General features: G+C 41.3%; 11 protein-coding genes and 3 non-coding genes across 26 annotated transcripts; 6 read left to right on the top strand and 8 right to left on the bottom strand.

The window, feature by feature from the left end:
- Nucleotides 1-44,688: 44,688 nt before the first annotated feature.
- LOC131671471 (NAD-dependent protein deacetylase sirtuin-7) lies at nucleotides 44,689-50,054 on the bottom strand. Of its 3 annotated transcripts, XM_058947925.1 has the most exons (7): nucleotides 49,215-50,054; nucleotides 48,938-49,035; nucleotides 47,738-47,953; nucleotides 47,240-47,648; nucleotides 46,730-47,157; nucleotides 46,531-46,658; nucleotides 44,689-46,437 (listed from the first exon to the last, which is right to left on the bottom strand). In XM_058947925.1, exons 1-7 carry the CDS (start codon nucleotides 49,320-49,322, stop codon nucleotides 46,142-46,144), a joined length of 1,683 nt encoding a protein of 560 aa, XP_058803908.1. In that variant the 5' UTR covers nucleotides 49,323-50,054; the 3' UTR covers nucleotides 44,689-46,141. The 3 variants fall into 3 exon arrangements, with proteins under 3 accessions (XP_058803908.1, XP_058803906.1, XP_058803907.1); XM_058947923.1 differs by having other exon boundaries at nucleotides 44,689-46,658; nucleotides 49,215-50,052; XM_058947924.1 differs by having other exon boundaries at nucleotides 44,689-46,658; nucleotides 49,224-50,051.
- A 306-nt stretch (nucleotides 50,055-50,360) lies between these two features.
- Nucleotides 50,361-54,212, top strand: LOC131671470 (A-kinase anchor protein 17A). 5 transcript variants are annotated; one of them, XM_058947918.1, is made up of 10 exons: nucleotides 50,361-50,732; nucleotides 50,911-51,122; nucleotides 51,541-51,746; nucleotides 51,827-52,252; nucleotides 52,331-52,479; nucleotides 52,552-52,759; nucleotides 52,838-53,014; nucleotides 53,087-53,180; nucleotides 53,256-53,637; nucleotides 53,735-54,212. In XM_058947918.1, the coding sequence occupies exons 2-10, from the start codon at nucleotides 50,951-50,953 to the stop codon at nucleotides 54,066-54,068; spliced, it is 2,148 nt and encodes a 715-aa protein (XP_058803901.1). In that variant the 5' UTR covers nucleotides 50,361-50,732; nucleotides 50,911-50,950; the 3' UTR covers nucleotides 54,069-54,212. The 5 variants fall into 5 exon arrangements, with proteins under 5 accessions (XP_058803901.1, XP_058803900.1, XP_058803904.1 ...); XM_058947917.1 differs by having other exon boundaries at nucleotides 50,361-50,837; XM_058947921.1 differs by having other exon boundaries at nucleotides 50,363-50,732; nucleotides 51,078-51,122.
- A 58-nt stretch (nucleotides 54,213-54,270) lies between these two features.
- LOC131671472 (galactose mutarotase-like) lies at nucleotides 54,271-56,113 on the bottom strand. 2 transcript variants are annotated; one of them, XM_058947926.1, is made up of 7 exons: nucleotides 55,981-56,113; nucleotides 55,787-55,917; nucleotides 55,594-55,703; nucleotides 55,345-55,500; nucleotides 54,781-55,025; nucleotides 54,600-54,723; nucleotides 54,271-54,518 (listed from the first exon to the last, which is right to left on the bottom strand). In XM_058947926.1, exons 1-7 carry the CDS (start codon nucleotides 56,070-56,072, stop codon nucleotides 54,309-54,311), a joined length of 1,068 nt encoding a protein of 355 aa, XP_058803909.1. In that variant the 5' UTR covers nucleotides 56,073-56,113; the 3' UTR covers nucleotides 54,271-54,308. The 2 variants fall into 2 exon arrangements, with proteins under 2 accessions (XP_058803909.1, XP_058803910.1); XM_058947927.1 differs by having other exon boundaries at nucleotides 55,787-55,898; nucleotides 55,981-56,100.
- A 707-nt stretch (nucleotides 56,114-56,820) lies between these two features.
- Nucleotides 56,821-66,378, top strand: LOC131671469 (DENN domain-containing protein 1B). Of its 2 annotated transcripts, none has more exons than XM_058947916.1 (15): nucleotides 56,821-56,958; nucleotides 57,643-57,798; nucleotides 57,878-58,015; nucleotides 58,090-58,225; nucleotides 58,313-58,366; nucleotides 58,450-58,707; nucleotides 58,881-58,982; nucleotides 59,102-59,344; nucleotides 59,772-59,981; nucleotides 60,057-60,111; nucleotides 60,172-60,352; nucleotides 60,572-60,704; nucleotides 62,109-62,630; nucleotides 63,010-63,228; nucleotides 63,495-66,378. In XM_058947916.1, the coding sequence occupies exons 1-15, from the start codon at nucleotides 56,942-56,944 to the stop codon at nucleotides 63,702-63,704; spliced, it is 2,634 nt and encodes an 877-aa protein (XP_058803899.1). In that variant the 5' UTR covers nucleotides 56,821-56,941; the 3' UTR covers nucleotides 63,705-66,378. The 2 variants fall into 2 exon arrangements, with proteins under 2 accessions (XP_058803899.1, XP_058803897.1); XM_058947914.1 differs by having other exon boundaries at nucleotides 60,551-60,704.
- A 131-nt stretch (nucleotides 66,379-66,509) lies between these two features.
- Nucleotides 66,510-72,916, bottom strand: LOC131671468 (valine--tRNA ligase). 3 transcript variants are annotated; one of them, XM_058947911.1, is made up of 18 exons: nucleotides 72,575-72,916; nucleotides 71,944-72,117; nucleotides 71,728-71,855; nucleotides 71,491-71,655; nucleotides 71,222-71,423; nucleotides 70,863-71,151; nucleotides 70,667-70,791; nucleotides 70,437-70,582; nucleotides 70,169-70,367; nucleotides 69,918-70,094; nucleotides 69,719-69,840; nucleotides 69,543-69,651; nucleotides 69,194-69,475; nucleotides 68,489-68,812; nucleotides 68,202-68,357; nucleotides 67,927-68,130; nucleotides 67,467-67,742; nucleotides 66,510-67,379 (listed from the first exon to the last, which is right to left on the bottom strand). In XM_058947911.1, exons 1-18 carry the CDS (start codon nucleotides 72,740-72,742, stop codon nucleotides 67,164-67,166), a joined length of 3,462 nt encoding a protein of 1,153 aa, XP_058803894.1. In that variant the 5' UTR covers nucleotides 72,743-72,916; the 3' UTR covers nucleotides 66,510-67,163. The 3 variants fall into 3 exon arrangements, with proteins under 3 accessions (XP_058803894.1, XP_058803895.1, XP_058803896.1); XM_058947912.1 differs by having other exon boundaries at nucleotides 71,944-72,114; XM_058947913.1 differs by lacking the exon at nucleotides 68,489-68,812.
- Nucleotides 72,917-73,186: 270 nt separating this feature from the next.
- On the bottom strand, nucleotides 73,187-88,313 carry LOC131671467 (serine/arginine repetitive matrix protein 2-like). 2 transcript variants are annotated; one of them, XM_058947908.1, is made up of 8 exons: nucleotides 87,987-88,313; nucleotides 78,397-78,816; nucleotides 77,943-78,331; nucleotides 77,241-77,524; nucleotides 76,680-77,023; nucleotides 76,099-76,347; nucleotides 74,911-75,139; nucleotides 73,187-74,420 (listed from the first exon to the last, which is right to left on the bottom strand). In XM_058947908.1, exons 1-8 carry the CDS (start codon nucleotides 88,019-88,021, stop codon nucleotides 74,160-74,162), a joined length of 2,211 nt encoding a protein of 736 aa, XP_058803891.1. In that variant the 5' UTR covers nucleotides 88,022-88,313; the 3' UTR covers nucleotides 73,187-74,159. The 2 variants fall into 2 exon arrangements, with proteins under 2 accessions (XP_058803891.1, XP_058803892.1); XM_058947909.1 differs by having other exon boundaries at nucleotides 78,397-78,813.
- On the bottom strand, nucleotides 75,687-75,759 carry Trnav-aac (transfer RNA valine (anticodon AAC)). Its single transcript has one exon. It is a non-coding gene; the product is annotated as a tRNA-Val (tRNA).
- Trnal-aag (transfer RNA leucine (anticodon AAG)) lies at nucleotides 81,365-81,446 on the top strand. Its single transcript has one exon. It is a non-coding gene; the product is annotated as a tRNA-Leu (tRNA).
- On the top strand, nucleotides 86,798-86,869 carry Trnaa-ugc (transfer RNA alanine (anticodon UGC)). Its single transcript has one exon. It is a non-coding gene; the product is annotated as a tRNA-Ala (tRNA).
- A 714-nt stretch (nucleotides 88,314-89,027) lies between the features above and the next one.
- LOC131671481 (luciferin sulfotransferase-like) lies at nucleotides 89,028-90,768 on the bottom strand. Its single transcript, XM_058947939.1, has 5 exons — nucleotides 90,506-90,768; nucleotides 90,343-90,439; nucleotides 89,612-89,916; nucleotides 89,452-89,546; nucleotides 89,028-89,382 (listed from the first exon to the last, which is right to left on the bottom strand). The coding sequence occupies exons 1-5, from the start codon at nucleotides 90,699-90,701 to the stop codon at nucleotides 89,089-89,091; spliced, it is 987 nt and encodes a 328-aa protein (XP_058803922.1). The 5' UTR covers nucleotides 90,702-90,768; the 3' UTR covers nucleotides 89,028-89,088.
- Nucleotides 90,769-93,416: 2,648 nt separating this feature from the next.
- LOC131671478 (uncharacterized) lies at nucleotides 93,417-102,274 on the bottom strand. Of its 2 annotated transcripts, none has more exons than XM_058947934.1 (12): nucleotides 101,914-102,274; nucleotides 101,532-101,790; nucleotides 100,639-101,196; nucleotides 99,145-99,573; nucleotides 98,782-99,055; nucleotides 98,200-98,673; nucleotides 96,393-97,261; nucleotides 95,997-96,306; nucleotides 95,596-95,920; nucleotides 95,157-95,526; nucleotides 94,914-95,085; nucleotides 93,417-94,835 (listed from the first exon to the last, which is right to left on the bottom strand). In XM_058947934.1, exons 1-12 carry the CDS (start codon nucleotides 102,126-102,128, stop codon nucleotides 94,612-94,614), a joined length of 4,479 nt encoding a protein of 1,492 aa, XP_058803917.1. In that variant the 5' UTR covers nucleotides 102,129-102,274; the 3' UTR covers nucleotides 93,417-94,611. The 2 variants fall into 2 exon arrangements, with proteins under 2 accessions (XP_058803917.1, XP_058803918.1); XM_058947935.1 differs by having other exon boundaries at nucleotides 101,532-101,778.
- A 608-nt stretch (nucleotides 102,275-102,882) lies between these two features.
- LOC131671482 (eukaryotic translation initiation factor 3 subunit J) lies at nucleotides 102,883-107,452 on the top strand. The gene is made up of 6 exons (XM_058947940.1): nucleotides 102,883-103,293; nucleotides 103,384-103,469; nucleotides 104,181-104,297; nucleotides 104,380-104,518; nucleotides 105,771-105,929; nucleotides 106,005-107,452. Exons 1-6 carry the CDS (start codon nucleotides 103,278-103,280, stop codon nucleotides 106,187-106,189), a joined length of 702 nt encoding a protein of 233 aa, XP_058803923.1. The 5' UTR covers nucleotides 102,883-103,277; the 3' UTR covers nucleotides 106,190-107,452.
- Nucleotides 107,453-107,544: 92 nt separating this feature from the next.
- LOC131671480 (microspherule protein 1) lies at nucleotides 107,545-109,770 on the bottom strand. Its single transcript, XM_058947938.1, has 6 exons — nucleotides 109,567-109,770; nucleotides 109,115-109,493; nucleotides 108,825-109,025; nucleotides 108,330-108,749; nucleotides 108,038-108,253; nucleotides 107,545-107,966 (listed from the first exon to the last, which is right to left on the bottom strand). Exons 1-6 carry the CDS (start codon nucleotides 109,626-109,628, stop codon nucleotides 107,877-107,879), a joined length of 1,368 nt encoding a protein of 455 aa, XP_058803921.1. The 5' UTR covers nucleotides 109,629-109,770; the 3' UTR covers nucleotides 107,545-107,876.
- Nucleotides 109,771-109,828: 58 nt separating this feature from the next.
- LOC131671479 (ankyrin-1-like) lies at nucleotides 109,829-113,013 on the top strand. The gene is made up of 2 exons (XM_058947936.1): nucleotides 109,829-109,956; nucleotides 110,035-113,013. Exon 2 carries the CDS (start codon nucleotides 110,074-110,076, stop codon nucleotides 112,996-112,998), a length of 2,925 nt encoding a protein of 974 aa, XP_058803919.1. The 5' UTR covers nucleotides 109,829-109,956; nucleotides 110,035-110,073; the 3' UTR covers nucleotides 112,999-113,013.
- Nucleotides 113,014-113,414: the final 401 nt, after the last annotated feature.

The raw sequence follows: 113,414 nt of genomic DNA, 5'->3' as shown, positions 1-113,414 counted from the left end.
CTAATTGCCGTTACGATGTGCAAAGCCAGCAAATGTTATGACGGTAGTGACTTGGAAACGTTTCAACGTTGTGCGCTCTCGTTATTTCAATTCATCTACTGTTCCGTCCGAAAATGAAGCACTGAGCTCGATGCTTTTATTGCCGCGAAGTAATTCGTGCAGCAATTTTCCTAGGCGCACACTCCCAAAGTCGGCAACGGCGTGTCGCCGCGAATGTGCGCGCGTATGAAAATCAGCGACGGAAAGCACAGCCGCGCAACGAGAGGCACGCGTGGGAAAGCTCGTCGTGTAATTGCCCGCGACGCGGAAATAATTATACAGACGGTGTGTCCGCGGATTTATGTGGCCACGAGCGATAAACACGTCCAGCTGGGCAGAGTAGACGGAGCGCAAGCCCATTCACGTGCAGGATAATTTTACGTCCCGCCGGAGGAGGAGGAGCAGACGGCCGGATTGATAAGGGCCGAGCTTTTCCAGCCGAGCCGTGAGCGCAGCGGTGAACAGTTGATTATCGGCGCCGATAGAGAGAAAACGCCGAACGGCGGCAGGGGCGTCGAGGGGAGGCATTCTCGTCTCGATTCAGCCGAGCCGCATCGCGAATCGGAGGTGCGATCGAGCGCCGGATCTGTCTCAGTGTGAAAAATCAAAGAGCGGAGCAGACGACGTCAACGCCCTGGCCGCGCGTGCGACGCCCCGCAATTAGGATCGATCGCCTCTCTCGCCGAGCGCGTCGCGACGCTCCCTTCCTTCTCCTCTCTCGCGCGATATGCCCCTTCTCCCGCCGACGTCTTATTTGCAATGCCGGCCGCGCGAACGTCGGCTTTCTTTGCCCTTCGGATGCGTTTTCTGTCACGTTCGCGCGTTTTTCATTCTCTTCCTCTCCCTTTCCCCTTCGTTCTCTTTTTACTTATTGCAGTGGCGGACTGAGTGAAATAAGGGTTGCCGAGGTTTCTTTCTCGCAATGAATTATCGCTTTATTTGTTAGCGGCGCGGGGAGTTGCGATTACCGCCGCCACGTCTGAATTTTGGAAGTTCCGAAGAATAACCTTCGTCGCGGAGAATTAGCAATTCAACGTTTCTCGGTGCTGCGTCTGCGGGAAACTTGAAGATGTTGTTCCGCTGCTCTTGCGCTTGAAACAAGCTGAATTCAATTAATCGACCGAGCGTCTTAAAAAGGCTCAATTTCCATGCGATTAACCGCTTGGGGGAAAAGTTCTAAGTAGACATGTTCACCACTTCAACAAGCTCGTCGAGTGCCAATCAAAGTTTCGGTATGTTCGGAGTGCCGCAAACGTTTAAAGGGTATATATGTAGCGAGGAAAATCTTTGGGTCACTTTGAGCAAAACTTTCTTGTCGAGGATGTGCCTCTTCTTCTTCTTCTTCTCAGAGATTCGGTTAAGCGAGCTTTTGCGAGAGAGCAGAAAACTTAGCCGCTCGACAAATATTTCACGTCTGGACCAACACGTTAGCCCTTTTCCGCTCTTCGTCTTGCGCTAATTAATCAAAAAAAAGAAAAGCGTTTTGCTCTTTCCGCGGATATACATTATAAATAACCGGAAATTCATTATTTTTATTGCGCATCGATTTGCCATTAGAGGGCCAATTTACGCTGATAATTAGCGCGCGAATAACTTCGGAAAGCAATTAGCTGATTTTCAACAATCGGTCCGAGCGCGATTACGCGAAGCTGTCTCATCAGTCGGTCCAAAGCACAATTTTACAAATGATCTCGAGCGTAATGAAACTGATCGCGAGGCTCGGCAATTCGAGGGACAGGGAGAGGAAGGCGCGGCTCGACAGAAAGCATAGCGATAAGCCAATTGAATCGAGGTCACGTCCCTCGCGTCGCGGGAAAGCCGCGATGGCGTTTTTCCGCGCGGCGCATAATTACGCTCCGGCAAAGAGAGAACCTCGTGCCGGCGATGCAGCGCAGCGGATCGATGCGCCGCCGACGCCGACGATAAGCACGGCGCGACGACCAATTTTTCAAACTAACCCGTCGGCGCAGTTTCATACGATTCCTTTTTTATTCATCTCAAGCGAGCGCGTGGCTTTTAATCAGCCGGCAAATCCGAGCATTATCATGCTCTCTGCCGACGACAGCGCGGACGAGGGAGCTCTTCGTGAGATTCGACGATTGGGACTAGGACGACGGGACTTTGTCATCGGCGATCGTCAAGTTGTCTTGGCAAACGAACGATTGGCCGCCTATGCGTTTATCGTCGGCAACCACGATCCGAGTCCGCCTCTGCGTGATTTCCCGTTCGCGCCAAAGCGTTATCTGGCTAGCGCATCGGTAAAACCTGTTAATTGCACTGTTGCGCGCGCACAGGCGACAGATTGAAATGGGACTGCGATAAGCGCTTAATCGCGCGCACGGAGAGCGGGGCGAACGAGGACAAGATGAGCGAGATAGTAGTCCGCGTCGAGGCAAAGTTGGCGCGTAATCATCCCAAGTCCGCTTGCGCCGGTCCCTTTACCGGCGCGCTGCGAGCTGCCGGCGACGAGTTATCGACGAGAGCGGAGCGCTTGATGAACCCTGCGCTGATAGATCGTACTTTGGCGAGGAGTTTTCCGGGCGCGTTGCCGCTGCAGCCGCCGGATGTTTCAGACGTGCGATCATGCAAACGAGCGAGAAAACGCCCGAGAGATGCTAACGAATTTCTCTCTGCCGCTGAAACTTTGATATGGGGATATTAGGCGGATCCTGCCTTCGTCCCGCCGACTGATGAGGGTTTGATCACTGTTTAACGAGCTTTTGCCAGCTTGCGCGCGCGCCTGACATCGGTTGGCCTTTTGTATCGCGAGCCAACGAGATGCGAAAGACGAGGAAAAGAAATAAACCAAATGTATTCGAAGAATTCCGCGAGCACACAATGGCGGTATAACGAGCACACGCAGTTCACGAGTAGCGCCACTACGCCTCTAGTCGGTCGCAAGCCGATAAATATTTATAAATGCTATTGTTGTTGAGCTTCGGAGTGCTTTTCCTTTCACTTCGGGCGAGCGCGCCGATAGAAGGAAAGCCAAATTGAACATTCGCAATTTGTGACTCACGCGACAAATGACGAAGGAGCGCGCGCACGTGCGCGCTCGCGCACAGCCGCGCCGGAATGCCATTTCGGATTGAACACGTCGAATGTCGGGCTGCTTCCGGCAACGAGGCAAAAGTGAAACGCCCGCGGCATGCGGCTCCGTTGCTCAAGAAAATAGCGACGCCGTGCCGGACAATCGAGTGATTCGCGCGATACACGAGACCCTCGCGGTCGTCGCTGCTTCGACGGCAACTCACGGACGGGCTCTGTTTACCCGCCGACAGCTGCGACGCTCTTGCTCGAGTCAAAATACATAGCCCAAGCATAACTAGACTTGGCAATTGTATTGGCAGAGAGGGAGGACAGTTGATTCGAACCACTTGACCAACCTACTCAATCTTGGATGAAGCTTGTGGACTGATCCCGAGTAGATTAAGACGATTACACAAAGTCGGATGAACCTTCCGCATCCAACCATTCAATATCGAATTCGAGTTCGTGCATTTTGCGTTTTTTTCCGTATTTCGAGCTGCTTCTTTTTCTTGACTGCATGCAACTGTACCAATTTCACGAACAAATCGACCGAAACATAGCGTTGCGACGAATATCATTTGTAAGACGGCCTTTTCATTAATCTCGTTACAGTAGATTTGTTGGACTACTGTCGAGCACGGCATAGAATATTGGTTGACGTGGAGGCGCGAGCACGACGGACGAAGATGTCTGCAGCGCGATATAAGGCCAAGGCAGCGAGAGCCTTGGTTCGGCCGTATTCTGGCTTGGCGTGCAGTTGACAATCGACCGGCGAATAACATACGGCGCCTCGCGACGCCGCTGCTGTGCTGCTCCGACAGCGCAAGCACTGACGCCTTCCGCGTAGCCGGCTGCGTCGAACTCAATAACAAATAAAAAAACAAACACCGGCAAAATAGTGGCGTCTAGCTGGTGCTCGGTCACGCGCGTTCGCGCCTTCGACGCCAGCTGCTCCGGGCGACCGTCATAAACTGCATCTAAATACGACCAGGAAATAATATCGATTCCGTTGCGATTCTCGCCAGTGCGAATCTCGTTTTGATAATTTTACGCTGACACGTCGGTGCGATTTATGCGTGTCAAGTTTATCAGCGACCGCGACGCGGTCGCGCACAATTATTTTACCTTTAGCAGCTTAAGGTATCTACCGCGACATCTCCCAATGATCAATTACTCGCGCCGTACGACTTACTATTTATACCGTTTGCAAGCTTTACACTCGAAACAGAGAACCCTGTTAGCATTTATCGTGAGATATCTTTCACGCCTTTGGGCTGATAGTAAATCACATAAAAAATTGGTTAAATGCAATACAATAAGCTGTACATAAAATTTTGCCAGTAATATTCTATACTTTAACACATTTGTAATATTGTATTCGGTAGTACATAGACTCGTACGTTTTACTAGCCTTATAGTTTAGGGTTGCGAGGTTAAGCTTGGTTTACGTGCAGCTGACGATATCACGCGCGAGCCGTTCAAAGAAATCGCGAACAATCGGAGCACGTGGTCGGTCGCTCAGCCCATCTGCAAAAAGAAGAAACGCTGTTTTCGGGAGCGAAATCGCAACACCGAAACCACGCACGTTCGGGCAGGGGAGCAGCAAAATACATATTTCATTTCTTTTCCTTGAGAAATAACAAATAAATTAAATTGGAGGTGGTCCTATATAAGTGAAAGTACCACTGTATTGGGAGCCTAGTGGGCGTTGAATGCCACACCTGACCGGCATGTTATCGTGTTAGTTTTTTTTCCCTCGGCCACCTTTTATTTTACGGACGGTTTCCGCAGATTGCTTCGCTCGTCTTACGTCCAGTGCACTATCTGCTTCATAAATGTGATATTTTGCCAAACAAATCGTTTAAAAGCATCTTAAAACGCATACTTTTTCCATATCCCATTTGCTTTTTGTATGACAAACGATTAAATTTCAAAAGAATCTTTTCAAGGTTCACCAATCAATATGAGTGATGAATAATTATTAAAAAAAAAGTAGAACGCGTTGAAAAAGATGCGGCAGGAACCAAGTTCATCTTGGTGGGAAGACTAATTCATTATAAGCATTGGTTATTTGCGTTCGATTTCGAATACTATGAGTTTACTATATACCCTGGATATACTTCTTGGGCTCATTTTTCATTTGTTAATGTTATCAATAATTTTTATAGACAAAAATTGCTGCACATCAAAATAAATGAAATAATTAAATTAGAGAACGATGAGCCAAAGAGAACCTCTATCTTCGTTGGTAAAAGCCAGCGAGACAGAGATAGAGCATTTATAGAGAAGGGAGGGGAGAAGACTTGACCAATAATCGGTATCCTCTATTCTCTCGTTCGTTACGTGCGCCGCGTAACGTATGGGAATATAACGCTTTTCTTCGCGCCAGGTTCCGATAAGGAAATACTTTCCAAAAATATTGTCAAGGTAATTTATCAATTATTGGCTATTCATTGTACAGTTGCAAGGCATTCTACATGATATTGGACAAATACCATCCTAGTAGATTACAAACGCCGAAAATACGTAAAAAATAAAAAAAACAGATTAAGGCAAAATGATGGTCACAGTCGCTACTAGGCAGGAACCCCTTAAAGTTCGTAGTTTAACCTCTTCCAATTCTATTGTGCCCTTGTCCAGCTAATTATTATAGCGTCCAATTCTGGGCCCAACCGACATACCACTCTTTACCGAGTTCATCGGTGGGAGTCGCTACGGGGAGTCCGTTGAGACGGTGGGGGGGGGGGGCTATATTCTCACAGCTCTCGCCCTCAAGATTTCAACAGCGTCCCCTATTGTTACTACGCTATAAGCTAAGACGGTACCCAACAGACTGACTGGTAGGTAATGTTTCCGAAAAGCTTCGGACCACTGCCTCTACCTTCGTAGACGCTGCTTATATATGAGTGGCAGGTATATTCTGATGCTCGTAGGTAACGGCGAAATATCGGCTCAGCTATCTAGCGGCATCTGCTGACACGACTATTTGCCCGGAAAAGCACTATTTTCGAATTCTAAATGGCGGCTCGAGCGGCGGTGGATGTACGACACATTCTCTGTCTCACATCGTGCCGCTGCGCCAGCCATCGTCTGCACAATTTTAACGAAGGCAGCAGCGGCAGCCACACCGCTGCTTCTGCAAAATGAGAATCCTCCGTTTTGGCCTCTCGATCCCGCGGCAGACGAAGAAAAGCAGACTGCTCGTTCGTTGCTGCCGCCATCGCCACCACCGGCGCGTCTAATTTCATTCGCGGCGGAGCGAAGTTGAAATGTCGCACGGGTTGCATCTTCTTCAGATCTCATTTCCAACCGAATGAGGCGCAACGACTCTTCTGGTCCACGGCGATACCGTGATTCACGGTGTCGGCATTTGCGCGAGCATTCCCCTCCTGAACCTACCCTCTCACCCCTCCGCGCGGAGATTAACGCGCGCACCAGCAGTTTCTTGTTTCGCTGCAAATTATTCCAAAGCGTCGTCGTCGCGGTGTCTCTCGAAATTAGTATCTCGCAGTGGAGCGTTGCCGCGCTAATTAAAGATAGGCTTAGCTGTGTGTATACGTAGGTGCGCCGCCTGATGAAAACGACGCTAGCAGCCCCCCCCCCCCCCCCCCCTCGCCACTTCGATTTTATTCCGCTGGCACGGTACCGAGCCGGTGTTTAATTAATTTCCCAAAGTGTGCGCGTGATGCAAGTCAATTGTAGATCCGCGTTTCCCGAACGATCGACCTGCCCGTTGGCATCCATTCTTACCGAGCTCAGCCGAATTGTGCGCGCCAATCGGAGCTAATGGAATATCGAAAGTCAAGCATACTGTTACGTCGCGAATGCACCTAATGACGTGCTTCTGAAAGTATATCCAATGACTACAGGCTAAATTGTATATTACAGCGGCGGCCTGGAAGCTTATGTTGGGATTACAGGGGGATGATAGTCAATTGCTTATAATGTAGAGTGACGCGTGCACTCTGCCATAAGATTAACGGGATACTTTGCAACTCGCGTTACTCTTTGGATTTTCAAGATCAATCATTGCCCGCTCGCAAATCATGAAATTGTTCAACAAGTGAGACGTTACCTCGCCTCATTCCAGGCACCTTCGCCCGGATTTGCGAAATACGCGATAAGGTGAAGAAAAACGTGCAGCGGCAAAATCGGCGAACGAGTGTCGAGCCAACAACAACGGCGAGGCGGCAAGTGCGTGGAGGCAATTTGCGAAACAATCTGTCGCTCGGTCGTCGGCTTAATAAAACGAACAATTTGCTCATTGGCGCGGCGGGCTGCGTTCGCGAGCGTTGCATAGTTGATTGAGCGGCGCCGGTGTATATAGCCAAGCTCGAACCCTAATTTCCCATAGTCCCTCTCTCGAGCTACATCGTGTCGTCGACGTCGTCGTCGTCTCGAGAGCTGCGGTATCCGATGGGCTTAGCTCGCGCAGCATAGGAATGCTAATCTCTGTTAATGAATTCCGGTGCCTCCTGCTCCGTCGACTCCGCAAGCTGCAGCTGTGCACTCGGCAAACAAAACGTATCGGCGAAAAGTATAGAACGACGCCGCTTGTTTATTCGATCGCCAATGTACGGCGCTGCTTGCCCATTAGCATAATGAGATTGCCGATATATGGCAGCGAAAGAGAAGAGAGAGAGAGAGAGAAAGCGTGACCTGCGCAAATTCTTCTTCCTTTTTTTTTAATCTCCTGGTGGCCTTCAGAAGGTCAATATACTCGGGTCACGGAAAGAAGAGGCGTCCATCTAAACTCGCTCGATTGGGCTTTTTAAAAAAGGCAAACAAATTCATTGAAAAAAATTGAAAGCGATTGAGAGAAAGCTCCGAAAGGCAGGCGTGTAGTTATATTTTATTGACGGTGTCGTTCGGGAGCTTATGGGCGAACTCGGACACCGCATTTATTTAACAAGGAGTCTTCTGGGCTTCGCGCGCGCAACGGTCTCGATAGGCTCAACCGACTTCGTCCGTTGGCGCCGTTGGCCTTCGCGCGCGTTGAAAAATTGCAATTGACGTCGAGCTTGCTTGTGATTAGCACAACAGAATGTTTTAATCCTCCTCGGCGAGGCCGCTCGCGCAGAGAGAAAGAAGGATGCACTAACATTTAACGACAGCGCGCGCGCGCGCCAACAAAGGTCCATCGTCGTCGATTAGCTGCTTCGTATAGTGGTAACTTCATTAACCGGTAATTATAGCGTTCAACATCCGAAGCAGACAACGACGACGAGTTAGCCGCTCGATAAATAATGCAGTGGCGTGTCGCCGAGGCCCACGGGCGCGCGAGTGATTTAGAAATGATGGAAACTGCGCGGCACGACTGTTATTAATTGCAAGGAGGGGTCACATGCACATCACAGACTCGCTCTCGTCAAGGATCGTGACGCTTAATGCCCTGTATTTTTAGAACGCGTCGGTGTGCTCTCTGCTCTAGTTTCGAGAGTTGTCACGCGTTAATCATTCCCCGCTTTTTTTTTATCTTTGCACGTCGGTCGAATTGACAAACGATGCGAAACGACGAAAAACGATTGCGTCGACGTTTATTTTTATTTATGCGTTGGTGAAACAGACAAGTCATTCCTCTCTCTCTCTCTCTCTTTTTTTTTTTTGATAGATTCGAAAAACGCGTGATAAATAATCGAGTTACTGCAGAATAGTGTAGTTTCAAACCACGCGCCAACGATTGAGTTTCAAATATTTTAGATATCTCGTGCTTTTTCTCTCTCTCTCTCCCTCTGCGGCGTTATATTTCCAACGTACGGCATACGTGCTTTAAAGTACAAACAATAATACGTCAAAGAGTGGCTTCCATTGAATCAAGTTAAGAAATTATTTACGTTGACGCAGCGGAAAAATAATAACAAAACATCAGCGCGATCGCTGGTTTTAAATACTAAAAAAATAGACATTGTGTGTCGGCGGTAATTTGATAACGCGAGTGCAAACGACCGCTAAAGAAATTGAGAAATACGCGAACGCAGGAGGCGAGCGAGGCTGCACTCTGGCGTTTATCTCGATTGGTACACACAACAGCGACGCGCGGGCAAAGATGAGCGAGACGCTTTAATTCGCGAGGCGCATCGCTGTCACAACAAAATTCTTGGCTCGCGCCGACAAGGCAAATAATGATATCTGCGGTCGCGCGCTTGCGTCTTTGTTCGTCTGTCAGTCATCCCCGTGAAGACTGAACGCGCCTCGGCATTGATCGACCGACACTCGTTGTTCTTTCAATTAATGCCTCGCGCGAAATTCAGCCACGGGGACCGAGAACAAACGCGCGCGTCCTCTTTCGCGAGATCTTGCCCTCGGCTCTCTCGTAAATCATTCTACCCATTCGCCGATGCAAAAAGCAAACGTCAAGAGAGGGCTTTTAGTATTCTTATGCAGCCTGCCGAGATAACGTGCATTATAGCTTTCTCTCTCTCTCTCTCTCTCTCTCTCTCTCTCTCTCTCTCCTCTCTCTCTCTCTCTCTCTCTCTCTCTCTGGTGTACCGTTGACAACTATAAATTTCGCATGTAGCAGACTGTGCATGTATGGAGCTGTGCTCCTTCAAAGGGTTAATGATTCTGTAATTAACGAAACGACGTTCACTTCTCAATATATTTTTGCTAATCGAGCTCGAGCGAATATTAAAATCCCATGCTCGTAAAATGAGAAATCATTTCGAGCGAAGTGATTTTCTTGTTATTATTATTATTTGGTAATCGTACTCGAGAAGCACCGTAATATGCGAAACAAGGCCATAAAAAGAGCACGTGAGCGGGACGACAACGAAAAGACGTCGACATTCATTAGGCGGGCGCAGCTTGAAAGTCCGCGTTATCGTTCAAACAAGAAAAACGATCGCGCGCTACAGAGCAGCAATGACGACAACGACGAATCTGCTCCGAAAAGCTCCGCTGGAATTCACCTTGCTCGTCCCCGAAATTCACGCAAAACTGGCTTTCAATATCAATTCCCCTTGCAGCCAACAAACTAATTCGTGGATGAGAGAGAGAGAGAGGAAGTCTAGCCGCCGTCGCTTTTCCTTTCTTCCGGAATATCGACCGTCGTCGTCGTTTGTGCTCTCTCTGCCTCCGCGCGGAGGCAGAGGGAAGCTTCGTCTCTGTCAAAGGGCGGGTAGTAGCTCGGCAATTGTGTCCTCTCTCCGCGTTCGGCGTGTGCACGATGCGCGGCAGCAGCTATCTCTTCTCGCTCGGAAATGATCGTCGCAGACGCCCACCGCCGTCTCCTTTTCAACATAATGCGCTCGCTCGCGTTCCGCCGCACGTTACTTCACAGTTCAGCCGCCCGCGCCCAGTTAACTTTCCGCTAAAACAACGGGTCCGTGCGCGTTGTGAGCTCGAAACGCACGAGACGCGTACCAGTCGGACGCATGTGTCGAATTGCCCGTGCTGTAGAGATAAGCGCGTGCGCGCCGGGGGGGGGGGGGGGCGAGTTGCGTGCATCGACCAGACGATAAACGTGTACGCAACGGGGCACGTGCCAACTGCACAGTCGTACGAGCGGGTGGGCCCATTAAAAGCCGCGGAGGATTGGCAGCTGGGCTCCACGGCTGAGAGAGAGGCTGGTTAAACTTTTAATTTACGGCAACGGGGATACACCGCGCGCACCCCCCCCCCCCCCCCCCCCCCCCCCGCCAAACGCACATGCAGGCTCGCAGACACGGCGCTCGCTTTTATTTTTAGATGACAAAACGGCCGAACGGAGACAGAAATAGGCTGCTACTTCGGCAGGCAATCTCGCGCTGTGTTTCCGTTTGCCTGCGCGTCAGCCCTAGCAAGTTGCGGGCTTGCGGATCGACTGATGTATAACGCGAGAGGCCGACCAGGTTTCACGCAATCCAACGTTAATACAATGCAAAGTTCAAGCGCTATTAATTATCTTGGATGAACCTAGTGCGGACAATAGCGAGACGTCGGAGAGAGATGAAAGGACATGTCAACATGGCATTTGCTGCGCGTCTAATCTTGAGAGATGGATCCGTGCGAGCACACGTGTGGGCGGCGTCTCCGAGTGACTTCGCCGAACCTGTTGGTCTTGAACGAGCCAGGGTATGTACACCGATCGCAGATGAAATTTCGGTGGTAACGATTGTGCTACATCGAGCTGACATTCTCAGCACCTTTACGAACGTCGTACGCGAAGAATTGGACAATCGAGAGATGGAAAATCTTACAACGCAGCGAGCGACGGCGCAAACGGTGTCGGTGGTGGTAATTTTTCATTACGTATGTGACCAAATCCATACAAAACGAATTTGTTCGAGGTCTAAAATTGAAAGAAAAATGTTTGCTACAGCGCGATGACTTGTGCCTGTCCGACGCACGCGACACTGCCAAGTTTTTCCGCGATTGAATTAATGTCCGATAAAAAAGTTGGAGCGAAGAATAGCAGATTACAAGCCGTGCGTTGTAATCTACTATTTGTCGATTCCCGAATCCAGAGAGAAGAGCGCAGTTACACTTTATGGATGTCTGCACGCACGACGTGCTCGTTGAAACCTTCTATTGTTTCGGCTACGACATCCGACGTTAAAAAATGAGGGAAAACCGGGAGGCACGTATCAGTAGTATTTTATAGTCGTCAACGTAAATTACAAATGGCTGTATAGGAACACTTGGGCTCTTTCGTTCTCTCTCTCTCTTTCTCTCTCTCTCTCTCTCTCTCTTGTTGAAATGTCGCCGTAAACGTTCGTTCTTCTCGGTCGACTGGCTTCTCATTTTGCGAATTCCGCAGTCGTCGTTCAGCGAGCTCTGACAAGCCGTGTAAAAGTTTGGCTATGGCGCTACATAATGATGAATTTAGCGAGAAATTTTCGACCGATCCCTGAGTGCCTTTGCTTGTAGTAGCAATGATTTTTTTTCTTGCCTCTTTCTCCCTCTCGAGGCCTCTCCTTCTGCAGTCGCGATTTATGGAAGCTGGACATGGTTGCAAAGAGAAAGGGGTTTCGCACGAGAAAATTCATATTTGAGAATTATTACGGTGGGTTTCGGACGGTCGTACGGGACAAGCTATCGGACACGAATTTCTACTCTAACCCTGGCAATCGCCCCCTGCAGTTTTTCTCTGGCTTCTTCTTTTCGACAGTGGAGCATTTTTCCGACACGTCGCCTCACTCGTTAAAGCTGTTTGTCTTCCTTTCCCGGTCGTGAAATTAAAAAGCAATTAGAGGTGTGGAAACTCGCTCGCGTTCAGTTTATCTTCTCGTAATTCATGCGCGTGTTTTCGTTATTTCTTCATTGTTTCGATCGATAGCTGGTTTTTGGGAAAGAAAAGGCGATTAACGAAGGCATAATGACACCGAGGTATGCTGCTGCAGCGAACCTCGCGGGTACGTCGTGGAAGAAGACATTACGACTTCGTGCTCGACCACCTCGACGAATTCATCAGATTATAATCGCGCGCTAAAAGTACAGGCGTTTCGATCCCCAAAAAGTAGCCGTACATTTCCAGTTTCTCCAACGGCGTTGCCGTAAAACACGACGATATAACAACGCAGCCCATAAAGAAGCTCATCCTCCCCGGGAGCCGTCGATCATAAAAAGTGTTTACCTCATATCTTGGCGCTGCTGCTGCCTGGGCACATAAAAAGAGACGAATATGTTTGCCCATGAAATCGGCCGCAAATATCCCCTCCAGTTTGAAAAATCATACGTACACGGCGAGAGTCCCGAAGGCGGACGGGCGATTTTCCGAAAGGGAGAGCAGCGGCAGCAGCTGCAGCGCACAGCGGCAGGAGAGCCGGAGCCGCGGGCGTCTGGCCACCACCACTGCCTCGGCGAATCAATAACGGTCAGTACGGGAAAAGAGCGAGCGGCGGGAGGGAGAGAGAGAGAAAGCACGCGGATGAAAAGTGGAAAGGCAAAGAGGAAAACGAGGAGATATCGCGAGCTACGAGCCGATCGATGTGCGCGAGGCGAGCTCCTTCCAAAACTCCGAAACTCGTACCCTTGCGTAAGCGTGTGCCGGCCTACGGTATTTATTATGCGCGCGGGCGTTTATCTTGTCGATTGTCGGCTCTTACATGAAGCCGATATGAGCGCGCGCGGCGGTGGTCCTTCGGGGAATCTCATTTTGCGGGCCTGCAGGCGCGAGACACCGGCAAATTGAGAGGCGCTCGCTGAAGTCATTGATGATCGATAAGACGCGTGCTCGACGCGCCTTTGCTCCCCCCCCCCCCCCTCTAATGAGAACTCAATCACGAAAAGGTATGCACAGCGTAGCGATGGAATCTGCGCCAAGGCTTCGCGCGAAATGATCATTGCAATAACGTTCGTGCGCAGCGCCGTTAATAATAATTTGGCAATGATTAAACTGATTGACGAAGCGTTTCTCTCTTTTTCGAATTAATAAGTCGATTGGCTAAAAATAACAATAAATACCAATAGTACTCTCATTGAAATTTATGCATCGGCGCTGCTGGCGCGCAAAACCGATTAATCATAAACCTGGAATTTATTGATTTTGCTACTGCCTGGCCCTCTTCCCCCTCCCTTTAACGGGAAAATTCCGAATGTGATATACCGCCTGGCCGGTGAAAATCAGCCAATGAATATATAGTTCCGACGGATTTACACCCGGCGCTCTTTTCCGTCGACAAATCGTTTACCGTGCGCTACAAATTTCACGCGAGCGAGCGGGTTTCTTTCGACGTCGAAGAAAGACAAACGTCAAATAAAGACTCGCGAGCATATTAGCCCAGCGCGCGGGCGTGATGAGCTCCGCCGCCGCCAGAGTCGTATAAAGCTGCTACGACGCGGCCGTCGGACGCCGTCCTCGAACAGGACAAGCGTCTCGCGTCGTGCTCCGCTTGGAAAAAGGTGCAATTTGAAAAAACCGAGACCGGGCTCAATCGGGTTTTCGCCAGACGATGACGATGCCGAATCGGTTCTCGCGACGATACGCCGAGAAACCGTCGTTCAGCGTCGATTACCAGCTAGCTTGCTTGCTTTTGTTTGCACGCAACCCGATCGATGATGCAACGCTTTATTGATTTTCCGATGACGTCGCTGTCGTTGCTTTTTATTCTAAAAGTAAGACGAGTTTATAGGTTTATCGATTATTAGCCCGGGGAACGCTTCTTATATTTTTCAGCGCGTTATCGCGTACGCCGCAGAGGAGATTATTTTCATAGGCCGCGATAAAGCGAAAATTGATCGCCATCTGTCCGCCGAAGCGCGCGGCCGCGCGTAACCGGCTAATCGCTTACGGATTGCCGTCGATACGGCGCGCCGACAAGCAGCTGCTCGCGCGTAGTACATCGCGCGACAATCGCGAGGCGTCGTCGCGCGAGCGCTCGTTGAAATGGTCAAACCTGGCTTTCGGCGAGCTCGATTTGGCCGCGCACGCGATGGCAAGGCGAGACGCACTGAATCCGCATCAGCGCGGTAGTTCGCGTCGAGATTCACGCGAACTGCGTTTGGAACGCAGGCGCGGCCACGCGCTAATTGATAAGCAACGAAGAGAAAGCCATTCGCGGACCGAGTCGCGACCAGATTGCCGCCTCGCTCTCTCTCGTCGACTGTTATTTGCCGGCGCGCGATTTTCGCACCTGCATCTTGTTCCTTTTGCTCCCCGACTTGGACGCGACGGATAATTGCGGCGCCGAAAGGGCATCGAGCAAAGACAAACGCGCGAGAGCATCATAAATAAGCTACCTCGTTTGCTTTGTCCGAAGCCAACAAGCCAACGGAAAGAGAAGGAAAGACAAAAAAAAACATAAAGACAACGGGAGAGACGTGTACGGAGCCAGGCTTATCAGTTAATTTAAAAAAGTTGGGTATCACCACTCGCAAGAGTCTATGCAAAGTTGCTCGATTTTTCTCGTGCTCCCTCACTCGCATTACTCTCTTTCTCTCCCTGCCTTCCCGAAGGTCAAGAGTAATCTCCAGTACGTTCTCTCTTTCAAAGTCCCACACCTTCCGCGCGGTGCGAGCACTCTCTTTATCTCCGTTTTAACCCTTCGCTACACAGTGCAGTGCGCTTCTCTTTTTTCATTGGCCCATCCGCCCAGGAGCAGCGGCGGTAGCAGCAGCAGCTCTCCGATCATGAATAATTCAGCTCTCCGTGTCTTTTTGCGGTAATTTTCGCTAGTACCGTGCTAAGTATAAACTCGATCGCTAAAAGTGTGAGAGGAAAAAAAATGGCTGCGTGCGTTTCTCTGCTGCTGGCAACAGCGAGGTACCTATGTGTGAATTATTCACGCGCTCAGTGAAATGTCAGCGTTCGCTACTGCAGTTGCTGCCGCGTCTGCGGTTAATTTTGTAGTTCCTCCAACGAATGAAATGGCCAGTGTAATTTGGCTTCTGCCTTCCGGGAGACAAGTCGAATGGATTGTTTTTCTGGCAAGAGTAATTTTATACAATCGCGTAGCTTACAAAACGTGGAAAATCTCAGACAAAAGCGGTTACTTCCGCTTAGTTTATTGCGAAAAGCTGCCGTCTTAATTATAAGTTGCGAAACTTTGATTTGATAACTGGCAACAGTAAACGCAATTATCAATAATTTCAATATACCGGTGAGATGTAACCTTTGATAGGGGAAACAAGAGTGCCACACAGTTGATAAACGTTATTCAATTTGAATGATAATAACAACACGTACAAATTACAATGATAAGATCACTCGCAGCAAGCCTTGAACAAATCAGATATCCTGCGCGAGCCAATAGAAGGCCGAGTGAAAATCTGGCAATCGAGCGGAAGGTTAAACGTCCGAGATTTTAGGGGCGCGCGAGTATCTCCCTCTCGCGCGGAGAAATCCAATAAGGGAAAAAACAATAGGAGGTAATTTCCTATCGGCGGCGAGAGCGCGCGGGCGCGCCGCAGAGCTGATTGACTGGGCAGCGGCGGCAGGCAAAATCGCATTGATTCCGACGCGCAGCGAGTCGGGCGCGCGGAGGAGGAAAATTAAGTTTTTATCCCCCCACAGGCTGGCTGCTACGTGCGCGCGTGCGCCGAGTAGCCTCCCCCCGGAGCCGGAAAATCGCGGAGGTGCAAAAAGTGGCCCGCCTCGCCCCGCAAGGGATCGGCTCGCGCGCCAGCGTATTGGCGCGTGCTTTTTTCGTGAGCCCGATAGTCGGCAGAGCGCCCTCGCTCCGCTAATCACTATCGGCGGCCAAACCGTTGGGCCTCGAATCGGCCCCGCTTCGCGGGCAAAGCCATCGCGCCCGGTTTTCTCGGGCGGGCGGTCCGCTCGCGGGACACACGTCCCTCGATCCCGCAGCCCGGTCGGACGTCGTCGCGCCTTTGTCGGCATTCAAATGTAGACTATCGATTCGCGCGCGGCGCTGCCGCCGCTGCCGCCGCTGCCGCCGCTGCCGTGAGACCCAAAGGAGAGCAGCCTCGGGCCTCGTGGCTCGCAGCGCGAGAGCGGACGCGTTCGCCGCTGCCCGAGCGAACTTTCACTCGCGCGACTCGGCAGGCAGTTTTGCGCGCGGTATTTTCCGAACGGCGAGCGCGGAAAAAAACCGTAGAACGCCCCGCTGCCCGCGTCCCTCCATCAGCGCGAGGGGATCGGACGCTGCCTTCCCCACGAGAAACGCGCTCTGGCAGCGACCTGCGCATCGACTCGTAAAGCTCGCGTGGCGCACACCACTGCGCGCCAATGGACAATGCGACGACCCAGATTTTTTCCGCTCGATGCCTATCTGAAAACGCAGGCGGACGCGGGGCCCCTATTACGAAACGACGACGACGACGACGACGACACGCGCGTACCGAGAGAGCGAGAGAGAAAAACAGTTGGGAAAAGAAAGAAAAAAAAAACAATCGGCCTCGTGGAGAGCGGTGGAGTGCAGCCGCGGCGGTCATTGTTCGGAGTGGGACGAGCAGTTTGTCCCGCCACGACGCGCGGCGGCTCGCGGCGGGGCTCTCTCTCGCCGAGATAGGGCGCGCACGACACCCCGGAAGAGAGGCGCGCGCCAAGTCGGCGGGCCAAGCGGACAAATAATTAAGCGCCAAACGGCGCACGGAGATAGCACATTGCCGACATTAAAGCGGCCTTTCTTTCGCGCTATCTAACGGTACCTGCGCCTGCGTTTATCCTTCATTATCAGCGGGGAAAGTGTGACGTTTATTGCTCGGCTTGAAAACTTTCGCGAGCGCGCGCGCGCGCGGGGCCGAGCGAAATCCGACTGCGCGTCGTGTCCCCGGAGGGGGTGGGGGATCGAGTATCTTCCGCGCGAGGACATGCGCCCGTGGCCAACACCGCCGGACTCCAGCTTTTTCCCGACGCGGTAGGCTGGCACGTGGGGGTCGGAGCTCGAAAAAGGGGGTTACCCGCTCGCGCGACCGCCGCGGAAAGAGAGAACGGCGCGTTGAAGGATGAGCGATAATCTGGGAACAAGAACGCGCGCGGCAAAGCCGTGAGCTGTGTGTTATATGCTGCTCGTGACGCGAACCTAGCGAGCGGACTCTTAGCGGCTGATTAACTCGTGTGCGGACGGGGCCTCCGAGTAAATAGACTCGCTCTCCCGAGAATGATTACCGCAGCATAGGAATAGAATGCGCGCAGAGTCGTGTGCGTTCGGTCGTTTGCAGCAGACGTCGCGCCCGTGTCGCGGACAAACGCAAACTCCCATTGGTATTCTCGTGCTCGGCGCAGCAGCGTATCAAAGGCCGCGACAAGCCCGCGACGCGATTCGATTAACGAAAAAAAGAAGAGAGGCAGAGAATCGAGGTGCTTGTCAAAATGCACGGCGTCGTCGGCTTCGAAAAGAGTAGCAAGAGAGAGAGAGAGAAAGAGCGAGACGACGACCTCCCCCCTTTCCCGCCATTGAATATATAGGCGCGCTTTCGACAACGTACAAAGTGTTTCTTTGATCGGGCGCGACGTTGCCACGTTGCCATTCGGACGCGCTCACATATGTGCAGCGGCGTGCGGAGAGCGCGCGCGAGGGAAGTGCAGCCCCGGCATAACTCTGGCTTCGAATTTCGTGACCTGAGAGCAAGCGGCGGCAGCAGCAGCAGCAGCAGTGGCGGCGGCGGCGGCAGCAAAGCCACACGGTGCTTTCTCGTACTTGCCGCCTGTGCGTATATAATAATGATGGCGATACAGGCCGATACATAGAGACTAGATTGATGGCCTACTCTTCGACGAAAAAAACACAGACCCACACGGCTTTGCTCTCCGTAGCCTATGAGTTACGATTGTCCTTTGTCACGGACAGAGAAAAAGATGTATTGCCAAGGAAACGAACAGCGCTAATGGATTATTCGACTGCACGGGGAGGGGGGGATTGTCTGTTTATATTGAATAACGAGACACATAGGACGTTGCGGATTATTAAGTACTGTATCCAGTGCACCAAGACTTTTCGTATTTAGCGGCTTCACTCTGTAATGAATGTTCCGCCGAGATAGAGAGCTTTTTCATCAAACAAAATATCGAAGGGCTCTGCACGCAATATCAAACTTTGAGGTACGTGTTTCGATTAAAGCGAAAAAAAAAAGAGAGTGAATAAAGTTGTCGAAGCTCGTCGACAGCGAAACCGCAGAATATAACCAACTACGACGACAACGACGACGACGACGAGGCCAATTAATCAATGAAATATTCATCAGCGATTGAAATTAAACGACGTAGCACGGGGAGAGGGCGCGAGAGAAAGAGACGAATAGAGCAGCGGGGATGTGGGAACTGAAGATTGAAATTGAAGATTTTACATCGTCGAAACCCTCGACAGTCAATATTTGTTCGAAAAAAAACGCAGCGCAGCATTTAATCGTCATCGTACATCAATCGCCGTATTGTTTCAACTAGATGTACCCAATAGAACAATGAATTATTGACAAATAGGTTCTAGTCGTCGTAATATAATAGAATGATCGATAGAAAGATCTGTCGAGTCACTCTCCGGTGATTCCCATAAAAGTCAGTGGTGCGTGAATCCTCGTTCTTTGTGCATTTCCTTAGCTCGCAAAATAAAAAAAAGGCGCTGCGACTTAGTCTAACGAGGCGAAGTATGTGCGCATAGTACGCGCGGCCAATGTGTCCACTGCGGCCTTTATAGACCAGCGGGAGTGGGATATACAATCGCTTTGTCTTAGCAGAGGAAAGTGTGCCGTGGACGTCGTCTCTCCGACGCGCGAGGCGCGTGGCACAGAGTTCTCGAAAATTCATGTGTCTACTCCGTACCACGCGTGTCCGCGGCCATTATACAACGTGAAAAAGCGGATCGCCGGCCGATGTTCCCACTTCCCATTCGGCCGCGCGCAAACTCCTCGTCGTCGCGGTCAATTATTCGCGACACGCATTCGTCCAACGATTCATTCTTTCGCCCCTTCTATATATATACACAGCGAGAGTATACATACACACTGGCTGATCTGTAATTACGCCCGATTCCCTCGTTCGTGTATCTGTCCAACGCTTAATTGATCGGCGTTTATAGAATTACTCTCGACTTTTTTTCTCTTTTCGTGGACCGTTCGCTTTCGCTCGATTGCACGGGTGGAACAATCGTATCGTAGCGAAGACTCGCGGCTCGTGGGTTCGATTTTGTCATCGGTCGATTAACGTTTGAAAAAAGTAAAGAAAGAAATTGCATTTGGCGTGGGAGGTTCTGCCGACGACAAGTGACGAAGAAAGAAGCCCTTACGCGGAAGGAAAAATGGCGAAGGCGCGCTTTTTCAAATTAAAAGAGGCTCAGCAGCTTTTTCCCTATCACCCTTCTTTTCAGAAGCTTGCGAACGAGGAAAAGTGCGCCGCTGCCACCGGCGCGGCAGCTCGCACGTCAAAGACACTGCTAGAGCCACGCGGGGCATGTCATTACATCAAAGCGAGATACTGAGGACATATTGAAGTGGAAGATCCTCTCTCCTCCCCTTTTTTTCCGGCAGGCCCTTTGTCGCACTCTCGCGCCCAAAGTGCGCCGTAATATCGCTGCCAAGCTTGATGCTGTTTTTTTTGTTCCTTTCGTTCGAAGGATCGATACTCGCGATGCAAACGACAGATGCACGAATGCCACTCACCTGAAACAGAAAAAGACACGAGTGGCCGTCAGATCATAGTGTTGCACGAACGTATAGCGCAATGTTTGATAAAGGGGATTTCACGCTTCTCGTCTGTCATCGAAAATTGTATGAAGATGATAAACAAGAAAGAAAGAAAGACAGCGATAAGAGGGCACGTACGCTTGCGCGCTGCACAGCTGTATCGAATTTCAAAGACACAACTGCACAGCTGCGTAGCACAAAAAGCCATTCCTTCCTTTTCATTTTCCCAGGTGCCTCTGCCTGACTGTTTTCTGTCATGCCACTCAATTTTTCTCGTCCTCCAAAGTTACGCTCCACGCGTGATTTTTAATTTGTCATTTTTCGCATTCCAGCAAAACGTCGCTGAAGACAAAGTTTTGTCATCTTTACAATACCGTCCTGCCACCGTCTCACGTCACACGCAGGGCGACAGCATGGCTGTCGTACTCGTATTATTCGCAATCGCTCAGCGGCCAAATTTTCCGAAAATCAACGACGAAACAAGCGTGCCCCCCTCCTGCTCAAGAGAGGGAGAACGGCACGAGCCTGCCGCTTTAGGCCTTTCTCGTCGGCGGGCGGGACGACGCGTCGACAAGCAAACAGCGCGCACGAAGAATAAAAAAAAAAAAAAAACAAGGGAAGAGGGGAGAATCGACTCGACTGATATTGAAAGAGTCAAGCTGTCGCTGCTGTCACGCGTCGGGTAATACCGTCAGCCGCAGCAGCTAATCGCGCGCGTCACTCAAGCCAACCAGCCGATGCTAAATTCGATAGGTGTGTAAGCCGCCCGCCGCGCGTGATCGCAAAGAACAGCAACTTACGCCGGCGTATTACGTTCCGCGGCTCTCGTCGCAGTCGATTTAATGAAGCCCGCGGAATTTACATTTTCGCTTCCCGTCCTCGCGACAATTACGTCTCTCGATCAACGCCTACGCGAATGTAGGAATAACAGTTGTATAAATTATGCGCGAATTCGCGGCGTGTACGAGGGTGATTAAATTAGCGCGATAGCGGCAAAACAATAGGACGGACGGGAAAGAGAAAAAAAAAAAAAAAAAAAAACGCGCGCGCGCAGCACAAAAAGCGGCCATGAAACCAAGAACAATCGCTGCATGAGCGCACTCGTAAACCTCAAATGAACGAATGGTAAAAGCGAAACAAACGAACGCGGATCGATTGCGCAACGAACAAAATGTATTGCCCTCCGGGGCGTGCGCGCGAGCGTCCAAGTGAAACAGCTGCTTTAAGGTGGTATCTCTTTTCCTGGCTACGAGAAGAAAATTTCCCGAACGCGCGCGCGAACGAACGAGAGACAAGGGCGATTTCCGGGAGGAAGGTCAGGGGCGCGTGTCTCTTTTTTTTTTACGAGAAGCCGAAGGCACATGTGCAGCCGAGGGGGGAAGCCCTCTCGTTCCGCGCTGTTTTCTGTGCGTACACGTGTGGCGGCGGACTCGTGCGCACTGTCATCCGGCTAATTAATTTGGGAACGAAGCGTTGCCGAATTGGTTGCCGAATTGATCGCCGAGGCCGAAACGATGAATTGGCAACTTTTTCGTTTAATGTAGTTTATTCAATACACGACCAACGTTTCCCATGTCTTTCTCCGGTAGATACGTGCTAACCTAAATTTAACTGGCGGCAAGCCGAAAAAACCTCCCTCCGCTGCCGTCAAAACCGACGACTATGCGGAAAAGTTGAATAAAGGTCGGCGGAGTAAAACGCATCGACGCTGCGAAATCTCGAAAACCACTTAATAGCAATAAGGGCGCGAGAGGGAAGTAGAGAGAAAGAAGAGGGCAGGGGGGGGGGGCGAAATAAAAGGAAAGGAAGAAAGAGGGTTAGAGAGCCGAGCAGGCAGGCGAAAGAAAGAAGTGGAGCAAAATCGCGCGAGAGCAGCAGCACTCGAAAGCGCACGGCCAATTCTCTCGGAACTAGCGCGCGCGCGCACACCGCTAATAGGTCTCTCGTTCTCTCTCTCTGCGAGGCTGAGCCTCGCGAGAGAGGGCGTGTATTTTACGGCAGCTGGCTCGCGAAAAATGAATCCGAGCTCGATTCAGAGCTAGCGCTCTTGTTTTCCAGCGGCTCGCCGAGACTCCCAAGATTGTCCGTCGGACGGGCGAAAACACTCGTCGTTCGGTAGGGAACGAAAAGGAATCCAATCGGGGAAGGCCGGCCGAAGGAGAGTAGTAACGGCGACATTGGAACGGTAAAGCAGGCGCCAAAGGTTGTCTAACGAATAACGCTCGCGTTCACCTTCTTACCTGCATCGTTCTGTCAAGGCCGACGCCTCTCCTTCATTACGGCACTCGGCGATTTTTAATGAGGTGCAATTTGCGCGCGCGCGATGGAAAAGTGGCCGTTTGACGAGGAAATCGTGAGTCATGCGCGTCCGCTTCGGGGCATTTTCCCGCTGTTGGCTTTATTTTAATGAGCAGCGCCAGCTCGCGCGTATAAATGTTGACTTTTCGCGCAGGCGGCGGAGAGATGTTGAGCGCAGGGGGGACCCGAACGTTTGTCTTTCTTCATTTTTAAAGAGAACGCCGTTTCTCAACTTTTGCTTGTTTTCCATTGTATAAATCTAAATTGTATAGTTTTCGACGATTTCGAAGAACGATTACAGGCGAGCATATATTTTCAGGGTTTTCGCGGCTCTTCCTCAGTGAGCGATGCTGGCTTCGTTCTAGTTACGCGGCGATACGTACATTTGTGAGGAAACGTCGCACGGGAATCGACGTTCATTCCAGAGCGCGACAACTTTATCAATCATCGCGATAGTTCGGTACGACCCACATCAGCTTCGGCGATTCGATATCAAACGCTCGATCGACGATTATAGCTGGCGGAGCCACGACATTCCGAGCTACCGTCAAATAATCAAATCAGAAAAGTCGATAAAGGCGTGTAAGCGCGATAAGACAGTTCGCTCGGCTTTCTGCTATTGATTATTCGCAAGGTGTGAAATGTAGCAGACGCCCAGGGCGAACGACATGCCTAACGAGGATGAACGAGGGACGGAGCAGCGGATATCTGGACATGCAGCGTAACTCCAAATCTCCGTCGTTCTGTCCGCAGCCGCGGGCCGGTCGTCAGCGCGTCTCATCCGACGAGCACTTTGGAAGGGCCTCGCCACTAGTTTTATTCGTGCACGGGCCGCACAAACAGCACAGTCAGGGGGAGGAGAGGAGGAGGAGGAGGTGCGTTTCAAGGACACGCGCACACGCCGCTGCGCCAAACGTCGGTTTAAACGGCGCAAACTTTCCAGACGGGGCTTGATGGAGATTTCATACGTGGCGCGCCGGTAAAAGAAAAGGTTTCACCTGTTGAGTAGTTTCTCCCTCTCTGGTTTATCGATCGACCGAACGAGCTCTAATCCATGCCGATGATTACACGTCTGGGCGAGGCACAAATCACCTCTACTCGTTTAATTAACTCAAAACTGGCGACTTTCGCTCGTAAATTGAAAAGCCGCAACGCCGCGGCAGCCAGTTTCGGAGAAGAGAGAAATGGATATGGCCACGCGCGCCTACGGCTCGCGCGACTCGAGCCGCGAGCTTTTCTTGCGCGAAAAGTAGGCCCGCATGCGCGCGAGCGTTCGTGCGCGCCGGAAGCCCGAGCGCTCGAGCACACGATCATACGGGACGTAATTGGATTTCGAATCGAAGAGCCGTGCGCGTTGATGATCGATCAGCGCTGCTACCGACTGGCTGCCGATATCGTTGTGTTGTTCTCGACGTTTGTTGATCTGACGCAACGCTATTACAGTGCCTTGCCTTCGGTTTCAGTTGTGAATTGCGTCGTTGGACTTCTGACTTATTTCCTTTCCTTTGTTTGTCGATGCTCTGAACGACGAGTGACTTGATCGATCGAGTCTCTTTTCGAATACACGGCGACTCGTCCGTCAAACATTGTTCCCTGTGAATTGGGGCTCGAATCCGGCCTCCTCGATAAACCCGCGCATTTATCCGAGTGCAAAACCACTTTTCCCGCCGTCAACCGCGCGAAAATCCAGCCAACATTCTTCAGAATTTCTCGACTCCAATTCGAAAATTGAAAATAGCCCGCGTGGCCGGCAGGATTCCGCAAGTAGCAGAGGCCTGGCGGCCGTGTGATACAATACTCGCGGCATGCCGTGCATAACTCCTTTCTTTCTCGTCGCGTGGATCAACGAAGACGCGGAAGCGTCTTGCGCGCGTGCGCGAAGGTCGCGGCTGCCCCGTTTATCTAAGTGCGAGCGCGATTATGTTCGGCGAGACCACGGCGCTGCCTTGTGCTTGCCGACGACGCGCACGAACGCGTCTATCATACCGCTATCGGCGCGTCGATCAATCGGGCCCTTCGAGGTTCTGGATTTTTGTGGTGGCCGCCGCAGGGATGGATAAATCCAGCCGGAAATATTGCTCAATCGGGCTAAAAACTATCGGGACGTTGGAAAGCGAGCAATCGGGTTAAAGCCCATTCATCGAAACTGCAGCGTCGCCAGAAAGAAGAAAAACAAAAGTAGTCCGTTCCACTTGGCTAGGGAGTTTTCGGTGGATGGGGAGACAGCAGCAGAAAAGATCTCTCTCGTCTCAGGGAAAAGCGGCCACTGCAGCAAAACAAGTCGTTCGAAAATCCTTCGCCGACACGCGCGCGCTACGAACGTCGTCGAGTGCATCGACTCTCCGGGCGTCGGTCCAAAAGCAAAAAAGAAGTCGCGTTATACATCGCCGATTGTGTTTGGCTCCGACTGCCTACTCCGCGCCGAGGTCGATGCCTCTTTTCTCTCTTCTCTCTCTCTCTCTCGCGTCCGTGTGTGCACGTATATTTTTAGCAGATTAATGTGGAGAGTCTTTGGTTATAATCTGCAGCGGCTTTGTTGTCTCTTTCTATTCTTTTTTGTCGGGCTTCGCGTGTCGATATCCGTTTGTTCCGCGTGCATAAACTCAGGCGTCGCGTGTCAGCGCTCGCTCAAGTGGCTGCCACCGCGCGACGTTTACCGTGGATCCAAAAAATTGCCTTTTTCTCGCAGCCATTCGCGAGAGAGATGGGTTTTGAGGTCACGTTTGATAGCCTTCGATCGATTGCCGTCTTGTGCATGCAGCAATAACCATCCCGACTGCAATGTTTTTTTCACTGTCGGGAGCTCACAGTCGTTGAATTTTCAACGGCAATTGGGTCCTTCGTCACAAGAGCGCGCGCGCGAGAAGGAGGGAGAGAGAGAGAGAGGGTGGAAAAGTCGTCGAGTTTTATTGTCTGGAGATCGCAAGCGAAAGGTATCTGCATGTACCTTAAAGCCGTTGGCCGTGCCAGCGTCCTCGTCGTAATTTTCGGCAGCGGAGATCGATAAGAACCGGGCAGCTACGCCGTTAATCGACGACAAATCCTCGTACTGCAGGGCCGTTCCCACGCGAGAGAAAATGTTCTGCTCGGCGGCCGATGAGAGAAAAGAGGCTACCGCTGCATAGGGAAACTTTTTTTTCTTCGCCGTAGCCCAAGCGGTACTTTCCAATTATACGTGTGCGCGGTTTATGTTTTATTATACGAGGGACGAACGACAGCATTTTACGAGGAAAGACGAAAAAGATCGCTCGAGACTGATTAGTCTCCCTCTCAATTTCTGTGCGAAAGATCTCTTTTTCTTATTTCAATTTACACCTCTACACTCGTGAAAAGTAGTTGGGGGGAAAACTTCAGCGCTACTCAAGACAGGGGGGGGGGGGAGATATGCATAATTCGAAATGCAACGAGCTTTCAGAGAAGAGGACATTGTTTCCTCAGACTTTAACTCGCGGTGCTGGTGGTTTATGCATATGAAAATTTCACCAATCTCCGGCGTGCAAAGTTAGACTCGCCGGGCTTTAAAATTCGTATACGCTTTCCGTATAGCTTATGTATTATCTGAAATTACAGATAGAGAGAGAGACTTATTGCGGCTGTTTTTACGAGCACGCGGTGTTATCCGAATCCCCTCCGCTTCGCCTAGAATGAAAAGTAGCTTTTATACTTTGAATCGCATTTCCACGCGGAGAGTGTAATATCCGAAACTCTATCAAATTAATCATGCTCTTTGGCATCGTGGAAATATCGAACGTTAGCTCGCTTATTAGCTGCTTAAAAGTGTGTTTAAGTTCTACCTATGTTCGGCGATGAAAAATGCATTGGCTACCTTAAAAGAGAAAGCTCTCTCCGCTCGTGTACCGTTGGTGAACAAGGCCATTTCTCTGTCTCTCTCTCTTTCGGTAAATTTCAGGTCAAAAACTTCCTCTTCTGTTTCTGCATAAAAAACTCGTTTTTTAGTTATTGTTGTTGTTGTTTTTGTTGTTGCAGTTTTCGATATAAAACGCTCGTAAAAGAATGCAACTGCGATAACTCCAGTGTATGCACTTGAACAACGCTCCAAAAACGAAGTAGTATATTTCATTAAAACTGCACGCAGATAAGTGCGCGCGTGCGCGTTGCATATATAAATATCGAATGGTAATGCGCAAGGCATATAAAACCGAAGACAGACGCGAGCTTTGAATACTTTACAACCGTTGAAGTCATTGCGATATCAGATTTGCCGCGAAAAAGCCAAATAGAAATTATCGATAAAAATTGATGAGAGCAATGAACAATGATAACCATAGCACGTGCCCTCGAGAAAAAAAATCACGGCAGCAAAGCCAGCTTATCTGAGCCGTAACATCCCCCTTATTATTTTCCATCTTTCGCGAGGAAGAAGAGGGCTAGGCGATCGTTCGTAAGTCTTCGAAAGGGCTAACGAGAAAGATCGATCCCGCGGAAAAGGAGAGTTAGCAGTCGCCGACTCCCACCTCCTCCTTGGTGTGTGCGCGTGCATGTCGTAGAATCCGATTACGCCGCGTCTTCCCTTATACAAGTCCGACCGCTTCTTCTTCCCCCTTCCTTCTTCAGCAGCGGTGCAAGCTTTAATTCCCTTTACGGGGGGCAACAAGAAGATGAGCAGGAGGAAGTATCGAGGTATTCCACCGGCGAGTTTACTCACAACGATACATCCAGGAGAATGAAAAACAAAGCTTTTATCTTTGAGCCATGCATTTTTCGGATAGCTGGTCTGATTCTCTCGCCGGCTATAGAAAGTACGCGCAGTTATGTTAAATTTGTCATTTAGACAGGCATTAAGAAGGTTTATTAGATAACCGATACGCATGTGTACGTGTGAGTGTACGCGCAACGTACCGTTGCTTAAATCCACTTTCCTCTCTTCCTCCCAAACGCAGCAATCATCCTCATCGTATCTTTCTCTTCTCTCTCTTACTCGCTTGGCACATACTATAGTAACGCTCCCGCAGCCTTGAAAATCCTCACCTCTGCAAAGAAACTGTAGATATGTCTCGCGAGAAGGCCTTACGTAAAGGACGTACGTTTGCTATCATACGTGTTGCACTTTCGCTTTAACAAATCCGAAGAATTAGGCGTATCTAGGGGGCAATGTCCTTCGGGAAATACACGCGCACCGTGCGCGAAAGAGCAGTTAAATTTTTGAAGGGACAGATGCCCCCGGCGTGCGGGGGTTCAGTTTGTACACGGAATATAGCATGTGTGTTGTATTACTCGAAAATGGCCGCGTGCCTGCCGATTATTTGACTGAGAATTTCTCCAGTGTGCGTACGAATTTTTGAAAAACGCAGTATTTTGTTTACGCAGTTGTTCAATTGTTTTCCATCGTTCGACTTATTCCGTATTTTTTCCTTGACTGCGCAAAAGTCACGCGGACGCCGGAAAAAAAGAGTTGCATTATTCTGAGAAGACAGGTCAACTGTAACTTATCTGCGCTCAAACATTTGCTTTGCAAGAGTGTGAGAGAGAGAGAGAGAGAGAGAAAGAGAGAGAGAGAGAGAGAGAGAGAGAGAGAGAGAGAGAAAGAGAGAGACAGACAGACAGACAGAGAAAGAGAGAGAGAGAGTAAGCCTTCTTTACGTATTTCTAAACAAGATACGAGAGATATATTGTCGAATAGTTCGTGTGCGATGCACATATCAAGAATTTTGAAACTACATTTTTTTATGTGAAAGGAAGTCGAGTGAAGTTCCGCACACGGAATCAACATTCTCTAAAACCCTGTGCCATAGAGAAGTCAAGAATCGCAAGTTCTTTTTTCTTCTCGAAGCGGCTGAAACTTCGTTAAGGAGCTTACAAGGTCTCGGACGGTAAAAATTTCGTTGTCAGTACTTTAGTCGGAGATATTTATATTTACTCAACGAGAAAAAGTATTAAAAAAAATTTTTTGGTTGTATTTAAAATGTTTTGAGTGGTAATATCCTCGAAATGTGCGTTTCACTAGATTTAAAGAGAGAGAGAGAAAAAAATATCCAAAACAGGTCTTTCACATCGTAATACACAACAGCGGGGTGGTGAAAAAAGAACTATATAATTCTCTGAAAGGCTGTCTGTAATTTAGTGAGCTCATCCTCATGTATTCCCAACAGCGACCGAAAATTCCCGGGCAAAATCTTGATACCCATCGACACTTAAACAAATGAGTCGAGCAGCATCGATCTCCCACCGCAGCATACAGAAGAAAGAGCAGAAAAAAAAAGAATAAAAAGAAGCACCAGGGCACGAGAAAGAAGAGAGAACACGAAAAAAGCTTACCACTTATCCGTCTCATGACTCTTGGTTTACTCCTCGCGCGAGAGAGAACACAGGACTCAAACTGGCGGAGAAAAAGAGAGGGATAACTAACAAAGCAACAAATGAAACAACAAAATCACACACTGATAACTGGTCTCCTCTGCTTTCAGCACATAGAGCACTTTGTACACAAAAACTTGATACACAGAAGAATCGAGGCCGGAGAATCACCGGGCACGAGGTTCCTGCTGTTGGCGACACGCGCACCAAGTGCAGCGGCCGCGAGTCCCCCGCGCCATGTCGCACGATCACGTTGTTTTTTTCTCTTTCGGCCGAGCCAGCACTAGTAGTAGTAGAAGATACTCGTAGCAGCAGCACGAAGATTCTTTGTCTGCGCGCGCGAAGGGGGCACAAAAACGATGCACTGAATTTCTCCTCTCTCTCTCCCTCCGTTTTGGCTGTCACTCGCGACGAACGATTATACAATCCTCATCTCGCATCACATGCTAGTGTACGTAAACAAGAATAACAAAAAAACACGAACGCGCTTGTGTGCATGCAAAGCCTACGCAGAACGACGTACACACAAGTCGACGTCCTGTCGACGCAGACGCCGAGCGCGATCTCTGCCCGCTGCCGGTCCTCCGACAAGTCGCGTCGCAGGCGCTCTCTGTCTCTCTCCTCAAATCGATTCTAGCGCCACATCGTGTTTTACTGCGGTACTAAAATTCTGAGCTTGGCGATTCGAATGCCGAGAGGTCGCGCGCGAACACAAAGTTTTCCTATCTTCCTCTCTCCACTTTTGTTGCGCTACTTTTCCACTTGTTGGCTTTGTAGTTTTTCATTTTTTAAAAAGGATTTCCCTGTAACAGCTGGCAAACGGTGCTTTCGGATGAGCAATTTTGCTAATGGAAACAATGTCGTGTTGTTTTTTTTCGTAAGCTTCGGAGTAAAAACCATTTCGAACAGCATTTCTTCATGAAATATAGTAATAGACAACGTCGAGTGAGTGAAGAACTTAAAAACTGAAAAATAAATTATGAAGCACGTGTAATTAAAAAAGGAGCGATTTGAAAATGATCGGGGCACATGATCAAACGAAAACCGAATTTATTCGCGAACAAGTGTTTCATTCCGATAGAAATTGAATTCGCGTGAACTTACGATCCGTTTATTAGAAAACCATAGGATTTAATTCTAGTTCTCCAATGGACCATTTCTTTTGTGAAACGTAATATGGGAAGTCAATTGCAGACTTCCCGTGCTCCGTGCACTGCTCTCGCTGTGCGAGGACAAAGAATAGAGGCTCGCACATAAAAAGTTTTTACGAGGGGAGAAATGTCGATAGAGCCTGTTGTGTTCGCCTTAGAAAATGCTTTCGAATTTTTTCCCCCGTCTCCCGCTTACCGTCCGTCTTTATTGTTGAAAATTTTTTTCCCGAAAGAAAGTCAAGAAACGCCTTCTGTTGCGTATCCTGTTGTCCTCGAAAAAGTGTTATCGCTTTCCCGTGGAAATATTGGTCATTGCAAATTTATTCTCCCGGAATTCGATTGATCGTATATGATCGTTACGCGTTTCTTCATTATTATTTATCCATTTACTTCTTCGTAGTTTTGTAACAGTACCTTTACGAAGATCGAATCCTTGAAATACGTTTATTGCGCGAGATTATTTATCAAATGATGCTTAACTCATGAAAATTTACTACTCATGACAACGTACATTTGCTGCAAGCGCAATTTTAACTAACAAACTATGTTCAAACGAATTCTCCCAGGATAAAATATAACGGTCATTTGAAAATAACGAGCTCGATACCGGCGAATGAAAGTCAAACTGGTGTAAACGAAATTTGGCCCTTGACGGAGATTACGCGCAACTTGAATTTTCGTCGCCGAGTTTTGCGGAACGCGCGTGAGTCCGTTAAGCGCCAAGCATCATTCGCTTCAACAAGCCGAACCACTGCTTATTAACAGCGTGAGCCCCCTCTAATGAAAGCCCGAAGGACACGAGAGCAAGGCGCTATATTAAAAATAGCAGAGCTTCGCAGTATATTACATAAGAAGAGAAGGAGGCGTTTCCAGGAGGCGAACGACGGCGTTAACACGCCGAGGTAAAAAGAAAACGAACGTCGCCCTGCGTCTCTCATCAGCGTACTTAATTAGAGCGTAGATCGTCGGGGCAAGTGGAGAGGAGGCATTAAAGGGCCGTACAGGCGGGCAGGTCCATTGTTGCGACGAGTTTTATATCTCGTGCCGGCCGGCGTTGCCAGATTCTGTGCCTCGGCAGCATCCACCCGCTCGTCGTTCGCTTCTACGTTACATGAGCGACGCCGGAGCTGGCCTGACCGAGTGCACGTTTGCGTGCCTGTATATTGTTAGGGGACACCTCTGGCGGAGGGGACGGCCTTGTTTTCAAATTTCAAGCGCGAGCCCAGGCTGCTTTTCGTTTTTCCTGATTAGAATGATAATGAAGCCTCGATGCGCTGTATTACATGCGGCTCACGGTTATACGTATACTTTGTTCGCACGATCGCTCTGATTATCGGACAGCACTCGCTGTTTTCTCTCGTCAACTGTTGTGTGATCGATTCCGACAGTTTTTTCATCAATTATTTCAGAACTAAAGGTTTCGAATAATAATATATTTTTGTTATTCAAAAAAATTTCATATAATTTCATTACTTGGATAACATTTGAAGCTTTCGGCAAGAAGAAAATAATGCGTTTGAAAAAAATTCGTAATATTGTAAGAGACAAGTTCTGATTGAAATAATTTATCTAAAGTCTCTTTATAAACCATTGAGTTTTTGTCAAGCTCTTCATTAGCATGTTCTGCAAAAATACAACCATAATAGTTCTTTTTTACTCAAGCTAAATATTCAAAATGATTATTAAAAAATCTGAAGGTTTCTCAGAGACAATTCAAACTTGACAACGTCACAAGGTTACTTGGGCGTTTCGAATGAAATTAGTTATAAGTAATTTGTATCGTTTCTAACTGGGTCCTGCAAACTTATCCGTAATCCGTGAAAATTTGTGATAACTTGGCAATGCAGTGCAGGCAAAGAAATTGTATCAAGAATTAATGATATTAATTACGATGCGAACTGCGCATCGTGTTTCATAAAAATAAAACAACTCAACGTGGGCGCGTGCGCGGACTCAGAGCTGCGCGGGACTTCCTGTAATCGTCGTAACGAGGCGAACGTGGTGCACGCGCGCTGCCCGGAGAGCAGCACGCCCGGCCTTTGTGCATCGGCGGCGTACGCGACGCGAGCATCTGTTTCTGCCTGGGCTACAGCTGCGCGGCCACGTTTTTCTCCGCGCACGGCGCCGCCGCGCTATCTACCTCGCAAGAGTGGCCCGATAGCGCATTGGCGCGCGAGCTACTTTCGGCCCGCCAGCTATTTCGAATTTATTGCGACGGCGAGCTAAAATTACCCGCATTAGCGATATGACCCCGAGTTGACAATGGGCCGCCAGGCTCTTTGAACCTCGCTCCGATATATACGCCAAATCGCGAGCAGTTCCGATAAAAGGTGAAGGTTGTCGCGCTATATTTACGAGCTTGCCGATTGAATACCTCGCCACGTAATCTTTGTGCGCTCACGGGAAAGAGAGAGAGAAAAAATGTTGCATTCCGATAAAATTGCAGCGCGATTGAATTGATACTCGACGACCTACCTGCGTCTGAAATACTTCCGTCTATTTTATGGGCCATGCGCCTTGTTTATGCGTTCGAGATAGAGGCTTCAAATTAACAAACAAAGCCACCGTTGTTCCGACAAATTAACACCTTGATACTTCGACGGTTTCCAATACAAGCACTGCCTCGCTTTGAGTACCGGTTTTCGCTCGAAATTCAATTTATCTCCTGGATAAATCGCCGCGCGCTGTCAATGACAACTCATTTCAGGCTCGTTATCAGATAACATTAATCGCGCATTTCCCAATTTAAAAAACCTTAAATAATCATCGATCTAATCCGAACGCCGCAACATCAAGCAAACCCTCGATAACCGCGCTTCTTTTTCCTCGACCAGCGGCGAAATAGTATGGAAAAACGAAAAAGCTCAAGCTATCCATCAGGAAAAAAGAGAACAGAAGGCAAAAGTAAAAAGAAAGGAAAAAAAAACGAGGTGACAGTGGCCGCCCGAGGCTTCTCCGTTGCTGCTGTTGTTCGGCAACAGATAAAGGATAAGGCACAGGTATATGCGCTCGCTCACGAGGCATTATTATCTGCCAAGTGTATAAGTATAATGCCACGGAAAAACTGGTTGTACTCTCTCTCTCTCTGTCTCACTCTCTTGTCGTGGCAGAGCGTATGAACAAAAAAACGAGAAAATAGCCACGGACCGAAAAAGAAACAGGGTCAACGATTTTCATCTCCTACGAGCTCGCTACTTTCTTTGCCTTAATTTTCTCTCTTAAAAACTTTCTTCCGCCTTTGTTTCGTTTTTTTCTGTTCTCTTTCGCGGGATGTCATTGCTTGGCCGCCTCTCTTTCTCACACTTATGCGGCTCGTCTCAATTTTTCCCTTTGCCGCGCGAAAAGTTAACGTCAGTTTCCTTCGCGGTATCCTTTGATTAGTCCTTTTCCCAGGTAAAATTTCGCTCTGCCTCTCGTACCCACCATGTTGCAACGTTAACTTCCAAACGTTGATTAGAAAAATCCCTTGCGTCGGCGTGGATGTTGAAACGCAGCGACGACAGTGCTCTGCAGATAGTTTATCGTCTGATAAAGCACGTCGAAAAAACAATTACTCTAATAATTTGCAAAGGCGTCGGAAGGTTACGATTCGACGCAATATGCATGTATTTGAAGAAAAAATGACGTTTTGCGATCCCAGATATCGACGTTTCTTACGTATACATCGGAAAATAACCGCGGTAGCCAATACACGATTGACAGCAACAATTTGAAAGAAGACACGTGAGCCGCGATGTCGTAGCTCGCCAGGTCGATTTTCCCATCATCCGAGTGTTCGATCACGGAGTTTTTTTCTTTTTTCGCCTGTACCGTCGAGTTATCTGTTTTCTCCCTGGGCTCGACCTTAAGCCCCTCTCTTCATCCCGGACGGTGTCTAAACGCTGACGCGAAGCCCGGAAACTTGACGTTCGAGCTGTAAAGCTCACAGGCAAGGCGCGCGAACTCTTAGTAGTAATCGTAGTACGTCGTTGAGGCGATGTAGTAGCGATAACGACGAAGAAGAGAGAAAAAAAAGGCCTGGTAAAGAAGCCTCGCAAGATTAAAACGAACAAATAGGAGCGCGCGAGCCGTTTAATGACCTCTTCCTCGAGAAGAAAAATCACTGTAGTAAGCGCGAGCTTGATACGTGCGCGGCGATAAAAGGCCCGTACGCGTTGCGGCCAATGGTTTTTTACGAGGTGCTACATTGAAAGTGATTTATCTCTCCGGTATTGTACGAATTTATTTTCCCTGCCGTGGGATTAGCACACTTTTTCTTATCTCGACTCACAGCTTGTCAAGCAGTAAGTTGATTTCGGTCGTCCGAATCGTTGATAATAAATGAGCTTCTCTGTGTTTTTTTCTTCTTACGGCAGGCTTCCGCCAACATCGAACGCACAACGGTTGTGCAATCGCGCTGTAACTCTGATCAAGTGCTTCGTCTGGCAATGCGACAATGCGTTTTCTTCGATTCATTCGAATGCGCGTCTCCTGTCCTCTTCCGCGAATGACGTCAGAGGCGACAAAGGCGCCAACTTATTTAATACGACAATAATTTGATATCACACAGTTGGCACGATTTGCGAGCGTCTCGCGGGAGCTTTGCCGCGTATACGAAAGCGATTCAAAAGTATAATCCGGCATTACGCGCCAGGGAGAGGAAAAACTTTTTTAATTTGCCACCTTCGTAAAATTAAACATGAAGAGGCCGACGGGATCCAATGACCCGCCGGGGTCGGACGAAAAAAGAAAGTTGCGCCGGAGCTTGCGCGTAAAACTTACGACGCGCGTAAAGCCGAGGATGAAAAGGGAGAGATATGCCCCCGTCGCCCGACGGCCAGGCACTAATTTCAATCTTAGTAGATAAAGCTCGCCGCGCCGACGATGTACGCGCGCATCAAAAAGCATAGCTCCGCTCGTTTTGTCGAGCTCTAGAAAATTGACTTGTTGAATGGCCTGTCGCGAGCAAATGAGATGCAGCGTAGCCCGCGTGGAATGACAATCTCCGCGCTAAAGCAAATTTCGCCTCGCGAGGAGCTTTAGGAGGGAGCTTCATAGCGACGTCGCGAAGAGAGATTGAAATAGAGTGCAAATAGCAGAGAAGAGGGAAAATAAAAATGGCGCTGCGCACCTTCCCTGTCGAGAGAAGTCGAGAGCCGGAAAAGTTTTCTTTATGTAGTGCGGACAGGTCAGTTTGGGAGAGGCGTTTATTGCAGCGTTGAAAACTCGCCGACTGCAAGAGGCTCTTTTTAATTCTCGCACGAGAGGAGACGACGTTCGCTACACGCCCTGACCTTAGAATAAAAATCGCCTCGATGAAAGACAGACTCAATTAAGTGCGCGCTTTCGTCGGCGAAGAAAGTCGGCCTCTACAATGCTCACGGCGAGAGTATTCGGGCGCGTATTCGCGCGACCTATGCAAATCCGCATCGGCTCGGGCCAATGTGGATCTGTCTCTGCGGTCCGCTAACGAGCTACTATAAATTCTTCAGCCAGTCGCCGGCGAGAAGCATTTAATTTCCGAGAACCAAGAGCTCGCGCGACGAGAGATAGATTGAATAAAAAAAGAGGAAAAAAGTAAAAAAGCCCATACGGCGCAGGAATGCCTCGTATCCCCGATAAAGCCACAGTTGATTTCGGTCAAGCTCGTAAGAGCTGATCCGGCTATAACGAGGAGGCATCATAACAGCCTCGCACTCTAGTCCCCTCTGTTTCGTCAAGTACAAATATAAGGGGAGAGATTAGATAGAGCGCCTCGAATACGTGCCGCGTGCCTGCGCGCCACACCGCGGCTCTCTTACTGGACGCGCGTGCACAATTTTCACTTCGCTGGACGGCTATGTGCACTACACGGCAACGCGCATGAGCTGCTGCGAGTCTTGCTCTCTCATCGTTCTATCCGGCCTCCCAGTGTCGAGCTCGCTGCTGTTCTTCTCTTCTGCCGGGGAGAACGAGAAACGGCAGCGTACGCGACCTTGCGACGACCGCGCCGCTTCGGAAATATCAATGTCCGTCAATCGCACGTCACTCGAGCGTGTCGACCAAGCGTTCCACCTAACGCGCGTGGATTATGGCCTCGATGGTATACCGATCAGTCGATCACCGATAGGCGACAGCCGAGCCGAAGCGAGTCCGGTCGGCTTACCGATTACAGCAAACTATCGCGGAGGCGACGCGCGACAGCTACGCGAATTGCCAGCGAGTCGACCGGGCGAAAAACACTTTGTTCCCGCGCGCAAGTCTGACGTGCGCACGCACGCACGCGCAACACGGCGCTCGTTAGCGGAGCGCGTGTCGCAATTGTCGCGCGCATACACGTTCGACGCGCGTGCAAAGCGCGCGCAGTGATAAATTCGTCACGGGCAAGGATTGCGGATCCGACGGGAAGCCGACCGGGAAGCCCGTTGCGCAACGCTCGAAGAAGGAGACGCGGGCCCACCTACGCGCGCAGAGCCTTCGAGGACGAATTAGCATGGGGCACCGAGTCGATTTGGATATCGCGAAATGCTGCGCACGAAGAAGGCGCGCGGCCGAGCTCGTGCAGCTTTGTTTTGTCGCGAGCGCCCGGCATTGTGCGGCACGCACGTGCACGGAGCGAGGGACAGAGAAATGCAACTCGAGCTACTATGGGAACCCAAGAGAAGCTTTTATGCAGTTTTGACGGCCGTGTACGAACGCTCGAGGCACGCGGTGATGTATGCTGATTTCTTTTTTTTCGTTTCTTTTCTTCGTCCTCGTACGGAGTCACGAGTCGTTGCTAATATTCCAAGGGTTCATACCTATAAGTATTTATGGGAAAATGTTGGCTCGACGCGTAGCATACCGATTTTTTTGCGTATACGTTTATTTGCCAGGTTGCCGAAACAACTGCAGTTTTATGTATTTATTTAATTGTTCAATGAGAAGATGGAATTCCCGGCTATTATCAAATTCAGAGCGACTGTTAAGTTGAGAATCATAAATTGTTTAAATATTTGTCAGAATGGAATCTTTTACAAGCCCTTATTTTTATGAAAATTTATAAATAATATTCTGAAAAAAATATCTGAATGTAGTATGAGGTTGAAAATCTAAAGTGTCTTGTACGAATATTTTAGTCATATTTTATAAATAAAATTCCAGGTAAGTCTTTATAAATAATTCGATCTTTATTCTACTATTAGCCTTGAAAGAGTCTGTTTCGATTAAAATAAATTTTACTGAACATTTTAGATATATTTTAGAAATAAAATTTCACGCAAGTTATTTCAACAAATTCTTTGCCAATACATGTAAAATATTTTTAAAAGACAACTCCTTTGGCTTTAAGAGTTCATTGAAACTTGCAACGTCCAATCTTCTTTTAAATTATCAAATATATAACTATTAACCTGAATCTTCAATTCATTGCAAGCTTCTTTCACATGTTTTCTTCAAATCAATAGCCTCACATTTATCTGATACTGCTAATAAAGACCTGGCAGTGCTTTTAACATTTCGAGCTTCCCCGCTTTTCGCTGCGAGATTATAGTGCGATAAAGCAAAAATTGCTCCATCGCACTATAATCATTGTCATTCATATAAATGATACGTAGCTAGCCTATTCTCTTACACATCACGTTTCAAAGTTCTTGAAAAGACCTTACTTTTACTCGAGAGAATACTTTCGTGTGCTCTGATTTATTGATCTTGATTGTCACATCATTGAATTCTTTGGACCAATACAAAGTGAAATATTGATTTAATTATGAATCAATCAAAATTTCTATTTTGTTGATATTGGAAAAGTACTCTTCCAGTAACAATGAAATTCTTAGTAGATTTCCCTTCAACAAAGTAGATTTTTTTTCGAACAAGTCATTTCTCTTTATAAATCTGGTCCATCTAAATAAAATTTTAAAGTAGTTCATTTGTATATATATATATTAATCATTACTGTCCAATATAGATAGATAGCTGTGTATAATTACCTCATTTGATTTTATTGATAGATATAAGCTTAAATATCGGAAACCTATCAAAACCGCAAGAGTATTATCTCAACTTCTGTTCTGTTTTTTCAAACTAAAATTTTCAAATTGAAATTTTGTTGATACTGACTCACCTATCGTTTTATATCGCTGGCTAGAGCTCTCGATTTTTCAAATTAAATTTACAGACTTTCTTAGAATTGTGTTACCTGATACGGTATCCATTTAATTAAAAACTTTGTTTATTCGAGTTTAACTTAATTACAATGCAAAACGCATTCTCATAAAAAGCTTTGAAAAATGAAGAAAACTGCCACAAATTAAATCATAATCCCATAAAGTTGGATATAATTGTGCCAGTTTCTCTCCTTCCGTTTCTTCTTCGAATAAAATACAGTTGAGGCGCGACGTGGACGCGCGCACATTTTTCAGCCAAGTTTTTTTTTTCATTTCACACAACGTTCCAGCCTGATGATAACCCTCGCTGAAATAATTACACACTCGAAACTTATTCCGTCGGTATGTACATACCTCGCCTGCGCTCGTACCAAAAAAAAAAGAAAAAAAGGGAAAAAACCTCTCCTTCGTCACTTTGTGCACAAAGAATGTAATCATCGCTGCGGGCCGGCGACTCGAACAAAAAAGCCAAGAAGCTTAATATCATCTCGCTTAATCCCAAAGAGTCACACGCTGGTGAGCTATTTTGATAAAAAAGCCAACAAATTAAACATCCATCCTGCGACTTGTGCAAAGCTTCACTCCCCCCCCCCCCCCCCCCCCCCCGGCGGCGCTCATCGCGGAGAGAAAGCTCTACGGCGACGGCGGACTGCATTATGTATATTATCGCGATGCCCAATTTGCATGCATACGTAATGGGAGAGCGAGGAAAAAGTCATCTGCTGGCAGCGAGCTCGTAAAGAGGAAAAGGCAAGTCGCGCGCGCGAGCTCCGGAGAAAGAACGCGGAGTGGACGGAGAGAGCGAGGCCGGCGCGCGAGAGGTACGGAGAGAGATGAGAGAAGTGTTTACATTAACGAAGCGAGCTGACGAACTCGCGGCCGCGCGAGAGTCCGTCAGCTCGAGGTCGTATAACACACACGCGCGCGCGCGCACGGCATATTCGACGCTGCACACCGCGAGGGAGGAATAATTTATGGCTCGTCGTCGACGTCACCGCAACGGCTAACTAACTTGGCTGCAGCCAGCTAAGCTCACCCCTTCTTCTTTACCTTCGCTTCGTTGGACTTGCTCGCTCTTCAACTCGCGTACGACGGCTCTCCAATTTTCGATGCTTTCGATTTGCCGAAACGATTAGTCATTGCGGAGCCTCGAGTGTTGCTCGAAGGTGCGCGTACGTTTTTTTCTTTCTCGTGAATTCTTTGTGCGCGCGATGGCGCGGTTTGTCTTTTTTTTCTTCTTTCCGACGGTCTTTTAGTCAAAGTCAACAGAAAATATATTTGCGATATGCTTTTTGTCATCGCGGGCTAACAGTTTCGGCGAGAAACTATGCGACTGGCCGAGAACCATAAGTGCGCGAGAGCAAGCAGTTTGTTGCCGCGCTACGAGCATTTTATAAATGTAGTTCGTACTAGCTGGCTGTGAAAAGCAGTGGAAGATATAATCGATTACGGCAAGAACCCATTGGAACGAATATCCTCTCCGACGGAGCTCTCGAAAATGAGCTTCGCGCGGATTGAAACCAAATTAATTAGCATTTCGCGATCGCGCGGAGTTGGAACTCCAATGCGCGCGGCTCCTCCCGAAAGCAATTTTCGAAGTGATCATCACACGCACGGCCGATCAATTCGATCTCGCGTTTCAATGTCGACGATGAATTCTTAGGGCAAGAACCCTAAGCGGCAAAAGAGAGGGCACAAAGACAGCTAGCGCTTAATTACGGCCGGCCGCAAAACAATGGCACACCGAAAAGTCAAAGCTCTCTGTCTCTGCGACCGAGCAGCTCTCAATAAAGTCTCGTGTTTCGTTCCCCCAGCTGCAGAACAATAGCGGCTAATTAACATCAATTTTGAAAGAGCACCCTGCGGATTCCTTTCCCGCCGCGCGGGGGGTGGGGGCATTCTTTCCTCTGCGCCTGTACTTGAGAAAGCCGAGCGAGGGCCCACGTCTGCGAGGGAAAAGTGCTGCTTTTTTTTGGAATTGATAGTTTTTCACGCCGATCCTACATATACGTATGGGGGAGAACTTGGTGCCTCAAAGCTTACTAATGAGTGTGATAAAAGTATGAATAACGCAATTAGAGATGGTTGTTAAGCGTAGGCGAATTTATCGTCGAGTCGCTTCTGGGGTTTCTATAACCTTGGCGAGCATTATGTTACAGTCGTTAATAAGTAATTGTCGAGGTTAATATGACTAAATAAATATGAAGAATGGATAGTTTGAGAACCGTGTGTATGTGAAGTAGTGTGTAAGCTCCCAAATTTTTTCAACTATTTCGTCGAGTGTTGAATGTAGAAATTTTTATATTTTAAGATGTTACTTCGACCTACACAGGCAATACAAAAATTTAAGCAAATTATACGATGCATTTTTCTTTGGTTTCTTTAGTAATTAACGAAACTACATCGTCCAAACGTACGAGCAGCCAACTAACAGTCGAAAACTTAATATGCATTACGTTTGTCAACACCAAAACAATCGTACATACATAGGGTTGAAAGAATGGGCACCAACAGAAATGTCGAGTATGAAGCTTTACACGGCAATCATAATACTCATCATTGGGTCGCTTGAGCTTGCGGACACCTACAACGCAGACTTGCGCGCGCGCGCACACTCCTTTCGATTTGGCGATCGCGTGCAATGCATATCGAGCTTACAGGGCGAATCGAAATTAGCCACGTGAATTGATAGGCTTCGTTGGCGCGACAAGCGCGCTGAGCGACTAAAATGCCTTGTAGCCCAGCGGACAACCGAGGTCGCTCTTGCGAACGCGATAAGCTCTCCTTTTCACTCTGTCGCGCGCTCGCCGTCTCGGATTCGCCTTGAAATTTTTACGCGGGCGAACATTACGGGGTAACGGGCTTTTCGCGCGAGTGAACACGCCGAAAATTAATTACCATTACTCTTTTTCGGAGCGCAGTCCCGAGCGGCGTGTTATTAAAAGTTATCTTGCGAGTGGGGCAGAGGCGGGGGGTCGCGGTAGCGAATACTCGAGTGTGCCAGAATTCTCTGGTCGAGGAAGGCTTTACGATTATTGGCGCGTGGGAGACAGGCGATTCTCGATGATGGAATTTTATGCTCGCACGAGCGTGTTTTTTCGCGATCAGCTCGCGCGAGCGTTTCACGCGGCTAGTGCGGTTCGCGCGAGGTAGTCAGTCATCGGGATTCTTCGCAATTACTTTTACAGAGAGAGAGAGAGCCGCCTACTCGAGTTCCGCGCGATAAAGAAGAAAAACGAGGTTGCGAGAGAGACGGGCGCGTCTTGTCGGCGTGCAAGTTACGAGAGGCTCGCCCGCGCGCACCTCGGGCGCGAATCTCTCTGACTCGGCGAAAAAAGAATAGCAATGATCAGCGATGAATCCTTCATTTTTCATTGGGAAAGTGAGCGCGCGCGAGCACATTTTTTACAGAATCATCGCGGCCTCCAGAGCGCTATTTCTCTTTCAGGCCGAAAGCCAAAGAAGAAAGAAAGAAAGAAAGAAAGAAAGAAAAAACAAACAAAAAGAAGAAGAAGAAGCGAGTGCGCACGAGAATAACGCCGAGTCACTTGCCTCGTATCACGGCAACCACGTGAACAATTCCGTGTGTTTACCGAACGTTCGGAGCGCGTACACGCATGCTTTTAGCGCATGCATGGCGCGCTATTAGTTTTAGCTACCGACGCGAGGCAGACAAAAAAGAAATCAAGTATCGCGCCGGTGAGAGAACCCGTCCGACTGGATATATTTTTAATCCTGAAAGCTGCGGCGAAAGCCGTCGAAATGCTCGCGGCCTGTTTTACGCGCAGTAGCCGACAATGAGCCGAACGGTTTTTTGAAGAAGAAGAAAAAAAAAGAGCAACGAAGCTATCAATTATAAGCAGCTAGTTTTGAAGGGACTCGAACTCTTTGGATCACGCCCTTGGAAAAAATTATCGAAACAATTTACCAAGCAAAGTATCAACTGATACCTGAGAAAGAGAGATGAAAAGGTTCGCAAATAGAGATGCCTAGATCCTCTTCGCTCTCGAAAAAGAACTCGACTTATTTCTCCGGAGCGAGAAGCAATACTCCGATGTAGCCTTACAATACACAACATTCCCTACAGCCCCTGTGGAAAATTGAATACCCTCCGTCAATCTGCAAAATCTCGAATTCTTCCTTTCTCGCTCTATCAAAGATACTTTGATGCCGTTATGTCTCTCGCTTCTCCCGGCGCGAAAGCGTTTCCCCGAGAGCGAAGAATGAGATGTACTGAAAAAAACACGAGCGTCGAATCGAATCTCGACTTGGACGATTAGTCTGAAATCGCGGCGCGTCATTCGGAGAGCGACTCGAGCTCCGACAGTCATCTTTCCGCGGGGCCGCGATCATTCGAAGCTCCTGCGGTTTCGACCGCGACTCCTTCCTATAAAATTATATTCTCCAGCGCGTCATCATACGAATGCGCACCGCGCGTGCCGACTGCCAGACGTTCGCGACGGGAAGCGCGAGGGATAAAGAGCTCGAGAAGGCATCGCGGCGATCCATAGAGCCCGGCTCTCGCGTTTGAAAGGCCGTCAAGTGCGCGGCGCTAATTTCGGCCGCATTCTAGCGAGCTGTCGTCGTCTGTTCTCCCGGCCTGGCTGCGCACACCCCCCATTCAAATCATTCATCGAGCTGCAAAGACGCCAATTGAAATGCAGTGCGCGCGCGCACTTCGGGAAAAAGCCGGGCGATCGAGACTCGGCCTAATCCATAAAGCGAGGCGCACGGAGTCGCCGAATATCCATGGATCCGCGGGGTGGCGGACGGGGCGCGATCCTCACAATTCAGCATTAAGTTGGAATCCGACGCTTTCAGCCGGCGCTCGGTCGGGTGCAAGCCCCGCAGCTAATCGCCAGGAGATCAGAGTCGGGAGCCTCGACTGCGCGAGCGGCGGCAGTCGCGAGCGAGATAAGAGCGAGAGGGAGAGGGAGCGAGAGAATGGAAAAGCGCGACGCAATATCACAGCGCGGCGTAGGCAGGCAGAGGGAAAAGGGGGAGTCTCCATGGCAACGGAGCGCCAACCACCATCGGCGAGAGCTGGCCGTCTATGGTGTTGCTCCGGCGGTGGCGTCTACGGAGGGGCAAGCATCATGCGAACGCGAACGCGTGCGTAGGTTCGCGTAGTTTTCTGGCAGGTGTGGGCGCCGCGAGCTTGCGCGCTTATCGCAGCCAGCCAGCCAGCCGGCCAGCCAGCCAGCCGGCCAGCCAGCCAGCCAGCCAGCCAGCCAGCCAGCCAGCCAGACAGACAAACAGACGGACAGACAGAAAGAGAACTCACCAGCGAGTCGCTGTCGATGGGCCGCGCCGCCGCCGTCGCCTCCGCTGTCGGCTCCCGCCGCGGACCAGCGTAGCACCAGCACCGCCACCGGCGCATCGCGACCCGCGTCGATTCCTTGGCTCGCCAAGGGCCGTCTCTGTCGCTTTTGACGCCACGCTAGAGCTAGAGAGAGAAGAGAGAAAGAAAGTGCGAGAGAGAAAGAGAGAGAGAGAGCAACCCCGACGTGCAGCCGAGCGCCGAGTGCTGCCGCGTAACGACGCGACTTGCAGTTTTCCCGTGCACCACCCCCGCCGCTCTCGAGATCTATAGCTTTCTACCGCCCCCCCCCCCCCCCACGCCGCCTATACGTCGCTCTTTACTAGCTTGTACTTCTCTAAGAGCGATGCACCCTTTAACGTAAGTCCGCCAAATTGATTCCACTCTGGTTCTTCGCTGGCGAAATTCAGTTTCCACTTTTTTGCTCGACACGATGCACCTGGGGATTCAATTTGTCCTGCTTTCTGTTTACCGCCGCGGTCCCATTGTTTGCGGATGCGAAGGCGAGAGTTTGATTGGAAAACATTTTTTTTTTCTACTGAGAAGGAAACGAGGCACGTTTGAAGGTCGTTTTCGGAAAGGGTTGACGCGATTTGACGCAGGGACGAGGTATTTGACAGAAGGGAGTCGATGGCATTTTACGCTCGAAATTTCATAAAGAAAGACCATCGGAGACCACACCTTCGCTTCACGACACTTTCGGCGTTGTCTGGTCGATAATGTGTAGGTAAATATAGCTTGACGTTTTTTCAAAGTAATTTGCTGTTTATAGCGCAGCTATAAAAAATAACGACGGAATAATAAGCCGCGGTTTTACAAGGCCCGCTCGAGGCTCGATCGTATGTAATCTGCTTTGATTCGGCATTAAAAAACAGTTCCGTAACGAAAGGGGTTCGCGTTGCCGCGTTGCCGCGTTGCCGGAGCGGAAGTAATTTTCATATCAGTTCGGATATCGATTGTCGCCTCTCTCCCTATGCACGTATGTACATACACGGCTGTTCGCAAGCTGTAAGTAGTCATATCCCTTTTTCGTCGCGAGAGCTGATCCCGCTTTACTTCCGACTGACGGCAATCTCCGCAGCGCATCGTTCATCTTTGGCGCGTCACCGACGCGATCTCGCTGATGGATGCACTTTCTTGCAGCGCAGGCCGAGGCGAGCGGAAAATGAAATGAGAAGATCTCCGAATCGCTTGGCAATAAACCACCACGCCCAGCGTTATACGCCGCAGGCAACAATATTTTCTAGAGGAACTTTACCGTTGCGCGCGCTTCGCCGATTTAGTTTGGACTTTAGACGCGTCGTAAAATTATGCATTTTCTTCTATGTCCTCGTTGCCAAATTAAATTTATCACGCGAAAAAAGCATAGATAATACCACAGTTATGTATAAATAATAAAAATTTATTATTTGACACAAAATATATACAAACAACAAAATATGCAAGACATTATGATTGATTGTTACCTTAAGGAAGAATACAAAAGAAAGAAATTTGCATATTTACAAATTCTGATTATAAAATATTTAATTCGCACACATAATAAAAAATGTTGCTTACAAGTTCACACTTACTTCAGATGTATAAACTTATGAAAATGGATGTTTTAAGTAATCGTTATGAAAAGAATTTTTAGTCCAAATCAGCTATACAAAAAACATTGATATTTTATATTACAAAACAAAAAATAATTTTCCAAATGTCACACATTTTATGGAATATTACAACCCAATGATTAATCAGTTATTATGCTTTTATTAGTTCACTCGATCCAGTGAAACGCGTAGCTGCGTAATTCTACTCGGGAGCACTGTTTTCTTTTTTATCTTCTAATAATGCTTCGTTAATTTACAAATATATTACGAGATAGCCTCTACTTTGAAAAAAATTCTAGCAAAACAATTTCTACCTCTAGGTTTTACAATATGACTTAGAAAATTTTTTTGAAAATATAAATTATATTACCTCTATCATTTAAAAAGTGTCCAAAAATATACATTAATTATAAAAAAAAAAAATTCTATATCAGTTTGTCCAATTTTTCCTCGGTTTAAATCATTTAATTTAATATTCCAAACTGAATTATTTGCCCAAAACCTTTTAGTGAAATTGAGAATAAATCAAAGAGAAACAAAATAGATAAAACAGAAAAGTTGTGGTTTATCTTCAGTAGGATTGGCTACAAGTTTAATTTCACAGTTGAAATATTGCTATAAGTTTCTTGTTAAGCCTTGGCGAATATATAACGCCGGATATTATTCATATTGAGACGTAAAGATCTCACGTTGAAATAAATTAATTTACTAAGCAGAAAGCTGATTAATAAATTGCTGTGATGCAATATTTTGATTAAATTCGTACTAATACTGAGGTTCTCGCCTTTTGTCATGTTTTAATGGCTAAACCATTAACATTGAATCATTGATATTTTATGTTCCTTATCTACATTCCAATACTTAGAATAGAGTATTTAGGTTGCTTATATATTCTTCAAAAATATCATTCTCATTTCTGTTTAATTTACTTCTGTCTATTTCAAAACAATAAAATCAATTTTTTATTTTCTTGAATAGATTGAATTGAGTCTATCTAGCAAAAAAAGAATTTATTATGAAAGATGAATTACTTTTAAGACGATTGTACCGCACACTAGCCTTAACGAAACAACATACGAATACACACTCTAATTTCAGTTTCGGTTACACTTCTAATCTAAATTAGAAGATTCTGCATCTTAAAATGATTATAGGTACAATCTAGAAGTCTTGAACGTATTCTAAGTTGACCCTGATGCGATTCGTAAGTAACGACATTGCAAACTTCAAGAGAATAACTACGCTAAGGGTATAAAGGAACCAACAAAGTAAATTATAAATTATCAAATGCTACCGCTTTCGCTTGATACCCTTGCGATATCCTTTACCAAACCATCCAGGATTTTTAGCGGCAACAATGGTAGGCACATTCTCATCGGTGACCATTTCCTTATCGTTACCATCTTGTATTTCGCTATCATTACCGTTCTGTAGTTCGTTATCATCTGACGGCTCCGAGTTGGGAAACGAATCCGTCATATCCGTATTGTCATCTACGTCACAATTATGCTGATAATACAAACAGGTGAGAGAACCTTCGTACTCCATGCAGAATGTACAAGCGGGCTTTGGTTTAGGCGGGCAGTCTTCCTTGGCGATGGCATTTGAGGGCATTTGAATGAAAGGATAATAAAATATTGGCGTGAGAGGGTACATATATATAGGAGGAAAAGGCAAACCCATTGAGATGAATGGCAAAGCAGTAAAGAAAGGAGCTGGATACGCTGTTATTGGCTCTTGAATTGTTATTTGCGCTTCATACTCTTGTTCAACTTTTTCAGATGCTTCTTCGTTAACCATCTCATTGCTGTTAAAACAAAAGTAAATAATTAATAATGTAGATAAAAAATTCTCTTTATGTTATGAAAAATTGCATACTTATCCATCAAATCTACGGGTAGATTATTACCGCCGTTATTTTTTGGCATTTCTTTTATTACTTCAATATCATTGCTACCGTCATAATTTTCCATTTTGTCTACAATATTTTCCTTTTTCACATCTCCTTCCGTTTCATCATCCTTGAGCGTTGTCGGCGCTTCGAGGCTAGGATTTGAAGTTGTCGACATTTCACTGGTCGCCAATTTGATAGCGTGATAAAAAATTGGATCTTTCGCTCTATTATAGTTTGGTATATCAATTCCCAAATGAGACATAACTATTTTCATCACCTCGTCGCATTTGCCATTTATTTTAAGCACCGCGCTATCGTCCTTTGGTGTCCATTGAAGATTCACAATATACAGTTGCGGTCTTTTAGACACCGGTTTGTCCATTTGCCAAAGCCAAGGATATTTTTTGAGGACCTATAATTTTAATTTAGTAAAAAAGAAAAGTAATTTAAAAACTAATTATGATATTCGTAAGTAAAAATATTTAAAATAAAACCTTGAGACTCGATCCAAGACAAAGTATCACATCCGCTTGTTTAGCCGCTCTGCTTGCTCCGTTCCAATTGATCGGCCAAAGCAAATTACCTCTCTCGCCAAAGTGAACAATCGAGTCTTGCAGAGAAGAATGACACTTGTGACAAGTACGCCCAGTTGCGTGAGCATACCTCGCTGTTTTTTCCGTCACGTCGAATAGCCTCCAGTATTCTCGTGATGGCTTGCAATTACGACAAACCTCGACGTACATATTGCCGTGAACTTCTGAAAGTAAACTACGAGGAATCCCGCTCCTCAAATGTAAACCATCGCAGTTTTGAGACACTATGTGCTTTAGGATTCTCGCTTTGTAAAGTGCATATAAGGCCATGTGAGTCAGCGTTGGCTCTGCTTGACTCAGATCATGATTTCTATCGTAAAACATAAAAAAACGAACTATTATTTTTAAAAACACTGACATGAAAATTATGCAAAAACTAAAATTAAAACTATTACTAACCCTATATCTTTGCCTTGTTGTAACCTGGTCCAAACTCCATTTGTTCCTCGATAATCTGGTATCGAAGCAGCTGTACTGATACCAGCACCTGTGTATACAGCCAATGATGTTGCTCGACTGATAGCTGCAGCAAGTCTTATGCATTTTTCTTCCAATATATCTGGCTGGTCTTCAACTTCTTCCAGTCTAGCTTTCACTCTGTTCCTTTTCTCTTGCCTAACACCAATAGATATGAACAGTTATTAAAATTTATAATTAAATTTGTACGGTTATACGGAAAACTGTTCACAAATATGAAATTTTTGCTAAAATAAACGAGGTTCTGTATTCGATCTGAATTTCTTTACGCATGTTCCCGTGTATCTCTGGAATTACTCAACCGGTTTCAATGGAGCTGGGTTTATTTGAACGGGTATTATGCTTCCGCAATGGCCCCGTTTCGCTTCGACTTGATTGAAGTATAATTTTGCGAGTAATTATCAAAAAATTTGAAGTCGGTTTTTTTTAATTACTTTTTTCAATTCGCGTTATGAAAACTAAGATGATATATGTAGAAAACAATTTATTGGAAAATTTCATATACTTGTTTATTGAGAAGGGAGAAGTAAAACATATCAACCGTAATTAATTACAACAACTTTTATAACAAATTGTATTTAGTGATTATTAATTATAACAACTCGAAAATTATTTTTAAGGAATTAATTTTGATTAATAACATTCTTTTTATAAGTTACTGTGCACAATAATTTGTGTGTATGATAAAACAATGCATAATTGCCCGCACGTCAATTTGAATAATCTTTCAAATGCAATGAGCGAACTTTTTCGAATGGTAAAATGTCATTATTTATTAAAAATAATTTTCTGAAAAATTTTGTCAATTTGTAAAAATAAAATTTACATTGATTTTGTCTACAATTAATATTAAGTTATATTATAATTTTCAAACTTAATATTATAGAATTAATTGAAAATTTTGTAGTAACATTATAAACATAAATTAAATAACCAAATTCTAAATAATTTCCAAGTTTTTATTCAGTTTATTTCGAAACAATAAAATCAAAATAAGTTCAGTAATTAATGAAGCATTAAATTTTCATTGCGTAAAGTAATAACAATCTTTATTACATAAAGTAATAGAAATTTATCACGATTTTGCTTCAAAATAATCATTTTAATTAAAAATCGCCCTACCTTCGGGTAATTTCTTTAACAATATCACGGCAGGAGTCAAGTAATTCACATTCTTCGGGAGTCCTATTGATCTCTGATTTTTGTAATATCGCTGTAACCTAAAAATAAATAACACTCGATTATAAAAATTGTTTGCACATGTAAATGCAATTGTGTAACATGCATAAACCGTTAAAACTCGTATATGTAAAACTAAACAACTTTTACGTCCGTGCTTGTATTCGTATGCGTGTGCATATGTATGTGTAAATAAAAACAAAGAATGTCGTTCACGCACTTGTCGCACCTTTTTGACGGTAGCCGTCCGTTCATCTTTTGCTTTTAGCGATTGTGCAATAGTGCAGCGTCTCCGGCACAGAAATTTCTTTTCTCTAATTTCCTCCATCTTTGGACGACAATACTTAGGATCAAGAAAATATTGCAACGGAGACACTCAGTAACGTCGATAGTCGAAACTTAGATCCATTTCTTTTTCTCCTCTCACTTTTCTCGACAGTGCACGGTCTTTATTTTATTTTTTTTCCCTTTTCTCCCTACGGCGGTTCCGCTCAAGGTTGACGAGTAGTTTTGCACCTCTTTCAGCCTACATTTTGGAATTCCTCCAATAATGCCCGCCGCCGATGCACTTCGCGTGAGACTGATGGTATGGAACTCATGGAAAGCGATGAACAAACACTTCCTAACCTCAAAACTAATTCGTTATCTCAATGAGCTTTTTGATCGATAAAACGCACGGTGTGCACATGTCGACGTAATAGTGACAGTGAAAATGCAGCATGAGACACACACAGAAAATTACTTTTCATTTTTTTGTTTGAATATTCACTCGTCCGTGGCACCTAATTTTCTACGAGAGTATTATTCTGTATCAATTTCTAATTCACTGCTTGAATCTGACTGGACACTTGAATAGACCACAAATCGTTGCAAGATTCGCAAAAATAGACAAATTATCTAAAGTATTTTCCGGTCAAATTGCTTTTTTCATGGAAGAAAATATTCTGCGCTGGCGCAATCAGAAAAGCGAAGATGCATGTGCGCAGTTGCCAGATAAACAGAGATGACCATCTTCAATCTTATTCTCGAATTTCTCGATGCGAAATACATGAAGCAGCTTAGGCATGCGCAGTAAAATTCACATATCCACTGGCTGTACTCCCGTAAGAGGACATTTTTTAAATACATTCTTTTATAACTTTGCAAATATTAAAGTTAAAGTTGTGAACAAAAATAAATTAGACATGCTCTTGTGATCAGCAAATGACGATACTCCAAGTTTTTGAAATTAATCTATTGATGCAGTCGTTAAGGTTATAAGATATTGAATTATTGCATACTAAAAAAGATTTATTTCTTTTTTAAACACAAAATTATATTTCAGAGTTGATAATTTAAATATAAAATAAATGTAGAATAGTTAAATAGATTACAAAATTTACAATGATTATGGCATAACTCATTTTTTCATAGCTGTCCTAATTAATAATAAGCTCTATTTAATTTAATTTGCTTAACAAAATAAACGAAGTCGAGTATACCAATCACCAATGGCGCTGAGGCGAATATGTGACGTCATAACTCATAAACTGAGTTCGAGTTTAAGCGTTGAAAAGCTTTCTGCGCATGCTCGGCGTACATTTTTCGTACCTTACACTTACCTCACCTCACCGAGTCCCTAGTGTTTCTCCAGTCCTTAACTTAGGAAAGTTTTTGTAAACGTCTTCAAGATCTAGACTATCATTTTCGATCAACAAACTCCTGATCTTTAATCGCTGAGAAAAAAGACTGATCAAGAGTAAGATAGAAGAACGAAATGTGCATTCTCGAGAATGCATTCAAGCCATTCTAAGATCATTGCACCAACAACCTCTAACAATCTCTCTACTAAGTTTTACATTTTGTTGTGAATTCAACTATTCTTTTTTTTATTGGTTTTTTTTGCAATGTTCATATTGAATAAACGCTTTTTCCAGTGCTTGAAGTGTGTTCATTGATTCGCAACATTTATATGAGATGGGTAATGATGGAAAGGTAGGTGAAACTAACAGTGGAGAGGTTGTTAATGGGTGTCGGGGCTGTAGGGATCTCAGCGATATTGTACCACTCTACACTACACGAGGAATTTATTTAAAACCAATAGCTAAAATCCATGTGTCCATTAATCTTCCACAATTAAAGACTCCAGGTAAATCGCAACGCCAGCCGAGATTGGTTCTTTACAAATATTGTCTTTTATTCTTTTTGGTCAGTCTACTTTAAAATTCATATTCGTTTATTATGATTTTAGCTCAGAAAGATCATTCTTTTATTACCTTTTTGGTTTACTAAATAAAATCAAGTTTACAGCGTTTTTTTGCAAGTTACTCTTGTTTCTTTTAATTTTACATGTTTTTGTAGATTTTCTGTAACTTTAATCATTAATATACTCATCTCCTTTGATGTATAATCCTAAGTCTTGGAGGAAGAACTTGGCAATATCTGGATTACGTTGCTTTTCACCATTTGAAGATTTTAAAATGAAAGTGGCAACGCAGTCTTGATTTTGGTTCAATCTTTCATCCAGTAGTAGTAGGTTTTACAGAGAATTACTACAATATAAACAGGAAAATCAATATCGACATGGGAGGTAATGGAGAAGATACGTCTATTGATACGGCCAGACGAGTTTGCTTCTCTGAAGGTCGTCAAGAGCACATTAGAGTTCATCAGATTCGAAGGGGACCTCGGCGACAGATCCAGGCTTCAGCGAGTTCTGGCGAGACTCGACGCGCAGCGCCTGAACCTGGCGGGGTTCCCAAACGTCTTAAAGGTTTTTTTTCTTAATATACGTTGATATTCATTTAATGTTTACTTGAAAAAATCTGTATAAGTAAAATCTTATTTGTACAGGTGAAGGCTGCAGAGGTGAAGGATGATTTTCCATCAAGACATTCCTGGGACTCTTACTTTCGTGATGCAAAGCATATGAATGAACTGAAAGCAGGTGAAAGGCCTGACACAATCCATATCTGTGGTCTTCCTGTCAAATGGTTCAGTGAAGATGATGGGAAAACTCCTAGTGAGCCAATGATTACTAAAGTTTTCAAAAGATGGGGTACAATTAGAAGAGTTGATGTTCCTGCAGCTGATCCTTATAGGTCAAGAATGAGGCTTGGAACAAGTATACAAAAATTTAGTTATGAGGATGGTATTTTTTTTGATGCATATATTCAATATGTTGAATATATGGATTTTGTCAAAGCAATGGATGCATTGAGAGGCATGAAGCTTCTAAAAAAAGATAAAGAAAAAAATCATCTCGTTGCTTCTGTAGAGGTAATCTTTATTTCTTTATTTTCAAGTTTCTTTATAAGTAGGCATTTAGATTTTTAATATATTATATTACTATATTAGGTTGATTTTGATAAAACAAAGCATATGAGTGATAGCTCAGTATCTAATAGGGATTTTGAGAGAAAAAGACTTATAGCGCAAGATAATATGGCGGCTGAAAAATTACGCCGCAAAGAAGAAGCAGAAGCTAAAAAAAGAGAAGAAATGAGGTGAGCCTATCTCGAAACAAGTTGAGTAGTTTATCTTGCAGGAAATACTAAAACGTTTATAATTTGTTATAGAAAAAAGGAAGAAGCAGATTTGAAAAGTAAAGAGTCCAGGCGACGAACGCGGGAAGAAAAACGAAAACGTAAAGCTTTAACTGTTTTTCGCAAACAAGAGGAAGATAAAGTTTCACTCAAAATAGCTAGAGAAGAGAGAAAGCTTATTAAAGCTCAAAGACAATTAGAAAGTATAAGATTACTAGATGCATTATTTGATAGAATTAAGGTATGTAAAATAGATTTCTTTAGTCTTAATACGACAACAATTCAATACTTACATTATGATTTACCTGTACATTGATAGATTAAAGTAGAAAAAAATGAGATTGATATAAAATCTAAAACTGTTGACGATAAAAAAGACGAAAAGCCAGAAGAAAAGATTGACGGTGATTCCAAAGAAAATGTAAATGATTCTAAAAAAAAAGATAAAAAAGATAAGAAAACGAAAAAGAAGAAAAAAGAAAAGAAAAAGAAGAAGGTATGACTATAATTCAATTAATAATTCATTTTACTTTATTCCAATGTCTCAAGATTTTTGATTTTATAACAGTTAAAAACATCCGACAAAAAATCCGAAGATTCAGAAAGTAACAAAAAAAAGTTAAAAAGTATCACTGGAAAAGCCGTCAAGAATTCTTCGAAAGGTAATATACTTTCCTAGATTTTATCTATTAAATAATTTATATTTTTTTATGAATTTTTTTAAATTTCCTTTGAAGATTCACAGTTGCCTTATTCAGCGGATGTCTACTCTGGTCTACCACCTCAGGCATGGTACTACAATAACCCGGTACCTCTACTTTACCAGCCGGTTCGTGGGTTTTCACGTGGTCGAGGGCGTGGTGGTGGACGAGGTCGAGGAAGGTACCGCAAAGCTGACTCGTACCAGCATTACGACCCTCAAGAGTACAATGAACAATATTATAAGTACTTCGCAAGTCTTGTTGGCCAGGATTATCGTGAATTCCTTGGAAGCGATCGTGAATATAGTAGGTCACGATCGCGCTCAAGAACTCGTCGAAGGTCACGATCGCGAAAAAGGCATAGTAGCAGGTCAAAATCTAGATCGAGAAAGACTACGAATACGACATCCAAGATTAGGTGAAAAATCTTTTCAATGTTATATTATGCTACTGTTGAAATATTCCATTAATAAGAAGATCATAGAATGCAATTATAATTTGCTTTTTTATTCTAGAACAAAATCGAGGTCAAAGACAAGGTCTCGTTCGAGATCACGGGGTCGATCCCGATCGAGACAGCGCAATACTCGACGACCTCACAAACGACGCCGTGACAGCTCCAATATTCGCGTGACTCGAGCAAAATCACGAACTACGTCATCAAACGGACGAAAATCTCGAAGTAGTTCGTGGTCTCTGCCAAAGTCTTCTGAGAGACGTAGAAGCTGCTCGTGGTCAAAAAATGTTGATAAGAAAACTGACAAAGCTGGCGAAGAGCAGTCGCATACTCCGCCTCTGAAGTTAATCGACACCATCGAGAATAATTCCGTCAAGCCGGGAAAGTGTTAAGTGCAAATTAGGCCCCTTTCTGAGGCCGTGACTAATTAATTTCTTTTCGTGATACCGCGAGAATGATGATTCGTACATGAACATGGTGCAACATACTGCAATTTGTACAATGTTATAGTCAACAATATTTTTTTCATATCTAATAACAATATTACATTTGTGTTCTTCTTTTTACTAAATAAAAATTAGAAAATTTTTATATTTTATATTGACTTTTTACTAGCAAACATTTAAAAAAATCTATACAATTAAGTCGTCGACACCGAAATCGTATGTTAGATTGTGCACGTAAATTTTTCCGGATTCTAAGAGATTTGATGGAAAATGTTGGAATTGTGATGCGTTTGGATAACCTTGAGGAATTAACGCAAAACATCCGTGTCTTCTGTACGGTAGTCCATCTTTGCCAATAATTTTTTTGAAGCATGTTGTACGGTTTTCGGAAACATCCTAAGGTAAAGTGATCATAAATTTTATCAAATCTTAACTACTCAATGATTAATACCATAATCATTTAAATGAAATATTTACATTGTTATAGATATCTCGAAATAGGATTCTATTGGGATCGGGTAGATCATTTCCTGTGTAGAATTTCATCGCCGGATGATTTGATAAAACTTCTAACGATCGTCCACTATTTGGGTGGGTCATTCTAAAATATTAGCAGGACTTAAGAGTTTAATCTTTAAAGTATTTTATTAAATGCTACCTTGCATGAAACCGATAACACCACTCGCCGCTTGGATTGTTAATACAAAAATTATGGTTATAGCCGCCACCAGGAACTTGACGTAATTTTTTGGCATTTAGCCTTGTAGGATAGCGTAGATCGTAAACTGTTTTATGGATCTTTTTCAGCACACCTGTTGGCAAGTTGCACTTAATGTCCTGCTCTATCCATCTTTCTGCATTCACGGTGACGTAATGATTTTCTAGTTCTTTAGCACCCATACCCTGTTTCAAGTCATTATTTATAGTTTATTTATAGTCATTATTTATAGTTTATTCTCTACGAGACAACTGGATATTTGTCAGAAGACAAAGATTTTAACCTTTAGTTTTCAAATAAAATTGATCAGATTACTGATATCACTTCAATAAATAAATAAAAAATGAAGTCATCTAGATAAAACTTATGTAATACTATTTAAACACAAAAGTCTTTCGCAAGTCTTTTGTATTAAAAAATAATAAATATAAACAAACGTAAAAGAAGAACTGGCAGTGTTGATTACAAACTGGCTTATTAAAAATAAAAAAAACAACGACTTGCATGCCCAGCTAAATTGAAAAAGCAGTGGTATCCAAAGTCAACTTGAGTGCATTTTGTCGCGTAAGCGCATATATCCACGTGCAGTCGGTTCTCATCAGTCCAGGTGTACGTCACCTGAGTCAGTATCTCTGGCTCCAAGCTTACGTGCGTCATTACCTATACACATAGTCGCAACAAAAATAGAACGTTTTTTTTTCTCTTGCTTCGAGTCCATTAAAAAATACGGTATTTTTTGGTTTTCTCTCTTACCACTTGTTCACCCAAAATATACGCTTCCCAATTAACCATGTCGAAAGCACAGTCATCACAGTTTAACTGGCAGCCGACTATTCTGCCGATGTGACGGATCTGAAGGTAGTCTAGTTAAGAGTGAAAGAAGTTATTAGCTTTCCTGACCTTTTTTTATATGTGAATTAAATCGAAAAAAAGATTTATAACTAACCGTTAACGTTATCGAACCCAAGAATCACATCGACCATATCGGCATTTTTATTCGGCAGCGTTATCGATTGTATACCAGCACCTAAAGTTATCAATCTGACTACCGCGTTGTTCTTATTAGTGATCGTGTATCTGCAAGATAAATGACAGTTCTTTGGCGAACGCGAAATTTCCATTGTGCGATATTAATTGTACCTTCGAACAATATTGCTATAATCATCGGGCAAGAATCCAAATCCATCAACCTGAACGCGAGGAACAGTCCTCTCATCCGAAGTGTAACTCATTATACTATCAATTTCTCGACGGCAACTCCAAAATTTCGAAGTTTTCTAAATAACTAATTAAAATTCAAAAACGTTCAATACAACCACATTGAGCTGGCGAAATCACTGCGCCATAAATCAAAATCTCTGGGGATTTAAAAGGCCGAAGTGTGCAGCCGAAGATCGAGTTGTCCGTCATAACCTCGTTCCCGTGACGTCACTCTGTAAACTTTGTTATCAGCTGTGGCAGTGGCCTGTGGCGCTCTGAGCACCATAAACACACCGCAGACCAGAGTCGCTCTCTCTAACTTTCTCTCTTTTTCTCTCTTACTCTCTTCCTCTTTCTACTCGTGGGATGTTTACGTGTATTGCGGGGGCGCAACCAGACTTACTCAGTGGTTGTTGTTGGCCACTGGCAGTCGCTCGGTGAATGAGTCATTTGTCGGGCGGCGTGAAAACAAATAAAACGAAAGTCGAGTTCGCGAGGAATGATAGAGACGTGACGTCACGACGGCAGAGCAGTTCACTCCCACTATTTTTCGCTTACTGCTCGCTTAGCTCTTTCTATGGAGACTTCTTTTTCCGTTCCTCTCGGCTGCGGCCAGTGCCAGGCACCGTGAGCCAGGGGCCAGCAATTCTGTGTGCGCTCGCATGCTCAATTGCACTCTTCTCTCTCTTTTCACTCTCAGAATAGAACGACACATCCTGCAAAGTGTATCATTGCAAGTGTGTGCTGCTGTCTGTGTGTTTTAAAATAGACCTGCTATGCGATGCTGGAATTTGCACATTGAAATGTCAAAAAGGCACTGCACCCAGCAGCAGCATCATCATGCTCAAGCTAATCAAGGTCCAATGCACTAGGAGATTCACTTGCTTCACAGCACTACATCATGGGCTCCAGATTGAGGTGAACATTCATGCTTTCGTGCTGCTTTATCTTTGAGTGTTACTTATTTGATAATAAATATTTCATCTGTTGGTTAAGCAAGCAAAAATGTCAATGATAATTATTAATTGTTGTAACATTGAAAACAATGTATAAAGTAATAGTTCAGTATAATAAATGCTCAATGCTAAAGTGGCGAAATCTTTAGTAGAGCCTTTAAAAATTCTTGACATATGTGAATTGAAATTATACTTTTATACATTTCAAATGATTATTAAATAACGTTAAGTTGCAATTATTTTTGTAAATTCTTAATTTTTTTCTGCTTCAAAATTATTTTTACATGATTTTATTCTAATTCTCAACAGATAATATACAAAATATACAAAAAATATAAAAAGGGTTGAGTTAAAAAATAGCTATTCTCATTAGAAAGTCTTACCACATGCTACTAGCCTGCATATATGGAAATGGAATGCTTGTGCAAATATTAGAAACTTTTCTGAATATGGGTACCCTACAAAAGAGTAAACTTTATTTAATTAATTTTAGAAATATTAGGCACGTTGATAATCTTATACAGTAGTATTTGGAAACTAATTTTAGAGTTAACAAAGAATTCTAATATTCATATAATATTTATGAATGTTTAATTTTATCCAAATTTAATGATTCCTACTTAATAACATAATATAATATTTACAGAGAGAACGTGAAACAGATATTTGAGTGCTTCTGTGAAGTAGCTCAACCTAATGGAGAAAAACAAGCTTGGATACTCCAAAGGTACCCTGAATCGTATAATGATACAGAGGTACTCAAATCTGTTCCTAAATTTGCATACCCTTGTGAAATTGAAAAGTAAGTTTGTCAAAATATATGTCATCTATAAATAAAAGTACCACAATTTATTATTAATATCAAAACCATTTATTTTCAGTACCGCAATTCAACATTTTTCATTTGTACTCACAAGCATAGATTCAAAATGGACATTTGGATTTTGTCGGCATGATCCAAAGACCCAAACAGCTTTAGTTGTTTTAAGTGCTTTACCATGGCATGAAACATTTTATAAGTATGATGAAGTTTAATCTCTTTTAGTTCATTATTATTCTTTTTTCAAGCTAACCACATTTCTTTTTATTGTAGATTATTGAATCATATAGCAACTTTAGTTTCTAGTAATAATGCAGGAGATTTATGGAAATTTCTTGGGGATGTTTATGAAACTACTATTCCAGTTTCTGGAGGTTCTGTTAGTGTTCCATTGCCGGATGACAAGACTGTAAGTTTGTATGCCCATAAAATGAAATTTTTTTTTTAATCAATAGTTTCAATCTGCTCATCAAAGATTAATTTTATTCCGCCATAGACTTTCGTTTGTCAAAGGCCAAAACAATTTCAATTGCCAAGTATACCAGAGAACGTAAGTATAGATCTACCTCTTAGGAAATTGAGCCAAAATAAATTCAAGTGTCTAAATATAATATGGAACGATCTGTTTTGCAGAGAAACCTGACCGAATATTTTAGCGCAATCGATTCCCACAACATGATGATAGTTTTTGCTTCCATGCTGTATGAAAGACGCATTATATTCACGTCAAAAAGACTATCTAGATTAAGTGCATGTGTGCAAGCTTGCAATGCCTTAATCTACCCAATGATCTGGCAGCATATATATATACCAGTCTTACCTCGTTCGTTAACTGATTATTTATTAGCACCCATGCCGTTTCTCATTGGAGTACCAGCTTCAACTCTTAAGGTACTATTAAATTTCGATTTTTTTTAATTGATTTATTTATATAGAAAATGAGCTTTCAAATGATAGCCATATAAGAGTATTATCGAAGTTTTACGTCTTGTGTACCATAAATGGCTTGAAGATTCAAAAAGAATTGCAGTATAGAAGTTAATGATAACATTATTCTTTATTAGCGCGTACGACACAGTGACTTGGGAGAACTTGTTATTCTTAATGCTGATGATAATACGATCGAGTCGCCGTTCCAAGATTTGGAATCATTACCTCAAGACGTAGTGAGTAAAGCGCATTGAATATATCTTAAATAAATGTATACAATGCGAAAATTTGAGAAAATAAAGTAATCAATGACTGATGACGTACAGCAAGTAATAGTACATATGTGTTATCGTAGGTAACGAATTTGAGGAGAGCGTTGCGTAATCGACCTGCTCTTCTTGGCGATGGAGTATCACGGGCTTTTTTGAGAGCATTAGTTCAATTAACAGCCGGTTATCGGGAGGCACTAACCTTACAACAAGGCCAGAACGATGACCATGTTAGGATAACGTTCGACCAAGAGGCTTTTGTCGAAAGTCGACCTATTTCCATGCAGCCGTTTCTTCGAAAAATGTTGGAGTTGCAAATTTTTCAACAGGTTCAATTCATTTCTTTTTATTCTTTTTAAAATTTGGTAACAATCCTTCATCATATTACCTGCACGTGATAAAATTTTCTATGCAGGAAAGTAGTGTAAATAAAAGAATGGATGGTGTGAATGTTTATACAAGCGTTATTAAATATTAATGATAGGCTAAAAATTTGATATAATGAATGTAAATCAAATTGATGAGGCATTACTCATCCAAGTTGCAAACGTATCGTTTTACTGTAGTATACAGAAGTTCTATTTGTTTAAAGATAATTTCGCGTGAGAAAGTTTTTCATAAATTTTTCGCAGAATCTATTTCTAATCTAAAAACTCACAGTGTAATGACAATATGAGACAGAAAAATAAAAATAAACATGTGTATATTATTTACAATTATGGAAAATTAATAATAAATTTCAATAAATATTTACAGTTTATTGAAGAAAGGTTACATATGCTAAACTCAGGACTTGGTTTTTCGGACGAATTCGAGATGGAAGCTTGTAATTATTCAGATAAATCCAGTAGTAAATTTATGCAACAATACAGAGAGTGGACTTATGCTATGCGCAAAGAAGGATCTGCTTTTATTCGTAGTGTAAAAGATAAAGCAAATCCTGCTGTAAAATATGCTGTAAAATCGGTAAATACAAGTAATTTCATTAATTTATTGGGTCATTCTAAAATACTATATTAATTTATATTGTAATCAATGCAGGTTAAAGGTAAAGGAAAAGACATGAAGACTGTTTACAAAGGCCTTAAGTTGAAAGGTAAAACTATTAATTAAATTAGATCAAGAATGATTCTCAACAGCTATATTACAATTGCAGGACGAATGCATAGAGGAGATAACAGCATGCGTTACAATCAACCTAGATCAGCGCCGAGTTCGCCGACTCTCGACCGAAGGCCAATATCTTTCGCTTCTCCGTCTAAATCTCCCAGTGGCCTTACACCCACAACTAGCTATCGCAAAGAAATTAGGCTTCGAAATAGTAACGTTGAAACTAGGTAAGTGTTATTAAATTTTCAACGTTCAGAATACCAAATCGAACTTTTATTTAATTCATCAGAACATTGTATCAAATAAATTTGAGTTATAGCTCATTGTACAATTAAATGTGTACAAATATTCGTTTTGATTTATAAACTCAAATTTCATTTGATCAGCACTACAAAAGAACTGTTACATGCTTAAGTGAAAATTAGAAAATTCTTCTTGCTCCATAGTAGAAAGCAGTACTCACCGTTGTCGCCAGGTTCGCCAGAGGATCCAGATTCACCACCAGAGCGTCTGAATATCGACTTGATGCACGAGCTTCGCGACGTCATCTTTCCAAATATGCCTCCCGTGGACCGGAGCGTAAGATAACTGTTATATTTTTGTGTAGTAACGCGCAGACACATGACCATCATATTTATTGCACTTTCTTTTATCGTTCATTTGTGACTTACATATTATACACCTGCGAGCATGGGCATCATTTTTTCAATCCGTGAGATTTGAAAGGCGTAGTTGGCATGTCCTAGTTTTTTTTGCCCTTTCATTTTTGTTTGTTTTTTATGAACTTCGTCAGACGATTGGCGTCAATGATATACATCGATCAATTTTCGTAAGCTGCACTCATTTTTTTCCAAGTCTACATATACATGTGTTGCTTGAATAATTGGAGTGAGATATATATCGCCACATATACATTATGACTATTTGCGACAGTTATGAATCGGAATATCATTGTACCATTGCATAATGCGCTAGATTTCGTGCGTCTCGTCGACGACGCAAAGCGAGCGAATGATGCTTCCGCGCAGTAGTTGCTTTTCTCTCTCGTTAATGATAACAGTTCGCACACTTTTGAGCGCAAGTGCGTTTTTTTGCCTGCATCAGCGAAATTGGAGGAACGCTCCAGCACTCGCGGGATATCGAAAGCTTGCACATTTTCACGTTTGAATCTTAGAATTTTGAGTCATCGTAATTGGATACGTTTACTTTTATATTAATAAATTATCATTCGTGTGGCTTTACAACAACAGTGGTAAGCTCAATTTACATATTTAACATTTTACGTTCGTATATTATATTTACAGTTGCATGTCATTTCATTATTTTTACGATAAAAAAGATGGTTAGTGCTTCCGTCAGAATGCAGCTTTTACTTATGGATTTTGAAATATTAATTGTGATGTAATTTATCATATCGTTCTTTTCAATCACCTATAAAAATATATTTTCCACGCGAATAACCATTTATAAGTTTATCTTCCTTTTTTTTGCAAAAATAAGATTTAATCGTATATCCATTGTCATCATAAACACATATTTTGCCGTACTAAAAAAAAAGTTTGCGAATAGAAAATTGTAGCTTCGCCTTACTCGTCGCTAAAGCCACACAATTGTCAATTCCAAAAATAAACGTTGTACAGAAACGATAAAAGCCATCGAGTGTCTGTATTTTCGATAATGTTTATCATATCCGGTCGAGTTTTAGGACTAGCTTTTAAAAAATACAACACTATCGACGAGGCAGCGCCTTTGACTGTTTATCAGCGCTTCGCACATCTATCTTACGCGTATTTTTTCGACTATTCGTCCGACACTAATGACGTCATCGAACGTAAATACAAACACACAGCAAAAGAGAGAGAGAGAGAGAGAGAGAGAGAGAGAGAGAGAGAGAGAGAGAGAGGGAGAGAGAGAGCAAAATTGCAACTCAATATCTGTGGTCGCGCGGCATGAGTGAGAGATGAGTGTGGCATATCATTGCAGCTGAAGCCAGTGCGCAGTTTAGACAGCTTGAGACCGTCTTCCTTGAGGAGCAACGGCCGCTTGAGACAAGGACCGACACTTTCAGCAAACAACTCCGATCCGTACGAGCACTATTCCCTACCGAAGCATCAACACAAACAAGTAACCAAAGATTCACCTCCCGATGCACCACCGCCCGCGATGAAACCCTCCAAAGAGAAGGCGCCGCTTATCGGGCCCAAACCTAGCAGCAACGAGCCTAAGATTAACGAATTTGTCAATCCGACCAATAATCTGCTGTCGGTCGATCGACATCTCAATAAACTTCGCACCGAAGATCCATTCGAACTGTATACTAATCCTAGCACACTCAATGATACTTATAATAATGAGAGTGCCAATGATCCTTTCGATACTAGCCAAGTACTCAATCCCTTTGCTATTCCAAATCCTTTGTTTCGCAACAATCGCAACCATAAGTCGCCCGCTGAATCACCACCTTCGCCATTAAAATCTAGCAAATCACGCTCTGCTCCTGCTAAGGTAAATGTTTCATTTTGTTTTTCTTTGCTCTTCAGACTTGTGTGTGTGTATGTGTGTGTATTTTTTTAAGCTACGGCACGGTTTCGTTTAGTAGTTGCTTTGAGTCTTAGTCTTGCATGCCGCAAAAATGTTTTATTAAAATTATATAAGCTTGTGGTAACCGTAAGATACGTATTTTAAATAGGCAAGTCGGTTTAATTATTAATAAACATTTAAAAACACTAACATACACTCGTTTACGGTAAATACTCGTTTCTAGCACAGCTAATGAGAACGAGAAAACCAACAATCGTGCCCCTAATACAAAAATTTTTTCTGACTAACCCGACAACAAAATCAAATACGAGAAGTTCTAATATTCACTGTTTGTTTTCTGCAGGGACCATCCGACGTGCATGACTTAATCAGGCTGGATTCAACAAATAGCGACGAAGATTTCGATCCGCTGCTATCAAAAAAAGCATCTTTGAATAGTTCTATCCCCAAGCAAATGAGTCAGTCGTTACATCTACCCGAGATGAGCGAAGGATTGAGCAACCCGTTATATCCTTATTTTACGCCTATACAGCGAAACTCCGAACCAGCACCTTCCAGTCAAGTAAGTGCTAACGCAGTTTGTTAATAGGTTGTGAACAATTAATTGACATACATTTTTTTTAATTGTGGAGTTTAACTTGCTATTTTGACGTGAATAACGTGTATTCCATATAACCATGCCTTGCATTACCAAGCTTACTATTAGATAACAACGGTCAGTCATTTTCTTATAAATTTTGTTTAACCTTGAATGCTCATACAAATACTTCATTAAAATTTTGAAGTTTTACAACGCGACCTCACGAATAATTCCTTGCTTTTTTCCAGTCGAAAATCGGCGACTTGGACCTACTCCAAGAATACGGCCTAGACTTCAATAAGTTTAGCTTATCGAATGGTAACGCTTCGGCCTCATCGACATCGTCGTCGCAGCCATCGTTAGAGCCAACTTACGGTAACAGTAAACAGCCCTTTGGTACAGCTTTTAGCGTTCAGCAGACCGTCAAATCGCCAAGCAACTGGACCAAGTTCGACTGAACGAGCCAAGTATAGGTGGGCAACGCGATAGTTGAGATTATTTAAAAATTTCAATTGAGAGTCTTAGATTGCGAAAGTTTCTTCTTTTATTTAGTTTCAAATATAAAATAACGAGAGTTGCTTATAATTTTACATTGCATACGATAATCTTGTTGGAGTAAAATGTATTTGTTGTTGAGTAGTTGACTTGCGATCATTTTCATTTAATCATTGTTGATTTTATAAGTCACATTCGATTCTATTTAAAAGTTGTGTATTGTTACTTTAAGATGGACTATGTGAGTTGTAACTCGCAACAAGCATTTGTTGAAAAATTACTGAAATTCTTTCGATATAATTTTCAACGGTTTTTTATTAATGATATTTAATTCAAATAATTATGTGTGTATAAGTATTTAATAGTAGAATATTGGTTTGATTTTATAGATTTGAGCTACATAAAATTTAAGCTACAATGATAGTTTTAAACGAGAATCAAACATTTTATATAAACTTCTAATCAGATGTTCGAATAGTGAGAGAATCTACTTCTTTTACGCGCTGGACTTAAGTTTAGTAATAATTTCGGATACAGGGTTATTTAAGATATTAGAGCAACTCTCGTTATTTGATAGGAAAATAATTAGTAAATGCTCCATACCTCCCCTAAAAAAAATCGAAAAACACAATCAACAAAGAAATATTTTCCATTAAATAATAATGATTATTTATTTGTAAATTAGAAATTTAGTGTCTAATGTTTTTTAGTTATTATTTGATTTCGCAATTCTTAGCAATTATTTTTATCTATTTTTAAGGCCCACATTAATATATTACACATAAAAATAACCAAAATAAAGAAGCAGTTAGATCTACACTATTTATTCAGGAAATCAACGTAGATATATCAAATACTCTAACGACTGATAAGCAGTCGAAAGATAGGTCTTATGAAATGATAAGAAATAATCAATTCTTCAATTAAAATTATAAATCAGAGAGTCTTGTACACACTTCTAAGTCAAATTAAAAGATTATTTGAAAAGGGAGGGTTCAGCTAATTGCTATATGGAAGAAAATGAGATAGATATCTTTTGGATGAATTTGTAAAACTATGTACGTCAAAGAAATTCTTTTTTCGATAGTAGGCAAAGTATAGTTAATAATTCTAATAATAACCTTTATAAAGTTATTGAGAAACCATAGGAAAAAAATATTTTCTTCGTTGATATTTTTTTAATTGTTTTATTAACAGACTTGAGTAGCTATTTTCTATAATGATTAGTTTGACTAATTGATCATCCGTAAATTCGTATAATGTAGAGTGAGTTTATTGATGAACGTGTTTATTTATTTACGTTGAATCATGTTAAAACTTAGTGTGAATACTGGTGATAATAAAAACATATCTCATATAGCGAATGAAAAAATATCATTTGAAAGTAAGCTTCTCACGTCTGCTCGAAATATTCTGCGATACTGCTTCAAAATTTGTTGTGATATGCAAAGTCGTAGTCTGTCCATGTATCAGTGCAAATGATATTATGCAAAGCGATTTATTTGTGACACGCTCAAGTCTATCATTTTAGCTTTTGCTTATTATATCTTGTTCAAGGTACAACGAAAAATCAGTTCAATAAAAGACTAGATATTTGCATCGCTGAGTTTGGTATGACTATAAAGCTGTTAAATTTATCTATCAAACAATTTGTTTTTTCGAAATATATGGAATTTTAATTTATCGTTATCGTAATATTTAAACGAATTATAATAGTTATTTTGACGTAAATTTCACGATGTGTTTCTTGATTTATTATCGGCCTTATTTTTAACAATCATAATCGAATAAGTTTTGATCTATATTCGAACATAGCGAGTAAAAAATGTACCGTGAATATATGAAATTAGCCAATTGGAACCTAAACAGCACAAGTTCCTGCACAAATGTAGAATTAAAACAAAAATTAAACGTGATTATAACGTTTAAATTCGAGAATTACTATTAGTTTCAATCATCATAATTATTTGTGCGAAATTTTATTGGAGACATAATAATATAGCTCATTGGTCTTGAGGAAAAAAAGAGAATAATTCAATTCAATTACAAATTCAATGTGGCAATTGTGTTCTTCCTTTTTGTAAATAAGTATCGATTAACTGATAGTCCGAGAATGAAAGATTGATCATTCCGAAAGTAACAACTAGACTCTGTATATTATATTTGTATATGTATATCGTAATGCACTTTTTTCAAAAAAGCATTAGTTTTTATATTTCACACATAGCGTCGCGCTAGTTCGCGACCGTCGACAATATTTACTTGAATTGAACTTTATATTATATTAATTATCGTTACCAGTTATTATTCATCATCTTACCGAAAAAAAATTTATAGAACAATTATTTTGCATATGGAGAATTAGGACGTATAGAAATACTCAATTATTTACAAATTAAATGCGCTCAAACTCCATTTTTGCATTACGTATATTTACTTTCCTCATTTTTTCGTTGAACATGAGTTTTTAGGGAACGTGTAATATATTTGTTATGATATATCTTTCCATAGATATATATTATATACCTACATTGGCACAAATAAATTTTTAATAAAAAATTTTACATTGTTATTTTACTTTCTACTTCTATCAGTTTTAATTTCAATCGATCAAATAAAGATGAAGGTGAAATAATAGATAATAATTTTCAATATAAAAAATTCATTTAGAAATATATTTATTATTTATATCATTCGCAGGGCTTCCATAGCTTCTACCGATCTCTATACCTCGTCTTCCTTATGATTAAGTAACTTGTCCTTGTCAGTTTCATGCATCTGATCCGTGAAAATAAATTTAAACTACAATTAATACACATTTTGATTTTGTGTTTTAAAAATCTATTGGCAACCTGACGCAACTCTTCAATGACATTATAAGCAATATTTTGGATCAATTGAAAAAAAAAACTTGTCGAATCGCTCGATTTAATGTGCGATCAACAGAAACAGGCCAGCCATTCTTTTTCGATTTGTTTCGGGTACTTTTCTGTTTGCAGGCAGCTACAGTACCAGCAGCAAAATTCAGGGCTTGTGGCCTGTTACAAAATGCGCCCTGTAATTTTACCAGTTGACGGGGCTGCTTATGTTCTATGTAAACCTTCTCATGCCCATGTAAAAATCATAAACAGACTGTTGGTTAGTCGATGAAACTATAAACATCGGCTTAAAATCTCTAATATAAAGCTAAGAAATTTCAATTTGCATGCCTAAACCTTCCATGAACACTTGTCTTCAAACCTGAATGAACCTGGCTGAGATAACTAATGTTCACTGTGTTTTATGCTTGAGAAACATATAATATCGAGAAAATATGCATAAAAATTCAATTACTTATCTTCAGATACTTTTTTCATTAAGAACATTAAGAATCGTTAATAAATAATAAGTTAATAAAATTGATACTAAAAAATTTCATTTATTCATAAAGTTCGTAGAGCCTCCATAGCTTCTACCAATCTTTGCATCTCGCCTTCATTACTGAGAACCTTCTCCTTATCCATTTCTTGCACTTCAGCAGGTACTTTGACGCTATAATCGGTCGATGACATGGCTTGTTTCAGCTTTTGAATCGTTCCTTTTAATTGATCTTCTTTTTTTTTCAGTTTTTCTAATTCTTTAACGGGATCAATGATGCCCTTCAAAATAAACATTAAGCAATTCATACACATTCTAATTTGAAGTCAGTTTTAAAAATTCATTGAGAGCTGATTATTCGTATTTACCTTCAGCAACAGATGCACCTGAAGCTTATCTGAAATCGTAAGAATAGCACAGCCTCCAGGAGGGTCCTCCAGACGAATGATCGAGTACGCCAGCGTACTGATAATATCGGAGTACTTAGTAACTTTGTCCCTGTGCTCGTCGTCATGGCTCACAAAGTAAGCTTCAGTTTTCGTTTTATTTGGTATGTTGTAAGCACCTCGCGACGACCTAATACTTCGTACAACTTTCTGAGCAAAGTCAACGTCCCTTTCCAACTCTTCATTTCTCCATGGACACTGTAAATTTATTCAATATGATTTTTAGAAATTTCATTTCATGTAAACTACGATTTTTAAGAACTTTTGTCTTCTTTTAAAATAAATGTTTTTGAATTGTTTTGATTATTTTTTATTATTTTGCGTAATTCTTTTTATATAATTTTACATAATCTATTCTAAATAAAGTACATAAAGTACAAACCTCGGTGGCAGTAGGATACGGACTGACGCATATACTGGGAAAAACTAAGTTTTTACGAGGTAAGCGTTGATACAACTCCTCTGTGATGAAAGGCATAAACGGACTCAGTAATCGCAAGCCAACGTCCAAGGTTTTGAATAAGACACGTTGAGCAGCTTGTTTTTGCTTATCAGTTCCACATTGGAACACAGGTTTCAAACATTCCTGTCAAATTACATATGTGCATTAAACTGATAATTAAGCTTATTTTTAATCGACCAAGTCGCAATAGTCACCAGATAAACGTCGCACAAATCATACAACCACAAGTTGTAACAAGCTGTTGTAGCGCCGTTGAAATCGTACTGAGCGAAGCCCTCATCGCAAATTGCAGCTGCGTTACTCACCCTGGACAGCATCCACATGTCGATATTTGATTCGTTGTTGGTAAGCTGCGATTCAAATCACAAATGTTGACGTTAATCTTAAAGTTTCTTTACAATTCTATGCATTCATTATAGCTGAACAATGTAATATCGCTCAAACGATACGATTCGTAGTCACAACTGCATGCAATCATCACCTGAAATCCACGAGCACAGCAACCCTCATTTCCCATTCTAATCTCGCAATACGACATGATTCTGCGATTTTCGTTTCGAAACTTGCTCCTTTCCTCAGTGGCAAAACTACTGATATGAGCATGCCATCGTCTGAGATGAGCTTTATGTTTAAAGCACGATTTATCCAGAGCCTCGTGTACTTTGAGATCAAGACGCGAAGGTGTATAGCCATCTAGGTAGGGATAGTCAGCAAGGTAGGCATCGAGAGACGACTGCACGCACGGCTCGGATAACGTACGTGTGTACCAGCCGAGATCGCCAAATAGTCGTTCTGCATTCAGAGACTGCGGACCGTTATTGTCTTTCGTTAGACGTTTATACGACGAAAATTTTGAAAACAAATTAGCATACTAATGGCGATTGTCGATTGCGAGCAGGACTAATAAAAATATATGCGACCTAATTAAAAATGATAAAAAATATGATTTGTGAGGATGTACTATGCAAATAGATTATACTTTGTTAATTGAAACGCCAATTACACTTTGTAAAACTGAAACGTCGGTTAAGTTATTGGCTTTGTTGTTGACCTTTAACAGTGTAGCATGATCAAGTTAAATGAATATTATAAAAATTAGAATAAATTTGACCGGATAGTAAATTTACAAAACAAGTTTTTAAAACTAAAAAATTTTAAAACTTAAATCTATAAAATAGAGTATCACCTTAGCATCAGCAGCTTCGTCATACTCGAAGCCATCTCCAAAATATGTGAGAGCAAACTTGGCCGCGTTCCAGAGCTTGTTACAGAAGAATCTGTAGCCTTGGACTCTTAGAATGTCAAGGTTGATGTCTCTGCCTTGCGAGGTGTAAGCGCATAAAGCAAAACGCAAGGCGTCCGTACCACATTCGGGGATGCCTTGTGGATAATCACGTTTTTGACCTTCCGTCGCGCGTTTTAATTCTTGAGGATCTAAATTAGTGTCTAATAGTTGCTTGTGGAGATTCTGGGATTAAAAATCTTTTGTTAATTTTGTAAATTATTCAATAATGAACTATCGCAAAATATTTTACCTCCAATGTAGCGCCACGAATCACATCCATAGGATCGATTACATTGCCGAGAGATTTGCTCATTTTCCGACCATGAGCGTCCCTCACCATAGCGTGCAGATATACTTCTCTGTTTTAAATCATGTTAATTTTGTTGGACACCAAATATTATATCAAAGTTTTTAACTGAAACTTACTTAAAAGGTAATTTTCCTAATAACTTCTGACCGAAGAACACCATTCTTGCTACCCAGAAGAAAATGATGTCGTGACCAGTTTCTAAAAGAGTTCCAGGATAAAACGCCTTAAGCTCTTCTGTCTATAATTAGATAAAATGTCCCTGAATAGTATTGTAATAAATAAAAAATCCAAATAAAGAACTTCACATAAACGTACTTGATCAGGCCATCCGAAAATTGAGAATGGGAAGAGGCCAGATGAGAACCACGTATCCAAAACATCAGGATCTTGTTGGAGTATAATTTTGTCTTTGCTGATATTAAACTTCTTGGCTGCTTTTTCTTTTGCTTCATCCTCCGTACGTCCACTCACCCATCTATCGTCATCTGAAGTCTAAAAATAAATAATTCTTTATAATTCTACATAATTTACAGCACTTGAAATCTCAATTGAGAATAGAGCAGTACCTCATTATTGCTATCCTTAATAGTAACATAGTAAGCCGGTATGCGGTGACCCCACCACAATTGCCGACTGATGCACCAGTCCCTAATGCCCTCCATCCAGTAGTACCACGTTTTCTTAAATTGTTCAGGAATAATTTTTAATTCCCCGGTCTTTACAGATTCGGTAGCTGCAGCTGCCATATCAGCACATTTGACATACCTATAAACAGATTAATTTATAGTAAAGAAAATTTGCATTTAAAATTAAAATTCTATTGTTTAAGCTTACCATTGCGGTTTGATGAGTGGCTCAACAATGTCTTTTGATCGACTACAGATAGGCACAACCATAGCATTGTCCTTAATTTCTACAAATAGACTTCTATCAGTCAGTTCTTTGATTATTGCTTGTCTAGCATAGAAGCGCTTCATTCCCTGTAATTTGATTCAAAGAATTATTATTTATTTGAGTTATCTGCACATTGTTCTATTAAAAAATGATGTAACAAAAGATTGTACCGTAAATATTCCATAATCACCAATTATGTTACCATCATCATCGAATATCGTAACAAATGGTAAATTGTGCCGTTTTCCAATTTCATAATCGTTCGGATCGTGAGCAGGAGTTATTTTTACAGCACCTTAAAAAGTAAAGAATATTATAATAAAAGTATTCTTTCTCATCACAATTTAAAAAATTACCGATCCTTACCGGTCCCAAATGCTATATCAACATATGTGTCGGCGATAATTGGTAGTTTTCTACTGCAGAACGGATGTTTGGCATGCTTTCCAATCAAGTGTTTGTATCTTGCGTCTTCAGGATGAACGGCAATAGCAGTATCTCCCAACATCGTTTCAATTCGGGTAGTAGCAACAGTGATTTTTTCATTTGTTTCTTCAATTTCATAAGAAAATAGCACTAAGACCCCAAATTCAATTTTTTCTTTGTAACCTGGAATGGAAAGCAATGTTTTTCCAGTCAACTCCATTTTATCCACCTACAAATATATTACGTTAAAATGAAAATAATAAAAATCGACGTCTAATAAAATGAAATATATAATTTACTTCAATATCTGAAATAGCACTTTTCAAAGTGCAAGACCAGTTTACTAGACGATTACTCCTGTAAATGACTCCTTCATCATGCAATCTTACGAATGCTTCAGTAACTGCACGGCATAATTTAGGATCCATCGTGAAAGAAGCTCTATCCCAATCAAATGAACCACCCAATCTTTTCAGCTGTTCATAAATTCTATCTCCTTTCCTAAAATAAAATAAGGTACAATAAATATAACATTTAATATCAAAATAAAAATCACAATAAATCTTACTCCTTCTTCCATTCCCAAATTTTCTCTACAAATTTTTCACGACCCAAATCGTGACGAGTCTTTTGCTCTTCTCTCCATAATTTTTTTTCTACAACAACTTGAGTCGCAATACCGGCATGATCGCAACCAGGATTCCAAAGAGTCGTACGACCTTTCATTCGATTCCTAAACCAATTATTTGATGTTCGTCTTAAATTGTAAGATTAAATGTAAAAAATTAATGCTGCTATTATTCACCATCTTGTGATTGCATCTTCTACAGCATTTGTTAATGCGTGTCCAAGATGAAGGAAACCAGTGACATTGGGTGGGGGAATTACCATTACAAACTTTCCATTAGGATTACTTTCTGATATACTTTTTCTCTATAATGGAGTAATATTCAGTTAAAATATATTAATTAAATTGTATTATAATTTTTCAATTTAAATTGAACAATGTATCAATTCTTACATTATATTCTGGTTTGAAAAATCCACTCTTTTCCCACCAAGAATACCATGCAGCTTCAACATATTTTGGACTGTATGCATCAGGCATGGGACAAGTAACATCTTTTTTCTCTCCTGGTGCAGTATTTACTGTATAAACAGCTGATTCTTTTATTTCTTTTTTCTTCTCCTTCTGCTTGAACAAAATCAATATTTGAGTAATTTTTTAAATTTATTGTTTCACCTTTTGGAAGAGTTTACATCCTAACTTATGGATCATGTTCCAAAAATAAATCTATTTTCACATTATTGTAGGTTCTATTAATATGACTAGATATTTTTGATGTAATTATTTAATTAAAACTAGATATAGTTTGATATTATTAATAATTTACAACTAAATTAAAAATCAATTTCAATATAAACAATCCCACTCAAATAAATAATAATATCTATACTATTTGTTTGCATAAATTGATTTAATAACAATGATTAATTTTAGAAGCTTATGAATAATGCAAAAAAATGCAAATTGAATTAACAGGTGAATTAGACTGATGCAATCTTCTTGAACAATCACCACAGGGTGAAAGTTAGTCCGTATGGAATCCTTACCAATTAGAAAGTTCGCTACTTCTAACAATAAAACATACCTCTGTCTTTTCTTTAACTTCAGTACCAGCAGTAGCATTTTTCTTCTCCTGCTTCTGCTTGAACTTTTCTAATTTTGCAAGTTTCTGCTTTTCTTTTTCCAATTGTTTAGCGGTTTTTGGTGGAGCTGCAGGATCCCCATCAGTCGTATTTGTTTGTGGGTCTACCATGATATTTTTATTTTTCAAACAACAATACTGATTTTCGTGCGACAAAAATAATAAAAATCGCTCGAATACGTGGCGGTGTGTTAAACCGACAAAAAGGTAAAAATGACTTGGGGATGGCTGTCGCACGTGGAATACTGGGATATAACCAACAATCCGGAACGTACGAGCGGCTCGAGCTCGAGATGATCGGGACAGCAGGCAGTTTGCTTTCTTTCTTTCTAGATGGCGGTGGGTCTCTATCAGAGACGCCGATATGCCAACATCGGGCACTGGGCAGTTGACTTTATTAGGCTTGCGCCGTGTCAAAGTGGGGCGTCCAGCTTTGAGCAATGTTCGGTCTAAATACTCGTTAATAGTCTACTGAAAATATTTTAGTTCTTTCGCCAGATATTGATCGGTAGTAAGAGGATAATTTTTTAAAGAGTAATAATATTTTACCTTTATTCGTCTAAGTTCTCTACAAAATTATTTTACAGTTACTTTTACATATAGCATTTAGTATTAAATTTCGATACAAATTTAGTAACATGATCATATGCGTATTATGCATTTTTCAATATTATAAAGGAAATTTTAATTGGACTTATGATAAGTAGAAAAACAAAATTTTTCACGCGAACGAACCACACCGTACATTTAATTGTTCTAATGCCAATCGTTGAAAAATATCTGTGTATAATAAAATTTAGTTATCCAATATTTCGATAAAAATATGTATGGAAGAACTATTTTGAAGAATTTTTCGGCAACTACAACTAATCGATAATAGTATATATCAGTCGGCAGTAACTACATTCGTCGTGTTGTATGCTTCTTATTAAATGTATTTGTATACGAATATTAAATTTTTCTGAATATTGCGTTATTACGAAAATGTTTGCATTGGCAGATACATAATCTTACATATTTTTCATAATTTATTGTTATTTCAACGTTCCCATTGTACACATAAAGGCATTGATACTCCTATTATTTACATATTATAGAATCGAGTGGAAAGAATGAAATTTGAACACTATTCTGCCACACCAACACTCGAAACAATCAAAAGCGGGTAATATATATAAAAAGTTTAATGTGGATAAAAATAAGATCTCTTAACAACAATATAAAATGGTTAACTATTCTATGACTAGTTCGTAAGTAACTATTTCTCGGATATAAATCTCAGAGCAAAACAATATTCAAATGTTTAACAACAGTAAATAAACGAACGCAACGGTTCTCGATCGTGAACAATTCATTTATCAGAACCTTAGATAAACTTTGTTTCGATGGAAAAACAAATGATTTATCTATAATGCATCTATCGGCAGCGAGCTTTGATGCCCTACATACGTTTTGCTACATCGCCTCAATTAGAGAAAAACATTCCAACTACGTGAAAGGCATCGGCCAACTTCACTTGTCGAACGCTTTAAATCGTGCTTGTACTGCTATCGTACCAAGGTGGCATCCAATTCGGTGGCGTCTTGTTTCGCGGCCTCGTTGTGTGTCTATTGCTAGTCCTGATGCTTGCCAGACTTTCTCGAGGATTAAAGTTGTGATCGGTTCTTCGTCGCCTCGGTGGTTCATTGTCGTCATCGCGATTGTCGAGCACGACGAATGATTGCTGCTGCTGCAATCGAACGCTCGGACTTTCTCGGGCGAAACTTGGCGAGTATGCGCGCTCGGCAGGCTGTTTTTTGGCAAAAAGTTTTCGTCAAATGTTTTAGATCCGAATGATCAATTGCCGTGTAATTGTTCTCCCTCGAAAGCAAATCATTGTTTATTCTTCTTTTCAACGCGCCGTGCGGAAATTCGTGCATTCCACGCGTCGTCTTGAAAAATACCGCAGCTAACGTGCTTGGGAAAGAGATTTTCGTTTCGTGTGCTTTTCCTAGCAAACTCACACGAGACAACAATCTACTTACGCCCGTACTAGTTAGCTAATGTACTATTTCATTAATTACTTTTGGCAACATTTCATTAAGTCTTCAATGACTGAAGAAGAGATATCATCAGGAGACATGATTTATGTCTAGTACCTTAGATTATGAAAAAATTTGGAAAATGAAAAATTTGTACGTAATGAAAAGAAGACTGGCTAGCCCCACCGGCGGGATTGTTGAGATAAAAAGCCCTTAGAGTTAACGTTCTTAGGATGAAATTTCGCAATTAGATCTTACCGCTTGAATGGGCGAGGGGCTGCGACGGTGATCGGACGTATGGACGAGTAAACTCTGACTAGGCGAAGGTCTGAGCCGATGGCCAAAGCCGCGAGGTTCCTCGTCGACATTGCTAACCTGAAGGCGGTACGAAGGACTCGGCGAGCGGTTGCGTAGCTGCGGCAATCGATCGCTCGTCAGGCTAACGTCCGGCTGCAGCGAACCGCGTGCCACCGAGCACCTCGAAGTCCTGTAATGTTTTTATTTTTAACAATCATCAGCTTTGCGCGATCGTCACATTGCTTGTCGCTCTTTGCCATCGGTGCTGCCACTTTTCCTCGTCCCTCTAATCGATGATAAAGTTGTACATCGGTTTATAGTGCGCTCTACATATTCAAATTTATGCAAATTCCAGCTGGTCTTTGGAGAAAGAGAGCCACTTGCGATTTATTTCTTTGAACGAGAGCGTGCCGAGCTTATCTAACTTTCGTCGTTATTTCAATCGGCTGTTTCGTACCTATAAGATTTTCATTTTCTCAAATAATGAATAATGACAAATAATCGCCAGTATCACGCGCGTCTGACATTTGAATAGTCGCATAATCCAGTTAGCCAATATATTCTTGGTAAAATGCATATACTACAGTTCTTTCGTTATTCATGCATAATGAGAGTACCGATTGCGTAATAAAATGTTTTCGCGTAAATTAACTTTATGATGAGTTGATAGGAGTCGATGCTATGTTCGTTGCGAGGTAAAAGCACAAATGAACCGATAGCGAAAAAATAAAAAAAAATGTTTCCGCCCGGGATCGAACCGGGGACCTTCCGCGTGTTAGGCGGATGTGATAACCACTACACCACGGAAACCAGTTGAAAGCACCCGGTGTTAGCGGAGGTCAGGAACGTAGACTCACGAATCTCAATCTCCATTCAAAGATCTTTTCGGAAGTTTGTTCAATTGCCTGGACGTATTGCTGTTTTGCGCAGTATTACAATTTCTGATGTTTTTTCGTGTAGCGTGTGGGATCTAATGCACGTGGAAAAATAATTACTCCTTTCGATTAAATGATCGATAATTTCGCAGTTTGCAGTTTCGTCAAGTTGTCCAATTGAAATCGAACTCAGCAATGAATTTCTTCGACAGTGTGGTTAAAATTCCGTGGAATAAGTCTACTTATCGAAATAAAAGTCTATAAGAAAAATGACCTTCGGTTCCCAGGTGGTGGTTTGCCAACAACGCTCTCCTCGTGGACCCGCGTATGCAGCACCTGGAACGCATCTTGGTCTTCGGCAGCGTTGACCGTGCCGAAACATTCGCCATTATCGTTGTCTAGCCAATGGTTATTGTTGCGTCTGGATTCGCTGAGACTTCGCTCTCGACTGCGTCGACGTGGCTGGTGGTGGTCACGGTAAGCGTTGCGATACTCCGGTTCCAGGTCCATATTACCTTCGAGCCTTCGAATAGAACGTGCGCACGCGGGCGATAGGACTGATTTTAGGGCTCGCCGTGTAGATATGCTCTAATGATATTCGACGCTTGAACCTTGCGAAGCTAGCAGAGTTCCAAGTTTTCACTCGTTTGTCGGAAATAATTTGTATAATCGTTCGACAGCTTTCGTTCAAGTGAAATTTTTTAATTCTCGCATAAGCTCGCAAGATTCAAAAATATTATTTGTTTCATTTTCTTCCGATAGCATCGTGAAACTCTTGCCAAAATAAGTTTTGTTGAAAGAATTTCGAATCGCGAATTGACTGTCGACTACAATAATGTCTCGCATAAATCTCACCTAAGATTAGCCGGCATTCTCATGGTCTCTGTCCTCGGCACCTGACCATAGCTCACGTATTGCGACCTAATCTCACTGAGCGCAGGTTGAATATCCGATCGCCTCGAGTCCCTTCTTTCTCTGGCAAAGCTGCTGCGGCTGGACGACCGTAGCGACAGTGGCGGCCGATGAAAGACAGGACGTTCGCGACTTGAATCAAGATAGATGGATTTGTACTCTGGATCCTGATCGATTTTCGTTTTGAAGCGCCTTGGACTTGCTGTTGCGCTCGGAACTTTCGAACCATCCGCTCGGCCTATTTCATCTTCCGGTTTTGCAAGCTTCGGCCGTTCTCGTGGAAAGTCCTGCAATTGCCGTTATGTCGATCGATATATGTGTATATTGTTTTCACGTTCCTTTCTGCCCTGTCAGAATACGTTTTCAACTCGCATTTGTTGCGACAAATCTTAGAGTCAACGACAGATTGTTCGTGAAAAAAAAAATAAATAAATAAATAATAATAGATGCGTGTAGCTTATTTTCAGAAGATTAAAGCAACGCAATGTGTTTCTGATCGCATACCTTATAAGCGTCTTTGTATTCCGGAACCTCCAGAGGCGGACCATGCAAACCTTCCAACTTAGACACTAATAGTTTCATCTCTTCCTCTTGTTTCGCGCGATTTTTCTCCTCGTGCTCTTCTCTTTTCTTCCGTTCTTCTTCCTCTTGAGCGCCTTTCGCAAGCTCAGTCATCAACTCGGCTTCCTTGTCGCGCGGATTTGCGAAAAACTCTTTCGCCTCGGTCTTTTCGTAAAATCCACCACCTGGCTTTAAATTTGCCTCCGGAATTTTAGGATGCTGGCGCTCTGGAACACGTCACAAAAGATTTTCCTGAGAATTTTCAATGAATATTTAATCGGTGGTGGAATTAAAAAAAAACGGTCAAATAACAATATTCATTCATTTGCAAATCGAAGGCTTTGAAGCAGCATTCTCGGGTAAGTTTAGTTCGATCGAAAAAGCAAGCGATGAATTGCATTAAGAATCTATATAATAAAATTATTACCCTTTGAGTTTGATTTGTCAATAATATCTACGCTTGTGCAACGCAAAAATGCATTGTTTAATGTAGAAAACATTTTTGTACATATTTAGAATTTGATTGCCGTCGAAAAGAAATGACAAGATGAGTCGCGAAGTCCAAAAGTACTCTTACGAAGAAAGCAAAACTAAAAGTCCGATCAAACGACGGAAGCCCTAAAAAAAGTCTTTGGAAAAACTCACCAACGAAGTTGTACTCGCGGAAGACATCGGTATATTCGGGGGTCCAGCTGGAATCACCTTCGAGTCTCAAGTGCGCCGACTGGCGTAGAATTTCGGGCCTCCTAGCGCCGACGAACGGCACGTACTTTTCGTGGCACTCGGTGCTCGTCTCCAGCTCGCCCTCCAACCTCAAATTGGCGGGCAGTCGTGCCGGCTCGGGTCGCCGGCGAAATTCGGCTGGCCAGTCGAGGAACTTGTCGTTCTTCTCGGTTCGCGAGTCGAACTCGCCTTCCATGCGCAGCGACGTGCCGCGGCGTCGCAACTCCGAGCGGTGCAGGCCCGGATAGGCGCAAAAGGCCGAGTACTCGGTTCGCGAGCTGAAGTCGCCCTCGTTGCGCAGCGCGGTCGGTCTGCAACGGTAGGGACAATAGCCGTTGAGTGCCGGTTCGCCGCTTGCACCGTTGCGGTGCTGCACCTTCTCACGGGCGCCGGCCTCCTCGCGACGTCCGCCGCCAAGTCCATCGCGGTCCCGTTCTGGGCCTTGTCGCTGTCGCCGCAGGGAGCCCGGTCGCGCCTGGGCCGCGTCGGCGACGGGGGGGTCCGTGCCTCGCTGCTCGCGTGGAAGACGTCGTCGCTGCTGCCGCGGAAGGCGAGCCTGTACTCGGTGACCAGCCGCTTGCGCGCGTCCTCCTCGTCCTCGTCGTCGTCCTCGTCAGGCTCGCGCTCGGCATTGCAGCCGAGGTGGTCGCGCGGCTGACCCTGCACCTTCCTGCGCCGGTAGCGCGCTAGCTGGTCCACGTCCAGGCCCTCGTGCAGGAGCCATTTTTGTTGCCAGCGACCACCGGCATCTCCCTCCGCTAGCTCGCTGTCCGAAGAGGCTCTGTGCCGCCTCCTTCTTCGTCCAAACCAACCAGCAGTTCGTCATTTTACACGCTTTTCTTTTATTTCAATGTTTATCCTTTCATTTTGCTTTTCTAATTTTGACAGCACCAAATTTACTTTGCCAAGTTCAAGCGTTTCATTTTAGTTCTCATTGTGTTTCACGTGTCATTTTTACATTTCGACCGGGCAGTTATGTTCTTTACCATTTATCCGAAAATTTCGACAAATTTTACTTTGATACAATTTTTATTACGTTAAAAAAAATTGTTAGCGTAATACATATTAATATCTGTCATCCTTATCTATATCAGTATTTATTTCAAAAATTTTCATTCCGTTTTCAATTTAATATTTTCGTTCGTGACGGGTTTTTTAATATTCCAGTTTACTGTATATTTGATGAAGAAACGTATGTACTTGTAACAAATAGCTTGTACTCGTGTTCATTAGCTAAAATTTGTAAGGTTATTTCATAAATGTAACAGTCACGCACCAAATACTGAACATATTCATCGACTGCCTTCAACATTCAATCGGTTGTAACAAACGAAGCCAAAATATTCAATGAATTACATAAATATTAAAAATAGATTGTTACTTGTAGTAAGAAAAACTAGCAGCAGAACTTAGCTTAGAGGGACAAAAAGAACGAATCGTCGAGTGAAGTGAGCTAAACACGAATGAAATAAAAATACGTGAAAGGGGTAAAAGCGCAATTGACAAGCCTGTAAAGATGGATAGCCCAAACGACTCACAAGAGTGATGAGCTCTAGACCGCCGTGCCGACAGCCAAGCGTTCACTTTGCAGGCAGCGAGCACGCGCGTTGTGCCGGTTGCGAGCGCTCGCGGCCAACTAAAAATCCTCCGCGTCGGAAAGCGGCTCGCAAGCTCCCTCGGTGCACACGGCTGCCCGTGCGAGGGAAGAGCCCGTGTGCACATCGCCGAGCCACGGAGAACGCACGGGACGAGCACGCATCGATCCTCCTCGCGCCTTCTCGCTCCGAAAGAATTACGGTGTTTATCGGCGATTTATGCGCGCGCGAGGGCCTTTGCCTTTTCTCCTCTTTTTCAAGCCTCGCGCGGCCCAGCGCGAGCATAAACGCGCCGGATGGCTTTTGCATTCGATTGCACTTAATTCGACCCGGCCTCGTTGCCATTGGGGTTGTGCGAATGCAGCTTGCGCCCCTGTGGAGCGCTCGCTGCACTTTTCATTTCTACACGCTCGACGCCTTCTTAGCGCCTTTATCGCCAAACGAGAGATGTACCCGAGTGTCGGTGCGCGACAAAAACTTATACGTCTACGGAGCGTTTATCGCCGAGGTCTAAGGCGCATTTGACATTACTAAACCAGTGCTGCCGATTGCCAATATTGACCGCACGATGCAGCGACGATCTTCCAAGATGGGACTGTAAGAAAAGCATCATCGACAAAACTTGCCTGAACGTCAATCCGATGCATTCGAACGCCGCGCTGTTGCACCTTTTACAGCCCAATATTTCATGAAACCTATTCTGATACGTGTACGGGAAGTACCTCCCGTATCCGTTAATCCTATCAGCCCATCGATCCACTACGAACAAAACGTTCTCCATCCGTGCGCAGTCTAGAGGAAAAAAAAGAAGAGCAAATCTGAACCTGCTGCCGCGAGCGAGAGAACAAAACTAAAAGCAATATCGTGCACTGACTGCGCGCAGAGGATCATAGTCGTATGGCATGATAACGTGACAAACGAGTCGGTTGCACGAGTCTCGTGCTCGGGATGACAAAAGGACGAGCCGCTCATCGAGAGCCTCCTGTTTTTTTTCGTGTTCCTTATAGATACAAAAGACGTTTCCGGCGCTCCCGTACCAGCCAGTGCGATGGACCGCGAGCTTTTATATATCAGCCGCGATCGCTCGCCGAGTCTATTAGCGCGTATCGCTGCACGAACGACGTCGCCACACGCTCGCTTACCCCTCGGCGTATAGGTGTGTTTTGTCGATGTCCACACGTCACTCGCGGATTCCTTTTCGAATTCCTCTTGAAAAGCACGGGCGCATTGCAGACATAATTGGCGCACGAATATTAAGCATATCCGTTTACGAGAGCTTCAAACTTTTGCCGAAATTTCGCGAGCGAACTAACTGCCTGACTTTGATTTACGCGCGCCCCCGCTCGAGATTTTACTTGCGGGGGCGTTGACGCATTCGCGCGTTACGAATAATGAACGGAATGACGACGCGACTTTCTCGCGATCAGCTCGATAAAAGTAATGCAGTACAATTGTGAAATATCAAAATTATCCAGTTAACACGAGGCAATTGTGGAAGCGATTTTTTTTTTTTTGCAGACTTTCGCGCGCAAACCGTATAAATTATCATTTACGTAGATTTGAACAGATTGACGAGTCAAAAGCAAATTCTCGCGTTAATCGGCATCAGACGTATACGTAAGCTGCGTTTGATCTCTGCGACGGTGAGACACAAGTGAGCATCGTTGAAAACATCAGCGGCGGAGAAGCGTCATCGCGCTACAGCGGGCGTTGGGAGGTTCTCCACATCTAAGATCGAACGAGCGCGAAGGTAGCGTGGCCGAGCGGTCTAAGGCGCTGGTTTAAGGCACCAGTCTCTTCGGAGGCGTGGGTTCGAATCCCACCGCTGCCAAGTTTTGTTTTCTTTTCCTTTTTCGCAGTCTCGATTGGGCTTCCGTCCTTGATTTTTCTCCGCAGCCTCGAAGCCGCTGAGAATGCTTTTGGCAAGCTCGCGTAGGCCTATTACGTCCGATCGAAATCTCATTCGCGCGTCAAATTCAATCTCGCGCGCGGTGAGATAATCGACGCCACGGGCCGTCGAGAGCGATTAAAGCCAACGCGATGTTCCCTTGTAAGAGCGATTCGAGCGCGCGACCGCGGCTGTCGGCGATGGGGCGCGCGCAAAAATATATGAATGGAAATCACGAGGCGCCATAGCCGCGGATTAGCATAGCCAAGCACGTATACGAGATATACGGCTATATACGCACGGCTCTCTCGCCCGCGACCGCGCTGGAAATCTTGACTTACGTTCCGAGATTAGCCAGTATCGGCGCTCTAATATCAATTAACCTCTTTAGCCGATTGGACGTTGTGACTCCCCTCTCCCCCTCCACCCCATCCCCAGGCCGATCTTATCGGCACACCGACTTATTTATTCAGGAGACCTACTTGCGACACGCGCCCAAAATGTTATATGCGCCCCGAGTACAAGAGCTTTTTATTCGGGTGCGCTTTTATTACGGCATTTTTTTTATTACGGTCGACGGATGCCGATGGCTTTTTCCACTCTTTGGAGTGGTTGGCTTTCAAGATGACAGAACGATCGCGCGGAGGTGCTCACGCATTCAGTAGCTGATATTTGAGCTAATGTTGTTACTACTGCTCATGACTGTTCAGCCATCCGATCGATTAGTAGATCGCCTTCGATGCACTTGCCTTAATTTTACGGAACAATGCAGCTTCAACCGAGCGGAAGGAAGTTTAGCGAGACAGACCTACGAGCGACAAGCCGATGTTCTGGATTACGCGAAAACAACTAAGCACAAGCGTGTTTTATTAAAGTAGTTCGTTCCAACTATGTTCTCGTGTGTGTTTGTTCACTTTTGTTTGCTCTCACCTTTGTTTTTCTTTCCGACTTCAGGCTGGACTTGCCAGATTTGTTTGAGACGTCAAATAAAAAGAGCGTATTACATTGTTAGTTGTTAAGTTTAGCGTTTGCGTCTTTTTTTATATTTTGACAAAATCACATTTTAACAAAAAGGTCTGCTAAACTTCAGTTTTAACTTCGTAAATTAATTTATTACGTTTTTGTTTTATAAAATATCGATCATAACACGGCAATATTCTTCAAAGTTGTAACAATTTGTTTTTTTATTGAACGCGAAGGCAATATTTTTCACAATCCTCGAAAATAGTGGTATTTTAAGAAAACGAGCATTCGAAAGCCGCCTGAAAAAGGCTTGTTACTGGAATAACTTGGTATTTATATTATTAAAGATCTAAATATAGAAGAATTTTCGGAGCGATCTGTTATCAGTGATATTCAAATCTGTACAGTTCGCGTGAAATCCAAGACTGCCAGAGCGAGAGTTGGAGAAGGCAGACACGACGAAAAGACACGTTAGTGCTGCGGTCGATACGAGCCATTAGCTTAATTAAAACTGTGAAAAAGCGAGGCAGAGGCGCATCGGTATATAAAAATCGAGCACGTAAAATTTCTCGCATCGATCGTACAGACGCGCAAAGTTGCCTTTCGACGCAACGTAACTTTGCCCAAGCTGTATGGGTTTACGGTGACGGCTGTGTGTAGATTACGTATCCTTGGTAGGTGAGCAAGGTGACGCTGCGAACAATGAGAATGCACTTGCGTTGTGCTGCTTGACTGTTACCGAGGCTTCTCCTTGATACTGAATTTTAGTTTAGTTACGCCGCTACGTATGTGTTTGTTGCTCTCATTGATTTTACACTCACACTTGGCAGTCGTGCTACTCTTTCGTCTACCGATATTATATTATATTACGTCTACCGTGACAATGTCATTCGCGACGGCAATAACTGATGATACTGCTCCGATGACATTTTCACGTGGGACGTAATGGCCGAGGAAGCGCCAACTTATCGCAAATTAAGCGGCGATTCGGACAATTCGAAGGGGCATCCGAACGGTCTGCTTGTGTGTACAGGGTATGTGAAAACACAAAGGAATCGTGGGGTGTAGTGACCCGGTGACCTAGTTACGGTCCAATGGCGCCGCGCGATTTGCATGAGAGCGAATAAATGGCCCTCACGCACACCACGCAACGCCACGACCACCTTACGTTCACGAGCCTTTCGCCGTGTATTTTTTTCGTACCGCCGCACCCCCTTCCCCCCCGCACAAACACATACCGCCGCGCGCCGGCCCGATTCAATCTGACGCATTTCTACGACACGGATCGCGCCCGCCGCACGCCAACTTCCCCTTTCTTATATATCGCTCACAACCACTTGCAATACACTTTCAACTTTCGTGCTGTGCCCGTGTTCGGTCGTTAGCACCACGGATTTTCGCCGTTTTCGTTCTTTTTTCAAGCACTCGATTGTTTTCTCGTCCAATTATTAACTGTAGTTTAAAAGTCATCGTTCCTTTGGACCTTCGAACCGATTCGATCATAAAGTTATTACGCGCAGTTTCAGATTGCAGATGGCAAAAAGTAAGAAGAGAAATCAAGGAATGGAATCGGCAAAAGTTTTCTCGCACAAATTCACTTCGTCTGTCCGAGTACGACAAAACAGAAAAAAAAAATTTAAGACAAGTACTCTGCATAAGAATCATCCCTCGGCTATAAGAAGCAACTTTTCCTAACTCGCGTGCGCATTTTTCCACTGCTTGCTCTTAAAGACGCTGTAGCTTGCGACGTGCTCGCACGGTTTTTTTCTCCAGACCTTTACTTTCCAAGCCTTCGGCAAGTCGGCAAGTTTGCGTTGGGAGGGAAGCGGGGACGATTGAGTAATTTGCATTTTCTCTGTTTTACACTGCGCGTGCACTACCAATTTTATGTTTAAATTGCAAGTGTCGCTCTGGTTGATTTTTTTTCTTTTCTTTTTTTTTTTTTTTTTTTTGCGGAGTAACGCTGTGATTATAGTTGAGTGAACTGCCACGGCATCAACAGATTTTCTGCGGTCGCTTTCTTTTTACGATGCACGTTGTACGAAGTGCAGCGCTCATTGTTATGCTGTTTGCTTTCTTTCCGCTGAATGTTTGTATTATCATACGAACAGAGTGAGACGTAAATTTTTGCTTCAATGGTAGCTTCAAAGTAGCTACTGCAGGCCTGAGCTCCTGTTTTTAAGAACTACCGCGCGTACAAACGTGTCTGCATTATTTAATCGGAAGATTAAATTCTACGGATGTCTTCCGCAACAACAATATGAAGCAAAGCGCCATGGTGCGCCTGCTAACAGTTGCAATCGAAATGTTACAAAACGTGATACGCTGATGTATTATTAATTGTTTAAGACTTTGAAAAGTGTTGAATATTGCAAGTTCTTGGTGAAGGATCGATTGATTCAATGACAAAAGCATTTTTATTAACGGAGATTTTACTTGATTCAAAGCTAAACGTTGCTTAAAACTGCATAATTGCATCTCATGCAATCGAAACATTTGAAAATACCGGTACCTAATGTAGATAGAACGGCATTTGGGCGAACGGAAAAATGGGGCCGTTTCCAGCGGTGCACGAGCGAAGCGCATCAGAGCCGTAAGACAGAGTTACGTCGCGGCGCTGCCTAAGGCCGGAACTCCGCTGCTCGGATCGACAATTTTACGAGGCCGCGTCGAATCGGAAAATTAGGTGTCTGCGCGCTCGTCCATCCGCGCAAATAAATTAGATGGCCTAACGAAAGCTCGCGCCCGCGGCGCACCCAGCGCCGAACGGAAAGAAAAGCAAAAGAGGCACGGGCGATGATGGGAATCTCAGCGGCGACGCCTCCGACAATAATTAAGGCGATTAGGGTCACGCGCGAGCTTTCTTCGCTGCTCGCTGGATATTTCGCGGGGAAAAGCTTGGGCGCCGCTGAATATTCGATCCAGCGATCCGCAAGATCTGCAGCTTTTAATTTCCGGTATTGCTGGCGCACAGGTTTGGGCTCGAGTTACAGCCCTCAATCTCGAGTGCGTTTCCGCCGCCGAGACTGTGCCTTTTTCGACAATCGACGTAAACGAGTCCGAGCTGAGATATTACGTCGATCGTTTCCAAATTCAGGCTGAGCGGGAGCCTGCAGCGCGGCCTCGTAGCTATTAATTGGACATTTACAGGTAAGTTTACTCGCTCCACTTGCTTCTCCTAAACAAATGATCGTTTCAGTCGGAAGCTTCGACTCGCAAGTGGATAATGAAAATAATCATAGTGCAGATCCATTTCATTAGTGCTGCTCCTTGAACGGACTTGTTCGATTTTATTGATAAGAACGATAGCTAAACTATGCAACATAGTACTAAACTATACTATGTTAAATTTCCTGTCAATTACCAAACAACTAATAACAATTGGAGGCAAAAGTTGGTTCACAACTCAGCGTCGATAAAGCAGATGCCTACGATTGATTGGACGCACAACAGTATTATTATAGGTACTCGCGATCGACACGGACACGCTTATGTCGATCGTCGAACACTAATTTACTCTGAACTTACAGATCATCAAGTAGAAAGCTCGGAAGCACGCGTGAAAATCGAAGGCGTGGATAATTTTTGAGGAGCGATCAGAGAGTGAAACTGACCATTGCACCGAATTGAATGACGAGGCAGCCTAAAAAACTCTGCTCACTACTTTACGTCGAGCTATGTCCTACTTCTTTTGTCACGAATTTATGAGCTATGTTTCTCTTGTACCGAAGCCAATTCGCTTCTTATCAGATCACCGATAACTGCTACTCTTTTCCGCACGAAAACTCTTTTAAACGTGAACTGTCAGGAACGTAGTTGCAATATTGTTCGACAAATCTATCACACATTTCTGTGTGTTCTCAGTATGATTGATCAATGCTATGCAGAGGATAGTTTTTTCTCGCAAATAAAGACATTTTTTGTTATCTTACAAATGTGTGGAAGATTCAAAATTACAATTGTATTTAATCTTTTGATTTTAGCTTTAGACATTATATATACAAAACTATGTTAGATCAAACCACATATTCTAAGCGACTTTAATTATAATTTGCTACTAAACGAATATTTTCAAACTTATTCCATGTTGCTATTGATTTTATTATTTTCATGAATTATATAATTTTTTAATACTGTTTTTAAATAAATTAGGATTATTTTAACGCAATTACCACATCGTTGGTAACATTAAGGACATGTCCATGCAATTCTAACTTAAATGGTTGATATTCAATGTAATTCAGAACGAAACAAAAGTTAATAATAACTTAAATATTTGAAATTGGCGGGTTGGTAGCTCAGAATGGCGTATAAAGTTGTGAAAAACGCTCGGGGATGTAGCTCAGTGGTAGAGCGTTCGCTTTGCATGTGAAAGGTCCCGGGTTCGATCCCCGGCATCTCCAATTTTTTGTTGTTGCGGTTTTTAATCTTTTTGATCTTTGCACTTTATTGCCGTCAATTATATATAATTTAGTGTTATAAAAAAAGGCGATATTAAAGTACAATTTATTCGATCTAAATTATAATTACTAATCCCGGATAATCTTTCATTCAATTTGACTAATGCTGATTAATAATTTGTTATTGTTGTAATGCAATAATAACAATGTATAACAATAAATTGTTTAGCAATAAATGTATAACAGCTTGTCAATCATTAGTTATACATACCTAAATACTAGCAGTTATCTATGTTTGTTTTAAAATAATAATTCGTAGATGAGTAAAGTGAAGTAAAAAAAGATGACACTGCAATGACAAGGAAAAATATGAATGCACTCAAGCTAAAGACAAATATGCCCTTACGCAGTGATTTATTTAATTAACTATAGCAGAATAACTAGATGGTAAGAAACAACGTTATTTAATCTACAAAGCAACATGCAACACGTGTTATTGGAGAATCGATCCCTTCTTTGAACTGGGGCTACAAGAACAAGTTATTGCCAATCAGTATCAAGTGGCAAATAATGTTTATCTATATGGTTTCAATTTGCATTTTGGGCTTGGGCAACTGCTGGGTTCGATTGGCAGCTTTAATTTTAACCAACTCTGTGGATGAATTTTGCACAGGCTCGAGGTGATATGTGACCATCGGCATTCATACGTACAACTTTGTGAAGCGACGATGAATAATTAACTATTTCAATAGCTAAAGACATTGTGCAAGTCTCCTTAGATCGTTGCTCATCTTACTTTGGCTTTAACTTTAATTTGTTGGGAAAGTAAATGTAGTTGCACAGGCGACATTGCAAGCGCAAGCACTTGGTATCTGACCAGACGAAAGGAACGTATACCAACTGTGCTTGCGAGTGAATGTTTTGCCATTTGCGCGTGTAGAGGAGAGAGAGAGAAGAGCGGGAGAGAGATTGGGAGGTGCAGGAGAAGCCTCGTTCAAAAAGTCAGTGCACTGGGTGGCGTGCGGCGAACGTTAAGTATCGATTAATGCAAAGTAAACACGAGGCGCATTCGGCCGTCGGGGCCGGCAGTCGCAGATCCGCGAGCGAAGGCGAAACTGACCTTCCAGCGGAGCGATTTGCGCTCGCGTCGGCCATCGCATCGTCGTCGCCGCTGCCGCTGCTGCTCGGTCGCGGGCCGGAGTGCCGGCTGCGTGCAGCCTACGCGCGCAGCTCTGTCTTCGATTGGGCCGCCGCTCGCCTCCCGGCGAACGCCAAGCGCCGACTACACACCACTGCCCGACTGAGCGAGACTTTAATGAAGGGGGCTCCTCGGCCAGCCCATTGCCTCGCCGAACCGGCGGGGGGGAGGCGGCGGCGCGGCTCTCGTCGTTCCGGCACCTGCGCGCCACCAGCCGCCGCGCTCTCCACGGCCTCGCGTTGCCGATCATCTCTCGGCAACACCTCTGCCGATCGATTTCGGCGGCGGATCAGCGATCAGCGCGCGTGCGAGCGCTTCCAGCGAATGCCGTCAAAGCCATTGCCAAGTGCAGGCACACTCGCGCATACGTGCACACACGTGCCAGCGAGATAGCGACGCGCAACGAGTCTGATCGATATGACAGCGATTCGTCGCTGTACGGTAGGCTATAGCTTCCACTGATGCTCGTTGGATCGCACTTTGCGCAAGGCGCCTTCGGTGTGCGAAACTCGCGCGTTGCGTTGCTCGTCAATGTCAAATTCGACACGATGACGTTCCTGAAAAGTTCCTTCGTTTTCCAAACCATTGCGCAACCTTTTGCAGGTACAGTGTACAAAGCCTTCGCTTCATTGTAAAGAAACCAAGTGCAGACTTATTCATAAGTTTTACATAGCGCTTCGCTGTTTGGCAGTCAGTGATGTCTTTATTGGTCGCACTGAAAGCTGCAACGGTTGGGCAACACCAACGGCAAGTGTTCTGCGTTCTAAGCCTTGGCGAGCAATTTTTAGCTGCAGACTTTGACAGCTCGGCAATGGTCGAACCGGTCGAACTTTCTCGCCTCGTCGACAGGTCTATTGACGTTCGCTATACCGCGACGAAAAAATGCGGTTTTCATCGTGTGAAATGCACACCGGTCAACGTATCAGCAGTGCTTGCAACATTGTAAAGACATTTATCGTTTATTTGACAAAAGATTAAAACTAAAACAGATAATGAATTTTAGCAAAAGAATTCGACACAGAATCTACAAACGAAGCCCACTGGACTTCAAATTCTTAGCCGTCCAGCTGTCGAATTTTGCGATGACGTCGTCCGACATCGTTCCCTTCCATTGATTTAGCTGTCCGCTTCTCATGAACTGTCCATCCGTCTCGATCAGTTTGTATTTCTTGTTTAGCTCCACGACTTCCTCGTAATTGACGGCCGGGTTCGCCTTCATGCTCTCGAAGCTCAGGTGTCTCTTTAAAATGTCTATTTCGCATGGCGCCAACGACTTCCCTAAGAAATCGGCGACTCGTTTTATCACGGCTCTCAGATCCTTAAAAAAGGAAATCAAGTTGAACGACTTGACAGCGACAACAGTTTTCAAAGTAAATTATCAGCGTACGTGTTTCATGTCCTCGTACTTGATGAAGAGAAAATTGTCCCGCTGTCGCTCTGACCAGTAAGCCAGCACGTGATTCCAGAACGGGCCGAAGCAAACTGAAGCGAGTCGAATTGTCGAGTAAGGCGATGGAATTTGATCGAGGACTCGACGGATAACTCACGTTTGCCGCCGAGAAACAGACTGCAGAACTCGAGGAAGTCGCCGCGGTAGCCCTCGAGCAGCTTGCAATGGTGGAAGTAGGAGATGCAGGTGTCCTTGGCGTTCCGCGCCACGTAAACGATCTTCGGCTGTTTCTCCGCTGTTCGGATTTGACGTGGCAACAGGTTGAACGGCAGGTGAGTTTTGATGAAACGCGGTCTCGCTAACTTGTTGATGTGCTCGACGCTGTTGGCCGTCAATTCCGGTAGTAGTTCGAGACCCGGTGTGCGAGGGATTATCGTGCGGTAGTCGAACAGTGGCGAATGGCTGTAATTTTTCAATTGTTTCTGATGGATGTATCCGCTGTTTGTTTCGTATTTACTTCATGTGAATTTGAAAAGAAATATAAGTACACAGTAAAGTTATTTTAAGCTGTTTAAATAGCTTCTAATGAAATTCATGTAAAAATACGTGAACGTCGATACTTTTTTACTTGTGCAGTATGGAATAAAACATTGAACGCGAAAAGAAATACAATATAAGTTAGAGTTTCTTTCGATAAGACGAGCATATTAATTTGAAAAAAATTCTCACTCAACTTTGTTAATTAAAAATTTTGCAGTGGGATATCGCGTTAAAAAAAGTTTATGCCTGATCGCATCGAACCCGTATCCACTGAAATTGGCCGATAAATCGTTTTGCGAATTTGTGAATGGGACGATATAGCAATTATCATTTCATTAATATACGTACTCGAGAAATGGAAAACGCTCGGACAAAACAATTTTCGCTCCTTCAAAGTCCAAATTATTAGCGATGCACCACACCATCTCTTGCGTCCAAGTGGTCCCTATTAATCTCAAGTAAAGTCGTTTAGTATCCGAATCGAAGAAAAGAATTATACGCTAATATTTACCAGTTTTTGGAAAACTGCAGACCCAAATATCGTCATCGTAAACTTGCATGTTTTCAATGGCATCGGCAAATTCCGCATAATATTCTGGTAAACAAACGCCATCGACATTGATGTAACCCGTGCGAAACTCACTGGTGAATTTTTCTTTTAGTAGACGATTCAAATCGTCGTCGACAGTGGCAATCTGCGGTGGCATTTTTTAATAACGATTGTCAACACTTCGATCAAATTCAAGTGCGCCTACAAAGAAATTCCCGAGCCAATTATCGGAATTAACGGAGCGGTTTCTTGAGCAAACAATAGTGGTACGCCCTAATCTGTCGATAATCCCTCGGAAAAATGAATTACTCAACTGAACTGCACAGTCCTCCGACTTTATCCTTATATACTATAAGCGATGTGAGCGTAATAAAGATTCAAGAGCACTGCAACGAGGCCAAGAGTTCGCCGGCTTTTTTTCATTTCATAACCATTGTTTAGATGAGCGACCTTCGACTTTTCCGCGTTTAAATTGGTATAATTTCACGGATAAAACAAGCGCTAAACTTTACACAGAGGGGTTGTTCCTCGATTTAGCACAGTGTAATTTTATGTATTTCTGATGAGCTTCGGTGATTTTTTTCGATATCAGTATTGCTTCAAAAATTGCCTTCGTACCAAATTGTCTACAAAAACGTAACATTTTATTAATTTACTAGACCAAAGAAATAATAAAATCATGTAACTTTGTGGACATAATAAAATTTTCAAAACGATTGCAATTAGTGTAGCACAGTAACTATAATATATCTCAAATAATTTTTACTACGTTACAAATAACTTCCTCATTTATGAGACAGTAACAACACATGAGAAATAGTTCTATTAACAAAGTTAATGGGTGCCTTCATTGAGCAGAAAATATAATAATAATCTTCAAGTCTTCATTTTTGTCGACTCATAAGCCAAATTATATATTCTCTTTTACGTAATAAAACGCTTTTCCATTGTTAATAATTATAACGGTGAATCATTAAATTTCTTTTAGCTATAAATTAAAATTTAATGATTCACCTCTCTTTTGCAGATGATAGCAACTATCATTTCATTCAGAGAAAATTCAAACTAATACGAATGTACACGAGAAAATTATTATAGTAACTGGTTAGCATTCAATAAATTATCACTCAATATTGACAAAATAGCTTATATAGAATTTGGTACAATTGCAATAGTATACCCAAAAACTTGAAAATTAATATATAACATAAAAGAATAAATCAAGTAAACAATATAAAATATCCAGGTATGACAATTGACAGCAACATGAAATGGGTTATTTCATTTAATTAATTTGTATAAGAAAACAAAATATCTAATCTTTATATTCTACAAATTATTAAAAGCTATGAGTAGAGAAATATTAAGAATCATTTACTATGCACTATTATATAGTGTTATATTTTACGGAATAATTATGCATGGGGATCCGAAGAGCTTATTCAGATAGAACAAAAGGCTTAAAAACCTACAACAGACCAGATTACTTCAAATAGTAAATAAAACCCACTTTATAGCAGATAAAAATCAGTTTCACATTTAACAAACTTTCTCTTTCGAATCTTTATAATAAGAACTATCGAAAACATTAAATAATATAAACAAAACAGTAAGATATGACAGTGCATAACTCCCAAAAAGAATAAGGAAAATAAGCATTAAAAATAATTATATAAGAGTTATTACTCATTTTAACATATTATCAAATGAACTCAAGATAGTTGCAAGATAGAAGCAATACGATAAATATTGAAGGTAAATTCAATTGTAAACAACTTATACAATTATTAGATAAAAAATTCAACGGAAATTCATTCATACAAATTTTCCAGACAAAATACTGTTAAACGTGCACATCAAAGGTGAACTTATACCGCAATAGATCTCACTCAAGATTAACATTATACAATTATAAACTTCAATCAAAAGCCATCAACGTATCGAACAAAATATAATCAAATCGATAAATAAATTTATGAAATTATTCAATCAACAAAACGACAAAATTAAGAAAAAACAGGAAGACTACAATAAACCCTATCACAAGGGTTTTAAACAAATATAATTTACAAAAGCCTTAGATTGTAAATGAGAATCTACAACAATAATATCGAAAAATATACACTTATATCAAAACGGTTTTTGACATAATAGAAAACAATATTGAGGCAAAAGTGACTAAAGCAGAATCTGCTCTGAGCAATCAAACCAGCATTCAAACTATATTAAGATGACTTACGGGGATATCAACTATTTTGGCAATAACACAGCACTATCCTGTTTTAATAGATACAAAACGAAAACAAATCTTTTAAGAACTCGTTTCACTCACTATAATTACAACAAAAATACTAAAACCTAGTAGTTGCTGATGACATAGTTTTTAGCTTTTCGCTAATGTAACTAAATTTTACAACACCAAACAATTCTCCTGTAATATAGAGTAATATGTGTAGTTGAACTTACTTATCCGACAAGACTTGACCCCGTAGAAAATATAATTTTTGCAAGAAATAGGAAAATGACCATTTTTTCCTTTTAGTTTTAAGTTTTTAATTATAGTCCAGACCAGTGAACAGCTATTTCCTCTATTAGATTACAATTTTTTTGTAAAGCATATGTATATTTATTGCAATTATGTAATTTGAGTATATTACTTTGGCAATAAATAAATAAGTAAATAAATAAACATAAATATTAAATAATGCAATATTAAATCTGCAAATGACAAGACAAGGACATAAAGTATCAATGCGCATACTTATTAAAAGATCTGAATAAATTTATTTATTATTTTACAGATAAATTTTGTATAATATTTTTAAATACTTTAAATCTAAATTAAATACAAAATTGATGAAAGTAAGCGTTTTGAGAGACAACAAATAAAAATAAAATTTTTAAAACTATAATTTCGAAATCTGTAGAGACAAGGCACTGGGGTACGTCAGATGGTTACAATACATATTTATTGATCCGATGAATCTCAAATCAAATATTAATATTTATCGAATAATAGCGTACATTCTAAAATTATGTAAAATGGCAAGAAAAAACCTACTCTAAATGAATTAATGAAAAGAATTGTGTACTATGTTTCAGGTACTAGGCTCATTTCTATTCAAATGAAAATATCTTCAAGATTATTTTGTACAAGAAAGATCCTTATATGGTTGAGAAACCTTGAGTGTACTTTGAATAATCTTTTAAATTGATAAAATTCATTTGGAATCTCTTCTAAGTTGTACTTATAAACTTATAAATGCTTATATTAAAATTTATATTTAATGGAAATTTCAGACTTTGCTTTATGATTAATTCTTGTTTACACAAATCTACAAATTATAGACTAAAAATACTTCAATACAATTTTATATTATGTCCAGTTATAAGAAAAGACAATGTCATGTTGCGATCATTCGATACTTGTCATGCTTCATATACATACTGTTGAATATTAACTTCTTTTATATGTTATTTTCAGTCTTTCTGATTGATTGAAAAAAATTTCCAGTACAAATAATACTTTTCTCAAGATAAATACTTACTTACAATAACAGATATTTTAAAACTAATAAATTCACGATAGATCTGGTATAATATATGATCAATAAAAAATTTCTATGTGTAAGAAAAATTACCGAAGATCTGTAATCTTCGAAACAACTCCTTGCACAATATCAAATTTACTGTTAGTTATTAGTTGTAAATGAATATCTATTATACAAATAAATTATAAAATTATAACTCTCTTAGTTAATACTATTTAAATTCACATGAATTGTAAATAAGAGTATTAAGTTTTTATTAAGAAGGACGCGAATTTTCATCTTCACCAGTTTTATGATCAAATTTGTCAAACCTATTTTTAGATGAATTGTTCGTAAGACTCGAAATTGATATTTAAATATTCCATAAAATCTTTTATGCTTTGGAAGGCACTCTAAGTTATATAGTTGTATCAAAAAGTTTTCGTTCTAGTCCGATTGAAAAACTGGTAAAGTATGATATTCTTATCCAATTAATCTACGTATAAATCTTGATTTTACTATAGAACACGTTTGACACTACAGATTGGATATAACGCTCACGCTCTGCGACAGATTAACTTGCCCCTTTAAAACCTTTTGTTGTAGCTTTTTACAAAATATTTTTGCCATCAGTTTGTTACAACGTGCCTGCTCCTGTAATTGCTGTTCTTTTCGTTTCGCTCGTACCTCTGATAATTGAAAGTATCGTTTTCGTAATCTAGCCTTCATTTCTTGATCAGAAATTTTCATTTGTACATTTTCTAAAAATAAAATGGAAAATAGATAATAATTTACATTTGTAAATTAATTTCTCTTTGCAAATGAGCGTAAGAACTTACGGATAACTTTATGTTGTTGAGGAGGAGAAAAAATATTAGGGGTCGTTGTCATTGCAAGTAATTGCATTCGACGATCTTTCCTCAACTGGCGGAGTCTTTGAATTTCAGAAACATACTGTCGACGACTTTCAACGTTGTCAGCAAATCGAGGATGATTAGTAGCTAAATATCCCTGCAAGAAATATTAACATGTTAATCATGTCACACAATGAGACATGTTATAAAAATAAAGTAACTACTAACCTGCAGTGTAGTTTTTTTATCGTCACATGTTTGCGACTGTTTATCTTTACAATTGCAATCACAACGTTTGAACGGACGCTGCATACCATAAGTACAACTGCCGTGGTTCAGTGGCTCCTGAGATCTGGCGCTCGAAACGACTGGAGTATTTTTCTCAATATTTGTCACCTCTACACCAACGCTCGATTTTTCAGGCATATTGTAACTGACTTTATCATTATCATTCGTAAAGGATAGTTCGTAGGCAACTGCTTTTGGATAAACCTTCGGAGCACAATTGCATTGTCGATTAGTTTGATAAGTTGTACCACAAAGCCTACAACATTTGCAGTCGTTTGTCAGCGATTTCACTGCGTGTTTTGGTTTTGCACTAAAAACGTATTAACATGAATTATTGAGCATAATATTTAACAATTTTTTTGAATAAATATTGTATTACCCGTTAAAAAGTTTGTTTTGATCTTCCGCCTGATGCACCCAACAGCAATTTCGAGAGCTTGGACTTTGATTAGAATTAAGAAAATCACACGCGTTTCCTTGACTGGAATGATGATTACACTCTGTTCTAGTACTGGGCGCTACTTCAGAGTTTTTATATTTACAAGTACAAGCCGATTTTTCAAAGAGTTTTTTCCTTGAAGGTGGATTATCGCGCATTTGTAACTTTTCAAAGCCGCAAACGAGTTTATTAGCACATTCGCAGTCACGCGAAGACTGACATGTCGATTGAACTATTTTGTATCTCAAGCACGAGCACATTGAATCTAAAAATACGATATTATTATGAGAAATCGAAACTAATATTAAATTTTTAATCAACGGATGCGCGTTTCAACGAACCTTCGCAATGACATTCTTTACAAGTTTGAATTGCAGTTGCCAACTTCTTCGGTCTATCTGTTTTCAAATTTTGACTGACTTGGTCGTTGCTTTCACAGGTACATTTCAATTTATTGGCATTCAAATGATTCTTCGCTGCTTTAGCATCTTCGGAGTCATTGCACATAAACCTAGCCTCGTTTTTATCTTCATCAGAGGAGAATTGTCGTCGATGCAATCTGTTTTTGGATCTACAAAACGTACATGCTTGTTCAGCACACGTGTAGTTTGTAGCTGTTGCTGGTCTATGCACGGGACAACTTGAACATGTCTATTAAAAGAAAGCATAAAATATTAAGTCTTAAAATAATGCATGTTAAAAAAATAAAGACTTTTGTTCTTTATTAATTTTTTTACCTGAGATGAACGGGGAAGAGCTGATGTTGTTCTTGAAGTTTGAACGCATACATGCGATACCTTCTCATTAGGACTTTGAATCCTTGCCGATACAATTTCACTGCCGGTCCTTGAATATGCAGCCGAATTTTCCGTAGCTGTTTGCGTCGAACTGTTCCTCTTTTTCAGTCTCTTTATCGAATTCGTACAGGGAGATGGACAGGTGGCAAGGTTACAGTGAGATGACCACTGCCTGTTCAAACGAACGTCATCAAGGTCATCGTTTTGTAAACGATGGTAAGACTTTTGTTGTTGTTGCTGTTGCTGCTTCGACGATGATTGTTTTGTTTTCCGCGGCGATGGTTTGCAGGGTCTGTCTGGTTTGGTCTTTGGTTGTTCAAGAAGTTTCTTAAGATTGGACAAATGACTGATTTCATTAGTGATCCAGATTAATTGGTTCTGTTTCTCCATTTCCGCATAAGAAACAAGTTTCGTATCACCCGAATCAGAATTACTGCAACGACGCATCTCGTACCTCCGCTCGGACATCGTCGTAGGCATTCGCCAATCGGCACTATTTCCTGCTTCGTTGCTCGAATCGACTGGACTTCGCCGACTGTTGACAACTGCGTCTAACAGTGCCCTATTTTGATCTTGCGGTGAGCTGTTAGAAGTGGATGTGATAAACATATCCTTCATCTTATCGATTTTGGCGAACTGACGTTGAGGTAGAAAGCATTCGGAGCTTTCGCTTTTGTTTGTCGGCGTATTCGAACTGTTACGTCTTTCGCAGTCGTCTGCTCGTAAACCCATTCTCGCTTTCCGTCCGTCCATCACGGTTCGGTCCGTATTTCTGTCGAATTTGTCACTGTTGCTACTTTCGATTTCGGCTGGAAAAATTATAATTTATTAAGGTAATTGCAAAGTTCGTTATTCATTAAAATATAATTACTTAAAGAATAGATACTATTGAACGATATTTAAAAATTGTATTGATTTTATTTGACATGAATAAAAATAATTAAGATTCGTATAAAAAGATTTCGAATATAAAAAATGTGCTATAACATTTTTTGTCATCAGTTTGATTGAATGAATCAGATATTGAAGAAATAATACTATTTAATACTAATATACTTATAACCATTCAAAGAGTTAATATTTAAAAATTTGAGCTCATAAAACCGAATAAATGACAACCTGATATCTGTAGCAACGACTGTTCCCATAATTACAAGAAACGAAGAGTAGTTCTAGTCTCGTAAGAACTGACGATCGTCGGAACTGCAACTTTTCATTCACTTTTTATTTATTGGTAGTTCTATACTCTAGTCGATTTTCTTGATTTGAATAAGCATAACTGACTATAAGATAGTTTGATCGACTTCGAGGTTGTTCGCCTACTTATCGACTTACCTACCCGTCGAATTTCCAATGAGGAAATAATAACATAACAGTTTTATTTTAGCAAAATATTAAAGAAACAACATTTTGTTTAATAAATTGAAATTATTATTATCTTTTGTTTTGAATTAATTTTGAGCTTCTAGATAAATCTAAAAAGTAAATTATTTCTATACTTTTATATTGAAAACGAAAAACTATCTGAATACACAAAATTGTATCGTTTTAAAAAGTAATTTTGTTACTGTAATCAATTAAATAAGATTTGTACGTTTTATTTATACTACTATAAGGTTATAGTGCGATAATAAATTATCATACTCTTTTCAATTAAGAACGATTCATAACTATAGGTCACACTAATACCAATAAAGTAATATATTTTAAATAACTTAAAAAAACTATAATTGTACAATTTAAATACCTGGCATACTAATCATATCTTTCATCGCTTTAGACTCCTTAGCAGGAGCCGATTTTTTGGGACTCTTTTTCTTCTGGGTCGGCTTCCAATCATCTGACGAATCAGTTGTATTTTTTGCCAGAGCTTGGATAATTTCCGTCCTATACACTTTATTTCTGGCGTCCGCAGGATTCCAAGGCACGTTTTCCTCCAAATTATGTTCAATCTTATCGTCAGTGTACTTAGCGGTGACGAGGCGCTTGACCACGTGATGGATCAATCGTTTCTTCACTTGCTTGTCCAGCTTGTTCGCGTCAACGAGACCCTTAAGAATATGAATGCTTCGCTCAAGGTCGCGAACTAAGCTGTCCGAGTCACCCCATAATTTCTCTTCAATACTTGAACTCGTGTTTGGCATTGTAGAATTGGAGCGCCCGGTGTCCACCGAAGATACGTGACTGGAACTACCATTCGGAACATTTTCGTAAATGTGACCTAAAAAATAACAAATTTTTACATTTAAATAATTGATAATTTATTAGCTCTTATTTGAGTAAAGAATATTAGTGCCTGTATTTTTCGCCATGAATATTTTAAGCTCACCTGGAAAATATTCGAAACTATTGGCCCTGCCAGTGATATTTTCAGTATCATCGGCACAAGGAGTCAAAGAAGCATTTTGAGAAGATTGATCAGAACTACTTTCTATTTCTTTTTCATGCTGTTCTTCCTCTTTGGAAGTCGATTTGTTTTTTATACTAGAACTATTTTTCGGATTCTGAATCTTAAATGTACTTTTGGACCCTTTTAAAATGGAATTCAGAGATCTTGGTGCTAAACTTGTTGCTCTCTTTGGAAGTGGCGGTCTTTCCTCATCCTTAAATGAAAAATCAAGTATTACAGTCATAAAACAAATACGATCAACTGTTTCATTTTGATAAAATTTAGATATTAGAAAACGCTTACTTTGAGTACTGAAACCTGAACACCAATGGATTCTTGAGCACAAATTCTCATGCTTGTTTGTATAAGTTTATTACAGGTGGGTGGTTTAATATTATTAACCACGGTAGCGATGGAAGACGTTGAGTTAAAGATTAGCCGTGGCAGAGCTTTTTCATTACCCCACAAGTTTAATTCGCTCTGACTCCGTTTAAGAGGTAATCGTGTCGGTGAAACTGCCGCAAGCAAGTTCATCGACGAGCTCTTCTTCAACGGTGACGAGCTATCTGATGACTTATCTGATCTGCTGCGTTCTTTGGAAGAACTGACAATCGTCGGCACTGTGACTCTTGATTTACTTTTACTAGGTTCGTCTGAAGAATAACTCAATGCGAGCGGCAGCTTGAACACGTTGGCTGATTTTGGTGTCTCGATACAAGCATTTTTTGTCTCCTAAAAGTTCATTTCAAATAGCGATTTATCATGACTTGTAGAGATTTTAACAATTATTAATCTAAAAAAATAAGCTACTTGATAGTACACGTGTGCGACTAACAAGGGAAACAATCGTTTGTAGTTTATTGCATTGTAACTTTCATTATTACTTCGTATGGACATGCGATAGCATTGTATTGTTGTGTTGAGTTAAAGTGATTGGTTAATTTTTGGATAGAATAGTTTTCTTGAGTAGTATTCTTTGAATTAAAATAGAAATATTCTAGCAGCAACACATAACTAGGTTAATATAAACAAATAATAAACAAATAGCGTTACACATTTGAAGTTAACTCGTTAAGGACATGCTATACGTCTGTTTTACCGACTTTTCTTTGGGTCATATTTTCTCCTAAAATGCGTATCGGATGAAATTCACACTTCAGCTAATAATTGATTATTAGATAATAAAGCGAAATACAGTCAACTAGTCGATGAAATCAACAAAAATCGATTATTTCCATAGCAACATTGCGTGGCGTCTGTTTATTTTCTCGGATAAAATTATTGATCCAATTTGTTTTAGAAATATAATTTTTGTCAAACCGTAATTCGGTTTATTATCTAATAATCAATTATTATTAACCGAAGTATGAACATCCTCCGATGCGTATTTTAGGACAAAATATGCCTTAAAGAAAACGTTGACAAAACAGAGGTATGGCATTCACTTACGGTTTCGTAGTTACGCTAATTTCATTGTGACTTATAAATAAATACTTAATAACTTGAACACAATCTTATCATAGTGCACTTTAAGAATGAATTTACGTCTGCAAATTATGATTTGTGAAAAGATTGGTTGAATAAACCGTCGACAGCCGCCCGATTGTCCACAATATGAGGTTATTTTCATACTTGTTTGTCCGTATACAAAATTGTTCTAACAAGTATGATCTCAAAAATTCTTTTCCAGAAAAATAATAAAATTAATTCATAAAAAAACTATAAAAGCTTATTTCTATTAGCGTCTACTCGTACAAAAGTTCAATACAGTGAAAAAATAAAAAAATAAACGCAAACCTTGAGCGGATCACTTCTAGTTTTCACCCCATCGACCTCCTCAGACGAAGCTCTGTCTCCAGCTATAATTCCAGACGTATGACTTTTAACAATCGGCGTAATCTCAATCTCGCTGTCACTACCAGTTACATTGCCGAGTAACGGCGTAGAATTGGCATCTGGTTTGCCACCAATAACATTCTTATCTATGTCTGTTTTGTCATTAACAACTAGCTGTTGATGCTCAGTGGTACCTTCAGGATCCAGTCTGAGTGCCTTGACGGCCATGCGTTCAATTGTACTAACACCACCGTTCGTGGCTTGATACTGATATCCAACGTCAGCTCCACTATCCCACTCGAGTGGTTTGTGCGAGGCGACACTCGACGTTGGTGACGTTGTCGTTTTATGCTCTATCGTCAGCAGAGGTGACGTTTGAGAAGTCGTCGCCGTGCTTTTCTCTTCAGTTATCACCAGACCTTCGGTACTTGTATCCGCGTTCTCGCAAAGTAAGGATTCTGGCTCTTGTTGGTATTGCTGGTTCTCCGTGAGACTCTGCGCCGACTGTTCTGTCATCGACTGCAACGATAACATTTTTAATACGAGAATAAAATTTTTTAATACGTGAGATCATGAGTGGAAATAGCGTGCGAATCGATAGTATATGAGAGTAATTTGGAAAAAAATGCATGTTATGACTTTTTTAGTTATTAAAATAATACATCAATAGCAGATTTAAACATTCAGTCAATATTAATTTCAGTTTCCGTTTCTCTTAAAAACAAACATTTTTAATCTTATATTAGAAACTTTTACAATTAAAAATTCTTTTAAATTTGACAGTTATTGATCTGACAATTTTGCCATATTAAACTGGAAAGTATTAAAATATGGCCAAACTAAACACCAATTACCTGAATGTAATCAGAAGTACCATTAACAGAAGAAGACTGGCCAATCAGAGCAGGTCTCGTCCAGCGCTTCCTTTCTCTGGGCAAATATGAGTTCAAAGCATAATCTGATTCAGTGTAACTTTGACTACCAGAAACATATTTAGGAGTCAACTCATAAATACTGTAGTAATACTTGGCATCTTTCAAAGGATTGGCAGCCAAATCAGATAGAGAGAAATACTGATTCAAGTTTTTGTTCTGGGCAAACCTGAAAGCATCGCTGGTGATGAATGAAAAACTTTAACAAGTAGAACATCTGGGAGGCAGAAAGCTTGATTTTTGCCAAAGGTTCTATTAACACAGAGAGCAAGAGTGAAAGTAGGAAAAAGAAAAGCATGCTTACTTTTGATAATACTCCATCACTGGTGAGGATAGCTTGTTGGCTGTCACTGTCAGTGGTACCTTGGTCTGCTGGGATGCTGCAGTTGCTGCATTGACCAGCCTCCAAGTACTGACAGGACTACTGTTAGTCTGACAGGCTCGTTCCTGCTTGGGCAGCTCCTCTTGCGTCGCCTCCTCCGGGAGCTTAAGGGCATCCGCCTCGAGCTCGTGGTCCATAATAATAACCGGCCACGCAACGCTCACATTTTCGCACAACTCCTTGATATTCACACATAACAGAGGTTATGACGACGCTTCCACACAGAACAGTTTTCCCTCGGATTTTCCGAGGCCGTTCGAATTCCCTTGTTTACATGCGTGCACTCGACGTACTACTTGATACTACTACTGGCCGTGTCTTTTTGTCTGTGTAAGTGCGCGTGAACGATCCTATCAATGTCTGTGTGTGTGTATTTGTGAGAAAGGCAGCGACGCCGCGGCAATCCCTACCACCACCACTTCTCGGCCATTCGCGCCATAAAATGTCGCGTCCCCAAAAACGCGAGTACGTTAGCGTAGTTTCTTCAGTGATCGCTCGCGCTTTATCTATTCAATGGCACAGACAAAGACAGGCATAGCCAAACGAGTGAGCGTGAATAGACCCGCGCTCGCCTCTCTCTTTCTCTTTTTCACAGCGGCGATGATTCACGGTCAATTGTGTATATACGCGCACGTCAAGTTGAATAACACTGTCAGGCTTTGATGAGTGTGCTTTCAATGTTTAGACGCATCTATTCTATAGTATAACATTTTGTTCAAAACTGCATAACTTTCTGAACACGATTAAGAGAGAATTATCAAAGTAATATTACAGATAGTGATGGAAAATGTTATGGCTTCATTCAGCTAACTGACGTAATCAGCAAATTAGCTCTCGCGCGATTAATTTCTTTTATCAAGTAAACAAAATCCTGGAAATAATTTTTTACACCATTGAAACAATTATCCAAAAAGCTCTTAAGTCATTTAGTATGTTTCTATGTGGAAATAAATAGAATATCCAAAGGTTGAAGTTTCTTTTTATAAAAAGTTCTTGCTAGCATTTTTTGAATGAAACCTGACTCCATCAAAATCATTCCAAAATAACATACACGCATAAGGAAAAGCACGTGTGTGTTTGTGACGCTGCGTGCGCAGAGATGTCAGTGCCATCTACATCAATATGGTGGTTCGGGTCCAGACACGTTTCAGTCGCCGATTTTGTTACAGTAGCATCAGAGGCATTATTACCACAAAGAGACGTTCGTCGAGGATTTGCATGGATTTGACCTCGTGAGAAATTATCATCTAGAAGAGACAGTGTTCGGACAAGACGCAATATACAACATGGACGATCAGTGGGGTAAGAATATCATCAGTTTTGTCAAACGTTGTGATATCAATAAAAGTGCAAGACCAACCAAAATTTGACTCCTCGTGTTATCGGTTGCAGAGCCAGATGTGGACATCAACAAGGACTTCGAGTTCGATGTTCGCCAGAACAAGTGGGAAGGCGAGGATGAGGAGGAGGAAGTTTTGGTACGTTCATTTGAATTTTTTTTTAACCAGATCGTTACATAGGTGAAATCGTCAATGGTACGCCTAACCTATTCTCGCCGTGCGTGCAATGTTAAATTCGCTCCCTGCCACATGGCCAACTTTCTTCTTGAACGGCCCTTTGGTTACTCTTTATGAAAAAATCGATGCAATTTCTTCGTTATGTCATCATATTTCATTCGCGATCTATCTACGAGAGGTGTGTGGGTTTACTTACGATTACTCTATAATTAAACGCTCATGATTCATTTGAATTTGTTAATTCGAATAATAATTTCAAGTTTTTTATTGGGGTTGGGATGAATGTACGACGGTCGATAATTTTTTTGAAATGTTCACGCGTTTTTTGCAATATAACATAAGTACTTGTATTAACAATCTGGATAATTTTTCATACTTTGTATTTTATTTAATCTAATGTTTAACTAATAGCATGTATAAAGTAAACTAATCAACTGATAAAATAATTAAATATTGATTTTCAAATAAAGAATCAGAGTGATATTTCTTCTTAATAAAATTTTCTGACATTAAAGTTATTATTAACTAACCTTTAATGATTAAGTTAACATATAACTTGAGAAAGAAAAGTTTACTATTGACAATTAATTTAAGTTAATCAAATTTTTGTATTTTAATATTTAAAAGAATTCCAATTATACAGTTTATTTATTCGTAAATTTGTTAATACAGGAAAGCTGGGAGGATATGAATGAAGAAAAGAAGGATGTGGAGAAACCAAGTCAAGAAGTTCCAAAGGCCAAGCCAAAGCCTAAGAAAACTTTAGCAGAAAAAATTGAAGAAAGAGAGGTTTGTATTATTTTATAAATTCAAAAATCACTATTCAGTTATTTACCAGAAAATAATTAAGCATATTTATTTGATGTTACAGAAAAAAGCTAGAGAAGAAGCTGAAAGAAAGGCAAAGGAGAAGGAAGAAGCTTTGACACCTGAAGAGCGAAGAGCTGATATACTCAGAAGACAAAAGCTCCAAGAAGAAGCTGATCTGCGACTTGCAATGGAAACTTTCGGTTTGTCAAACCTTGTAGATTTTACTCCTCGTAAACCTGAGAAACAAAAAAGTGAAAAGAAATAATATTCATTCTTCATTTTAAATTTTTATTAACAACAAATTGCTGTGTGGTATCAAGCGTACAAAAGCATCTCACAGGAATTCATTGTTTGAGCAAGGAAAATATCGAACTTTTTAAAATATTTTATCAAATGTCTGTGATTTATATTGAGTTCAGATTTATATGATTTATGAAAATTTTTTTATTCAATTCATATATTTTCCAAATACTCAGTAATACTAATTATATTACAAATATTGTCAACATGTCAACAATCTATTTGTTTATCTTATGAAAAATTACCAGAAGAAAGTTTCACTTAATATACATTGTACATATTTTATATTTAATAATATAGAGAATTAAATTATACGATATATAGTCAATTTTTTTAAACAAATGTATTTTGGAATCACGTTTTTTACTAAATTTTCTAAATATTAAAAAGTAATTATATTAAAATCACAATAAATTTTCTGAACATGACTACTTAAGAAACGTAGACATATTTTTTTCTAGGCTGAACTAAAAAATTATTATATTAAATCAAATAATGATAATTATTATATTGGCACAACGGTAACTAAATATGAATTAAAGTCAAGTCAATGACTGCATAAAATTAAAGCGCATCTTAACTTATAGTTTTATAATATTTTTATATATCGTTAAATTAAACAGTATTGTTAATAAATTTAAGATTAAATTAGCTTATATTTTATACAAACGATGCATCTCACAGAAAAATCTAACTTTATATTTAAAATTATACTATTGTAAGTGTACATTTTATAATCTCTCTAAAACTATATGAGATGTACCATTGAATTTCTCAAATAACATCGACTTTGCTAGTACTCCAACTAAAGTAATAATGTTAATGTATTTCAATAAAAATTATTATTCCAAGAAACTAAACCGTTGTGTCCAATTCAGTTTTTAATTGACCTTTTTTAACTCCATTTTAATATTTTGCACTTTATGTAAAAAACTAGTATTATGTCATTTCTTTTTTATTTCATATTGCTCATTGAAATTTTTGTAACTTTTGAACAATTAGAACTTTGAAAATATCATTTTGTACAATTCAATTTTGTAACAGTTAGAATAAAATAAGCTTTCTATTTATGAATCTATTGGAGTCTCAAATAAGTACATAATTAATGTATTTGAAGCACCTTTTATTCAACGCCTTTATTATTTGTTGAAGGTGTGACAGAAGGAACGGGTCTTGATGCCATGAATCCTGACACTGCGGATGAGTTCAAGCAGTTTGGCGATGCATTGATAACGAAAATCAATCAGTTCAACCAGCATACGGAGTTCGCAACTTTCGCCGAAGATTTAATAAAAAATATTTCTTTATCTTGTGAGTATTACCATTTTTTCAATGGAAATTTGATATTTATGAGAAATTGATTAATTAAAACTTTGTTCTATTTAGTATCAACTACTTCTTTGAGAAAAGTAAAGTTGATAGTTGAAAGTTTGCACACTGAAAAGGTGAAAATGGATAAAGAAAAAGGCAAGAAAAACAAAGGCAAAGGCAAAGCGAAATTAAAAATTGAAGGCGATGACGAATACAATGATTTTACTGCATACGACAATGATTACGACGATTTCATGTAGCGGCTTTGTACAACTTTGCATTCTAGTCGCGCGATTGAGTTGTTACGCATACACACTACAGATATGAACAGAATTGCAGGAGTACATACGGTGTTTGCTGTGCGAATAATTGCGAGAAATGTATAAACTGCAGATTTAATCCTATACTACGAGTAGGTGAAAAGAGTACACGTTGATTTCATGTATAAAATAACGATTTTTATATGGAGCCATAATTTTGTTATTATTAGTTATAAAAAATTGATTGCAAAACAAAATATTTGAAAGTAAAAACGCCAGATGCTCCTCTCTTTTATAGGTAGAATAGAGGATCGAGCCAAATTTCATACAGAAATACAGTGTAACTCAATTTTATAAAATAATTAATTATAACATGAATATGGCACTGACGATAACAAATCAACGCCAACACGTGTAAAGTTCAGTTTATGAGAGTGATGAAGGTGTTGAAGTCTAATAATCGTAATAAACGTGAAATAAAACAGAAGTGCTATAGGCTTTGTTACAAACAATTTGTAAATAATCTCTATTTACTTGAACGAAACGATACATAAACAGTTTTCAATTGTATTTGTAATATTGAAATACTTCGATTTTTCCAGTCATCAGTTTGATTAACCAGAAACTAGCGCGCGCGTTTATCAAGTTAAATCAGTTACAAGCTAAATAACTATACAGATTTTAAAATCAATGTTGTTGAACAAAATACATTAATAATAGGTTGTACTACAACACGAACCTATGTTGCTGCGCTTTGCATTATCCACTTGATATGAGATAATAAATGTGCGTGGGCAATGTGCAAGTCGGTAAATAATGTACTGGTGCATGTCCAGTTGCTAAAAATTGAAATCTTACAGTACATATACTGATATTATATGCTTTTAATTATATTCTGAAAATCTTTTTTATCGGGTGCGAATTACATTTAATACAAATAGGAAAGTAAGTTGATTGAAACTAATAATGTATGAAAAAAGAAAAAAAAAACCGTTCACATGGCTTTCTTTAAGTTGATCACACAAAAATAGATTAATGTTTAGTTTGATACTTGGTTTTTATCCTCCAGTCTTTGTCATTTATTGTTATTAACAATCTCGAGAATCAACGACTGATTACAAGAAACCCAATCTTATTTTGTCCAATTTGACATTGGATAGCTATATGCATATGCCATAGACTTGTATGTACCTATACTTGAACAACTGTATAAAAATGCTTCATGTCGGGACTGGAGATGAGTTGGTTTTGAAAAGATTATATTCCTAAATAAAGGTTGATTATAAAAATTTTGACTATTTTATTTCTTCTCACTTCAAATAAAAAATATATTTATACAATCTTAATGAACACTTTAATACGCTACTGTACAAGAATAACTTCCCCTACGTTTTTTTACATATAATTTCAATTCGAGATAATTAAGAATCAGTAAAATAATGAAAAATAAACAAAGAAATTTTTTCCACTGAATCACGGTTTTTTTTTCATCATTAAAGTGTTACATTAAATTAAAAGATTTACAGTACTTACGAATAAATCAATATTTGAAAATTAAAAGCCATTTTGTTCTTTACATCAATTGACACTTTCTAAGTTTAGTAGATTAAAAGTTATTAAAGGAACTATAAACTTAATTATGTATTTACAACATTGGTTATTAGCCTGATAAAAACTAAAAATTCACTTATGGATTCAAATTCAGTTTGGCTGCTTCTTGTCTTATAACTGATATTAGTTCCTGATTAATCAAAAAAATAAATCTCAATCCAGCAATCTGCAAAGATAATAATGAGATCAATCAATAATGCGATATATAAAATTATTTAAAATTTTCTATAACTCTACCTCGATAACACTGTTATTGTTAAGCTTCATTTTATTTCCAGCAAGTATTGGTCGACTGTCAACAAATATTGGCCTTTTGCCTTCAGATGCCAAAAAGAAATCACCATTGTTTCTTAAACGTATAGTACCTTGACGTCGTGATATTTTCCAAGCTGGACCTTCCAAACCTAGATCGACATCTACAGTATGATCTTTTGTAGAACGACCGACTGTGATCTAAAAATTGTAGTAATTTTTATTAAATATCAGATTTCTTTTAATTATGATATTATATAACGAAACAAATATTTACCTCACGTGATCTCATAAGATATCTAACCAGCCTTCCTCTAAGTACTGCTAATGTTTGATTATCAAAGTCTGGCTGAATATTTCCTGTGACATTGTCCACCAGTACTTGCCATCTTCCTAATTCATTCTCCAACACTCTTATTTCCTTTTTATTTTTTCTGTCCATCATTTGTAATTCACTGTCAAGAACTTCATCTTTTTGATCAATTAATTCAGCATCATTGATCATTTCTTCAGCATCAGAAAAATTTAAAATACTTTCTGTTCTAGTGCAAGTTTGAATAGATTGGTCTGGAATTAAATGATACTGTTTCATTAGTTGCCAATGAGCCATTAGGGCTTTTGCTGTTCTAGCTGGATAAAATGTTTGAGCATTCATTTCTAATAAATTCTGAAAAGTTTCTAAAGAAGGATGTGAGCCCTGAAACAATGAATTGTAAATATTAAAAAGACAAATTACTAATATTTATAAATAAATAAGAAGCAAATGACTTACAGATTTTATTGTTCCAAGTAAGTCTTCTTCATTTTTGCTGTACAGAGTTCTAGCTTGAACACTTGCAATCAATTCTGGATGTAAATTTCGCATTGCCTGTACAGCCACTCGAGATACTGCGCTATCATACAAAAGAGCATACCATCTTTGCTGAATTTCTTGAAGAGTAAATCGACAAGAAAATTTTGTTCCACGATGCACCTAGAACAGCCAGACGAGGAAGATAAGTGGAAAATTAAAGAGTAGCTTGAATAATACAATGCTTTATGAATAATTAGGTACAATATTACCATTCTTAAATCATTAGTCTGCTGAACACCGGTTATAAGAGCCAAATCATCTGTTGGTTTCCATCGACCAAGATCTTTTGTAGAGTTTACTGAATGGGGATGATGTTTGTGTTTTTTGTTCTTCCTGCTACTGTGGCTTGAACCACTGGGTCTACTAGGTCTACGATTGGAACGATCTGGCTGAGGAATCAGTGAAATGGGTACTGGTGGCACTGGACTTGGTAGAGCTGGTTGGGGCAAAACATCTAATGGCCCAGATGAACTCGATACTGTACGTGATCTTGGATTGGATTTCGGTGTTGCAGTAGATGGTTGAAGATTAAAGGTGGTTTCCACTAATTCGTCATCGAATTTCTTGCGTTTGATCGTTCGAGATGAACTAGAAAATAGGTATTCATAATTATTATGTGTATTAGAACGAGGAAACAAATTAATTAATAAATTATTCTAACCTTCTTCTTTTGGTTCCCATAGAATCCAAAGGTGAAGAGTCTATAGGCAGATTCAAAGCCATTGTTGTGATGTCGCATTCGGACTAGTGCATCAATAGACCACAATTGCGATGTGTTTCAATGAAATTTCGTGAAAAACAAGCGATAAACAAGTTTTTAAGAAGTGCTCGTTACTTTTGTTGTGTTTCTCACCGCCATGGCGCCATTTGCCTTCCTGTTCCTCCATTTCTGATGCGTACGCAACTTATATGCTATATAGTGCACTGATAAGATAAAGGTTATTTTCGTAGAAGCATGATGATATACTGAGTCCTGGGAGTCCTGAAACCTGTATAAAATAGTTAAATATCAATTTAATTTGATCAGATATTGCAACAGCTCTGGCTAATGGTAAATCATTAAATTGTTTATGCATAAAATATATTTATATATTCGAGCGTTGATCTAGATTAATTATTTATGTCGTAGCTCGGAAGTAACTCAATATTGAGTTTCTAATCAATAATCATGAAGGAGCGAATTTATCAGGTTCTTGAGGCTGTGCGTACAAGTAGTAATCACAGGTTATTCAAGGCCATCTGTGAAGGGGATAAAGATAAAGTGATATACTATTTAGAGAATCATGTTTATAAAAAAGATGAAATTAATATATATTTGAGGAATGCTATTCAATGCCACAATTTAGAAATCATAAAATTATTATTGGAATATGGAGCTACAATAACTCCATGTACAATGCCACTATTCGCTTATACACATGAAGATATTTTGAAATTACTGTTAACTCATTGTAGTGCATATTGTATCCATGAGTACAGATGGTCTGGGAAGACATATCTGCATTTAGCAGTTGAAGCTCAATTCACAGATGTTGTAGTTCTCCTTATAGAGAGAGGAGCAGATGTCAATGCCAAAACAAATGAAAATGAATCTGTTATTCAATTAGCATTTCAAGCTAATAATGAAAAAATAATTCATCTCCTTTTGCAATGTGATATAGATCTTAGTGCTCAAGACTTTTTTGGAAACACTCCTCTTCATTATGCAGTTAATTTTTTGAACATATCAATTATACAAAAAGTATTAAATAAAGGAGCAAATGTGAATATTAGAAATAAAGATGGCATGACTCCACTAGATTTCATGATAACAAAATATGACTTTTCTTTGGCAAGAAAGACTATTGAATGGATGAATAAAATGTCTCCTGGTATTACATTCAATTGTGCTGAAATTTGCCAAGAAGAACTATATGTAAATGACACGATTAAAAACAAATTAATTGACGCTGTCAAAATACTGCTAGAAAATGGATCAAAAATAAATAGTTGTTGTACAAACAGTAAATTGACACCACTCCATCATGCTGTGAAATCTGGTAATAGAGAAATGGTAGTTTTTTTTGTACAAAATAATGCAAATATCAATGCCATTGGAGCAAGAGATGAAACACCACTAAACATTGCAATAGCCTATGAACATGAAGAAATAGCAAAATATTTGATATCAAAAGGGGCTATTGTGAATCATGGATTTAATGATGACATGCTCTTGCACATGGCTGTGTTCAATAAAAATGAAAAATTGGTTAATCTCTTGTTGGAAAATAATGCAGATATTACTGTTAAATACAAAGAAGACGGTAGGACTGCTCTGCATCTGGCAGTAACTTGTGAATGCTCTAAAATCACAGAAATAATATTAAATAAAGGTGCTAACATAAACGAAAGCACTAACACTGGAGATACAGCATTTCATATAGCCACAAAATTGGGGTTTCTTAATATATGTAAAATCTTGTTGAAGCACAAACCAAATATAAATCAAAAAAATAGTTTTGGACAGACACCACTTTACATAGCTGTGGAAAAAGGTTTCTTTGATATAGTGACAGAACTGTTACATAAGAAACCAGATATAACAAAAAATAAATTAGCATTATATTTTGCTGTTGGTGACACAGATAATCACAGGAGAATTGCAGTAGAACTTATTTCTTATGGATTTTCTTTTGATTTTATATATACAATTAGTTTTGAAGAAATTATATCATTCGTGAATAAAGCAGTTATCAATGGCCATTTAAAAATACTCAGATGTCTACTGAATTTTGGACTTGATCTGAATCTGTTAGTCTCTAGTCAAGTCCAGAATAATGAGCGTTTTTTCCTTCATGCAGCTATAAAGAAAAGTTACATGATTATCACAAAGCTACTTATCGATCATGGTATTGATGTCAATATGACTGATGAAGACAACTGCACCCCAATATTTTATGCTGCTGCTAGTAACAATTTTAATATTGTAAATCTTCTTTTAGAAAACTATGCAAAAGTGGATAACTACCAAATATTTTTCATGGTGATTAGTAAAGCAAATTACAGAATGATTCAACATTTTTTAAAATATTATAAAAATGTGAATGTACAAGATGAATTTGGCACAACAGCTCTTCACATTGCTGTTTGGAATGGAGATGAAGAAACTATACAGTTACTTTTTGAGAAAGGTTGCAAATATAGTATTGTTCAAGACTTACCTCATTTTACTGAAGAAATGAGATTACGTATTCAAGATCATTACGGCAAGGACGTGTTAGAAGATTTCCGTAAAAATATTGTGACTACTCCTCTACACATTGCTGCACGTAGAAATTATAGTGACATTGTTGAAGCTTTGATAGAGCATGGATTCAATGTTGATTGTCGAGATAGTTGTGAAAGAACCCCACTTCATATTGCTTCATTGTTCAACAATCTAGAAGTGATTGATGTTCTCATTGAGTTTGGTGCTGACTTGAAAGCTGTCGATGATTTGGGAAAAACTTGTATTGATTATGCTTATAATAGTAGCTTGTTTCAATCACGATTATATTTAGATAAAGTTTTTGCTTTCATTTACAATGTAGACATTATCAAGTACGAAGGTGTCAGACCATTAGGAGTTCTTTCTTTGAGATTACAAATGAAATACCTAGCAATATTAAATTCAAAGAAAGAAATCGTCGAGGATCAAGCAGTAAACTCTTATCAATGGCAAGAACTATACGACAGTTGTTGTATCGAGATAAAAAAATTGAAAGAGATAAATATTTTAAATAACATTACCATGTACGACGTATTGACGAAAGATATAGATATTCTCGCTCTGTACTTGAAAAACGAAAACTTTAACAATGAATTCGATCTACGAATGGCGACTAATAAATTACAATTTTACGGTAAAATCTTAAACAAGCGAATAAGAAGAGCCAAAGAGAAAAAATTTTTGTTAGATGAGACAGAAATTTATTTCACAAGTATTCTGGGAATGCCAAATCTTATAGCTCATAATATTATGACATTTTTAAGTAACCGAGATCTACGATGTGTAAAACTAACTTATGAATTATTTTTCAGACAGTTCGATTGTATCAAATGTAAGGAAGAATAATAGTAATCAGCTAAACTAATAAATGATACTTTTATTGATGCTGTGTTATTTTTTAAATATTTTTATAGTAGTACTGTAAAATTTTACACGAAAAAAAATACTCCGAAAATATAGTTTTACTCCTATTAAATCTAACGGTTGCAACTCTTATTATCGAAACATGTATGATTAGTTGCATTTTTTATGACAAATATTTTTCATTTTGTTTTATTGAAAATTATTAAATAGAACTGAAGATATTGGAAGAAATATGGTTTTGAGGATGACTTTCGGGGGTGGTTTTCACCGCCTTAAAGTACAAATCCGCTGATAAAAAAAATATATGTTTGTTATTTTTTTATGTATTATAACATGTCTTAGTATTATTGAAATCGGGGAAGAATGCCTGGGGTAGTTTTTTTGTACTCGTAAGTTTT

The sequence above is a fragment of the Phymastichus coffea genome, unplaced genomic scaffold (genome assembly GCF_024137745.1).
Source record: "Phymastichus coffea isolate CEN01 unplaced genomic scaffold, Cenicafe_Pcof_1.1 PCOF00126, whole genome shotgun sequence".
NCBI classification, from domain to species: domain Eukaryota; kingdom Metazoa; phylum Arthropoda; class Insecta; order Hymenoptera; family Eulophidae; genus Phymastichus; species Phymastichus coffea.
This window is presented reverse-complemented; position numbering and strand designations above follow the sequence as displayed.

What these genes read in the sequence shown, in the direction of transcription:
- LOC131671481 (XM_058947939.1), bottom strand. Translation starts at nt 90,701, where the DNA reads ATGCCACCGCAGATTGCCACTGTCGACGACGATTTGAATCGTCTACTA. An exon ending in CTGCAGTTTTCCAAAAACTG is followed by an intron (nt 90,440 to 90,505) that starts GTAAATATTAGC and finishes TGAGATTAATAG; the next exon opens with GGACCACTTGGACGCAAGAG. An exon ending in AGTACGAGGACATGAAACAC is followed by an intron (nt 89,383 to 89,451) that starts GTACGCTGATAA and finishes TCCTTTTTTAAG; the next exon opens with GATCTGAGAGCCGTGATAAA.
- LOC131671472 (XM_058947926.1), bottom strand. Translation starts at nt 56,072, where the DNA reads ATGAGTTACACTTCGGATGAGAGGACTGTTCCTCGCGTTCAGGTTGAT. An exon ending in TGGGTTCGATAACGTTAACG is followed by an intron (nt 55,704 to 55,786) that starts GTTAGTTATAAA and finishes ACTCTTAACTAG; the next exon opens with ACTACCTTCAGATCCGTCAC. An exon ending in TTCGAGATATCTATAACAAT is followed by an intron (nt 54,519 to 54,599) that starts GTAAATATTTCA and finishes ACTTTACCTTAG; the next exon opens with GATGTTTCCGAAAACCGTAC.
- LOC131671482 (XM_058947940.1), top strand. An exon ending in AAAAAATTGAAGAAAGAGAG is followed by an intron (nt 104,298 to 104,379) that starts GTTTGTATTATT and finishes TTGATGTTACAG; the next exon opens with AAAAAAGCTAGAGAAGAAGC. An exon ending in AAAAAATATTTCTTTATCTT is followed by an intron (nt 105,930 to 106,004) that starts GTGAGTATTACC and finishes TGTTCTATTTAG; the next exon opens with TATCAACTACTTCTTTGAGA.
- LOC131671468 (XM_058947911.1), bottom strand. Translation starts at nt 72,742, where the DNA reads ATGGTAGACCCACAAACAAATACGACTGATGGGGATCCTGCAGCTCCA. An exon ending in ACGAAGCTGCTGATGCTAAG is followed by an intron (nt 68,813 to 69,193) that starts GTGATACTCTAT and finishes AACGGTCCGCAG; the next exon opens with TCTCTGAATGCAGAACGACT. An exon ending in ATTTGTGCGACGTTTATCTG is followed by an intron (nt 68,131 to 68,201) that starts GTGACTATTGCG and finishes GTAATTTGACAG; the next exon opens with GAATGTTTGAAACCTGTGTT.
- LOC131671467 (XM_058947908.1), bottom strand. Translation starts at nt 88,021, where the DNA reads ATGGCCGACGCGAGCGCAAATCGCTCCGCTGGAAG. An exon ending in GCAAATCGCTCCGCTGGAAG is followed by an intron (nt 78,817 to 87,986) that starts GTCAGTTTCGCC and finishes GTTTGGACGAAG; the next exon opens with AAGGAGGCGGCACAGAGCCT. An exon ending in AGAATGCCGGCTAATCTTAG is followed by an intron (nt 76,348 to 76,679) that starts GTGAGATTTATG and finishes TTCTATTCGAAG; the next exon opens with GCTCGAAGGTAATATGGACC.
- LOC131671471 (XM_058947923.1), bottom strand. Translation starts at nt 49,322, where the DNA reads ATGGAGGAAATTAGAGAAAAGAAATTTCTGTGCCGGAGACGCTGCACT. An exon ending in CAACAAGGCAAAGATATAGG is followed by an intron (nt 47,649 to 47,737) that starts GTTAGTAATAGT and finishes GTTTTACGATAG; the next exon opens with AAATCATGATCTGAGTCAAG. An exon ending in GTCTTGGATCGAGTCTCAAG is followed by an intron (nt 47,158 to 47,239) that starts GTTTTATTTTAA and finishes TTAAAATTATAG; the next exon opens with GTCCTCAAAAAATATCCTTG.
- LOC131671479 (XM_058947936.1), top strand. Translation starts at nt 110,074, where the DNA reads ATGAAGGAGCGAATTTATCAGGTTCTTGAGGCTGTGCGTACAAGTAGT.
- LOC131671480 (XM_058947938.1), bottom strand. Translation starts at nt 109,628, where the DNA reads ATGGCTTTGAATCTGCCTATAGACTCTTCACCTTTGGATTCTATGGGA. An exon ending in ATGGGAACCAAAAGAAGAAG is followed by an intron (nt 109,494 to 109,566) that starts GTTAGAATAATT and finishes CCTATTTTCTAG; the next exon opens with TTCATCTCGAACGATCAAAC. An exon ending in ACAATAACAGTGTTATCGAG is followed by an intron (nt 107,967 to 108,037) that starts GTAGAGTTATAG and finishes TTATCTTTGCAG; the next exon opens with ATTGCTGGATTGAGATTTAT.
- LOC131671478 (XM_058947934.1), bottom strand. Translation starts at nt 102,128, where the DNA reads ATGGACCACGAGCTCGAGGCGGATGCCCTTAAGCTCCCGGAGGAGGCG. An exon ending in CTAGAAGTGATCCGCTCAAG is followed by an intron (nt 99,574 to 100,638) that starts GTTTGCGTTTAT and finishes ATGAACTTTTAG; the next exon opens with GAGACAAAAAATGCTTGTAT. An exon ending in ATAAAAAAACTACACTGCAG is followed by an intron (nt 95,086 to 95,156) that starts GTTAGTAGTTAC and finishes TATTTCTTGCAG; the next exon opens with GGATATTTAGCTACTAATCA.
- LOC131671470 (XM_058947918.1), top strand. Translation starts at nt 50,951, where the DNA reads ATGGGTAATGATGGAAAGGTAGGTGAAACTAACAGTGGAGAGGTTGTT. An exon ending in ATCTCGTTGCTTCTGTAGAG is followed by an intron (nt 52,253 to 52,330) that starts GTAATCTTTATT and finishes TTACTATATTAG; the next exon opens with GTTGATTTTGATAAAACAAA. An exon ending in AAAAAAAGAGAAGAAATGAG is followed by an intron (nt 52,480 to 52,551) that starts GTGAGCCTATCT and finishes AATTTGTTATAG; the next exon opens with AAAAAAGGAAGAAGCAGATT.
- LOC131671469 (XM_058947914.1), top strand. An exon ending in TAAAATATGCTGTAAAATCG is followed by an intron (nt 59,982 to 60,056) that starts GTAAATACAAGT and finishes TAATCAATGCAG; the next exon opens with GTTAAAGGTAAAGGAAAAGA. An exon ending in TGCCTCCCGTGGACCGGAGC is followed by an intron (nt 60,705 to 62,108) that starts GTAAGATAACTG and finishes ATATCATTGCAG; the next exon opens with CTGAAGCCAGTGCGCAGTTT.